Here is a 140921-nt window from a genome sequence, read left to right as displayed (position 1 = left end):
AATTAAATATAAATAAAGGCAAATCTCGTACTATGGGTTCTTTCATTGACTTCCATCAATGAATGTTAATGTTTCTGAACCCTGTTAAATTAACAGAAACAATAAAGTGCGTAGGCTAAACATTGTGTAAAATACCGTGTATATAGATGCAAAGAACCATTCATTATGACAGTTAAATTACAAGTTTTTCTTTATCTTTTTTTCTTAAAAAAAAATTATGAGTTTTCAATTCTGTTTTTCAATTAAGTTTTATATTTTTTTAATTTGGCTTCATTCTTTTAATTTGTTTTTTTCCTTTTGTTAAATTATTTTTTTTAATTTAACCCTTCAATTTATTTATTTATTTGTTGTCCTTTAATTTACTTTTCATTTTGATTTTCACCCTCATTCTTTTTATTATATATATTTTTTGTTTTAGATCATTTTGTATAATTGATTATTTTTTTAATTTCATCCATCAACGTTTGATTTATTAAAAATTAGACTTCGTGATTTTTTTCATTTACCGTGCTTTCAATCTAATGACTTGGATCACGTGTTTGGAAAGTTAATTCAAGTCAACATTTTTTTTTATCTCATTTTGTTTTTTAACTTCATCTCTCAACATTAATTTTTAAAAAAATTGTTATGTGGTTATCTTTAATTTTTTTTATTAGTTTATCATAGTCTCATAAACTAGCCCATGAGTTTTGCAAATCTTTTTTTAATAAAATTTTTTTTTATAATTGTTTTGGGTGTGTTTGATTTTTGAAGATATTAATCTAATTTATTTATGAACTTTATATATACATATATGAAATTTATTTTTAAAAATATTAGATATTTAATTTTAGAAAATATTTCTAATATATGCAACCTTACATGGTATTTTTTTTCTTTTTTATTTTATTCAATTATTTTCATGTGAGTATTTATTTATATTGTTATTGGATTTAATAAAAAATTAATTTTAATAAACAAATTTAATAAATATATTTAGATAAATATCTTATATTATAAAATTAAATATTTTGATCGATATCTAACACTTAATTTTTTCAGTTTTGCTTTTAGTTATTGTTAACAAATCTAATGTGACTGTATACATGGAGCCGAGGCTCGCCGGTGAGAAGCTCAGAGCAGAAAGGATTTCCGAGCCAAATCCAATGTGACCCTTTGAGAACTGTGAGCCTAGATTGTGCCACAGCAAGAGAGGGATATTTTATTATTGATTTTTTTTTTAAAAAAAACTTTTTTGGCATAGCTTATGTCACCGAAAGCTGTGGGGGTCCTGGAACCGCCATTTCTGTTTTCTTGCAGCTTGACCTTTCTTGGAACGTGGCACCGAAAGGGAAAAGATTTTATGGGAACATGCCATCTGATATTTTAGCCGCTTGAAGCCTGTGTAAAATTCAACCAAAAAATTTATATTTTACATGATTTTAGATTTGAATTCTATAATTGTTTATATAATAACTATTAAAGATTTACATGGTTATTAACTTCAGGGTCCATAAAATTAGTCGAGGTATCCGTAAACTGACCTAAACATCTCCATTAAATTAAAAAAATAAACTAAAAAAAATTGAAGCTACGAAAAAATTGAGATTTTAATAAGATCCTGCTTACTCAAAATGGGTGCCTTGACAATTTTCAGTCATCATAAAAGATAATTGGTTCCCATCAGATTTTAACCCCCTTTTATGCCAAGGACCTCAAAATGTTGGTTCCCCGTCAGATTGAAATATCCTACGTTTTCTTACAGTCTAAAGCTTCGTATTATATTATTTGAGGATGTTTCAAAATCCAGCAGGTTATTTTTGTATTTAGATTGAGGTTAATTAAGATGTTCAACTATATAGTTTTTTCTTCTTAGCTCAGGAAGTACTAGGTTAGTAATAAAAGTTTTATTACCTGCAAAAACAATTCCTGATGATGGAATTTAAAGAGCTTTTTATAATAAAACTAGTAATTTTTATAAGAAATACAATAAATAAATAAAAAAGAGTAAACTTTTAGGATAGAAAAAGTTTTGAATATTTTACTTGGATGGTTCGGGAATATTTATACTTCTCAAATCTTGTTGTTTTGATAAAGACAAGAAGGCTTAAAATCTCATCTTCAATTGGTGACATTAATGAGGGATAAAGATCTTTTATACTATATTAATAAGATAAATATTTCTTACTAGTCATTAATGAAATGAAAAATATGGTTGGTCATTTGAGAAACTTTGTATAAATCTATAAATGTAGAGAGATGATTATCTTTGACACGAGTATTTTATATCATTAACCTAGAATAGAGCTCTATAATCTTAAATCTAAGACCAATTGGACTTGGTATATAGCTAAACTTAGATAAAAAAAGAAGAAGCATGTATATTCATAAAAAAAATTATATCACATTAGGTTTAGTGGGTGATAAAACTCAAGTTTATTGAATATAACAACATGCTATGCTCATGTTACCTTGAATTTAGTTGATAGTTAAACCCAAGTGCATTGAATTTAATAACCTGCTAGGTTCACATTACCTTGAGTTCAGCTGTCAGCTAAACTCAAGTCTTTTAGATCTGACAACTTACTAAGTTCATCTTACTTTGTGTTCAATTGACAGCTGAATCCAAACGTGTTAGATCTGATAAATTACTAAATCCATACTATCCCCAAGTTTTTTTAATACATAAAAATACTAAGTGAAAAATATTGAATAATCATTATTGATACAGGTAAGCTAGAGTCATCAACCCCATCCATCATTAAGGCATGCTCAACATGCTAGGCATGCTGCAATATAAAAAAGACTAGCTTAATTTTCAATATACTCGGGCGGGCCAACTAGACAGTTCTTGTCCTGTTGGCTATTCTAGTTTTCATGTCACGCTCAATGCTAAAGGAAAAGGAGATTACTTCAAACTCAAAATTAGTAGATTCGTCCAAATTTCAATACTAGGTCCCACCCATGCTGACATTATTATAACCCATATTTTTTATTTTTTTATTTTTTTTTAAAAAAAACAAGCGCTTATGGACAACCCACCAAACCAGATATACTAAAAATAGGCCGATATTTTATTTACTGAACAATATTGGAACAATGATCGCCCATGTTAAATACATGCATTGACTGCATGGTTTAAGAAAATTAACAGCCTCAGTATTGGTAAAAGCAACTAACTGCTATGACTATCTGTTTATGCAGATCCTCTAGTTGTGCTGAGAAGATCTGCTAAATAAATACGAGGCACGTGCAAAAGCCATAGGCAGGGTAACATAGAAAAGACATCCTTTTTCCTAATAAGGTAAGGCACCGCTTGGTATACAGCGACTCATTGAGAGAATTATTGAACACTCAACTTCAACAAATTGCGCAATTAACCATATCAGGCTTAGAACAGGAAGAAACTGAGGAAGGCGAGAACGGAACCAATTATATGGCTGGAAGGAAGTTGGGTTCGGACAGCAGACGATTTGCGACCACTACGAGGATAAAAACGAGCCCTTTTTTTTATGTAAACTCCTAACTTCGGAGTCTGAAATGAACTGATCATGTCATTTTGTCTTCCCTGAGGCAGTTGGGGTTTGGTGGGAACTTTATCAAAATGACTCTTGACAGCTGAACTTGGAAGAGAGTGTGATAGCAAGAGGAGGCTGAAGAGCAGGAAAGTGAATACATTCCTCATTTGAGTCATGTCTGCTAAGGAAAAGTAGCTAAGATATTTGTTGTTTAGTGGACTCTATGATTAACAAGGAGGAGATATTTATAAGCGGTGCCGCAAGCAATCAAGAATTTAAAATATTACCTGCCTGTGTGAAATGTCCCTCCCTGCACATGGACGTCTGTTGAAAGATACCTACAACAGCCTAGCAAATTGACACAAGTAGCAAACTTAATAAGTAAGGTATCTCTTTCCAGCATGACAAGGGAATTTGGAACGGCAAGATTTTACTTCACTTGATTTCATGATAAGAAAAGGGCAGAACAGAATCATATTGCATATCAGCAAAAATAACTTTTGAGTAAAAAATGACAAGAAGAAATTAAGCTAGGACTTCTTTATCCCAAGACTAGCTTCGAGTTTTCTACAGAATACCCCTTGTAATAAAATTCATGGGGTAAATTACTTAGATTGCCAAAAAACAATTGACACAAAACAAAGCTAGGTGGAGGATGATTCTTGATGCCGATATCAAATGTTGACTCCAGGGCAATGGTGCAATGTCAATGAACTACTAAAGCACCTAAAGTGGAAGATGATTTTTAATTTAATCAAATCTTTCCATCTTTTTTCCTAGATACAATGCTTCCAACTAATAGCAGACAGGCTTTATTTAGATCTTACTATGCAAAGGCCTTACTCTTCTGCTGTTAAACATGTTCCTTTGACATATGCTTTGCAAAATTCAAATAAAGCAGTACTGGTATCTTAGAAAGTTGGTGTCCACTGGTATTTTAGACAGGAAATACTGGCATTTGGATGAATCCATGCTTTAGTCGGCAGAATAGTTTATCAAGCATCCGGAATATCATTAGGTTTCATGGCAATGGCGGATATTCAATTTAATTTATGATATTTAACTAGGTTGAGAACATTGACATTTCAGGTTATATTTGTAATCCTGGAGATACGTCATACCTATTATAGCATAGAAGCAAGAGTACTTCCCTTTCTATTTGCACCTACGCCATGTCCAGTCAGTCTGCACAATTATTCTTATGAAAGTTAAAAACAAAGTAACCAATCTAAAGACTCATTTACCATCACGATTGCACCCAACTCGTTCTTGAAATAAAGAACAGACGGTAAAAGACTCATTTACCATCACGATTCCCTCACTTGCAGTAGAGCAGACACAAAATTCTAAAACAAAATTTCTAAAAACTCTCTTGATTACTGATAACAGAACAGTAGGTCTGCCTAGCAAACCGAGTCAACTTCCATCTGAATTCATTACAAGGCTGATTGGTACACTCCACGTTCAAACAAGATTTGAATTATCTTAATATACCAACATAGCCGTTCAAAATAAACAGAAAGGTGTCCATAAATTCATCTCACTGTTCTTGCCCGCGTGGAACGTCATCTGGAGGCATGTTTGTGCCTGGTGGACAAGGCAAAGTCCACGAAGAAGTCTGGACACGTTAAATGTCTAGTCTGACAAAAACAACCATAACTTCAGATATGACGGTTGGATGGGACTGAAATTTAACAAGGAGGCTCTACAAGCCTTGCTCCATATAAGGTCAGCTAGCCAGCACCTGATGAGGTTGGGAAGACCCTTAAATTTGTTAAAGTTATTCTGATCAAACATAAAAGGAGGCTAGAATTCTCAATAAGATGTTTATTATGAATGTTTAAGTTAACCTAAATACAAAGAAATTATATATAGGTTAAACTGAAAATATATTCTACCCTTAATAAATAAAACTAAATAAATATTACTTAACATCTCCCCTCAAACTCACGATGCGGCATCTACAAGCATCGAGAGTTTACCAACTAGAAAACAAAAACGAGATATGGAATGCGTCTTGGTAAAGAAATCTGCAATCTGCAAGGAAGAATGAACGAAAGGCAAAGTAATGGTGTCATGCTTGAGATGATGACGAGTAAGATGACAATCGATCTCAATGTGCTTAGTTCGCTCATAAAAACCGAGTTGGGAGCAATCTGAATAGAACTCTGGTTGTCACAATTCATAGGAGTAGGATGAGAAAAGAAAACTCTCATATCAGCAAGTAACCAACGTAACCAAACAATCTCTTTGGTAGTAGATGCCATGACAGAAGCTGAAGAAAAGTTGAAATACCAGATTTTGCAGAAGCGGAAGACAAAATATCACTCCAAAATTTTTTATTTTTCTTGCAGAAACTTAACTCAAATACCAAATTGCATAAACTGAAGAGAAGATGAAATACCAAAACAATTGCAGAGACATAACAGAAATACCAAATTGCAGAAGCTGATACCAAATTGCAGAACAGAAAAACCAAATTGCAGAAGCTGATTCCAAATTGCAGAAACTGAAGAGAAGACGAAATACCAAAACAATTGCAGAGACAGATAGAAATACCAAATTGCAGAAGCTGATTCCAAATTGCAGAAACTGAAGAGAAGACGAAATACCAAAACAATTGCAGAGACAAATAGAAATACCAAATTGCAGAAGCTGATTCCAAATTGCAGAAACTGAAGAGAAGACGAAATACCAAAACAATTGCAGAGACAGATAGAAATACCAAATTGCAGAAGCTGATTCCAAATTGCAGAGACTGATGAGAAGACGAAATACCAAAACAATTGCAGAGGCAGAACAGAAATACTAAATTGCAGAAGCTGAAAAATCTAAAATAAAGTTTCAGATATTAATTCTTCAGCCGCAAGCACAAAACTTGATCTTCATCCTCCATCTTTTAATAGGTCAAACAACTCATGTCTGATGTTTTGAAAAATGAATCTGAAGTTAAGCTTCATAGGAATGCATTGAGCGTGCTGGAACATCCTACAGGGAATGAAGTGGATGGTGATAACAATTTTGATACGAGCAGTGGCTCTGACATTGGTGAACATGATTTATACAAGGGCAGCGAATTCCATAAAATTAACAAGTCAAGGGTTCGATCAACTAGGCTCTGATACCATGTTAAAGTTATTCTGATCAAACATAAAAGGAGGCTAGAATTCTCAATAAGATGTTTATTATGAATGTTTAAGTTAACCTAAATACAAAGAAATTATATATAGGTTAAACTGAAAATATATTCTACCCTTAATAAATAAAACTAAATAAATATTACTTAACAAAATTAAACCCTAAGTTTTGCTACCGTATAAACTGTTGTTATTATAGCTATAACCTTGGCGCTCGAGAAACCCTAGTTCTATTTTTTCCTTTAGACGTTGCTTCATTGCCTCCTAGCGCCTTTCCCACGTAACTCCCCCAATCCCCTCCTCTGAACAAGATTTTGATCACATTAATCCACTGATTTCTTCATAAATGAACTAATATGTACGTTTAGCGACTACTGACAGGAGAGGGAAAAAAAATGTCTGCTGAAGATGCTTCAAGTTAATTCCACATGTATCAAAGGTCGATCGGGAAGAAGTGAAGAAAACAAATCTCTATTGATCTCATAGTGTCAAAAATTACAGATAACTCATGTGAAGCAAATTAAATATATTAATCAAAACGCATTTCAAAGCAATAAATATTCCATTCATGGTGTTAAAAAATTAAAGAAAATACTATTTCCTGGAGATTACGCAACAGCACTTGAATTAACTCAATTAACCGCACTGATTCAAAATGCCGCTAATTTGAGGTAAAAATGGTCAGTCGAATCACCCGAAAATTGTAGTTTTCTATTTGAATTATTTGTTCTTCTTCCTTGTTTATCTTTAACGGCACTGCAAAAATAAAAAATCCAGTCATGTAATTTATATTGATGAACTGATGAACCTAGTTAATAAATTAAGAGTGAAAATCGTTATATCAGTCATAATGATAATGAGAATAATGAGACCTTGTCTAAGAAATCGACGGTGAAGAGCATCGTTAAATCTGCGATCAGAGCCGTCTCCGGCTTGCTTAGGCCTTAATTTCCCCAAATTATTAAAGAAAAAGCATTTGCATAACCTAGTTTGTGGAAACAAATCACACTGTGAAGCATCTATAACACACACAAAAAATAAGAAAATTTTTTTTGAAAAACCTAAGCGGAAAGAGAGAGAAACAAATTCTATAACCTTCAGCTTCCTTGAGATCTTCTCTCAGTCGAAGCTCTTGTTTTCGCTCTTCAGTCTTTCAAAAAAAAAAAACAAAACAGAGCGCAATTATGCTCTGTTTGTTTTGTCAAAACCTAATCGCGTTAAATTTTGACTCAAATGTCTGCATTTTATTGTGTTCCAAACAGAGAATAGAGATCGATGAAAATCCAGCGAAGAGCGTCGGATTCCGAAGGAAGATTGTTAGGAGGAGGAGGAGCAGGAGGAGGCTGTTTCTGCAGAAGTTTTGATCGCAGGAGTGAAATTACAACGGTGAGCTTCAGTGATTAGTCATCTGTTGATGACGCCGATGCCGTTTTGGTGTTAGTTGCTGGTTTCACTTGAGGCTATACTTTTAATTTGAAGTTCACTTAACGCGGGAGAATCTTGAGCTTTGTAGTTCAGTATGCTTTATTTACAAGGAGATCCGCTTATATAATGGAAGTGGGATCGTTATATTTTTTTTAAAAAATAAAAAGTAATTATTTTGCAATAGAAGCTGTTTTGGTGATAATAAAATATCTTATAAATATTTTTAATGATAGTGCTGATGATAAAGATAATTGTAAAAGTGATAATAAAATAATTATGATAATAATAAGATGATAATATTAATGGTTATGATGTGACAATAATAATAAAGAAAGTGAATGTGGTGATAAAAAAAAAAATAAGAGTGGTAGTGATGAGGTGATGGTGAAGAAGACTGTTATAATAATAATAATAATTATAAAAAAAACCAGAAAAAAAAAGAAGAAAATTTGACTAAATAACAAAGAGGTTGATGCAGTACAGTTCTTTGCCTTGTAAAAATGTATTATCATGGAGAAATTAGGGATCCACATCGAATCACTGTCAGTTTCATTGAAAGTTGAAGCCGTGTATTTGAATTTAAGGGAACACCCTCTGCTGAATCTTCTTCGTGTCGACGATTTTTATTGTTTGCATGGGACCCTATCAAGGGAACCACCGCTCTATACCGGACCGGTACCGGATACTGATAATAACCCATCAAAAGTAGAGGGTGAAATGCCCTCTTCACACAACCCTATCCATTATTCCAGTGGGGTTTCTTGTCCCAGAGACATTGAAATGCGACCTAAAAATTGGAAGGCATCCTCTCTGCAAGCTTCCAACCTATAAATTCAAGCTCCGATTATGATGTCCTGTGACCAGCTTGACACTTTACGCTTCACTTGTCACTTTCCACCAGACAAATCCCACCACTCACGCCACCGCCACCACTTGATCCTCTTTTTGAAGCTGGATGGCAAAACAGGATTTGGCTCCTCTTAACAAACCAAAAATTACCGAAGTCAAGAAAGGATATAATTTGGCAAGGACTTCTGTTGCATAATTATAGCACGCCGACAGCTTGCATCTCTTGAAACCATGGCAGCTTGCAGGAAGCATAATCAAATGTGGAAGGAGCAGATTAACCTTCAAAACCAACTAAATCTGGTATATTATAGCACCAGCAATCAGGCTAGCATCAAAACTGATGGGCAGCAGAGAACGCAACAGCACAACAAACAGAAGGTGATACAAGTGAGGATGTAGAGAGTAAGATTTATGAGCTGAGTTCAAATAATAAACTAAATTACTCAGTCAAGAGAACAAAAATTGAAAACTAATCAAATACAAAACAACTGGATCCCTTGAAGGGGCATGCTTCTCGAGCTACAGGCACACGAGACCAACATCCACAGCATTATGGTTTGATTTCTTTCTTCGGTAACACACAACTATGATCTCAGGAAAAAATATACAACTCAAAAAATATTTCTTGGCAGCTCCACCTTATCACATAGTACAAGTTGCTCGCCTCAAAATGGTGTAGGCGGGGCGTTATGAAGTAAACGTAAGCACAAAAAAGTTGGATACAGGTGGTGAAGTACTCACGTAATAGAATGGTAGACTTACTAAAACAAACTCTGGCAAGCCTCAATGGCGGATGCTTGAGTGTCTAATACAAGTTGCCCATCCGGACTTGAAATAATGACCCTTATTGCTGCATCAAACATGGCTCTCCGGTACATATCATCCTCCATCTTCTTAAGGACCTCTATTACCATTTTAAAGTCCAATCCCCCAACCAAAACTAATTTCCCGATAATTTCACCAAAATTATTTGGTGCCTTTGGCAAATCAATGCCAATATCATCCAACATAGAACCATAGAGTAAGCACCCAGTCCCTATGTCTTTAGCTGTGAGGACCTTCTTGGAAAACAAATATTCCAAAAGTTTGGCAACTGGTTCAACACATGGTGGGTTTGCCTCTAGTGCAATGAAGATAGCTTCCTTGACAACTTCAGGGTGATAACCTGGAGACTTCAACTCCTCCACACATTGCAATGCCTCATCCAGAAGCAAGACACTGAAGTATTCCTTCAGGAGTGAGACAGTCTTTCTCCTGAGATCATCAGGATTCACCCTAGCAGCTGAAACAACTGGTCTCTCTGAAACTGGAGGCATGGAAGGAGCAGGAAGGGTTTTACTAGGTAGAGAGGCTTGAGCAGGAGGCTCTGCACCAAAACCAGAGTTTGATGGCCTAGAAGGAGGACCACCACTTCCATGCAGGAGGGCACTACTCCTACCACCTATAAAACCACCACTGCCCTCGGGTAACAGCCTGGTGTTTAGTGATGTCTTGTTAAACATTGGTGATTGGACACGTCCCCCAAGCTGCATAAGACCATCACCCCTTGGCATTGGGCGGTTTCTAGGTATCTCCCGGTTGTCATTATCAATTCCAGGCATCCCAGGCATTCTCCTAGTTCCTGGCATGCCAGGCATCATCCCCCCAGTGCCAGGTCGGTTGATGGGGAAGCCCCCAGGGCCAGTAGTCCCTGGAGCGGTGGAAATAAGACCACGGTTATTTCTAATGCTTGCAGTAGCACCAGGACGCAGCCCAAGAGTCTTTTCTGCCTCAGAATGTATCTCTGTGATGGTTTTAGCTTTGACCTGCAATGACAACCAATAAAATATTTACATAAATACAGCATCTATTAGCTGAATTAGAAATTAATGGCATAGAAATCTTACCTCTTCACGCCTAGGAATCCAGTTGTTCATCCGTAGGTCAAGAACACCGCGCACCATGAACCTCAGTCGAGGAGCCAGCTGAGGATTTGATGCCAGTTCCTTCAATCGACCAAAGTACACATCATTTATTCGTCGCGACTTTGGGCTTTCATCAAGCTGCTTACCAATGGTATTAAAGAACTGGCATATGGCCTCAACACTTTCTTCTGCAGGACAACCTTTATTATCGGGCCCTAGAAGCTCCTGTTCACATAGCAAAGTAGCTGTAAGCAATCCTAAGAACCTCCACCAGTGTCACGAAAAGTTATACAAGTGGAAGCTCCACTGCTAACCTGAACAATATGATGGACAATCTTTTCAGGAACCATGCTCTGCTTCAGAAGCTCTCCAATCAAACGCATGTTTCCAAGAGTGCGAAGCTTGACCAGTTTTTCCTTATCCCTACGCTCAAGCTCTTGCTCTGGAGCTGTCATCTGCCTTAATTCCTCCCTCAGCTTATCAGCACCTTCAAATGCCTCTTGACAGATATTCAAGAGCACCCGCTTAAATGTGATCTCTTTCCCACCAGGTTCATCTGATGGGAATGAGGGGAGCTTTTCATTAAGATCAGAGCACAGTTGTGCGTACATAGGGCAGAATGTGGGTTCAAGAACAGCCTTGTCGAATATAAGTGATATCACACCCTGCATTCAGAATCAACCTTAAGCTCAACTGGCAGCTGTATAAATCTAAAGGAATAGAAAAAATATGAACCAAAAAGTTAACCTTCAGGATATCAGTTGATGTAATTCCAGAGTCAATAAGTTGACCCTTGAGAACATCAAACTTCTCAGGGGTGAGCTTGTTCAGTATACTGCACAGAAAACAGAGAGCATTCAGCATATAGCCACCATAAATACTTGTATTGAACAAGCCCTTCAGATTTATTGAAAGCAATGGCATGAGTCTGAATCACATAAAGAGCCATATAATCCAAATAGGTAAAAGTACAGAAGGAAATGATGAGAATCTCTGGCAATTTAATGGGTGAGAAAGAACCAAGGTTAAGAAAATAAAATCGAACCAGAATCTACATGGACTGACATATCCATTTAGGCTATCCATTGCTGTCAATGGCAATGATGACAATCAAAAACACATGTTTATTTTCATGTTTGTAATAAATACCAGTTCCAGGATAGTGAAATGTCCTATGGTCAGAAATCCAATTTGTTATGTGGTGCATACTATATGCTTCAAACAAATTCTAAAACCATGGCCGGGAAATTCTTGAATTGTAAAAAATTATTCTAAGTGAAATTTGATGTTTCGATTTTAAGAGCTTCATGGATGCTTTCATTACTCAAAATTAAAATCAAATTATACAGATTTTAACATAAAAAAGAATATGCGAAAACCCAAGGTGATTGTGCAATTGAGGACACTGCACTATATTCCAGATATAAAATATCACCAAAATGCTGTCAAGTTGCCAACAAGTCCACATTTTCATGTGGAGATTTTAACATAAAAACATGATGCTTGAGAAGCCAACCATGTCTTGGGTAATAGCACAAGTAAGCCTGTACCCAGACCTTACTGCATTCAGGCCATAACCATGAAATGACACATGTATCCCATTTGATATTTTCTGACTCAAAAAATAGTCACATAGGACATCATCAGCATCAGTTACCCTTTTACAGTCTTCAAGACACGATCCTTTTCAGAAAGATTCACCCTTCTAGTAGACCATGGTACCTCAGCCTTGACCAAAGCAGGAGCAGGTCCTCCCTGGTTTAAAAGGAAAATACAGGAGTTGGAAGCTAAAATAAAACATGAGCACATAACTTAGTTTAAAGAAAGCACCAGAATACAGCATAATAACAAACGAAGAGTAGAGTGAAGGAGAAGGTCAAAGAATTCATAGTAGAACTAAGATCATCTAGATGAGGAACCGACCTGAAAAAATTGTATTAATATCTTGAACCAGACAGAGTTATTATATTATGGTTCGATAGTCATTGTGTTCCATTGAACTAAAATGTTACCAAATTTATGTAATACAGCAAAAGAATGAGACAAAAGCTGCCTGCACTTTTGGTACATTATTCATAATTAGAAGTTCAACAAGAAGCTAAAGGAAACTTCTAATGGTACGCATTTCATTAAGATGATATGGTTGATGGCAAGAGCATCTACAATTTAACTGCTTCAGGTCAAACTTTCCATGATATGCAAAAGAAAAGTTGTTGGATTAAAAATCTTGTGAGTAAATTATTATTCTCGATATAGTAAAAAATTTACTTTAGAAGAAACTCTAGTTCTGACAATGCCATTAAATGGCTTTACACACTACAAATTAAGTGTGTATCGGAATAGCAAATATGAAAATTTTAGCTGGATAGGTAAACAATTATTCAAAAAGATTGCCATAAGCAAATAAAAGGAGGGAGGCATAAATTACCTGATGGGAAGAGATTTGTGCTCTCGCGAATTGGGAGTTGAGCTGGTCTTGACGATTAGATTGATTGCCTTCTTGCTGCCTGGAGTCATATCTCCCACCAAAGTCTCTATTTTCTCGAATAGAATCCCGGGACCTCTCCTCTCCAGATGGAGAAAATTGAGCAGAACGACCACGCCAATCACGATTGTCTGGCTCAGAATAACGAATCTGAGATTGAGTTGGAGGCTGGAAGGAGCAAAAGAAATCATTACTATAAACACCATCAATCTACCACAAAGGACTTATGAAACATCAAAATAACTAGATTCCATTCTTATCTAGCACTTTTATACCCCCAGCCGCTTCTTGCAACGAAAGGGGTAATTTAAGGAGGCAAATCAAAATGGAACAAAGACTCACATTGGTTTCTCCACGACTCCAGCTCTGATCTTCACCAAAAAGCTCAGCTTCAATTTCTTGTTTGATTTTTAGAATCTCATCAAAGATTACAACAGCCTATGAGAAAATAACAGCCAAGATCAAATAACAAATAAACGAAGCATACAAAAATATATACCAAGTGATATGAGCCTCCCAAAACAATGCTATTTACAGAATACACATCTCCGTGCTCTATTCACCATTATAATCATTAGGATACTTCTGAACAGAAAGTATATGAAACCAAATTTTAAAAGAGAGTGAAATAGCAAGCAAAAGAATGCAAATTGAAAGGATGAATCTGTATATGAAAATTGAAATGAAACACCCGCCATATATTTACACTAATTTTTTATGCTCTATGCAACAAATAAATGCCACCCAGATCAGCACATGAACCAAGAATTAAAAGTTCTTTGGAAAATCAATGCCAACAAGCTTAATAAGTAATCATGTCCTCCTGCATATTTAAGATCAATACCTCTCTAAGCTGCAACAGTTGGTCTCTAGTGTACCGAACACGCTCACGACCCTCAAAACGCAAGTCTCCAGTCTATAAGAAGAATACAATTGGAGTCAAGAGCTTCCAAAAAAATCAACCAAGTTTAATATGCCAAAAAAAAAAGCTATTGCAGGAAGCAAGTGTTATGGGAAAAACCCCGACAATAGCATAACTGAGAAAAATGTATGGTATGGCTTACAAAACTAAGATACAGTGTTGAAACTGATGCCACAGATATACACTAATATTATTAAACTATTGCCTTGAATCCACAAAAAGATAACTATTGCCTTGAATCCACAAAAAGATTGCTATCATCATCCGTAAATAATTAAAAGGTGAATAGGCAGAAGAATTCAACTAAAACATGCATCATACCAGCATAAGTGATTTACATATTTGGATTCTAAAATATGGCAGAAGAGGGCATGCTTAACATCATTCACATGGATAATTAAACTCAAGTCGTCAATGGACTTTATAATGTTCTATATGGAGGATTCATGAATAAAAACAATGGTGCTAATAGAACGGATGAAATTTACTTGGCCCGACCACATTCAAAAGCTCCATTCTTTTTGATATAGTAAATCACAGGCAAGGAAAAAGCTGAACTTCGACCTTGCAGAATACAAAGCTCAATGAATGCTAAACCAGAAGCTACTACCCACGTCAAGTAGAATAGACTGTGAAGTAGAACCTAACTAAACTTCCAACGTTTCATCATCAATATTCCTAAGAGTCTGAATGTGAGTAGGTCCTTTATGGGCAATCTGAAACTCAATAGACACCCACCTAAAGCCTACATATTGCTGTTCGTCCATATTTACAGCAGGTACACATATCAAGTGGCCAGCCAAGAATTAGGACACTACAAATTCCCAACCTTTCCAAGTTCTCATTATGAAATAACCTTTTTCATTATCGATCAACAACACAACATTCTGACTCTTAACAAAATCAAATCAACAGAACAGCAGTTTAAAAACATGGTAGATTGCTGGATTTCAAAAGTAGACCTTGAACCGATTATCAGAACAGTTACCAAATCCAACAGGACATAACCGAACTTCAGTTTTTAATCCAGAAAAAACCAAACTCAGTCACTCTTAACAAGATAAAATAACAAAAGAAAAAATAAGAACAACGATTAGATATTGCAAGTAATGAAACCATAAATGACAGATCCAATTTTTCTTCAAATCCAATCCACACTTAACCCAGAAAAACCAATCCCACAAGACCACAAAACCAATCGCATAAAATCAAAACATACAGGTTTTCATAGCAAAGTTTCTAGATCCAAAGATGGGTAATGATAAAAACCTTAAAAGAAGTAGCACCGCCATGAGGACGCAAGAGAGGGAGATCACCGAAAGAAACAGAAGAAGATGTAGAAGAAGAGGACTGCTCCAAGCGAGGATTGAAGAGTCTACTCCCTCGACCACCACCAGGTCTTAAGCTTAACACCGTCTGATCACCTTGCTGCATAACTCGGTCTTTCACTCGTTTTTAAATTCCAATCCACACAGTCCAATCAAAAAGAAAGAATAAACCAAGAAAGTGACAGATTCAGCTGCTAATAATAAAAGCAAGAGCTGATTCAAGATAGAGAGATAAAAAGAGAGGTTTTTTTGGGTTTTCTACTCTCTCTTCTGCGAAGAGCAAAGAAGAGAAGAGAGTATGTGAGGCCGGTCGACAAAGAGAGAAAAACCAAACCCTTCTATAGGTGGTGAGTTTTTTTTTTTTACTTTTTTCCTGCTGTATTTAGGACTGCTTATGTAATTACGTCGGTGTCCTTCCGCTTGGGAATTTTAGTAAAAGATGCTGGATGAGTTTTGCTTTTTCATAGAATTAAAAATAACAAAGAAATCATCTTTTTCTGGTGCTTTTTTGCAATGATAAAAACTATCTCAATAGTTCCAATTCCTTTCCAAAGAATATCTAAAGTAAAAGGATGACATATAGTCTCCAAGTAGCTTTGCCAATCATCATGGTGTATAGGTCAAATCATTTTTTTTAATATAAAAAAATATTTAAATATTATTACTATTTTTTCAATAAAAAAAATTAAATTATATAAAAATTAATTGAAGTAATAGAAATAACATATATAACTTATAAAAATATAATTTAATTTAAAATGAATTTTAAGATTAAAATATATTGTATCAACTCGAATCAACACAAATTAACTTATCAATTTGCATATCTAGTTATGATATCATAATAATTCTATAAAAAATAAATCAAGATAAATTATAAATTTTAATTTTAAATAAACTTAATATTGAGTAGTAAAATTAAAAAATAATTAATTAAAAAATTAGAAAAAAAATATTTCCAATAATCTCACTTTCTCATGATTAAAATAATATTTTTTTATTTTTTTGATATCAACATCTTAAAACTATAAAAAAATACTTATGAAAATATTAAATTAATATTTCTTAAAAAAAAAACAATTTGAAAATTATTTAAAAAAGAGAAGCAACCCGGACGGGCAGGTAAACTACTTTCAAATCCAGCGTGTGAACTAAAAATTATACAAGGACAAGATCGGGACTTCAAAACAAAGATAAATACGGAAGCATGATCCTTAAACAAAACAGGGAGAGGACGTTTTCTTTTTCCTATTTTAGCTCGTGTTTGCCCTAAACTTATATCGTCCGGGGCCCACTAATCGGTGCCCTCAGTTGCTTATCTTCTGGCCGAATGTCAAAGTGACAGCTCATAGCCTTAACACACACGTGCCGGTTTAGCCCTCCACCTTCTGTTGTTACCTTTGTGATCTAACTTATTTCTCTTCTCTCTATTTTAGTTCCGGTTTGTTTATATATTTTAAAATATTTAAAAAAAATTAAAATTTTTTATTTTTATTTTAAATTAATATTATTTTAATATTTTAAAATTATTTTGATAGGTTGATATCAATAATAATTTTAAAAAAATAAAAAAATATATTATTTAAATATATTTTTAAATAAAAAATATTTTAAAAAACAACTATAACTACTATATTAAACATAGTAATGTTTTAATTATTCGTAACTGCGAGGGTCGGCAGCTGGTGTTCCACTTCGTGTGGTTAGCAAGGGCTTCCCACTTTAATGTGTTCAATAATTCAATCCTCTAAAAAATTGAAACTATAATTATATATAAAAAAATAAGAGTGCTGAGTCATTCATAGGGAGCAAAACACATTGTGCCGTGCAAGAAATGCAAATTAAAAGGTAAAATGATCATTTCACGAGGTTTAATTAGCATTAACAAATTAGATGGAGGTATTTAAAAAAAAACAGTACAAAGATTTAATTACACTTAAAAAAAAAAGCTAGTGTAAGAGAGTTTTTTGATCTTTTTATTTTTTTTTAAATTAGTAAAATAATCTAATTATTTTTAAAAACAAAAAAATATTAAGATTTTGCAAAACGACTTTGATATTTTTTTTATTTTTTAAAACAATGAAATTAAAAATTTAACCTTGAAATTTTAAAACCTAGGTTGTTGTTTTAAGGATATTTTTATCATTTTTTATGGTTTTTCCATTACTATCCGTTTCAATTAAGGATAATTTGATAACTTAACGAATATAAATATTATAAAAAATAATAATTAACACGTGCCAGCATATAAATGATGTGTGCAAGGCCATTCAACGAAGAAAACTACTTTTTGTTATATCTTAAAAGTGTTTGACTTTTATTTTTTTTTTCTTAACCTCAGAGTTTGTATCTATTCTTCTAAAATTCAATTGTATCTTTCAATTTATATTTATTTTGATTTTGAACCTTAATAATTTGATTATTGTTCGTGTTGATTTTAATATTTATTGAAGTTTATTGTTTTATAATTTTATTTCTAAGTATTTTATTTTATTTTTTTCATTAAAATTGGTAGTTATTATCTTGATTGCTGTTTTTTTAATCTATTTTTAATTTTATCTCTATATTTTATTTCATGTGATTTTTGTTTCCAAGTTTTTTTTAATTTTTTTTAACTCTAATTTTTTTTTTCCATTTAGTTTTTATAGCAGATAATCCTATTGTTTCTTTTGATTCTTTTGACGTTGATGCAAATGGGATGTTGAATGTCACAGCCGAAGACAAGACTGCTGGGGTCAAGAACAAGATCACCATTACCAATGATAAGGGAAGGTTGAGCAAGGAAGACATTGACAAGTTGGTGCAAGACGCGGAGAAGAATAGGGCGGAAGATGAGGAGGTGAAGAAGAAGGTGGAAGCAAAGAATGCTCTAGAGAATTATGCATATAAGGACGAGAAGATTGCAGGGAAATTGGACCCGGCAGATTAGCAGAAGATTGATGAGAAGGCAGGGACTGGAACCAACTGGCTGAAATTGATGAACTTGAGGACAAGTTGAAGGAGTTGGAAGAATTATGCATATAACCTAGTTGGGCCTTCAAAATTATTATGGGCTAAATTTCTCCATCTAGGCCAGCCCACAATGCTCGCTCACTTCAGATCAGACTTCAGTCTCAAAATATGTCTGGATAAGAAAAGAATTTCTTATGACTTATAGTTATTTTTCTCTTTAAATTTTGAAAAAAAAAAAATATAGAAGCCATGGCTGGTATCACCAGCGCTAGCGGCAGCAGCTGTTTTCCGTTAGTAACCCGGACTACCACAACCAAAACGACACACTACGCGCTCTGTCTTTCTTCTCTCGATTCCAAGCTCTTCGGCCTCCGGTTTCACAACCCGAATCTCTCCAAACCGGACTCTCTCCCGTGCTCTTCTCCCAGCCCCGTCACCACTGCCCGTTTCGGCGGTCCACGATCCTATGACTCGCGGAGGCCGCGGAAGAGTGATTCCGATGATGACCAGGCTCTTAATATATCTAGCATTAGGTGATTATTATTATTAATGGCTATTTTTGTGTGATTTTGAAATGAAATAAATTGTAATTTACAGTTTTTTTTGTAATTTTTTTTTTGTAGGTCAGCTACTGTGAGACTCATTGACCAGCAACAGAATATGGTTAGTTTAAAAAAATGAAATGTTGTTTTCTGTTTGGTAGCTGAGAAAATAGAAAAGAAAAAAAAAAGGAACCTTTATCCCTCTTTTAATTATAAATTTGATCAGTTTTAGAACTAAAACTGATAGTGGATTTATTTATTCATTTAAGGTTGGAGTGGTAACTGTTCGTGATGCAATTCAAATGGCTGAAGATACCGAGCTTGATTTGGTATATTATTCATTTTATTTTATTTTTATTTTTTTAAAATTATTGTGAATTTACGTACTTTATTTGTATAAAGATGTGGTTTCTTTACTGATGACTACATTGCATGATATAGTGTGAGGAAAAAGGTTCCATTTCATAACTATCAATTGGTTTAGACTGCATTGTTTCCTCAGTTCATCATCGAAAAGCATTAGCATCCATATATAAATATATTTTCTTGTGGCCGGACTTCGGTGTATCAAATTTACGTGGATGATGAAAATAAAGATTAACAATGTTCAATTTTTTTTTATATCCTTATTATGATCATCAATAGTGAATTTGAATGTGAAACACTTGCCATCTTCTTGGTTAAATACCAGAAGGGAATTGTTTGTTTTGTTGTGATAGTAACAGAGTAAGTGTTCTACTTTATGGTCCTCAATAAGTATATTCTTTTGTTTAAAAAGCATTGATTTCCCCCACAGAGCCAACATTCCTTTTTGGTTGGTAAATTGGATGCGGCACGTATGCTGTTGGTGTTGCAACTATGTCCTTTGTCTAACGCACATCAAACTTCTCGTCCTGAGCTTCTGATTTGTTTCTGTTTTTTGCAGGTGATAGTGTCTCCGGATGCAGACCCTCCTGTTGTCAGAATAATGGATTACAAGTATGACTCTCCTAGCATTTTCCTTTATAAATAAATGAAATGAAGTATATGTATGTTTATGTGGTGAAGTTTTTTACATCTTTGCTATTTCTCAACATCAATTAAAGAAGACAAACCAAGTTGCACATTTTAAATAGTGTCAACCATCATTGAATTAAATCTCCTCAAACAACAAGCATTGAGATTGTCTATTTTCCCCCCTTGTGCTATCAGTATTGTTGATATCAAGGTGGGAATAATAAACTATGGAATGTATAGATCTATATTTGCGGTTGGGGGCTTGATAATCCATTGAGTTATAGGTTTTAAGGGTGGTAGGATCTATAACTATGTTCTTTTATTCTGTGTAAGCCTGATATAAAATTTAAAAGTTTTTGCTGACTGGGATTTTTAAGTATAATGGACTTTTTTTTGAATTTTATTCTTTAGAATATGGGTTTTGTATGCTGCCCGTGACACCATGTTTATTGAAGAGCATGTAGGTTTATTTATTGGTTGCCATTTCTGGTTCTGCCTTTTTTAACCTCCAGGACACAGAGTGTTTGCTTTCGATATTAGAATCTGTGCCTCTTAACTTGGTAGTCTTTTTACCATAAGCTGTATAACTTATCCAATGTTTTGGTTGCAAATTATGCTTCCATTTTGACCTGTATAGCTCATGTCTTCTCTGCTGGTCTATCTTATTTTTAAAAATCAATTAGGCATTCAGCTATTTTTGGGCTTATTTTCTTTACATAACCAAAATAAAATTGCATCGCCCTATTTTTTGTGCTTGTCCATTGATTTTGAGTAATAGATACGGCCCTTTGCTGGAAGAATATTGGGATGGAAGAAAGTGCTCATCTTCTTTTTTCTTTGGTGGGGAATCCCGTGTTGAGACATTGTTCAAAATTGATGCCCTGTACAATTCTATAGTAGGCTTTCTACATTGATGTGCATTGCAAATGTTTTCAGTTGAAAATTGCCATAATCCTTGATTTGCTTCTCTTTCAGCAAATTTAGATATGAACAGCAAAAGAAAAAGAGAGGACAGCAGAAGAAAAGTGCTGGTGAATGCCTCTTCTATTTTATCCTCTATTTTAGAGTTTGATGCTTTACTGCATGACTAAATTCTCTTATGAGAATGTATACTGACCAAGTGTGCTCTGAAATTTTAGCAAGTCGCATGGATTTGAAGGAGCTTAAAATGGGGTAAACAATGTACTCTTAAAATGTTAGCATGTCTTTTCATTTAGCTGCCATCTCATTTATCTTTCTTCAGCTTGCAGCATGCTGTGATATTGATGGTGTTGCTGGTTGATTAACTGCTACATCTTATTGATAACTACAAAATATGACCTTCTTTCAATGCTATCATGCTCAATCCTTGCGAAGTCACATTTTCACATCGATTAGCAAATTTTAATATCCATCTGAAAATTGATGTATCAGCATTGCTGAAAGGAAACTTACTGTTAATAAATAGAAAGCTAAGAAGTTAAATTACAAAGTGGGTGGAGTCTACTTCCATATGCATGTTGTTCCCAAGATCATTAACCTCTGAGGTAACCTGAAATATATGATATAATTTTTTCCTTGTCTTAATTTATGCTCTTGCATCATTTTAGGTGGCATTGCAAAAAGGAAAGATCTGTTATAGGAGTAGTTCTTCGTTCTGCAAATTATGAAGTAGCTAGATACCACTTGGCCATGGGGCCAGCTGAGCTTTCTCAATTAAAATTTTAATCGCCCTTTCTTTTTATTAGTTCACTCTTCTTCTTTCATCAGTACTGCCTGGACAGCATCTACACTAGAGCAGGCAGAATGTCGGAAATATGACGAGTAGAAAGTAATCATTCAAAAATGAAGCATATATGTTTCAAACTGTGATTTCTTCAAGATCTTTACTAGAGAGCTCAAGTATAAATGTATTCTAACTTCTAAGCTACAGCTATGCATTCTATGTTTAACCTAACACTAACACTGTGCTTTTATCAATTCTGTTGACAGTTACAATATCGACCAGCATGATTATGATGTGCGTTTAAGAGCTGCTCGGAAGTTTTTGAAAGATGGTGACAAGGTTGGCGTTATTTTATTTCTTTCTTGACATTTATGCCTGCATGTTCTGATTCCATTTGCAGGATTTTTGTTTCTGATTCATTTATTATGTTTGGTTATTTCAGGTCAAGGTCATAGTGAACTTAAAAGGCCGTGAAAATGAGTTCAGAAATAATGCAATTGAGCTCTTAAGACGTTTCCAAAATGATGTTGGAGAGGTACTCATGATGTATTTTTATTTGTTTATGCTCAAAATAATATACAAAGTACAGGAAGATTGATATGCTATATATTCTGAAACTCCCAATGTCTGGATGAATGCTAGTGCTGTTGAATTCTTTATTCTGTTTCATTCTATGTAACTTATATAAGATGCAGCAATTGTTTTTTTTTGTTCCTAAAAAAAGAATAGAAAAGGAGCATTTTTTATGATAAATTTTTCGAACCAGGCTGGTCTAGACCTGTGCATTTCAGGCTGACCAAGTTTGAGAGAACCCAGTGCAAAATTACTTATAATAATTGCAGTGACTGGTCCTATAAGCTTTGATACTTTCAAACAGACTCACTGAACAGTATCAAGCTCATTCTATGTTAGGGCCATTCAGTAGCAATTTCAAAATCTGCAAATTTTTACCAGTATGTCCCCTGCATATCACGGGCATGTTCTCAGTTTTCATAATTTTAGAAATGTTCATTATTTCTTCATTGAATTCTGCATTGTAACTTCCATTTGATACTGTGATTTGCAGCTTGCCACCGAGGAGAGCAAAAACTTCCGTGATAGGAATGCATTTATTACTCTGGTACCAAATAAAGCTCTTCTACAGAAAGCTCAGGAACCTCCCAAGAAAAAAGACAAGTCAGCTGCAGATGAAGTATCAGCTGGTGTGTGAGCGCATGCAAGTTTACAAGGGATTTTAATTATGGAACACTCGCCAGGTACTCCTGATCACATTTTGTAGGAAAGTTTGGAATCTAAGTTTGGAATCTTGGTATTTTGTATAGCTTTAGTTTAATACGACATGTACTACAAACATGATTTCATTTTTTTTTAAAACAAAGTAATCTTTTGTAATCTGAATAAGGTTAGACAGGATATTGCTTGTAAGCTGATTTATTTATGTATTATTTTTTAAGTTCGAAGCAGATTAGGATGCTGTTAATGTTTGATCGTGTATAAATCCATTACTGTGGTTCCATATGCATGCTAGTCCAAGAATGTTATTTGTGATTGTTAGAGTGGGATGATTATAGGTTGCCAATTTATACGCCACAAACTTGAGCACATAGTGTATCACTCAAAGGAGACTGTATACAAAATGGTCGGGAAATGTCATGGATTGGAAGGTTTGACATATCACGCGGGAGCTACAAGTTAAAGATTTCAGGCCACTTTTTGAGAAAGTCATGTCGCAAGCCTTCCTCCTGCAGTTGCTAGATAAGGTTTTAAACTGGGAGGTTGGTATATGGTTACTCCATAGACAAATGCAATCAACTGCACAAGGTAGTGATTTGGAAAGAGACTAGTGATGGGGACTGGAAGTTTTATACACTAAATTAGAAAGTTCAGCAAGATTGTACCTCAAATTTGAAGAGTTTAGAGGTTCAGAGTAAAGGATGTATAGAGAACCGGAAAGGCCACTGGCGGATAAATTTGCTTTCAAGTAACTGGTACTTCTGAGACGTAGCTGTTCCAGAAGTTCAGTTTTTGCAACTGATGCATTCTAAGTTGATTCCCTAGGTGCGGGGTGCTTTTGAAGAGGTGGATGAGGAGTGAGATAATTTATAGACGCAATTGAATTTGAGGTCAGTGGAGCGGTGTGATCTTCAAAAATTTTAGTTTGCGCAGAACACGGTGAATGCTTGTGGCAGTTTTGGGCATGTAGGCATATATTGAAAGGGCTGCTTGAAGTACAAGATCCAGAATTTACATGAAGTGAGCACAAAGTTGAGGTTGAAGAGATTGTTCATGCTTCTTGCCAACAAGATTACAAACAGAAGGGCAGCAAAGGTACCGTGAAGAACAGGGGTTGGTCCTGTGAGATGACCAGGACCAGCTGAGTAAGCGGGCTTAACAAAGCAAGGGATATTTAGACCTTGTCTTTATATTGAAAGTCTTGATCAGTGGAAAAGTTGAGCCTACCTGAAAAGCCATTTCACATTTGGGCCCACCCTGTACCCTTCCCTTACCAGGTGGAAAAGCTTCTTTTTTCGAGTCTACAGGAGGGAGGAAAGCTTCAAGTGGGACATAAAACCTCGTAGCTCTACCTTGAAAAAAATACTAGGTTGGAAGGGAAAGGGGTTACTTTACTTTCTAAACGAGGTTGGAAGGGGAGGATTCGAACACGGGTACTTTACTTTCTAGTGTCGTTTTCTTTTTCTTTTTCTTTTTCCTTTTCTCTTAAATGGAGATGAAAAATAAAAATTCAATAAACCGAACTACCTGCCTAGTGTGCCAAACTGCCTATGCAAATCAGGCAGTGGAAAACGAAAATGAAAGGAGCAGTTCATTACATTGCGTGATTGTAGAGTGTTTTCCTAAATAGAATTCTTGTATTCAAGTAGGAGAGGTTGCTCTGTCTGGATGGAGAAGCTCCAACTAACGATTGGAACATGACTTGGGTTTGAAGTTCTTGGATTCCAAGCATGCTCATTCACATGTTTTTCTGCTTGCATTAACAGTTGACGGGCAGCTGAAGCTTTGAAAGAGATGGATTCAAACTATAGCAAGCATCATCACCGGTTGGCGGATGGAGGGCCTCAGCCATGTACTCTCAAAATCATACATCTTTGATCGTTGGCAAGTATGTCTTCTGCCAGTAGGTACATGGAATTCTACTCTAGCAATTCACTCACCCATCACAAGAGAAGTATGAAATTCGAGTCTAAAGGGATAAATATAAAGTTTACAGCCATTACTGAAAGGCATTTGGTTCCTTGGGTATGCTATGATTACAAGCATTTTGAGCTATAGAACAGATGGAAGTTTCGATTGTGCATACAATTTTGCCAATTAATTAACATAATAAAATTAGGAAAAAAAAACAATTGTGGCAGACACGACCTGTTTTAGTGCTAACCAAGAACATGACTTCGGTTTACTTAAGCAATTTTTAATCGCATAAAACAGCACGTGTCTAACGAGCATGATTATTTCGAGGGTAAACTTTAGTTTTTGCTCCTATAGATTCATCAATATCATACTAAATCTGACCAAATTTTTAAAATTCATAATCTATAAAATCTTGGATCATGATGCAATCAAGAAATAAAAAAAATAGCAATAAAAAAAATAAAAATCATTAAAAAATAAAATTGTAAAAACAATCAATTTAAAAAATGATTTTAAACAAAATAAATAGTAATTAAAAAATAATAATTAAATTTAAAATCTAAAAAAATTAAAGGGGATTGAAATTGAAAAAGTATATTAATTTTATAACTTACTCAAGATAAAAATCTTCCAAAAAAAATTAAAACCAAATATAAAAATTAATAAATTAAAGGGCTGATCTAGAATTTTGAAGGGGTTGGGGTTAAAATATTTTATTTTAGGAGTTAAACTATTGTATATTTGGATTTACGCTTATTCTGTTGGGTTCTATAAATAAATACATTAAATGGCGTGCAAGAATCATGTCTCCAACAAAATAAAAGTCAAAATAATTGATAAATTAAAAATAAATCATCAAACAATATAAAAAATCATTTGGAATTAAAATCCTACGCACTCATCATTTAAGCCTCCAACTCAACAATAAAAAAAGGAACCATACAAATGCAAGTCATTAATTTCATAGTCTTTTGATGTAAAAATACAACATATCATAAAACGGGTGTAAATCTGAATAAGCAATAGTTCCTATTAAAATTAAAAAAAAAAATCTTCGACGGGTGTAAATCAAAATGGATAATGGTTAGGGTTTTTTTTTCTAGATAGAAAGTGGTTCTCACTTGCTGGTGAATCAAAGAAGAAACACATCCATGTATGTGGCATTATCTTTTGACTTGTGAGAGGTACTGAAAAAGGCTTGGAGAAGTAATATATAAATAACACAAAATACAACATAAAATAAAGGGAGACCATTAATAATTAGTAGTAGAGTAAAATGTACTTCATTTTCCAAGTTTTTTTTTTCTTATAGAAATTAATTAAATAATGAAGAAATGTTTTCCAAAAACTGTAGTGTAAATGCAACACACACACCAAGTTAGTCATTGAAAAAGAAGGCATGAGAGAGGGGCATGGTGGTTGAAAAAAGACGAAGCTTAACTTCAAGGCAATGGCGACTCTGCAACCAACTTCCACAGCACCGGTACCCTTACCTGGCCACATTAGGTGAAAGCAAGATATACAGCAAGCTCTCCATGCCCTACCCTTCCATTCATAAAGAAGAAACATCACTCCCTCTCAACCGCCCAGTAGCTCTCTCACCCCCATTCCATTCTTCAGCATGGAAGCTAGTGCTGGACTGGTCGCTGGCTCTCACAACCGCAACGAGCTTGTTGTCATTCATGGCCATGAAGAGGTAAGAAATACTAACAAAACAAACCTTAAACAAGAAAAAGCAGCAAGATACTAATCACAAGAAACCATGCATGCAGTGACTCGTCATTATTAATTCTTTAGGTTTGTTTTTGTTTTGGTGCAGCATAAACCTTTGAAGAACTTGGATGGTCAAGTTTGTGAGATTTGTGGCGATGAGATTGGCGTAACTGTGGATGGTGATTTGTTTGTGGCTTGCAATGAGTGTGGTTTTCCTGTGTGTAGACCATGCTACGAGTATGAAAGAAGAGAAGGGACTCAAAACTGTCCCCAGTGCAAGACTAGATACAAGCGTCTCAAAGGTAAAATATACAAGCCCAAAGCTATAATTTTCTGTTTTGGCATGGGATTCTCAAGCTGATTTTATTTCAAAAACTGTCTAGGGAGTCCAAGGGTGGAGGGAGATGATGAAGAAGATGATGTGGATGATATTGAACATGAGTTCATCATTGAAGATGAACAAGACAAGAATAAGCATCTCACTGAGGCAATGCTTCATGGGAAAATGACTTACGGAAGAGGCCATGATGATGAAGAAAATAGCCAATTCCCACCAGTTATAACTGGAATCAGATCAAGGCCTGTAAGTGATGCCGGTCCTTTTCTTTGATTCCAATTCAATGGATTTGTTTGACATTTTTTAAGTGGACTTTAAGAAATGCTTAAACATCTGTGCAGGTGAGTGGAGAGTTCTCCATTGGATCTCATGGAGAACAGATGCTATCTTCTTCACTTCATAAGAGAGTGCACCCATATCCAGTTTCTGAACCTGGTATTTACTCATCGCAAGCATTGATTAAAATGATTAACTGAATCGCTATTTCGATTAATATTACATGATTTGCATGAATTGCACGAAACAGGAAGTGCAAGATGGGACGAAAAGAAAGAGGGAGGGTGGAAAGAGCGGATGGACGAGTGGAAAATGCAGCAAGGAAATCTGGGGCCTGAACAAGATGACGATGCAGAAGCAGCCATGTATGTATCCGGCTTCTATATACCATCTTTTAGTAGGAAATGCCTAGACCAGTCTTGCCATCTTTGTAACTATGAATTAGCCTTAAACCGAAATCATCAAGCTGGCATTGAATGATAGGCTGTAAACCATGATTGCAGGTTAGAAGATGCAAGACAGCCACTCTCCAGGAAAGTTCCTATTGCATCCAGCAAGATTAATCCGTATAGAATGGTTATTGTTGCTAGGCTAATCATACTGGCCGTCTTTCTTCGCTATCGAATTTTGCATCCGGTGCATGATGCAATTGGGCTCTGGCTGACATCTATAGTCTGCGAAATCTGGTTTGCAATTTCATGGATCCTTGATCAATTCCCCAAGTGGTTGCCAATCGATCGCGAGACTTATCTGGATCGCCTCTCTCTCAGGTTCATAGAATGTTCAAACTAGTATATAAAACTAAAATTTCAGAGATTTTATGTTTGGAAAGAACACCGATCAGAATTATCTCAGCTGATAATTATTTCTACTGTTAAAGCAATGTTAAGAAATAAATTACAAACCGCTAATAATTTTTGCAACGCAGGTATGAGCAGGAAGGCGAGCCTAATATGCTTGCTCCAGTGGATATCTTTGTCAGTACCGTGGATCCAATGAAAGAACCCCCTCTAGTCACAGGCAACACACTTTTATCAATTTTGGCCATGGACTATCCAGTTGAAAAGATCTCATGTTACCTATCTGACGATGGTGCTTCAATGTGCACCTTTGAAGCCATGTCTGAAACTGCTGAATTTGCTCGAAAATGGGTGCCATTCTGCAAGAAATTTAACATAGAACCACGAGCCCCTGAGTTTTACTTCACTCTAAAGGTTGATTATCTCAAGGACAAAGTTCAGCCTACCTTTGTTAAGGAACGTCGAGCTATGAAGGTTCGTAATTCGCATCGACATCTATAGAATTCATCGATTTTTTAAGTTCCTGCAACCTATTTTAGATAAGATTCTATGATATTTTTGGTATTTGACAGAGAGAATATGAAGAATTCAAGGTTCGGATAAATGCGATTGTAGCAAAAGCACAGAAGGTTCCTACAGAGGGGTGGATTATGCAAGATGGAACACCATGGCCTGGAAACAATACGAGGGATCACCCTGGTATGATTCAAGTATTTCTCGGTCACAGTGGAGGACATGACGTTGAAGGGAACGAGCTCCCTCGCCTTGTATATGTATCTCGAGAGAAGAGGCCCGGTTTTTCACATCATAAAAAAGCCGGTGCCATGAATGCCCTGGTAAATAAACTTGAGAAAAAAATATTTATTTTACATGCATTAAGTTCCCTCACCTTTGAGAGGCCTGCTTTATGTGATACCTCTCGACTTCTCGCAATTTTCAGATTCGGGTCTCTGCAGTGCTTACCAATGCTCCTTTCATGCTGAACCTGGATTGTGACCATTATGTAAATAATAGCAAAGCCGTTCGAGAGGCTATGTGTTTCTTGATGGACCCCCAGATTGGAAAGAAAGTTTGCTACGTGCAATTTCCTCAAAGATTTGATGGCATTGATACACATGATCGATACGCCAACAGAAACACTGTTTTCTTTGATGTAAATCCCTGGCTTACCCCGTGTGTATGCTCTCATAACCTGTGCATGTGAAAAGTGAGATGATGTTTCTTTTCCCTGTGTTACCTGCAGATTAACATGAAGGGTCTAGATGGAATTCAGGGTCCAGTGTATGTGGGCACAGGATGCGTTTTCAAAAGGCAAGCTTTGTATGGCTATGACCCTCCTAAAGATCCAAAGCGCCCAAAGATGGAAACCTGTGACTGCTGCCCATGTTTTGGACGTCGCAAAAAGAAGAATGCTAAGAATGGTGCAGTTGGAGAAGGTACAGGCCTGCAAGGTTTTCAAAGATCTTTTCGTACTGATTTGCACAAAATCTTCTTTTCCCCTTTTGATCCTAATATGTAAAGCCTGTTGAGCAGGAATGGATAATAATGACAAGGAGCTGTTGATGTCCCACATGAATTTTGAAAAGAAGTTTGGACAATCAGCAATTTTTGTGACTTCAACTTTAATGGAAGAAGGTGGTGTACCTCCTTCCTCGAGTCCGGCAGCTCTGCTAAAAGAAGCCATCCATGTGATCAGTTGTGGATATGAAGACAAAACTGAATGGGGACTCGAGGTATGTAAACAGAAAAAATCCAGTAGCTCTGAAATGTATTGAGCAATTGACGTTAAAAAGATGGTTTATATGGTGCTTTGAAGTTTCTGTATTGAATAAATTTGCCTTTCTCCTGTGCAGCTGGGCTGGATTTACGGTTCGATCACAGAGGATATTCTGACAGGTTTTAAGATGCATTGTCGTGGCTGGAGGTCTATTTACTGTATGCCAAAGAGAGCTGCATTTAAGGGTTCAGCTCCCATCAATCTATCAGATCGGCTCAACCAAGTGCTCCGATGGGCTCTTGGTTCTGTTGAAATTTTCTTCAGTCGTCACAGCCCTATGTTGTATGGCTACAAGGAAGGAAAGCTCAAGTGGCTCGAGAGGTTTGCGTATGTGAACACAACTATCTACCCCTTCACCTCCTTAGCACTCGTTGCATACTGTTGCCTCCCTGCCATCTGCCTGCTTACTGATAAATTTATCATGCCAGAGGTAACAATACGACTGTTATTTTTTCCATGAAAACATTACACAGAATAAAATAACAGGGTGCAGAGCTTTAAAAGGCCAAAACATTCTAAAAATGAGACTGGAATTGAATCCAATGAAGATACAATTAGATTCTTTCAAATCCTATGTTAACATGAGAACGCGATTTTGTTTATTTAAACCCTGTGATAACATGTTCCCAATTCGTTTATGATCCAGATAAGCACCTTTGCAAGTCTTTTCTTCATTGGCTTGTTTTTGTCAATCTTTTCAACGGGCATTCTTGAGCTCAGATGGAGCGGAGTGAGCATTGAGGAATGGTGGAGAAACGAGCAATTCTGGGTTATAGGTGGTGTATCGGCTCACCTCTTTGCTGTTGTCCAAGGTCTTCTGAAAGTTTTAGCAGGTATCGACACAAACTTCACTGTCACATCCAAGGCAACAGACGATGATGATTTTGGAGAGCTATATGCCTTTAAATGGACAACCTTGCTTATCCCTCCAACCACTATCTTAATCATCAACCTTGTTGGAGTTGTTGCTGGAGTCTCAGATGCCATAAACAATGGGTACCAGTCATGGGGACCTCTATTCGGGAAGCTCTTCTTTGCCTTCTGGGTGATTGTCCATCTCTACCCGTTCCTCAAAGGTCTGATGGGGAGGCAAAACAGGACACCGACTATTGTGGTTATATGGTCAGTGCTCTTGGCTTCCATCTTCTCCTTGCTTTGGGTCCGGATTGATCCATTTGTGATGAAAACCAGGGGACCTGACACCAAGCAATGTGGACTCAACTGTTAAAAGTGTGTTTATTTTCTAGTTGATTTGTGCATCAATAGAAGATATATGTGCATCCTGCTTCTAAGGGAATACGATATGCAATGTATAAACTGACAAGATGGAGATGCACAAGGAATAAAGTTAGAATGAAAATTTTGTGTAGCAATGAGCATTGAACCCAGTTTTGTAATTGGAATGAAAAAAACATTTTCCTTATCACTCGTTCTCACACTAACAGCCCAAACGAGTGCATATTTCTGCTTTATACAACTTGGATGGCAAAAATTCTAACCACTGCATCCATCTCAGGACACCAAGAAGTTCAATCTTTTGAAGTCTCACAAGTTATCCTGAGCTGTCATGGAACATATACCAATAATGGTTACCTTAAAATTGGATTTCTTCTAAACTGTATGAAATTCCCTGTCAATCAAGAAAACTCGAAGTGCTTGAACATGGATTTCAAAGCAAAGCCTGGTGCTCTTGTGAAGATCTTCACAGAACCCTTCACTGGAAGAACTTAACTTCAAATCCTTCATTGATTAAGGATCCCATGCTGGAAGATGCTATTATCTATTTATACCACTGTCCATTTCTGCTTGTTTCTTAAATATATCTGACGGGATCACAAAAGCACATGCCAAAGTTAGTGGTACATGTTATGGAAAGAAGGTATTGCAAGAAAGTTCTTAAGGTCAATCTGAAAGGCAAACCTACAGTGAAGATTTGAGGCATATGCACTTTACCTTGAGATTGTTGACAGAAGGATAACATTTTCTATTCTCTTTGAGCTTAGCTGCGAGGCAAGTCTCCGCTATTATCCATCAGTCACGTTCAATGAAGGATATCACGATCTCCAAAATAACTTACAATCGCTCTTGTCCTAACCCTTCAATAAGAACTAGATTGTCACAGGTGATTTTTCTTTTTTTCGACGTTGGAATACACACAGCAAAAGGAGGAAAAACGATGCATGAAATAGGTCATTAAGCTTATCCGAAACATTTCCTTTTTCACAGAAATGCAATGCACAGATGTGTAACTCAGCCACGGCAGGTCATGAAACAGCTATAACTGTGGTTAAATCAAACTTGGGCCCATATCTCCAAAAACTCTAATTGAATCCTCAAAACAAGAATTCTTAACAAACTCAGATATCATTGTATTAAACAAAACAGTATCTCTTTGAGGCAATCTATCAAACATCTTAATAGCTATATTCTCCCGCCAAAGCTTAAAGCAGGAATCAACAAGAGCAGAGCCAACAAACAAATCCAAACCAAACCCATCAACTATTGCCTTCGCATGTAAAATCCCACCAATTCTAGCATCCCAAAAACTCGACTCAGCCGATATAACGAAACCATAACTATAATCATCGGGCTTCAAACGAGAGCCTTGTCTCAAATGGGTAAACAGCGAGATCGCCAACAAAGACTTGTTTTTGTTTTAAGAAGATACATCATTTGATATAAAATAAAAGACTGTTTAAATAACTTCAATAGTTTTGATTAATTTTTTTCTTTTCGAACAGATATTTCAATTCATAGATCCGGTTGGATCATGCAGTGGGTTTACTTTCAAACGGATATATGAACATCAGGTTGACTGCTTGACCGGGCATTGCAGTTGACAACTGTTTTTCCAATTTTCAGTTCTTTGTTTGACAACCCTAAACTCAAAATGTTTGTGTCATGGATGTCAGATCCTATCTATTTCTTTTATTCAAATGGTTTCAACTTTTCTTTTATGCTCAATAACATGGCTGGCAGCGTTTTTCAACTGCAAAATCAGTATCATCACCATACACAATTTATCCTCTTCCATTTCTTTAAACCTACGAGTACATGCTGAAAATAACAAAGACTAGTGCCACATTTGCCTGTTTCCCAGGGAAACATAGAATATGTAACTTTTAATTTCTTTTTTACTTTTCTGAGATCTGCTTCTACATTGAATTTCCAACCCTTAGCTTCCCTTCCCTTTCATTTTCTTTTCATTCCCTTGATACAAAAAATTACAAGAAAAAAAATGAAGAAAAAGAATAAAATAAAAATAAACTTTCCCACCGAAGTTAAGGTTAAAAAGAAAAAATCAATTTACATTTGCCCAGAGAAGACCCCGTAATTTTATCTCTGCTGAGTGAAAAAAGTTAGCTTAGTAATTGCTCAGAGCCATGAGGGTGTTTTCATTGCCATGAATGGTGGTTGTTGCTTCTCCAGAGCTTCTTTCATTTGTATATGATGAGTCCTAATGCTGTACTCCTCTACCTGCTTGACGCTGAATGCAATTAGATACAATCCAATATATGCATGGCATGATAATAATATCTGAGGGAGGTAAGTACAGCTACAAAAAGCGATTGATTTCAATTCTTTTCACAGTTATTGAATGCAAGCAAGCAAGGACCCCACCCCAGCTAAAGGTGTACCCGCTGACAAAAATAAAACTTTTCTTGCAAGAACATCATTTCAAGCCATGCAAGCAATGATGGACTGATCTTGGCCAGCCAATCTGATAGAGGACAGACCAGATTGTCCACATGTATGATCAATGAATTGCCAATGGACAAAAGGATTATTGAGCACATGAGTGAGAGAATGAAGATATTGAAAGCCCATATTGATTGATCCCACCAGCTCGGATATCTAACCAGGAAAACACTGCCATTCCTCAACCATATCAAATAAATGAAATGGTAGAAAGCTCAAACGATCGATACTGCTAGGGCAGTTATCACTACAGCAACTAATTGACTGGCAAGGATTTTGTTCTGCCTTTACAAGTGCAAGACTCAAATCCAGACCAAACAGACCTAACCACTCCCACCTTGCAGCAGACAAGTTAAAGCATGTTGAGTGGCCATGTTATCCAGAGCACAAAAAAAGATTATCAATCCATGCAAATACAGCATAAGGTTGTTCTACATGCTTGCAGAGATTGAGTTGTTGGGTGTTATTGGGACCATGCAAACGTTGGGATTCTTCAATTATGAACTCAACTAAATTCATTTCCCCTTCAAGGAAGAACAAAGTTTATGATCTGAGAAAGAATGACATAGCATAGCAAGAAAGTTATAATGGCATAATCCAAGAACTAGTAGATGGTGTAGAAAAAAGTAAACATATACGGAAAGAAGGTATTCTTAAGAAGCAATTCAGCTTACTACTGATCATAACAGCACAAATTTTCCTAAATGTTTTTCTTTGACGTCCAAAAAATCCAAATGTGAGAATCGTTGATCTTACAATCCTACAAGTGATTTTGATTTAAAAATGTTGATTCACACTGCCGAGAATGCTGCTATCTAATCAACATAAAAACTTGTTAATTATTACATCAAAGGACTAAATTTTGTATAAATTTCTTCCTATGGAAGCTTAGTTTTACAGCCATGCATGTTTTTTTCTTACCTGCATAGCTGCTGTTGATGCCAATAGAGCTTCACATTGATCAAGCTTAGCTTTCTCTTGTGCTGCAGCAGTGGCAAGCTCAGAAACCAAAGCATTCATCCCCTCCACCTATAACAAAAAAAAAAAAAAGTTTAGAAGACCAGCATTAGATCTACAAATAATCTTGGCAACAGTATATAGTTTGAGGTGGGCATTGGAAATTGAGAAGCATAGCCTAAAATGTAAATTCAGTTCAATCTATTTTTTTTAGGAAAAAAAAATATGCAAAAGAAACCATGAAAGAACTGATAAGATATCAATTTTGCATTTCAACTGGCTGGTCCCGGTCATAATGGGAATCTCAAACGAGGGTGACCATGGTCCATAAAAATAAAAATTCAATTTGCCAATCAATTTCCAATTCTCTTTTCCCAACTTATCCACTTCAACCATCGGTAGTAAACGCATTGGGTTATGGCCTAAACAATGCATGGTCCATATAATAGCAAAAACATGCAGCTAAAATGAGAACCAAGGGGGAAAACCCCGTCATCATGCTTATGCACTAATTAACAAAATTGAATGAGGGATGGTTAAGACATGTATCTCACTCTTGGAAGTAAAGAGCATATGGATGATCCCATTGCACGCATCACATCAACAGCTGAGCAAATAGCAACCTTCAAAGATTCTATATCTGCCTGAAGAAGCGCAATCCCAATAATGATGTCAACATCAATAATTGCTCTCTCCAGAAATCACTTCCAATCATCTTTTAAAACAAAACATACCTTTGCTCCACTGGTCACCGGAAGACGAAGAGTGCTTGCCTCCAGATCTTCCACAGCCTCAGATAAAGAATTAATATGGTCTCTTTCAAGTAAAGCCCAATCATCGAGGTAGGTGATCTGAATCAATTTACTTAGTAATTAGATAATGGGGTAGCTCAATTGGATTCAACTCCAAAAGACTAAACCTCAGTTCCAAATTAGTTTAGGAAATGAGGCATGGATAAAGAACTTGAACAGATGGTAAATTAAATTTCAACATGGTAATAGACCACCGAGATGCTTGGAGTTGACTCTGACCAGAACCTCAGCATGACATCTTTTTCACATGAAAATGTTTCTCCGTAAAAAGACAATTCTTTGCAAATTACTATATAGAATTTATAGTATAACAGGAAACTAAGCTGGTTTTCTTCAACATCAACTTGATTCTATATGAAAAGAACTAAGATGCTGTGAAAACTTCTGATAAGCTGGATTTTGAACAAGCTTAGGACCCTACTTGATATGTTTAAAACAAGAAAAGCAACCACATTTTGTCAAATAATAGCATATCATGTACATTGTGCATTTTTCTGAAGGCGAACAAACATTAAGCGCTTGATTTTGAGTATACCATATGCTACAATTACCCGCCAGGGTGGATTCATACTTCTTCAACATCATATTTAGAGCCACATTCTAGAAGTTAACAATGCTGCAGCAGTGCCAAGAATAACAAATCTCTTGCAATTTATCTCCCTGTAGATGCTCGTGCTCGTTAAGATCAAAGCTATCTTGTTTGTTGCTGCCACAACCAAGTTATATTTCCTTTGGCTTTTCTCTCACCAATTACAATATCTCACCAAAACTTATCCTCTCCATGCAGATACTGTTTTTGGCTCTGATTCACACAGCCTAACATCTTAAGTAAATTCAACCCATCTTATCCTGAGTTGATGCTAGCTACTGCCTTCTCAAAAATGCTTCTATAATGAGCTACAAGTTCAAACAAGCCACATATAATGAAAAAACCTTTCACCAGTTCAGTCCAGCAGCCCTTACATTTCATAAGGTTTCTCCTTGTGCTGGAACCTTTTCTTTTTCATACATGCCTAAACCGCTAGGATGTACTCTTTAATTTCAAAATATACATTAACTGCTCTTCAGAATTTCAAATACTCTAGTGTACATTCAAGTTAACCAATATTCCTCCACCATAGCAATTCACCTTTCTTCTGTTTCAAACCACCACCTTCCTTTCCCCCACCAAAAAAACAGAGAACCACATTTCAGTGAGAATAAAATTGCCAAAGGATTACTTAAAGCTTCGAAAAACTGCTCTTAAAAGCTCCCCTATTCACCACCTATTCACTATCTGTTCATGTAATACAAGATCTCCCAGATGCATATAGGCGTATTTTATAAATGATGGATTAGAAGCTCCCTGCACTTCCATTTCCATAGACTGGTAATGGTGGGCCCTTAGACCCAAATATTTGCTTGCCCTATATGTTATAAGAAACCAAAACAATTCCAGTCTAAGTTGAAGCTAGATAGCATTTTAGATAGGACTAGAACTCATCTTTCTCACAAACACTTGACATACTCCCGACATGTCAGGTACTTTAACAAAACTGTTCTCATTGACAATCACGGGGATACCTTGTTGCAGGCAATTAAATTATGGATTGAACAGATGTCCCTTTTCCCTCATTCCCCTCAAGAAGAAATGGTTGCAGCTTCTATTCACATAATTTTAAATTACATTAATAAGAATTAAGGATCGCAACAAAATAGATAGATCTAAAATGCACAGAGGTTGCCATAAAGAACTACACCCTACAACATTTCAGAGAAAACCGCTCGGTAGATGAATAGAAATAATTAGATCATGCTGTGAAATACTAAAACAATAATGTCATGATAAAGAGAGGCATTACTTGATCAATCAATACTGCATTGAGTTTGAGCTCCAACTTCAGCTGTTGGAGATTGACCCTTTTCCTGATTACCGAATCCCACAAAGCTAAAGTGGCGTCCCAAACGTTGTATAAAGTTCTCTGCACCATCAAAACATGTTTTTATGAATTTAAAACATCAAAGGAAAGGAAATTCTCTTTCAGCATCAATGTTAAGAACAAGAGCTGAAGAGCCAAGGTTAATCTTCAATGAAAAATCACTGAAACATAAAAGGCCCATCAAACCACAAAAAGTGGTGCAATTTAGCAACCTGCTGCATATTTCTTCACAAACAGCACCACTAATTTTTTTCACTGTTTTGCATTACTCCAAACAAGCATACAACTTTCTGTATTTTATAATAAAAAACTACAGTTGTAGACTGCTAAAAGGGATTGAAACTGAGAAGCTATTACCTAGAATAATGGTTGAAGGCACCATATGACTAGAATCATATTTATTGAAAGAAGGCCGACATGACAGATGCCATCAAAAGTTCCATGCAATTAACAAAACATTAAGATAGATGGCAGATTCAGGAGGTCTACATTCTAAGAATATTGGTAAACGTTCAAATCCTACCTCTGCAGTCACTTTCTGAATGTAAAGAACAGCCTCTGCCCGAGCATTAGCAAATCGCCATTGCAAATATCTATTGTATAGCAGTCGTATCTGATGAGCATCTTCAATATAGCTTGCACCCTTTTTCCCCTTTTTAAAATCCGCTATAAAACTAAGCACAGAAGTGGAATTATTGGGCTGAACGGAGACACTAGATGGCCTTATCCGAGATGGGCTAACCCCTCTAGAAGGAGTAGATGGTCTTGTCCGAGATGGACTTACACCTCTATTAATGGAAGTCCTACTTGGTGATGCAGGACGCGATCCAGGAGTAGGCAAGGACTGAGATCTAACAACAGGAGTTACTAATGATATCCTGTCCGATAAACTTGATGTAACAAGCTTCTGAGCACCCGATATCCGCTGCAATTTATCATCAAACGAATTCACCTCAGACACTACTCTGCCAATTTCTTCCAGTGATAACCTCGAGGTATCACTAGCTGATTTTTGTAAACGTTTTATTGAATTATCAGGTATGGGCGTTCTCCTGAGTGAAGATAATCCAATTCCAACTGGAGTTGACAAGGCTTTCACATTCTTATCAGTGAGATCCACACTTCTATTCAGTGATGAATTAGAACATACCTTCCCACCTGTCCTACTTGGCCATCGATGCTGATCAATCAATCTAGAATGTAAACCATCTACTGGTTTGGCGTTTTCTGATTGATCCTGCGAATTCTTCCCTTTAAGAGGACTCCTCTTTCTCTCTGGTGTAGGCTTTCGTGACCCCGTTGGCGTTTCAGCCTGCTTATGGACTACATTTGAAGAAGGCCTCAATGTGCGATCGGAGGAGACATTATTAACTGGTTTTTCCTTCTTACTGATTGGAATAGAAATACTATCCGATTGAAATGAAACACTGAGACTTCTCATTGTAGAGGGCCATAAACTCTCTTGTAACCGACCACCGGTACTTAGCCTTCTAGATGGCAACTGCACATCAACTGATGAATCTTGAACCGGTGTGGAAGGCCTTGAGGGTGAAGGTGGGGTTGAAGGGCGCCTCCTCTCCGCCGATTGAGATCTTTTAGGCACCACCGGGGAAGGTGTAGGCAGTGTTCTACTGAGGCTCGGTGATGGGAAACGCCTAGCAACAGAAGGTGTTGATGAAGAGGGTGATTTGTACCTAGAAACAACTTCCCTCGTCCGAGGACGGCGGGTGGTGGTTGCTGCTTTCGCTGTTGCATTGCTGTTTCTTTCAGCTGGAACCAGGGGGGGTCTTGGGGTATCCAGTACTGCTGTGTGCTTCTCTATTTCACATACATCCATCAAACACTGTCCAAATTAGACCACATTGATGGATTCTTTCACATAATTAAACAACCAAATTTGACAGCTTTCATTTTCTAGTATACCACATTGAAAGGAATCACACAAATTGCTCAAAAAGAAGATCCTTTTCCCTGCAATAAATCTGCCACAAATGCACATAACCAAGAAAAAAAAAAAGGTAAGACCCTACAGAATGGCAGTCAAAAAAAAGAACATAAACCAATAAAAAAGAAAAAGTAAAACCCAAAAATTGAGAAAAGCTTACATCTTTACAGAGACTCAGATCTCAAAGATTGCAAATTTGAGAATCAAAACAAAAAAAATGCAAATGGGTATTGAATATTCATCAAAACAAGCCCAAATCCAATCAGATCATACCATGACAAAGAGGTTAAGCAATGATTATGATAAAACACCATCCGGGGCCAAAATGTGGTCACGGAAAAATCCGGAGATGGGCACAACGTGCATTAATGGTCCTCACTTTTTCGGGCTAAAAGGAAAGTAACTCTTGGTGTTAAGGGGTCCCCTATGAAAATGGGGAGACTGAAGAGTGGACTACTGTGATGGAGAGGTCGAGGATAAAAGAACAAAGAAACAAAATAAAATGGGTGCGTAGGATAAGAGTGATTGTTTTTCTCTTCTTCTTCTTCTTGTGTTTTTTTTTTCACTTTCTTTGTTTTTAAGCTTATACAATTTGCCCTTTTGTCCCCCTCACGGGAGTGCCATGGTCGGGTGGGCTGGCAATTGAGGTACACTCAACCACGCAACATTACCTCACTCCTTCCCTGTTTCCTTCTCCTTTTTTACTACTTTTCTTCGATGAAAGTGATTTCAAAGCTTACACACGTAAACAAACTTCTTAAAAAACAGTAAAAACATAAATATATTTAGTTAAATAGAAAAATATCAAATTAATTTATCTTTTATATGGTTTTATAACAAATTTTTATACTTGAGAAACAGAAAAATATATTATTTTTCATTTATATACCTGATAAATAATGTTTTTCAATTTTTTTTTCATAATTCTTTTAAAATTTTGATATTAATACTTTAAAAATATCTAATAAAAATATTACTTTAATTTTTTTAAAATAAAAAAACACTTTAAAAACAGATATTGTACAGCAATGTTGTGAAATAATGAGAAATAAAAGTCACATGTTATAGGGAGAAAAATAAAATAACTGTGATGGGCATTAATGAAATAAAGAGATCCCACATTGGGATCGCACAGTGAATTAATTTCTTTTTTTACCTGGGTTTTCTTGATTTTGTCATCTAGTAAAATTACGTCCAAGAAAATATTTATGGAAATAATGTGATTTGTTCTTGTGCGAATAATTTAAAATAGATTAATAATTAGAAGATTGAAGTTGCAGGTGCTGATGTTCTTGGGGGTATGGGAAACATGGAAGACCACGTGCAGGCAAGACCATTGTCCATCCCCATAAATTACTACCACTTACTAACCCTCCCCAGTTCATGCTATTATTAATTCAAAAAAATCATTGTAATTTACAGTTTGACCACTTGTGCCGAGCTTGTTATCTTGTATAATTTACAGTTTGACCACTTGTGATATTTTTAAATTATAGGATTGATTCCCTTATGTGCAGAGCTTGTCATCTTATGTAATTTACAGTTTGACCACTCGTGAGATTTTTAAATCCTGATTCAGTGATCAGATCAATGAAAACCCAGAAGGATTTAAATTTTTCAGAGAAAATTAACATGGGTTTCTAATGAAGAATCTATTTGACCTAACAATGACTCTGTTTATATGTCTTTGGCATCGAAGACAGGTAATACAGCGATGAAATGGAAGAAAAAAACTATATAAATCTCTCTGAATTCTAATGGATTTCAGAAATGGAAGACACGCAAGTTCTATGCATCATAAAAACCTTTTATACTTCTCAATTTTTTGTCTAAAAACAGGATTTAACCCGTCTCAGGAGGGAAAAAGGAAAGAAATTAAAATGTCTTCATAGATGCAAAAAAGCAGGGGAGAGTTTCTCACCTTGAATCACTGATAAAACTGTTCTTCAATGATGGAAACTAATCAATTATGATTAGTTCTGTTAATATCGCTTCAAGGTCATGGAGAAGGATCGGGAATTGAACAGCAGAAGACGGTGGCGGCTTCGAGGGACGGCGGATCCAAAGAGGAGAGAGTACTGTCAACGGTGATCGTAGAGAGAATATCACGGCGAGGGAAGTGCAGTGACCGGGTTTTATGGAGAGAGGGAGGGAGAAAAGGTAATATATTAATAAAGCATTAAAAGAAAAGAAAAGAGTAAAGAAGGTTTCGAATTGAAAATGAGGGAAGGAAAGGAAACGGTTTTTCAGTTGAGAAGAGGACGCTGTTTTCGCGCCACCTACTTTATCGAGAGTTGTAGAGACTTTTCTTCTGGAGTGATTATTGTTTTTTCGCCTCTCTTTTTTTCCTTTTCTTTTTCCTCTTTTGACCCTCTGATTAATTGTTTTCTAATGACTAATTTACTGCCTAAATTGCTCTTCTTAATACTTTATCAAACCATCTTCCAACCAAATAAATAAATGAAAACAACGTTGGAAATTAATTAAATATTTTTTTCCTTGAAAAAACATTATATGATGGAGAAGGGTTTTTTTTTAAGGTGCATTTGTCTTAAAATTAAACATATTTTTTTTATTTTAAAATGTATAAATTAAAACTTCTTTAATTACATGATTGGTTTATCTGCTTTGAATTTCATGCAATGAAAAATATTCATTCACTAACTAAATCTCCCGTCTAATATCCCTGCTGAATGGTGTCCGTCGGGCTGCAATGATGTTAGGCCCCCCCACTGTACCATATAATTTAGAAGTACAAAAATAAATATGACAAATTAAATTCAAAGAAATTAACAAAAAAAAAAGCCGCTAATTGCCTGCAGCTATATTTATAAAATAAAATTTTATATTTTTATTAATTTTATTACTCAATAACCTAATTTTTTTTATTTCATCGTTCAATATTAAATTATTTAAAAAATTATGTTTCATATTTTTTTTAATTTTTTTTATATTAGGTTATATATCGGTCTTATGAATTTAGTTTTTTATTTCAATTTTAACTATTAACATTATATTTGTTGGAAGTGTAGCTTCATAATTTTTTGTTATTTTCCTTATATGAATTTATATCAATCTTATAACCTAAGTCTCGGGAGTTTAAAAAGTTAACCTGAATTAACTTAAGTTTTTTTTCGGGTATTTTTTTAATTGAAAATATTTTTTTCAATCTCGTTTGTCAACATTGTGTTGGTTGAAAATTAGGCTTTATAATTTTTTTATTTACTTTTTATGGTATTGTCTCGATCTCATGACACGAGTCACAAATTTAGCAGGTTAGCCGAGTTGACTCTACTTATTTTTTAGGTTATTTTTTAATTCAATATTATTTATATCATTTTCATAATTTTTTTTATTTACTTTGTATGGAGTTATCTCAATTTCATGACTTAGGTCGCGAGTTTGGCAAGTTGACCTCAATTGAATCGATTCATTTTTTATCTTTTTTTAATTGATTTTTTCTTTAATTTCACCCTCTAACAACTCAATCTATTATTTATTTATTTAGATTTTGTTTCAATTTCATCTTGTTTGAGAATTGAGTTTTGTAATTTTTTTCAATTTGCTTTTTGTGGAGTTAATCTGGTCATATGGATTTAGTTTTTTCTTTTCTCGATTTCAATCTTCAACATTGGATATGTTGGAGAAGGAGCTTCATGGTTTTTTTATTTGCTTTCTATAAATTTATTTTGATCTCGTGATCTATGTTACAGGTTTAATAGATTAGCTTGGGTTAACTCGGGTCGGGTTTTTATTTTGCTATTTTTCAACACATTAGTTGTGTTTAAACTTTTTTGTTGCCTTAAAAATAATAATCTAACCCACTATGTGGGTCAATAGTACCATACTATTATGGGAATTATATTGTACAACTTTATGCATACCTTATATAGTTTTGTGATCTTACGTAATGTATTACACACTTGTTATTGTACACACGCCTAAATATATAAATATAAAGGATAGTTGCTAACATTGGTTAAAGCCAGATATTATTCACAAAACTTGTTTCTTATCTTTTCTAACTTGGTATTAAAGCCTATTTTACGTTACTGCTCTTAATGGATCATGCAATCAATCAAATAGTGGCTTCCACCTAATCTTTTACTGTACTGATTGCTCCTCACTCAATTTATAATGCATTGATAGCTACCTCCTCTCTTTTTACAACTGCACTGATTGTTACAACCTTTTTGTTAAATGTTGTTGAACTAATTATTGCTTCTCTCCCATTAACTACTACTAAGAATTTTCATTCAATGGCCACAACTTCTCATGGTGTAATCCTGACTCTACTCTCCAATACATAATAAGTTATTTCTCTAAAGTTAACTAATACTAATTTTCTATATTAGAGAATGCAAGTGAAGCTCTATTTACAAGGTCAAGAGGTTTATTCTTTTGTTGATGGTTCTTTTCCTAGTCCTTTCTCTCATATAGTTTTTATTTATATGGTTACCCCCACAATTAATCCTTCTTTTTCTTTCATGGAAACAACATGATCATCTAATCATGAGTGCTTTTTTGTCCTTGCTTTTTTTTTTTATTGAAGTCTTGCTCCTTGTTGTTAATTGTAAATATCTAGTAGCATATAACAAACTCTTGAAATAACATTTGCTTCACCATCTAATTCCAGATTTATATAACTTCATGGTTTCTTTCAAGAGTTAAGAAAAAGAGATTATACATTCAATACTTATTTGCAAAAAGTAAACTCTCTATTTGATGAATTAGTTATTGTATGAAGACTGATCTTTTTGGAAGACTTTAATCTTTATGCTTTTAGAGGGTTCAGAGGAGAATTTAAAGATTTAGTACTAGTCTTTCTACTAAAACCTAGCCCTTTTATTATACCAACCTTCACAATCACTTATTAACATACGAGTTTCTCTATAAAAGTTGTTTTTAACCTATTTCTGGACTTATTAGAGTTATTCATTTTATGTCGACACATGTTCAGTCATTTTCAACCTTCCTTGCTCAGTGGCAATCTTACCAATCTCATAGAGATTCTTCAAACTCCAATGGTTATAATTACCATCAGAACTGCGGTGTTAAGGGATGCTTTTGTGGTGGATAGAGAAACAATAAAAACAATAATACTTTTCATAATAGCAATAGATATAATTTTTGGCAACAAGGCACCTATTTCTCCTTCTTAAATTAATGGTCTAATAATTGGTATGTAAAATGCCATTTATGTTATGATTTTTGTCACACAATAATGTCCTTAGTTAGCTACTCATAATTTGCAATCTAATTCTAATTTAGCATTTAATAATGCTCTTATTCATAGTTTTGAAACCCGGCCTGGCCCGACGGGTCAACCCGGGGTTGGAACGGGTCGGGTTTAAAAAAATAGGGAAAGGCAAAACCAGGTTGACCCGGCGACCCAATTGATCCGACAAGACCGATCAAAAACTCGGTTGCAACCCGTTGACTTTTATTTTTTTACTAAAACTATATCGTTTTGATTTTTTTAAAAAAAAAATTAACCTGAAAGACCCGGCCAAAACCCAGTGACTCAGACCAGGTCGGGTTTAAAAACTATGCTCTTATTGCTACTTCTATTACCTGGTTTCTTGATATTGGTGCAAATCATAATGTGACACCTGATTTTAAGAGCAGTTAAGTCGTAGTTAAGCCAATTATAATTTGTTTGGTTCTTATTATTATTGTTTCTTGGTGTTGGCATACTAATTAACTAGAACTTCATAATGCATTCTTGAATGAGATACTTCAAGAAGAGATGTACATAGAGCAACCACTTAGTTTTGTTCACTCCACTCTTTCCTCTCATGTTTTCCATCTTAATAAGTTTTTAGATGGCTTAAAGTGGCCTTATTGGGCTTGGTATAATCATTTAAATGATTATCTCCTCTCTGTTAGTTTTTAAACTTCTAAAGCTTATACTTTTTTATTTATTTTCTATATAGGTGGTGATATCTCTTTTTTTTTTTTTTTTGCTTGTGTATAATGATGATTTTTGGCTTATTGAGAGTGATTTAGCCTTGCTCCAATATTTAATCTCCTTGCTTAGTTCAAAGTTCAAGCTTTGAGATTTGATAATGTTTATTTTTGTGGTTCAATTTGCTTTTTAAAGTATTTTTCACTTAAAAAAAGCAATAAATCGATGTTTTTTAGGTGCTTTTTGATGGTTTTGGTGTGCTAATATTAAAAATAAAAAAATCTTTAAAAAACCATCATTTTGATGCATTTTCAATTAAAAAGCACTTTTGTAAAAACACTATGCATCGCACTACCAAACACACACTCATGCTTTTTGTATTATTTTTTAGGAATTAAAGTTAAGCATATTTTTATATGTCTCATGCTTACTCAACAAAAGTATTATCTTGACATTCTTCATAGAACCGATATGTCTTCTTATAAACCTATTGATACTTCTACATTTTCTTCCTTTAAGTTGGTCATAGTGTCTAGTGCCTTGTACTTTGATCCTACTAATTACAAATAGATTGTTGGTACTCTTCAATATCTTACTTTCATGAGGCCTGATATATGTTATGTAGTGCATAAGGTTTGTCAGTTTATGTATGCTCATATTGATTCTCATTAGGCTATTGTTAAACACGTCTTGTGTTATCTAAAAGCTACGACTAACCATGGTTTACACATCACTCGTAGTTCATCTTTTTCTCTTCATAGGTTCACTAATGTTGATTGGACTGACAGTATTAATGATTATAAGTATGCTAGTGGTTATCTTGTTTATTTAGGCACTACTTTAATTTCCTAAAAGTCTGGGAAGCAAAGAATTGTTGTTCATTCCTCTACAAGAGCCGAATATAAGGTTTTAGTTGATGACACTGCTAAAATTTTATGGATTCACTCCTTGCTTTTAGAACTTTGACTTCCCTTTGTTTCTCCAACTATATTATGGTGTCTTAATTTAGGAGCCATCTATTATCCGTGAATTTTATTTTTCATGTTTGTACTAAGTATGTTGAGGGTAATTACTAATTAGCATTTTATTTGTGATAGAATTGCTTAAAAGGAGCTTCAAGTTTGGTTTATTCTTTTTAAGGATCAACTAGTTGATATTCTTACTATATCTTTTTTCCATGTTATCTTTATTCATTTTTAGTCCAAATTTCATATGGAGTCTTCCAGCATATTATGAAAATTATATTGTACAACTTTTATATATATAATTTTGTGATCTTGTTACTGAATCTCCTATTTATTTTTTGTTTTTTTGTTTTTTTACCATTGATGTGTATTTTGATGGCATTTGAACCAATCATGTTGTTCTAAACTTTGTCCTACAAGCAATCGCAAATTTTCAATACATCAAAATCACCACCTACAACAATTTTACAGGCCCTGATATTTATAATTATAAACAAACAAAGCATTTAATTACATTGCATTTAAATCACCATCTACAATATTGAATAGTATTAACAACTATAAGGTCTGCACGCATGTCCATTGTTGTTTAATTATACACCATTTGCCTAAATGTGGTCCAAATTTTAGAGATGAATCTACTATTAGCATCAGGTCCCAGAAATGGATGCGAAGCTCTCAAAGGAAAAATCTACATTAAATTCTTAAAAAAAGAAACACTATAATTCCATTAATTTGCTTCATTTCAGAAACGGAAAAAAAAAAAACAGGGAGAAAAGATCTGAAGAGCTTCTATTAATGAAAGAGTAGTAGGTTGTTCAATCAATAAAAATTAGCCTTTTTGTCTCTCAGAATTTACTCTACTATAAATAGTAGACTCCATCTTTGCCAATCCAGAAATAAGGTAAAATTACTGATCTGTTGGATGGATTGTACTAGGTTGATCATCAAGAAATGTTAGATTACAAGAACTCATGAGAGAAATGGTTGAAGGGTTTGTCATCTTCCATTGCTGTCATTACATGAAATTCTCTTCGCCTCCTTGAAGGAATCCTTAGTTTATTACATCTGTCTCTGTCTTTGTCTATTCATGTTGTCCTACCATGAAGTTTCGCTCGAGAAACTGGCACGTTGTGAACCTATGTAATACGCTTGCTAGCATAATTAATCATTTCACCAAATCCCATTACAAAGATCCCAAGGAAAGGGCCAATATGTATGACTTGATATTAGAAATAAACAAGAAAATGATCCTAATTATGAAGACTTTACATAGAAATGGAGATCAATTAAGGATCTTCACATTTGAAAATTGATGGGAAAGAAATTAATCATAAACCCAATAAACAACTCTGCTAGAAAAATTGATTATCCCATGATTAAGAACGGCCATTGTCCACATCCTCATGTTTTTGGGACTTAGGTGTAAGTTTGGGCAGCTGGAGACCTGGTAAAATATACACTTGTGTGGAGAATACAATGCAGGTTACCATGTTGAAGGAACTACTGGTTCTGTTATGACTTTGATAGGAATTATTCTAATCGTTTTCACATGTAATATATAATCCGTAGTTATTTTATGATAATAATTATTTTTTAAAGTTTTTTTTAAATGTATTTAATAATTTTTTATTTTTTAAAATTTATTTTTATTATCATCGTGTTAAAATAATATAAAAATATATATATATAAATCAATATATCTTGCTTGAAGTGAATGGAGACTTGGGTAAAATTAAATTATTTAAAAAATATTTTATTATTATTATTTTATATATATCTGACAAGAGGAGCTTTAAACATTATTCATTTCGTATTTGAAATCTTTTATTAATTAAATAGAGCAATTTTTATTTTATAAAACATAGCGATAAATATATCTTGCTTATTTTTAGACCTTTTTATTATGATATTAAGATATTGCAAAGCAAGAAAAGTGATATATAGAAATTAAAGTTAATTTGAGCATGGAAGACATAATTAAGTATGAATTGAGAAGCAAGGACTGTGAAAGATTAAAACAGTACTGACCTAGACTTCGTTCAAAATAATTAGCTGCTTTAAGAGACTTAATTATTTCGAAACTCATGGAAAGAATATAAAATCTGTAAAGTTTCTTATTAAAAAATGAAGTAGCAGAATCATGGCAACATGAATCGACATATGGGACAAGAATTTGTCTGGACTAGCCATTGTTTAATGCATTTTTCATGAAAAAAATATGAGAGCAAAGTGTTTTTAGTATGATCTGCAGAGAAAACTCGTTACTACTACCAAGCTTACCACGTTCATACAACAAGAATCATTATTGAAACAAGTTGATAATGAAGTTTGGATTAGTTAAAGAAAGAATATTAGATCCTATTTGCTCTCACACGTTTTAAAAATATTTTTGAAAATATTTGAAATTTTTTTATTTTTTCTTTGTTTCAAATTAATATTTTTTTATGTTTTTATATTATTTTATTACCCTAATATGAGAAATAATTTTTAAAGAATAAAAAATATATTATTTTAATATATTTTTAAATAAAAAATACTTTAAAAAATAACCGTAACCATATTCACAAATAAAGATTTTAAAAAAATGTTTTTCGATCTTATAAAAAAAACTGCAGAAGAAATGGGCAATTTCAATCGTGTGTATCCTTCGAATATAGAATAATGAAGAGAGTGGGTAGTTATTAAACGGTTATTTAATATTTTCTATATAAATTAAGGATAGAAAAACAACAACAACAACTTAATAAAAAATTGACAACAATTACTATGTAAGTAAACCAAGTTTTTACGGTGTTCAAAACTTATTTATCAGTAAGTTGGTAATTTATAAGCCGATAAAAACTTGTTTTTTATCTAGAAATTTTTATTGCGTGTTTATAATCAATCATTCAATTGAATGTAAATCTTTTAATACTAAGTTGTTAAGTTATTTTTTACATTCAAAGCATTCAAGTTATTTGATTATTTATTAGTTAAATTTTTTTTTTACATATTAAAATACCATAAAATTTTAAAATATTATTTCCAAATTCAGTTTTTTAACATTAAATAATTTAACATATAACGATGAAATTCAAAATCTTTTTAGTTGGGAGAAAAATTAAAAAAACCCTAATCACAACAAAAGCAAAAATTGATATAAAGATAGTTGGATATTTCTTTTATGATTGAGATATTAGGCTTAGATGAAACTCAATTAAAAATATATTTAGGAACATGGTATAAACTGCATCCCCTCAAATTTTGAAATTGTATTTTTACTTTAAATGAAAATTTTTTATGTTTTCAGACTGTTTTGATGTGATTAGTTAAAAAAAAATTAATTATTTTAATATATTTCTAAACAAAAAATACTTTAAACCATCACCGCTAATACAATCCTAAACACACCATAAATCACAAATAATAGGGATAAGGACTTTTTTTATGTGATCGTTAGACAGTAAAAGTTGAAGATCAAAAGGGTATACCTAGTTGGATTTTTCAATGGAAACATGACCGACACCATTGGCAAATTTGTTGTTGATGACAAATATGAACAAACCTTGTATCTACAATTTTTTCTTGAGTTTTCCTTCTTAGCTTTTCATTCCACTTTCGAACTTCTTCTTTTACCTCGATGGAGTGTATAATTCTTTTATTCCATTATCAGTTGTTTTTACATAGAATAGATAAAAAAAGAAATGGTGTAAATTTTAAAAATTGAAAGACTTATAATATAAAATTATATTAACAATATACTAAAAGGCGTAGGGAAAACACGGTAGCTTCCCCACACCTTTCATATCCTTTCACTTATTAATATATTATATTATTATAATTGTTATATTATCATTATTATTATTATTATTATTATTATTATAGTACTGTCTTTATTTTTTTTTGTTTTTTAATGATTGTTTTTTTGTTTGATTTAGTTTATTAATGTTAATTTTTTTTTATTTAGTTATCAGATTTTCATGATACGAATCTTGGGTTTGATGGGTTAACCTGATTTGACAAGTTAACCCGGATTTTTTTTCTTTTTAATTAATTTTTTTCATTTAGTTTAATTTGTTGATGTTAAATTTCTTTCTATTTAATTTTCATACTTTCATGATACGTATCCGAGGCTTGACGGGTTAGCTTGATTTGATGGGTTAACCCAGTTAAATCTAGGTAAACCCGTTAATTTTTTTTCTATTTAGTTGTCAAACTTTCATGACGTAAATATCAGGTTTTACGGGTTAACTTGGTTTGAAGGGTTAACTCAATTAATTCATATTTTTTTTTTTTTTCTTCATTAGTTTTTTTTTTTCTTCCTGTTGGTTTTTTTAATTAATCTATTTAATTATCATACTTTTATGAAACAATCTTATAGTCGGACCCACATCCAATATTCTTGGATCCAGTGTTGCTGCAGCCAGGTTCACTTAAACTTGGATTATGTAAGTTTAATATTATTATTAATATTATAAATATTATTTTTAGGTCAGGCGTTGCAGTCAAATCCAAAACTTTTGGGTATAGCATTGCAGAAAAATTCAAAACTTTTAAATCTTAATTTTTTAATATATTTTTTATAAAAAAAATAACCCGCAGCATCGCTCGGGTTATATTACTAGTTCATAATTAAAGGATGTCGCAATGTTTGACGAGGATTAAAATTCTACTCTATCGCTTCGAAAATAAAAAAAATCCTACTCTATGACGGCTTGCTATTATTATGTTACTCCTCCGTTATTTCTGAGCGGCCCCTGCTTTCATGCCGACAAAAGCCTTATAGTTCAAGCTACAGGTAAGCAAAAAGCAATGAGAATGAGTAGGGGAATCCAATTTAGATATTTAGATGTGATTGTAATAAAGATTATTTTTTAAAATTTGTTTTATTTAAAAAAATATTAAAATAATATATTTTTATTTTTTAAAATTTATTTTTGATATCAATATAAAAAAATAATTTAAAGCAAAACAAAAAAAGTTTAATTTAAAAAAAAACTCCAGTTGAAACGTCTCATAGAGTTTTTGAATTAAAAATAAATTTAATGATGTTTTTTAGGTGTTTAGAAATGAAAACAAATTGAAAATCCAAAACTTAGATACTGATTTTCGATGCCAAAACTTGAGCTAGATAACGACACGTTGTAGCCTTAGCAGACAACACATCATAGACCTTAATAAACGACGCGTCATCTATCGTGTTTAAAAAATTAGGTCACTAGCTTATTTGTTTTTTTTTTAAATTGAGGTACGAGTCTAGACCTTTACTTTTAGGCCAAACTTGTCCTTTTAGGTCCAAGCATGCAAACTTGTCCTTTTAGGTCCAAGCATGCTTGTACTATTGTTAAACAACTCTTAACTTTTTATTTTATTTTTTTAAAATAAAATAAAATTAGTTTTAAAGAAATTTATATTTGAATAATCATTCAATATGTCATATTTTGAAGAAGATGAGAGCTTTTATAGTAATATTAATAATTATTTTACGAATAATTATATATTAATCTAATATGCATATTTAAAAAAAATCATTAATATTCAATACAAAAAAGTTTATTTTGGTGATTTCTTATTATAATTATTTTATATAAGTTTCTTGAATTTATTATGAGTGTAAAATAATAGATTCATGGTTTTTTATTTTTTTAAAAAAAACTTGTTTTCACAATCATAATAAGTTTCTTCATTAAAAAAATGCTTTTAATAGAAAAAACTTGGTTTAAAAAAAAAACAACAAGAGAATGAATAAAAAATGGATTTTTTATTAAAAAATATATTTTTCCTCTTTATTTCAAGTCATTATAATTTTTATGATTTTTTTAATCATCATTAGTTTTTATTCAATAAACCATCTTGCCAATAAAAAAAATAAATTTATTAAAATAAAAGAGAACCACATGAATGAAAGGATATAGTTTTGACTTAAAAAAAAAAAACATTTCGATAGCGTGAGTAAAATTATTTACTACAAAGGACTGTCGTGCTTCTAGACACGCGCTGAAACCATCATACGAGGTGGCTGGTTCTCTCTCTCTCTCTGCCACGCCATCAATCCTACTCTAATAAGTAGAGGGCCCATTTGTCTTTTCCTCTTTAGTAGACAATCTAGTACTTCCATCAACAATTTATTAATTTGAGAACTGCAAAAAGCATATTGGACCCCCTTTTTCTGATTCAATGAACCACATTCCAAGATTTTACCTTTAATCATTGTTAAGATTGGGGCAACAAATTGCCTTGAGGCACTTTACCTCCAGAGATTATTTAGACATATGATATGTTAATACTGTTTGTTTTGGTGGTTAGATTGTGTTTTTTCAAAAAATAATTTTTAAAAAATTAAATTTTATAATATTTTTGAATTGATTGATGATAAAAATAAAAAAATTATTTTAATATATTTTTAAATTAAAAATACTTTAAAAAACAACAAGTATGGTAACAATACCGAATACTACCGTTATTTATCTTTCAGTTTAAGTCTGTGTTTTTTTTTGGATATTTTGTTTTTCATTTGTTGTCGGTGTGTTCTAGATATCTAAAAATTAAAATAATTCAAATCACATGGTGAAGAGTTACTCAACTGAGTAAAAAAAAAAAAAAGAATGAACTTAATCATTTCCAGGTAAACAAGTTCAATGTGGGTTGCAAAATAAAGAACATGAAAATGATTTCGAATTCTATTATTAATTGATTTGCTATAATTGACGATTGTGTTCACATTGTTGCCGTAATGAGAGAAATCTTATAATAATAGAATTCGAAATCAATTATTAATAAAAAGATATAACATATTATGATTTATTTATTTAGTCTAGTTACTATACATAAATAACAAGTAAATAAAGTCTCAACCTTATGCCATGTTATAAAAAGATCAAGTTTTGCTCAACAGATCAATTTAATGATTTTTTGATTTAAAACCCAGCTCGAGTTGTGTTTGATTTTAAATTAACTAGAGATTAATCTACTCAAACTCAAGTGATCTATCAGATCAATCAACGATACAATCAAGAATCAAGTAAGACTTAATAAAAACAATTTATTTTTTTTATTTAAAATGATATCATTTCAGGTTTTTCAACAAAAACAAAAACCCCAAAAACAATATATTATTTTGAAAGAAAAATACTCCAATAAACCCAGAACAATCTATTTAATACCCACGAGTTGACTCACCCAACTTGTCATCTAAGTCTTAGGTCGAAGTCATGGAGCCGGCCGGGTTTATAACTATGGCTCAAGCACAATTTGCTAGTAATCTTCCACGAATAGAAGTGCCAAAGAAACCATAACAAAAAAAAACATTCATGGGCAACACAATCATGGCAGTGAAGCCCGTGCATATGCTCTTTTTTTTTTTTTAATTTTCTCTTATTCGAAAGATCATCGAAGCTTTACTTTTCCAAAAAAGATATGCTTTGCCTGATGTGGCGTTTTGTCGAGGAGACATTTCAAAGTACGGCAGTCCCGAATCCTCATGTGGTATAATTATTTGAAGCAACAAGAATCCAAAGTTAACACATTATTTTCTTCCACACTCGCAAAACAATCCATGATTCTCGCCGATTTTATTTTTATTTATTTTTGGTTTCGTGGATTACTATAATTCACGCTGGATACCATAATCTTCTAACGTGATGACCAAGGCATGAGATCTATACGGTAGATTTTGAATTCAAGTCAGAATATGTATCTTTTATTTTTTTTAAATATAAGATAGTTAGAATTTTTTCAAATCCAAAAAAGTGAGGAACAGGCCTTTCCTCCGGGCTTGATGCCGGTCCTCAATGACTTATTGGACCCGTTGCTTCTACGTAAATCTATTCTACTAAAGTTGACCAACATCGGCAATTTATCACTTCATAGTTTATGATCACATGATCTCCGAATTCAGAAATAAAAGGCCATGATATAGGCCAAGAATAGTAAATGGAAGATATTTGCTAAGAGCGTGTTTAGCAGTGTGGTTGTTAGTGCTTTTTAAATAACTTTTCGTGTCAAAATACATGTCAATGATGTTTTTTATTTTTTAAAAATTATTTTTGACATCAGCATATCAAAACAATCCAAAACATACAAACCATATTAAATTTTAGCAAAAACCAAAACAAAATTTTAAAATTTTTAGGAACGCAGCCACAACCGCGTTCCCTCTACTCGAATTAAGCAGAAAAGGCAAGAGCAAGAAAAACCAAAAAAGGAAGTGTACTACGACTACCATTTCAAAAATCCCATCGATGAAAATCATAACTTAACATGCACAATCCTGCCAAAACTCTTAACTTGACCGAGGAAAAAGACCTCAGATCCAATATTCCGGGACTTGTTAAGGATGATGGCTCCTTCATATTTCATTTCGAACCATTTCATTGCATCCTACACGAATAGGTAAAATATTACTATGAGCAATTGTAAGGACTTTCTAATTGAATCATGTCGAATTATCAAAGTTATGACCAATGTAAGGATTCTTTAAAAACCAAAAAACTAACACTAGTCTACTTGTTAGTGAAGTGGTAGGTAATAGCTGATTCTGGGGATGTTTGGGAGTAGTGTAACGGTTGTTTTTCAAAGTATTTTTTATATAGAAATGCATCGAAATAATATTTTTTAATTTTATAAAAATTACTTTGACATCAGTATATCAAAACTATTTAAAAACATCAAAAAAATTAATTTGAAGTAAAGAAAAAATTAAAAAAAAATCAATTTTTTTAAAAAATACTTCTAAAACACAAAAACGAATAGATACTTCATCTTGTTTTGGGTGGAATGACTAATCTCACAAAAACAAAACAAATTAGAACCAATTTCATCTTTTCTCGATCCAATTTGGATTTCTTGATTAATATTGAAGGCACTTGTTTTATTTCAGATAAGAACTAGAACAAAGTTAGAACAATATATCCTAAATACATTTGAGTTCTTAATTTGATGACTAATGATTGATGTTCTAACCTTTTTTTTTTCAAATTTCTTTCAAATTTTATAATTTTAAAACATTTAATCTATACTTGAAGGGTCCAAAACATAAATCATAATTACTTTTTTAAACATTTCTTTTAAATATGCTTGAAGAATCGAAAACAGAAATAATAATTTTTTTTTTCAAATTTCTTTTAAATTTTATAATTTTAATACATTTAAACTATACTTGAAGAATCCAAAACAGAAATCATAATTTCTTTTTTTAAATTTATTTTAAATTTCATAATTTTAATACATTTAATCTATACTTGAAGGATCCAAAACAGAAATCATAATTACTTTTTTTAAAATTTCTTTTAAATTGTATAATTGTAAAACATTTAAACTATCCTTGAAGAATCAACAAGAGAAATCCTAATTACTTTTTGTAAATTTCTTTTAAATTTTATAATTTTAAAACATTTAAACTATCCTTGAAGAATCCAAAACAGAAATCATAATTTCTTTTTTTCAATTTATTTTAAATTTCATAATTTTAATACATTTAATAAGGATCCAAAACAAAAATCATAATTACTTTTTTTTTAAAAAAAATAAAATTTTATAATTTTAAAACAATTAAACTATCATTGAAGAATCCAAAATAGAAATCCTAATTACTTTTTTAAAATTTCTTTTAAATTTTATAATTTTAAACCAATTAAATTATCTTTGAAGAATCCAAAACAGAAATCATAATTACTTTGTTTAAAATTTCTTTTAAATTTTATAATTTTAAAACATTTAAACTATCATTGAAGAATCTAAAATAGAAATCATAATTACTTTTTTAAATTTATTTTAAATTTTATAACCTTAAAACATTTTAACTATCATTGAATAATCCAAAACAGAAATTCTAATTATTTTTTTAAAATTTCTTTTAAATTTTATAATTTCAATACATTTAATCTATACTTGAAGTATCCAAAACAGAAATCATAATTACTTTTTTTTTAAAAAATTGCTTTTAAATTTTATAATTTTAAAACATTTAAATTATCCTTGAAGAATCCAAAACAGAAATCCTAATTATTTTTTAAAAATTTCTTTAAAATTTTATAATTTTAAAACATTTAAACTATCCTTGAGGAATCTAAAATAGAAATCATAATTTTTTTTTTCAAATTTCTTTTAAATTTTATAATTTTAATACATTTAAACTATACTTGAAGAATCCAAAACAGAAATCATAATTACTTGTTTTAAATTTCTTTTAAATTTTATAATTTTAAAACATGTAAACTATCCTTGAAGAATTCACAAGAGAAATCCTCATTACTTTTTGCAAATTTCTTTTAAATTTTATAATTTTAAAACATTTAAACTATCCTTGAAGAATCCAAAACAAAAATTATTTTTTTTTTCAATTTATTTTAAATTTCATAATTTTAAATTCTTTTTTATTTTTTTAATCTTAAATTCTTATTCATGTACTCGATGCTCCATCAATTCATTTCCCATCTCCCATCGTTGTATAAAAGAAAGTGTCATTAGAAAATGACAGGCAGAGAGATCAGCACCATTAATGAGAGTGGTTTGAATTTTGAAATCGAACCAACCAGCTTGCTCTACAAGCAAAAAGATCTTTCCCCTATGTTGGCTGTACGATCTCATCAGTATTCTATCCATTAAAATATCGCAGTTGATGCAGACGTATTTGTGCTAAAAAAAAAAACCTGGTGAAGAGCTTAGGGTTTGTTTGGAGTGCGTTTGTGGTTGTTTTTTAAATAGCTTTTCGTATCAAAATGCATGCTAATGATATTTTTTTTATTTTTTTAAAAATATTTTTGACATCAGCACATTAAAATAATTTGAAAACACTAAAAACATATTAATTTGAAGTTAATAAGAAAATAAAAAATTTTCAAATTTTATCAAAAACGTTTTTGAAACGCAGAAACAAACAGGCCCTTAGACAACATGCAAAACACAGCTAGTAGCATAGGACGTCTGTTTACATTAGTAAACAAAGCAGTATCGAAAAGATTGCTTAGACAAGATCTATATGCTCAGTCGACGCAAATTAATTAATGACCAAGTTGGTGGATTGTATTTTCCTTCACAGTTGGCTGAATTCAGCCTAACCATAACCACACAATTTCCTTTCATTATTTATTTTTGTATTAAAATCTCTTTCTTTCTCAATATTTTTATATTTTTCTTTTGTTGAACTAGTTTAAGTTAATTTCATTTTGAATTTTATTTTTAGATACATGTTATTTTGTTTGAATTGCTCTATTTATTGTTAATTTAGCTTTTACATTTAAGGTGAAATTTATGAATCCTGAAATATTATTTTAAAAAATTATTTTTTGCATTATATATAATATCTTGGGATGGAATGTCAAAATACTTTGAAATCAAAATAGTGAAAATACATCGTAAACATAAAAAAAAAAAAGACAAAACAGTATTAACAAGTATAAAGCTGCCAATTGAACATTGAATTAAAGTGTCGATAAAAATAAAACAAAGAACTTCAATCTCTTATTTAGGAAAACTTGGATCCTAGCATGTTTTTCTTATTATATTTATATTTTTGCCATTATATAGCAATCCAGGTGTCTTAACCATGAAACATAATTTGAAATCCCTGTAAGCCCCTTGAGACCCGCCTTTGTAAGAAGATAAAAAGAGATAAATGGCATGAATTCAAGCTTCCGCATAATCTAGCAAATGAAACTCTATCATAAATAATCTGAAGATCTTTCAAATCTTTGTGAGAAGAAGACTAATGTTACACAGCGCGCATAAGTTTCAAGCTATCATGGTGTCTTTATTTACACATGACTGAATAGGCTACAAACCTACGAGTACTTCTGCAATCCAAGTTTAATTTCAAAGCCAACTGACTTCTAATTTTCAATCAAGTATTAACCCTTCCATAGTTAGAACTCGGGTCAGTCTAGCAATCAGAACAAGATGACTTCAATTTACTGTTTCACGATCACACTAGGATCCTCTTCAACAATAAAGCACAAAAACATTAGAGGAGTCAACATGACCAAGGAAAAGAGATTAACATTGGCAGACACTGAAAGACATTCCTCAGCTCCTGGATCCATCTGTTGATGATTGTTCAGATGGACTAGAGAAAAAATCGACTCTTCCAATCACCAAGAATCCTTCCAATTTTCTATCATGCTGCGTTCACACAAAAAACGAGACTGAAGTATTAACAGTTTATAGACTTGACATTGACACTGAAAGTTTCTTGATCGCAGCTCTAAAATGAAATGGCATAGTATACTAACCTTCATTCAGCAATGAAATTTGGAGTAGAAGCTGAACCCATGCCATTTCTTCCCCTTGGCTGCATGGAACCACAAGCCTACCAAAAGCCCTATAAATATGAGACCAATGACCCAAGTTGCTCCTAGTACTTTGCAAATCCAGCACCTTGAGCCTTCCCCAAAACTGATTCTATGCCATCGAGAAACAAACCAAATCTTTTTGCCACAGCAAATCCTGCATGCATGCCATCAACTGCGGCACTTACAATCCCACCAGCATAACCTGCTCCTTCACCAACTGGGTAGAGCCCTTTCAAGGACACACTTTCATAAGTGTCACTGCTACGAGGAATCTGAATAGGAGAGCTGGTTCTTGTCTAGAAGAACAAATGATTCAATAGCAAGTGTGAAAAATAGATCAACGCTTAAGAAGCAAGTTTGAGAAAATATGCAGTGCAGAAGATAGCAAATGTGAATCCATTAAAAAAAAAATGCATGTTGAATGTATTGCAAATCTTGTGTTGCCACATTTTTGGAAAAGATAAACAGAGCTACCTCTACTCCATGGAGAAGAGCCTCATTGGAGATAAATCCTGGTAACTGAATATTCAAGAGATTTGCAAAGATAAGTTATTTTTTAATTGAGAGAATATTCAAGAGATTTGCAAAGAAATGTAGCTAAAGGTGAAAATGCTAAAACCTCTTTGTCAAATGCGGAGACTGAATGCCGCAAAGCATCTGTGATGTGCAATGGAAATAACTCATGGAGCTTTGCTGCTTTCACCCCCAACCGATAGCTTGATGGGGGCAAAGATGTTACTGGCAAAACAAGGCAAGTCAACTAAGGGAGATTCAGAAGTAAAAGATCCCTGGAAAAGAAATTTACATTCTACCTGATAGCTTGCCGTCTAGAAAATCAGTTGCTGTCTGCACAGGCACTACAAAGTCTCCTCCTCCCATTACAGCCGCTCTTCGCTCAAACTCCCTCTAAATGATGGGGAAATTATTTCAGGAAAAAAGAATCAAGGACCCAAAATTGGACTTCCAAGACAGTACAAAGATTTGAATCAATCTGGTGGAAATTAGAAAGGACTAGACCAGCCAGTGTGTGGGGTATAGTAATTTGAAACCTCTTTTATGGAAAATATGAAATTTGTGACAAGAATATTAGCTAGAGGCAAACAAAAATATTTATTGTAAAATGAAATTCTCTTAAATTCTTATGGAGCTTTGTTTTCTATACAACTTTGGCGCAAAGCTAAACTTTATAATGCAGTGGGTAAGTGATTAATATTAAGGTAAGAATAACGTAAACAAGAGCAGAAAGCCTACCTGGAAGTCAATCCCTGCAAGAGGCCCATGAAAATTCAGGGAATTAAAGTCCCGTGTCGAAACAGTGACAACAAGCGCAGCATTTGCCCACTTAGAAGCGCGACGAGAAAATGACATCCCATTGATGCATATCTCAGATGGATCTGTACTAGTCAGGACAACCTGTGGTCACCAATTTAAGCACCCACATAAGTGGATACATTCAAGGTTTTATTTATGTACAATTTACCCCCATCCCATCTTTCCCAAGCCCTAGGTTCTAACTTGTCCCTCACTGGTTCTGATTTTTTCTGGTGCAATAGAACTTTTAAACTGCATTACAAAGTAGTACCAGTGACACCCACAAGTGATTGCAACAAGTTCAGTTTATAATCCCAAAGTACATAATTACTTGCAAAAATTCAAAATTTTCATGTTAAACTGAATTTATCAAGTATTCAGTCAAGGACTAAGCATGCATTTACAGATGCAACAAAAGTAACAAACGAAGTGACCGAAAGGCAGTGTTCAAAAGAATAACTACATTCAAATCTATATTCTTTGCAGAAAATATCCAGACAAGCAAGTATACCTGTCCACCAGGACACATGCAGAAAGAATAGCAACTACGACTTGTAGGCCCTGAACTTGAGGGTGTCTTCCCATCCTCTCTACTAACATAACTAGCAACCTTGTAATCTGCCACTGGTATTTTCCCCCGTCCTCTATGAACTTCAGTGCCCAGACTAGAATACTGCAAATTTGTATAAATTGAGTTGCAAGAACAAAACAGAAAGAATGCTATTGGATGAATCATGTTTTAGAACAGAAGTGAAATATCATGATGAGTCAAGCCAATTATCAATTCATCTACATGATAGAATAGGAAAAGAGATACATAACCAACCTGTACATTGTTTATTAGCTCTTGGGGGTGTTCGATCCGCAAACCAACCTGTTCAACCAAGTAACTTACTATGACAATGGCAGGAAAGTCTCAAGATGCCAAGTTAAAAATAAGAATCGAGCAGAACATCAATAACCACAGCATGGATGTCACATAATAAAGACAAAAGAATTAAAGATATTCATGCTGAACTGTAACAGACAAGAAATAAAATGAATTTTTAACCCTAGGTTTTTTTTTGTGCAATTTTGCTGAAAGTCGATTTAAGTGACCTATTTCAGATCAGAAATGGCACAATAGAAGCACTGCCAAAAATCACTTCACAAAATTTATAAGAAAATTCAATGCTTATTACACTGTCTAGACCAAAACAAATCATGCACTTCTACCCTGAATTGACCATTAATGAAGCTCTCATCAAGTAACAAAGGAAGTCAATTTGATTTTGGCTCTTATTATGGTCAACTGATGACCAAACATGCCTAATCCAGTGGCCAAACAGAAGCTTACTTCCTTGATATACACCATGAATAAATGGTGTGTTCTGTTTAAAGTAATTTGGTGGACCAAAGTAGCGAATGGATGGCCACTCATTGTCAAGTTCTTTTATTACACGATAGATAAAGGAGAAAAGGATTCTGAACTCACAGCAAAATCTTTTGGCATCAAATCAATATCATGGGAAAGAAGCATGTGATATATATCACGAGCAGAATGGCCCACAGCCAGAATGACAGCATCAAATCCCAACTTTTGGCAATCCAGCTTCTGTTTGTCCTTTGAATCGGAAACTTTGACACCCACAACATGACCATCCTCTATTATCAGATCATCTACCCTTGTCCCAAACTTGATTGAAACCTAAGGCAGTATAGTTTTCGGGATGTTAATAGAGTGGAAAACTGTAGTAAAGAAACACAATCAACAACTTGTTTCAGATAGGCAAATGCTGAATCAGCAACTTACACCCTGGTCCTGTAGATTTTGGCGAAAGTTGCGGAGCAATGGAACCAGCCTATCAGTTCCCAAATGAGGCTTTCCATCAATCAAGATGTTTTCCGGGGCTCCAAAGTGAACCAGAGTTTTCATAACCTGAGATTTACATAAATATTAGTACCTCATACCATTGCTGAAACTAAAAGTAGAACTTGTTTATAAATTTTGTTTAGCAGGATTCTACAAATAAAAGTAAGAATGAAAAGAAGAAGAAATGCAAAAATAAATAGGCAATATGGGGAAAGACATGAACATTTTTTTCCTAGCAGTTCTGCAAGTAGTTTAACCTATTAATTTGAATAATAATTATCTTGTAACTGGAAAACCCACATCTTCATGATGACAGCTAATTCTGCAACCACCCGGTTAATAATCAAAGAACTTTATTCATACTAAAATGCAGCTCTCAAAAGGAAATTATATCAAGTTATAAACATGCATGAATAAATTGGACCTGTAATTGTATCTTCCAATAAAACTGTATGTAAGCTTCTTATTAAAAACAAAAAAAACACAGGCAAGCATTTGTGAGACAACCAACCAGGAAATCACGGATATAGTAGAAGAGCTAATATCTGTAAAAGATGGTACGTATAGTGCAAAAGGAATGCATATGAGATTAGATCAGAAATATGAGGAATGGTTCTCACCACCAAAACACTGTCACTGTTCCTTCCAATTCTAGTTACTAGCTTTCCATCACTCCAAGTACCTGCACCACCCTGCCATACATAAGTCCTTTATATGACTTGGTATCAGACAAGGAAAGAATGCTCACCAAATATAAGTAGGCGATGGAAAAATAACAAATAAACAGACTATGCCAAATCAATGAAACAAAATGAGAGCCTGAATGGAATAGAATTATCAAACAAATATAAAGAAACCCATATCCTCATTGTTGCAATTCATATTCCAGCTTTTCAGCCATTCATGGGCATGTTAACCCAAGCTATGCTTCATAAGCATTTCAAAGCAGAAAATATGTCAGTCCTCAGAAGCAGGCATGGGTAATTATATTAGAGCTTCCGCTAATTACAAAATAACTTTTGAACCAATTTCTGGGAAATATAGCAGCATATTTGGAACGGAGTCACTAAGTGCCATGACGGAGCTTTAGGAATTGAGTCACACATGCATCAGAGAAGCTTGGCTTTTCTTTGAAGCATTACAGTGCAAGAATTCATTCATCCATATACAGAGAACAAGTAATCCGTTTATCACTTGTCCAGCCATTCCAATTCATTCAATGTAACTTTAATGGGAAGGTTCGAGTCACTTAAATGGATACTGGAATCAAACTTGAAAAGAAATGTAATAAATAGACAAATGAACTTGACAAACAAATACTTCAGAATAAACAAAATGAAGACCATGTACTTGACAGAATAAACACACGCACAAAGAAAAAATTAAGTTCTAGTTAAAAGTTTCTAGGTGTTGGAATGGCAATGGGCAAAATCATTACGACACTTTTAAGAAGCCAAGAATCAACAAGATAGTTTTGTTCTAGGAAACATGATCAGAAAGACTCAATCAAAACAATATTAATTCGCATACAAGATACTAAAACAACCTTCAACAAGAGTACTAAGTGAAGCGAGATATAACCTCCCCAAAGCAAAAATTGCTCTCCAATTCCAAAATCCGCCGAACCATCAAAGCACCAATATCACGTCCCCTTTGTTCAACTGGCTGGCCTCTTTCTATCAAAGTAACATCTGCACCAAGCTCTGCAAGAACCAAAGAAGCAAACAACCCAGATGGCCCGCTACCCACAACTGCAATTTTCGGTTTTCTACTCCCCGTGTACTTATATGCACCCGCATTGGAAGAATAACCATTAACACCACCTTCTTTCAGCAACCTTTCTCCCTCAACCTTCTTACAATCTTGTATTACACTAATTATATCACCCGAGACTCTTTCTCGAGGCATATGTTCTATAAGCCCAACTCTAGGCTCTAAGTCCGAAATGAAATCCCTAGTACGAGGTTCTAGATTTATAAGTTCACTCACATCCATATCCACTGTATACACAAATTTTGCCTCCTTTAACATCTGAAAAAATTAAAAAACATTACTAAAACAAATTAGATAGAAACAAAAATAAAACTTCTTTTTTATAACTAACTGTTTACCAATGAAGCATGAAATAAAAAAAAATAGAGATTGAGGATAATTTCAATCAATTTAATGGAAAGCAAGCAAAAACAGCAAACCCCTATTAATTAAACTGACCTTTCTCGCATCAAACGATTTCCTAATAACCGAAAATGCTTCTGGGGGCAACATTGAAGCAACCTGATGCAGTTTTAAGTGATTAAAAATGGTAAAAAGAATGTCAAATTTCGTTTTCAAAAAGGGGCTGATAAGAGTATTACCGGGAACTTGATAGCTTTGGCAATTTCTTGCAGCAACCCGTCGGAGACGCCGAGAAAGTCCTTTCCGGGGTCGTCTTGAACGGAAACAGCAAGCTTGGACAGCCTCCAGATGCCATCAAATTTGTTCTTGACATCAGTCAGAGCTTCTTTGTGCTTCAACTTGAGTTTCTTCTTCTCTGAGGGATATCTTTGCTTTCCCGTTCGTTTTGTGGCGCAGAGGATTTTTGGGAGTGTTTGGGGATGGTGAAGTCTACGGGTGGGATAGGGGAGGATTGAGGTGCTGTTCGGGAAGGGGAGAGAGAGAGGAAGGAGAACGGACCGGAGGACGGACATGCTTGGAGGAGTCGGCTGGGTAGTGGACACGGTGGAGTGGGGATATTGGATTTATTTTTTCGAAGTACGTAGTTGTCTTCAACTTGTAATATATCCTCTTAATATGAAGGGTTCAAATTTGATGGTAAAATTCTCCCTTGGTGTTAATTTTCACTTTAAATGATTTTCTCATATGAATTTGAATCGATAAAAATTAAAACAATTTATAATCGAATTAAATTTTGTTTAATATATAATTTTTATATTTTAGAATATAACTTAAAAATTGTTTTTTATGAATAACTTCATAAAAATAAGCTAAAATAACTTCAAATTATAAATATATTTGACGGAAATGACTTGTATATTTTTTATTAGAATATATGCATAATAAGTTATTAAGATTCACAAGTTAATTTAACTTTTGATCAGATAGAAATATTAACATTAACAAAGAAACTAAAATATAGATTTGTTTTATTATGTAAATATTTTTCACCCTTCTATATTTTATTATTAACAAATTTCCAGATATTACCATGTCTTTGCGGTTTCGAAGATTATTCTAGAGTTAAATGACAGATCAATTATAAGTCTTTCCACGTGTATATTGTTCAAGAGGTGTGTGAAATTTTAAATTTTAAATTTTTTTCATCTCTTATAATTTTTAGAACTTTTGTTTCGATACCAGATTTTATTTTTTACGCTTCAACACCAAGATCTTGAAAAACAAAAGAAAAGGTGATTAAAAAATATAGATTAGGGTTTTAAAATTTTTTATTGGATTTTATTTTTTAAGGTGATTAAAATGAGTTTCATTGGTAGAAATATGATTTTAGAGGTTAATGAGATGTTTTTCACGGAAACATAGTTGAAATCTAGTTTTTTAAGGTCTAAAAATTTAGAACTTGATTTTCCAATCATTGAAAACATATCGAGTGACTATAAAGATTAATAACGACACTTGAGGGTCTAGTTGTTGTGGTTAATCGTGTAATTTGTTCCACCCCCGTCCCGGGTTCGATCTTTTATATGCACGTCTGTCACCCCCGCGGTGCCTTACCTGTTCCTGGGCTTGCAGGATGTCCAGTGGACTGTGAAAAATAGTTGTGGTGCACGCAAGCTGCGCCAGACACCTCACGCAAATCAAAAAAAAAAAAGATTAATGACAAACAATGCAATATTTGCCAAGGTCATCGACATGTCATCTTCCATTTAAAGAAAAAAAACCTAATTGCATGAGCCTAAATTTTCAGCTCACGAAGCTTGGCTCTTTGATAAATATGATAATTTAGTCTGAACCTAATGTACACCAATCTGAATTGGTGGATTTTTTTAGATAATTATTTTACCTGGTAGATAATAGATAAGATATGAATATTGTTAAACTATATCTGAAATCTGACCCAACCTAATTTGAGATATATATATTTGTATTTTTTTTAATTTAATATATGTGTGTTTAAATAATTTTTAATTTATTTTTAAATTAATGCCCTTTTCTTTAATTTATTATTTTTTTATTTAACCTTTTTTAAACAGTGATTGTTTTAAATTATTTGTATGTATTTAATTTTTTAATAGATTATTTCAATTCATCTATATTTTTTTTTATGTTTTATATAATTTAAATTTATTTTTTAAAATATTTATTTTTAAATAGTATTTATAACAACTGTAACCTTATGAGATATATATTTTATTATTCAATCAATTTTATCTGTATGTCTATTTCTAATATTATTTTATTAAATAAAAATTTGATTAAAATAAATAGAATTATTGAATATAATCATATAAATCATTCTTGTTGCGATATCAAATATTTTAATTTATATATATCTCTTGTTTTTTTTCAAATGCATATTTAGTTATTGTTATTGATTTATTTATTAACACATATAATTTTTAATTTATTTAACTAGATTCACGTATAAATATTTTAATTTATACTTAATATCTTTCATGTAAACATATATGTTGGAGAAGCTTATATATTTAATTTTTTAATTAAAAAAAATCCAACTCACAGGGCAAAATGTGAGTGAAGTTCATAATTAAAGGGCATAATTAAAGGGTGTGGGTGTTTGAATGAATTAGCAAAAATAAAAAATAAAAAGAATCTAAGAGTATGTTTGTTTTTGTATTTTAAAAATATTTTTTTAAAAAATTAAATTCTTTTTATATTTTTCTTTACTTTAAATTAATATTTTTGTAGTGTTTTTCATATCATTTTGATGTGCCAATATTAAAAATAATTTTAAAAAAATAAAAAAAATATTATTTTAATATATTTTCAAACAAAAAATACTTAAAAAAATAATTATTACTACACTCCTAAATGCCTCCTTATAAAAATTAATACTGGACTCTGTGGCATGTTTAAGCCCTTATCTATAAATAAAAGTTACTTGAAACAATACAAGCTATCTATCCATAAATTTGAGCTTATTTAATATTATATGTTTTTTAATATATTTTTTTTATTTAAAAATATATTAAAATAATAAAGATTTTTTATTTTTAATATTAACATATTAAAACAAATTAAAATTAAAATAATAATAATTAAAAACAATTCTCGAAATTGTTTAAAAACATGTTTTTTTTTTTTTTAAATAAAAACAAGCAGACTACTTGCGTGTTCACGCGCGCTTACCAACCAACCAAACCAGTACTTGCTCCGTAAAAAAATCAAAACAAAAACAAGGAAAAAGAAACAACGCTTCGTCGATCAAATCGCCAAGATCACCATGGGCAACACATCTTCGATGCTCACTCAATACGACATCGAAGAAGTCCAACAACACTGTAACCACACCTGTACGTAATTCCCTCGCTCTCCTCCTCCTCCTCCTCCTCCTCCTCTCTCCACACAATCAATTTACAATTGCATTTAATTAATTAACATGTCTGTGTAGTTTCGCAGCAAGAGACAGTGTCGTTGTACCAGAGGTTTTGCCAGCTGGATCGAAACGGCTGCGGTTTCGTCCCAGCCGAGGAGTTCCTTTCCGTTCCTGAATTCGCCGTCAATCCTCTCTCTCAGGTTCTGCATTTTAATTTCTGTCTCTCTTTTCATATATTTTGTAATTTTTTTAGTGATTTTTTTTTATTGTTTGGAGTAATAGAGATTGTTGAGAATGGTAGATGGACTGAATTTCAAGGAATTTGTGGCATTCTTGTCTGCATTCAGTCCTCGAGCTCCTTTGCAACACAAAATCGAATGTAATGCTTATTTATTTTTTATTAACTTTTTCAAAAATTAAAACATAAAAATACTCTCCAATCTCCAATCTCCATAGATTTGTTTTATCTTTTGTTGTGTAGTTATCTTCAAGGTGTATGATTCGGATGGCAATGGGAAAGTTACCTTCAGTGATATGTTGGATGTATTGCATGATTTGACCGGACAGTTTGTATCAGAACAACAAAGAAAGGTTAGATTTCAGCCTTCTTTTGGTTTCGTTTTAATTTGATTTGGATGTGTTTAGTGTTCCTGTCGATTTTCGTATGCATATGGTTAATCGGTAATGTCGAGATTCAAATAAGAAAATGTGTGTGCCAAATTGCATACCTCGACCTTGTTTTAGGTATAAAAAGAAGAATGTAAGGGCACGTTTATCTTTGAGTGAATTTCTTGGAACTTTTTTCAGTGCAGACATTTCTTTTTGCAAATAAGGGACACTACGGGGCTCAATGGTTTAATATTTAGGGAGATTCAATGCTTGCCTAATTCTTCTTACTGTGTATTTGGAGTTTTCCTAATATTTTTTTCTTTTTTATGAAAAAGAAAAGGCTTATTATATATTCTTAGGAAGTATATATGTGGCACCAGTTTGGGCTACTTAAGATGTCTTTGCAACAACTTTTGGAAGGTTTTTTGAAATGATACTTGTTTAGGTAATGAATTGATTTGTTGAATTGACTGATCTATGAATTAATCTCTCTAAAGCTTCCATGGATTATGTAACTGTTCTATTTGTATTTTAAGGTGCACGAGAATGGTTTTTAATTTTATCATAGGTGCAATTTGAGTTTTTATGAACATTATAGTGCCTCCAGGGAATATCAGATTTAGTAGAGTTTGAGGCAGAGACTTAGTTGAGTTGAAGTGAGTTTTATGTGGTGCTATATTCAGGAATCTGGAAAGCTGTGGTAGCAAAAGTTTTACAGGCTTGCAGTTAAACTGATCTCCAAGCACATTGTTTGAACTTTTTCAGGTTTTTGTCTGATGTGGTATAGTTTCAGTTAGAATACATGAGTCAATTCTGTTGATATAAAATCAATTGGAAGAAAGGCAGTGGTAAACTTCACAGAATAGTCCCTTGTTATTGCCTACAATGAAGTTGAATATTTGAAATTCTTTTACAAATATCTGTTTGTAATGATGTAAGTGTCCATTGCTGAAATAGCTTTAGAGTGCTTGTTTTTACTTAAACCGAGGGCTGGTTATGAAGTGCGCATTGCCTAGTTTTCAAATCAAGAAGTCAAAAAATTGAGTTCCCAGTACATGTGATCTTATTGTCTAACAGTATCAGATGTGATTTCAAGTTTTTGCTCGGTTATCATAGAAGTAGGATGTGATTTCAAGTTTTTGCTTGGTTAATATTATAGAGCTAGGACTACTTTGAAACTTATTGTTTCTTTATATGTACATCTGGTATTGACATGTGCTTTGTTTTGGATCTTTACTTACATTTGGCGCAGCAAGTGCTGACACGTGTCCTTGAAGAAGCAGGTTACTCAAAGGATTCTTTCTTAGTCTTGTCAGACTTTGTAAAGGTACTGTCATTTATATCTGGTAATTATTGAAAGTTTTATGAACTTAATTACATAAAATAAATGTGATTAACTAATTTTACCTGATTTACCTTATTCTTTCTATGATCTGTTGTGCTCATACATTACACATGCACAATAAACATCACCACCCTTAACTTAGTGACTTTAATATAAGTTTTCTTTTTTCTTTTTGCTTTTCCTGAAGGTCGGAACAATTGTTACGAACTTTGGATGGCTTTTGTTTAGAGAAACTTTTGTTAGTGTATAATGGTTAAACTTGATATTTCATTGTCTAAAGGGGGATTAGGTTGACATTTGTGCATTGGGAATCAACTTTTCAAGCATGCTTCATAGGTAGAGAATTTGTTATTGCGAAATTGATCTTATAACATGGTGATGCAGGACAAAATAGATTTAAAGTTAAAGAAAGAAAAGAAAAATCTAAGAAGAATAAGCTAAAAAAAGAGAAGAAAAAGCTGAAGAAGAGAAGAACAAGTGTTGAAAAAGTATGCAACTTTGTAATTTTTATTCAATTCATCAATAACCGTCTAACATTTAGAAAAATAAAAATACTAAAACCCTAATTAGAACAAATAATTAGATTTATAGCTCACTAAATAAAATACCAAACAATAACTAAATCAAGCCTAACAAATAAAGTCTAATTAATAAACCTTAACTAAAAGTTCAAATAAATTAAATTAAAACTTAAGTTAAAGTCTAATCTCTCAACAATTTGGGCTATTCTTCATCGTCTATGATCTTACGAGTGTGTAAACAATGTCTCGAGTCCAATGTTGCTGAGGTGGTGTTGAGGTGGCAGTGTGCTGCTGACGTGACAGTGTGTTGCTGACATGGCAGTGGTTAATTAATCTGCCTTGGGAGCATTTTGTAGTTTCTTTTTTGTTGTTGCTTGTGGCGGCCATGCAAGGATGTGCTGTCGTCTTCTAAAAGCTAAGTTGTGCAGCTACTGCTGTGATTGACATGGATCTGTGGGTCGACAACTGTTGTGGTGGTTCTTTGTTTGTTGTGGTGTAATGATTTTGCAATGACAGCTTTGACGTTCGATTTACCGTGGTAAATCTGTTGAGCTGATGTGGTGGTCTCGACTGGATAGCTGGTCTTCGACAGTTGTGATGGCGGCACGGGGTGGATAAGATGATTGGTCGTTGTGGTTGAGAGGTGGTAACGTGGGGCAGACTATTCTGAGTTGGTTGTGGTCGGTGGGAATATTGTGTCTAGGGTTTAGGGATGAATGGGTTTGTGTTTAAGATGAATATTTTTTTTTAGTTTAGATCAGCTGTTGGTAATAATCAACCTAGAAATTGTGTAGGATTTTAACGATTTTTACAAGCCCTAAGAGATCGATTAATTGTAAGAACAATTAAAAGCTTAAGCTCCGATACCAAAGTTGATGCGGAATAAAAGAGATTTAAAGCTAAAAAAGAAAGAAAACAAAAATCAAAGAAGAAGAAGCCAAAGAAAAAAACTGAAGAAGAAAAGAATAGGGGTTGGAAAAGTCTATTGTAATTTTTGTTTAATTCATCAATAACTGTCTAACATTTAGAAAAACCTTACATTATCTATGGTTGCCAACCGAAAAACCTTTGATCATTAACACATTCAGGTCCCTAAACCTATCTTTTCTTTATTGTTAGAGGCTTCCTAAATTGTACTTTCTTATGCTTGTAGATGTCATCCATTGTTTAGTCACTATATTTATTGACTAAGTCAACCATCATATGCAGTACCTTTAATCTAGGTGCATTGCCCTTCTCATCATCATGTGCCCCCATACCTCATTTAATTCTCTCTATAATTCAGGGCATGTGTTTTAAAGAATAATATAAATCATATCTTAGGACCTCACTTAACAACTTAAGTTATTGAGTTGACATGGTTCTTTGACATGATACTAGAGTTTTATTGATCAAGTGGTCATGAGTTTGAACCTTATCACCTCTATTTTATTTAATAAAAATTAAGCACAAGGTAGTGTGGATCTGTACAAGTTTCAAGTCCAAAGGGCTTTCACTGGAGGGTGTGTAATCATATTTTGAGACCTCACCTAACAACTTAAGCTTTTAGGTTGAATTAGTTCTTTAACATGGTATTAGAGCCTTGATGGCCAAGCGGTCACTAGTTTGAATCTCACCATCCCATTTATTTGATAAAAATTAAGTATAATGTAGTGTTGACCTGTGCAAGTTTCAAGCTCAAAGGGCTTTTTACTTGAGGGAGTGTATTAGAAAATAAGATAAATCATATCTTAGGACCTCATCTAACAGTTTATATTATTGGATTGAGATGATTATTTGAGAATGTGCACTTCTAACCATCGTTGAATCTGACTTCCCATGCACCCCACTCAATTCAGATCTGATCACGATTATTTTTTTCCCTTTTCCTTCAATGAAATTTCAAAAACTGAAAGATATTACATTTGCCTTCCTTGTAAACTTTTATGGATTATATCTTTTTTATTGCCTTAAACTTCCCATTTGAACTTGCCATCTTCAACTATTTGTTTCTTTGACAGTGGAGCCCTTCCCATAAGATTATTACATCATCCGTCTAGCGTCTCTTAACATTTAATTAGTCACTTTCTCCACTCAATTAGTTCTTTAAATTCATCTCTTGCGCTCACTGTTGATTGCTTACTTGCAGATTCTTGGAAATTCTGATTTGAAGATGGAAGTTGAAGTTCCAGTGGACTAAATGCAGTTGGCAGCACATAAAATTGCAACTTCAGCCCAGATAGTGGAGTGTAGACTGAATTCTGTTGGCGAAAAGTGTGAGCTGCCACACTTCTCTGTAAATCGATGTTCAAATGCAACTGTTGTAAGGTATCTAATTTTAGACCGTTATATCATCTTACATTACTTTATGATTAAAGCAATTCATTAATAAAAATGTGGATTCCAATTAGTTGATAATGATTCAAGCAATGAACTATTTATTTATTTATTTTAAATTAATATTTTTTAATATTTTCAGATTATTAAAAATAATTTTTTAAAAATAAAAATATATTATTTTAATATATTTTAAAATAAAAAGCATTTTGAAAAGTCTAAATATATTTTTTACAAAAATAAAAAATATATGTTTTTTTTATGTGGATTCTACCATAAAAACTAACCACATTTTTATCCCAAACACTCTTTTGATGTGTTGTGGTTTAAGTCTAATCATGTTTTTAATTTTTTTTTGATTTTTTTAAGTTTTGAAAGGGTTAATATTTTTAAATTTTAAAAAATAAAAAAATAAAATTATTTTAATATATTTTTAAATAAAAAAAATATTAAAAAAAACAATTTATATTATAATCCCAAACAGACGGGAAAGAGCATAGACTCTTTAAATGGTCGGAGGAAGAAGAAGGGCTGCCAAGCGTCAATCTCCATTTCCGTTCTCTCATACGAAGAGCAACCTCCAAACAAACCGTGCTGGATTCTATTTGTTAAGCGTGATACACAGGGAAATGATGATGGCAGATACCATCATCACTGTTAATGATACTGTTTCCACTGAGTGATATTCTTGGCCGATCTCATCAAATTTGATAGTTTGTGTTGGATATGGACAGGCCAAGATGCTTAAAATTGAAATTCAAAAAGATAAAGAAAAAGATGAAATAAATAAATACAAAGAATAAAACTCTGCCATCATAATTAGCTTTACTAGGGACACTTGTCTAAACTCCTCCCCCCCTCTCAGATGCCGCCGCGTGTGTGGTGATGGCCCTGATGGGGCCTATTAATAGCCGTTAAAACCGCCCTTTTAAACAATTTTTTAGCTTGATAAATATCCTTCGACGCCCGTTGAGGAAAAAAGAAACCAAGGCCCCACATGGTAATCATAAATCTATTTGTTTTTTTTATAAAAACCCAATTAATGCATTAATTGACAAGTGACAGGAAGATTAACTATCCTGGTCAATTGGCCAACAAGGTTAATGGATTGAGATCAGGCGCATAGTTGTCTTAACTTGTTTTTTTTTTTTTGTTCTTTTTTATTCTCAATCCATGCGTTAAGGAATTAAGGCATTCCATGTCAGCAACATTTTGAATACGTAACTTAAAAAAGCAATTTACATTTACGTCAAATCTCACATCTGCTTTGTAGAAAAGCAATGGAAAAGCAATGAGATTTCTATAGCTATGTTCGGAAAGATAGTCCGGAAATGATGAGGTTTGCTTTGGTTGCTTAAAAATAAGTGGGGTCTTGTCCTAAGCTCTTGTACAGGTTTTTATGCCTGAAATTTTCAAGCCTATCTGGTCTGCTTTGCTATTCTTTCGTTTTTTCCAGAGATATAACACTGTCAATTTGCTTCATGGTTGGATTGCTTGGTTTTTCGGCCAGACAGTGTTATATCTTGATTTGTTGAAGACGAAAGTTCCCATTTGCTAAAAGCTTTTTCTTTCTCTCTATTGGGTCATGCTCCAAGGAGTGAATATACAAACTGCAGGTGATAGGCTCAAATTTCATTTCTTGTTGTGCTTTTTAACGTATTTCGTAGAATGATTCTTTGTGCTCTCTATTGTTTTGTCCAATATCTTTTATCATTTCCCACTCCCTCTTCTTCTATCTCTCGGGATTTCCCTGAGTTCTTTTCTTCCGTACCTCCTTCTGGCGCTTATGATTCATATTTTCACAATTAAGTTGAAAATAATTATAAAATCTCTTCATTTGTTTCTGTCAAAACGTTATTTGTTCTGCTATATCCAAGTGTGACATATGAAAATATTGCTTGTTTATGGGATGAAACCCCCCCTTTTCACTGGGTTATGTTTTCGGAAGGGAGGGTGGTGCAGATGGGGTGTTTGAGATGACGGAGCCACCCAGTTGTGTAAAGGATCAATGGAATTTATGTTTGTGTTCATATTTTTAACCAAAATATTTACAACTGTTGCGTGCAAATGTGTTAGCAAGGGAGGGTAAGTTGTTGACCCTTTGCACGTGCCTATCTGCTTGCTTAAACTCTCATGCGTGCTTTCTAGTATGATTTTTTGATTCATTGTTTTTGTTGCTGGAGATACTAAGCGAAATTTGAGACGAATAAGAAAAACTGTTAATGGGTTATTGAGACTAAAAAAGAGTTGATGCTATTTTGTGCACAGGCAGGAGTCGGCATTTAATTTATTGCTCATGGATGGAAGTAGTTTATTACCGGCGCCTGAAACTAATATAGCAGCTCTGAAAGAAGCCCTTTATACACAGCAACATCTTCTGCAAACCCTTTATGCCGAGCTAGACGAGGAAAGAGAAGCCTCAGCCACTGCAGCCAGCGAAGCTTTATCTATGATATTGCGGTTGCAAGGTGAAAAGGCTTCACTGAAGATGGAAGCAAGCCAATATAAGAGAATGGCAGAGGAAAAGATGTGTCATGCAGAAGAGGCCCTGGCAATTGTAGAAGACCTCATTTATCAGAGAGAAATGGAGATTGCATCTCTTGAATACCAAGTTCAGGCTTATAGGTACAGACTTTTAAGCATGGGCTGTAATGATTTGTGTGTGTACGAGAATACTTATCCAGAGAATCTGTTAATGCAAAGAAACGATCCTTTATTTGGGGAAAATGGTGCCAATGGAAATGTAAGGAGATTCAACTCTCCGCCTCAGGTTTCAACCAAGGATGCCAGTTACAATAAAAGTGATATTGAAAGGAAAAAATCTATAGTCCCTGTGCTAGATACAATGCAAATGAATGCGGAGGAAATTGCAATTCGAGAAGCTAATGATTTAGAGAAGAAATCAGGGAGCCCTTCTGGTGCACACGTTGGTTCATATTGGGAGCAGATCAAAAGGTTGGATGAACGGGTAAAAGAGATTTCTGACGACAAAGATCCCAGTAGGAAAAACTCTGCAATCTGGAAGGGTGGCACTTGGTCTCCGTCATTGTTTTCACAAATGGGCACTGGCACATCTGGCGATCTAACAAGAACGGAAAATTCTACTCATTCAGACAAAGTTAAACAGCATCAGGATTCACGGGAAAGTGTTCAGGATATTTTTGAAGTCCCACAAACTATCGAGAGTTGCAAAGTTTCTGAACATCTTGTGAAAGAACGTCACAAAATGACTTTGGAAGGTGAAAACAGGCTTCAAAAGCCAGATATGGTATCTGAGGATATTCTGATAACGCCTAATAAGGATGAAAGAGACCTGGTAAAGGCAATGGTGCTTTCCACTGTCCATGAGAAGAAATTGCCTAAGCCAAAAGATCGGGCAAGTTTTCACCGCAATGCGTCTCCTGTGAGCCGCCCAGCAATTAGTGTAAGCAATTCTCAAGCTGAGTATCAACAGCTGAGTCAGAGAGTTGAGAGGCTTGAGAGAGTAAGAAACAATACAAGTCAAGAAATTATTTCTGAAGGGGAAGAGGAACTGAATTTGTTGAAGGAGATACGAGAACAACTCAATTCAATACAGTCTGAGATCAGAAGTTTGAAAAAAACAAAAAATCCCCATGCTGCAGACAAGCAACCTTTAGATCTTCTCCAAGAGGTATGTCTTCTCCTCTCTCTCTCACCCACTCATGCATGCAGGCATAGTCAAGTTAGAGATACGTAACACTAATATTATTCTTATTTTCAGGCAATGCTGTACTTTTGGTTTTAATTCGAGCAATCAAGTTCTTACTGCCTTAATCACCGATTTTTTATGAATTTCCGGGTTCTGATACACCTGCAACAAGGGCTACTTTGTAAGGATGATGTTTTGATCTTGAATAGAGTGAATATTATACAGTAAGTTTGTGGATTTTTTTTATTTGATTTGTTGTACAAAACATATTCAATGTAAATGTTGCTAAGTTAACATCAATCACAGAAGAAGTTTGATTTCAATAGGATGTCTTAGGCATGCTGTCATTTTTATTTTGTTTTCTCACCTAATATTGGGATGATGATTGTAAACTATATTCTATACAACTATCTCCACTTTGCTCGATTTCTCAATCTGTATATGCTCTTTGTCCATTCCTTACAGTCTAACATAAATTTTTAAGTGGCTTGACAAATTTTGAGTGATGCAGAACTCTCAATTCCAGTTCATGAGTGGAGAGAACAAGGCTGTTTCTAATTTCATTTTCCTTCCTCCATATGAGGTACCAAGTGATCTCTTAATGTGCAATTGGCATGTCAGGAATTGAATTTTAAGTGATTTATGTTGTCTCTAGCTTCGATACTTGGTTTTATTAACTTTGTTACTAAATATTGGCAATAATTATGCCCATGAATTTGTTTCGTAGCTGCATTGTATATGTTCACAATTTCTATTTCTTGTGTCTTCTGGCCGGCTAGTTGTCTTCATTGAAGGCAAAATTATGAAGAGTAGATGTCGTCTTCTTTTTACCCCTCTGATTAAGTATTCTCTTGATGAGTTGTCTTTGGATCCTCAATGTTAAACAAGAACACCATTTGTCTTGCAAACTTAGAGGATCATAAGTAACGACTGAGGACTCTATCATCTACTGGATTATCTTGGGATGCAAAGGATACAAACATTATTAAGGATGGTGGTTGAGACTTTCCTTCTGGTAGTCCGACCTCCAACAGATATGAGACTGAGTTAGCTCTACGGATCACTATGTCTGGACAATTCATTATACAGGGAGGTTCACAATTGATTCAGCTTGGGAGATACTTCGAGATACCAGGCTCAAGAATGTTATGCATCGTTTTCTCTGGTTTTCGGGACATGTCCCACGACACTCCTTCATCATCTTATGGCTTGCTTTTTGGATCATCTACACATTATGAACAGACTACAGACTTTTTAAATCATCATCTCTGCGGTATGATCATCTATTTTTGAGTGTTTCTCAGCTTTAATATGGAGAGAGATCTCTATTTTTTGAGTGTTTCTCAGCTTTAATATGGAGAGAGATCTCAGACAAGACTTTATTACCTGGCCTTTTATGTCATGACATTCTTTTCTTTAATGGGCTTCTCTTCAATTTCAAGAGAAGAACTTCATGTATATTCTAGTACGATTGTCATTCTTTGCCACGGTTTACTTCATATGATATGAAAGGAATACTCGCGTCTTTTGCTGCTAGCTCTATTGATCACAGCATGATGTGGTGAAAGAGATCTTCAGCCTGTTGAGATTACGACTTCCAAATATAAAAGCTTGATACCAAATATCTATAGAGATCAGAACTACTTGATAGCTTTGATATCTGTATTTATTTCTCTGTTGTTTTATTTTGGTTTGATGTTGTTTAGTTTTTTGAGCTTTCTTATAGTTTATTTGCTTTAATCTTATAAGCTTCATGATTTTTGAATCTCAATAATAAATTTATTATATTTTTTAGGGTATGCCGCTATTTATATTTTTTCTTATATACATCTTAAATTACTCAAGAAGAAAAAAAAAAAAAAAACCTTTTATTAATAAGAACTCTAAAACATGTAGGTTTTTACTGTAGTGTTTTGTTTTTTTTTTTCTCTGTAGCTTTGTTTTTTTGCTTTTGTTTCTTCTATTTTTTCATATGTTTTTTTTTCCCTTTTTTTACCCAAAATTGACTTCTTCTTCTTTTTTCTTTTTTTTTTCAAAATGTTTTTAAATATTAAGCTGGTTAAAAATTTAACTATATTTTTTTTTCTTTAAAACATTGTAGATTGCTATAATATTCTCATACATTGTTTTTTTTTATGATTTATTTATTCTTTTTTTTTTCAAAATGGTCTTTGTAGATTTTATTTTTTTATATTAAGTTGGTTGAGAATTTAGCTTTGTAGTTTTTTTTTTTAAAAAATATGAATTGCTACAGTGTTTTCCCTACATAGTTTTTGTTTTATTGCAGTGTTTTTCCACATATTTTTTTTAAAAAAATTATCTTCATCGAATTTATTTTTTCAATATTGAGCTGGCTGATAATTTAACTTTAGCTTTCCTCACATGTTTTTTTTTGTTTTTCTTTTTTTTCAAAATTGTCATTTTTTACATATTTTCTTTTTTTTTTGTTTTTTTCAGAATTATTTTTGTTGATTTTATTTTTTTATTATTGAGCTGGTTGAAAATTTAGTTTTTTTGTTTTTTCTTTAAAACACTATAGCTTTCCCCACGTGTTTTTTTTCCGCTTTTGTTTTCTTTTTTTTACATGTTTTTTTTTTCATTTCTTTTACCCAAAATTGACTTTTTTTTTAATAGTCTTTGTCAGTTTTTTTTTTATATATATTGAGCTGGTTGAAAACTTAGCTTTGTAGTTTTTTTCAAAAAAAAAAAAAACACTATGGATTACTACAGTGTTTCCCTTACATGGTTTTTGTTTGGCTGCAATGTCTCCCCCACATATTTTTTTTAAAATTATCTTTGTCGAATTTATTTTTTCAATATTGAGTTGGTTGAGAATTTAGTTTTAGCTTTCCCAATGTTTTTTTTTTTAATTTTTTCCAAAATTGTCTTTCTTCTTTGTATTTTTTTTCATAATTATTTTTGTTGATTTTATTTTTTACTATTAAGCTGATTGAGAATTTAATGTTTTAATTTTTTTTTTAAAACACTAGATTGCTACAGCCTGGTTTAAAGGGTTAACCCAATTAATTAATTTTTTTTTCTTTTTCTTCATTAGTTTTTTCCTTCATGTTGATTTTTTTTCTTTGTTTTTTTAATTAATCTATTTAACTATCATATTTTTATGACATGACCTTATATCCAGACTCACATCCAATATTCTTGAGTCCGGTGTTGCAGCCAGGCTTACTTAAACTTAGGTCATGCAAATTTAATTTATTATTAATATTATTAATATTATTTTTAGATTAGGCATTGTAGCCAAACCTAAAATTTTTTAGTATAGATTTGTAGAAAAACTCAAAATTTTTAAATTTTTATTTTTTTAAATATTTTTTATATAAAAAAATAACCCACGGCATCGCGTGGGTCATGTATCTAGTAATATATGTAACGTGACCGGACACAACCATTCTGGTGAACGACGAGCTTGATACTACAGCCATCATCTTTTTTATTCATTGAACATTGCCATTTAATACTTAATGAAAATAAAAATAAAAATCACTACACTCATTTTCACCGGTGTACAACTCTAGCCATGTCCCATATCACTCTGCTGCGTGTGATACTCGTCGTTTTCTCTTTTTGGAATCAGGGAAGTAATGTGTAATTAAGAACTTATTAACAATATTAAGTATTAATAAATAATTTTAAAATGATAATCATTTAAGTATTCATATATTGCAATGTCTTCAAACATTAGTGATTTAATATTTTAATATTTTTATTTTCGCAATAATATTATATGATAAGTTGACAAGGATAATTATGTCCAATATATTTATAAATATAATTATATAAAAATTCTAAAATGGTCTCATCATTGTATTATTATACACATGGTCTATCAATTTATACATACCAAACATCCATAAACAATATAAATGTTTTCTACTCTCTCTTTCTCTATAGATTTTTTTTATTCAACTCTGTTCTAGTATTTCATTAGATAATTGTCCCATGCTATGCCATGGGTTTTTAATGTAAAAAAAATATTTAGATGTTGTTAATATTTTTTCTAGTATAAATTTTTTTAAACTGTGCGGGGCAAGTTAACTTGGCGGTTCTAAAAACAACTCAAATGACTGGTAAAAATATAGTTTGACTGAAAATAAATATTTAAGTTAAGATTTTTTTTATAAATATTGAAATAATAACATATTAGATAAATTCGAGTTAAATTGTCAATCTATATGTCAGTTCATGAGACTATGATAACTTTATAGAAATTAAATTAAAATAAAATGTAAAGCCTGATTTATAATAAACTCAATGTTGAATGATAAAATTGAAAATAAATCAATAAAAAAGAATAAAAAATGACATGCTTCAACCCAAGTTAACTTGATAAACCCGCGACCTAGATCATAAGACCGGGATAACCCAATAAAAAGCAAATTGAAACAAATTATAAAGCTCAAATCTCAATCAACCTAACATTAATAAGGTTAAAACTAAAAATCAATTTTAAAAAGAACACAAAAAACAACTCGAGTTAACCCGGGTTAATCCACCAAACCTATAATCTAAGTCATGAGAGAGAGATAACCTCATAGAAAGTAAAACAAAACAAATCATGATGCTTAATTTTCAATCAACCTAATATTAAAGGATAAAATTAAAGAAAAAAAAAGTTAATTAGAAAAAGGAAAAAAACTCAAGTCAACTAAGTTAGCTCATTACATGAGACTAAAATAACCTTATAAAAAAAAATTAAAAAAAAAAATGAAGCTCAATCACTAATAAACATAATGTTAAAGGATGAAATTGAAACTAAAGAATCGATTAAAAAAAGGTTAAAAAAAACAACTTAATTCAACTTAAGTTAACTTCATAAAAAGTAAATTGAAAATGATTATGAAATTTAATCCCCAATAAACCTAATATTGAAGCTGGATGTAATTGAAACTGAAAAATTGATTAAAAAAGTTCACAAAAAAATAACTTGAGTAAACATCTTGAGTCAACCCGGGTTAACTCATCAAACACATGATCCAAATTATGAGAGAGGAATAATCTCGTAGAAAGAAAAATAAAATAAATCATGAAGCCTAATTCTTAATCAATCCAATTTTAAAGGATGAAATTGAAAAAAAAAAAGTCAATTAGAAAAAAGAAAATATCGAGTCAACTTGTCAAGCCCGTGGTCCGGGGTATGAGATTGGGATAATCTTATAAAAGACAAATTGAAAAAAAAATGAAGTTATATCCTTAATAAACCTAATGTTAAAGGATAAAATTAAAATTAAAAAATCAATTGAAAAAAGACACAAAAAACCAACTTGAGTCAACCCGATTTTACCCATCAAACTTGTGACTCGATTCATGAGATATGGATAACATCATATAAAAAAAATCAAAATAAATTACAAAACCTAATTCCCAATCAATTAAATGTTAAAGGATGAATTTGAAAAAAAAAATGTTGAGTTAACGTAGTTAACTTGATGAACTCACGATCCGGGTTATAAGACTGGAATAACCTCATGCAAAGTAAATTAAAAAAAATTATAAAGTTCAATCCCTAATAAACTTAATGTTAAATGATAAAATTAAAAAAAATAGATTATATATAAAAAATCATTACAGTTAATAGTATGTTATAAGGAGGAGTACAATAAAACCTCTTCGTGTGTTTTAGTTAGTTTGTTATTTTTTCTAACTCAATTAATTTTATGAACCTTCAAAAAAAATAATTTCAATGATGATTATAGTTGAAATATAATTAAATCTGACAATGAAAAACTATTTTATTCAAGATGTGGATCAAATGAAGATGATTTAAATATTTTTTACACTTGAACCAATCAAAACAATTTCAATATATATATATATATATATATATATATCAAATTTTCTTTATTGTAGTTAATTAGACCAAAAAACAAATATCAAATATCAACATATAAAAATAATAAAAATCACACCCTAACAAAAAAAAATCTATTATCTATATTTTTACATTATGTTAATTATGAAGGTTATTAAAAACAATGAAAACAAAGATTCTATTTCTAAAAGACATGACCAATGAATTAGTAATAAAAAAAAGGCCCAATTCATATTAAAAGGATTTCCGAAATCATCCAGATTCCTTTTTTTATATATTACCTAATTAGTAGAGTAATAATGATGGGTATAAATTTAATTGGCTCCTTCGTCTTATTAATTTAGCATTTTATTTTACTGATTCAGTTAATTTTAAGTACCAATAAAAACATTTTCCATGATGATTATGATTGAAATATAATTAAACTTTGACCAGTCGGAAAGTCAAGACTTTTGATATTATAAACAAGAAAAACCAGAAACAAGATCATATTTTTACTGAAACATATTCGAAACCACGTAAACAAAATAAAGGATGAGAAACAAAATTTATGATGAGCCTTTTGACACTGGTCCTGACTAAGAATCATTTGAAACCTAACTAACAACCATGAAATTATATATAAACAAGGATCAAAGATGAAATCTTCAAAGTCAAGTCAAGCTCCAACACACTTCAAAGCAAACTTTCATCCATGAAAACCACCAACAAAAACTTAGAGCTAAACTTTAACATTAAAACTAACCCAAAATCATTTGAACATAAGCTAAAGATGGTGAATCAATTCAATCTTCAAGAGAGCGCCTTTACTTTTTTGTGATGAGAGAAAAGAAGTTCCATTAGACCTTTGAGATGGTTCTTGAGGTATATAGTTTTTAGTGATTTGTGCTCTTTTTTTATTAGATTATCCGGTTGTTTTGCGACTTGGGGTGATTTTAATGAGTGTGAGGATTGTTTTGAATTGACAGCCATCAATCCAATTGTTGGGTTGTTGCCATTGCATGTGCAGCAAATGGTTGGCACCAACCATTGACTATTGGCAGCCACCATTGTTGAATGAGCTGGAGTTTGGCAGCCACCAATGTTGACAACAAAGCAAGAAGAGCTGCCATGAAATGCCTATAAATAGAGGCATTATGTAAGAGCAAAATTGAGAGGGTTGAGAGAGTGAAGTGAACGTGAGAATAGAGAGGAAGAGTGAGCTGCAATGGCAGCGACCTTGCTGCCATTGCAGCAGCTGCAAGAGCACCAAAGTGAGCTGAGAGTTGAGTTAGAGTGGATGTAATCCTCATCCTCCATGTATCTCTATATCTAATAAAATGAACCTCTCCCGTGGATGTAGGCAGTTTTGCCGAACCACGTAAAATATTGTGTCAGTGTGTTTAAGCCTCCTATGAGCAACTATCAGTCCACCACCGGTCCGCGCATGGGGGTGCCAGAATCCCCAACAATTGGTATCAGAGCTTGTTCTTGAAAAGGAGGGTGTTTGATCCAAACTCAAAAATCAAAGTTCTCAAAACGTGTTTTTGAACATACCATCGTGTAGAGCAAGGGAAGACGAATTCACTGGTGAAAACCCGGCGAAGAACCGACGTCCTGCATGCCCGCACGCGCCCACACGCGCCGACGAAGCCACTGCCTACGCGCGCCCACGCGCAGCACGCTCTCCACGCGTCGTCTCTGCCCGGATGCCTGCATCTGAACCGGGTTGACCCGCCACGTCATCCGCCACGCCAGCAAAACCGTACAGCCAACTGACACGTCACCTGCCACATCATCAAGTCAACTGTCACGTCATCAGACCAGTCAGCAGCCACGTCAGCCAGAATCGCGTATGCATTTGCCACGTCAGCAAAAGTGGGTCCCGGTTGGCCTACGTGGATGCCACGTCATCTGGACACGTCATCAAAGTGAGTTTTGATCCAGTGCTTCGCAGACACTATTCTGGCCTGACACGCGGCTTCATCTGCACCGTCCGTTGATCAAAAACTTTGATTGTTAAGAATTGAGCCATCCGAAGTCCGATTGGGGTGATCTCAGTGTCGTTTCCAATATTTTCGGCCGTTCCGGACACATCTGTAAGGTCAGATTTGACAAATTCAAATCAGAGATATAGTAAAAATGACAGATGAAATAAAGGATGCGGGAATTGAAAAATTTGATGGAACAAATTTTGGATATTGGAAAATACAAATTGAAGACTATTTATATGGAAAGAAACTTCATCTTCCTCTGTTGAGGAGCAAATTAGAAAATATGCCAGAAGAAGATTGGTTGCTTCTTGATAGACAAGTTTTGGGTATTATCCGGCTATCCTTATCAAGAAGAGTTGCTCATAATGTTACAAAAGAAAGATCCACTGCAAGAGTAATGGAAGCTTTGTCTGGGATGTATGAGAAGCCCTCGGCAAATAATAAAGTGCACTTGATGAAAAAGTTGTTCAACCTGAAAATGACAGAAGGCACCTCCGTCACACAACATCTCAACAACTTTAATACCATCACAAATCAATTGTCATCTGTAGAGATTGAGTTTGATGATGAGATCCGTGCACTCATTTTGCTAGCTTCACTTCCAAGCAGTTGGGAAGGTATGAGGACAGCCGTGAGCAACTCAGCTGGAAAATCCAAACTGAAATATGATGACATTCGAGACTTGATTTTAGCTGAAAAAGTGCGAAGGAAAGACTCAGGTGAAAGTTCAAGTCCAGGATCAGCTCTCAACATTAACACTCGAGGGAGGAGACAGGAGAGAGGCTTATCCAGAGGCAGATCCAAATCAAGATACAGAAGTAAAAGCAAGTCCGGACCCAGAAAGCAAGTTGAATGTTGGAATTGTGGCAAACCTGGTCATTTCATGAGGAATTGCACAAAACCGAAAAAACCTGAAGCTGACTCTGCAAACGGTACCACAGATGAGGTGCAAGACGCTTTGATTCTTGCTGTACAAAGTCCAATTGATGATTGGATTCTTGATTCTGGTGCTTCATTCCACTGTACACCACACCATGAGATGATGCAAAACTATGTTGCTGGAGATCACGGTGTAGTCTATCTGGCCGATGGACAACCAATGAAGATTGTGGGTATAGGAGAAGTGCAGATCAAGACAATGAATGGATCTACATGGAACTTGCAAAATGTAAGGCATGTTCCTGGACTAAAAAAGAAGTTGATCTCAGTCGGACAACTTGATGAGAGTGGTCATTCAATCCTTTTTTTCTGGAGGTATGTGGAAGGTATCAAAGGGAGCAATGGTTTTGGCTCGTGGAAAGAAAACCGGCACCTTGTATATGACCACAAGATTTGCAGACATTATTGCCTCTACTGAAGCAGAAAATCAAGCACAGCTATGGCACTGTAGACTCGGCCATATGAGTCAAAAGGGGATGAAGATACTTCAGTCGAAGGGAAAACTGCCAAAGCTTAAAAATGTTGATCTAGACATTTGTGAAAGCTGTGTTCTTGAAAAACAGAAGAAGCTCAGTTTCTTAAAGGTTGGCAGGGCCTTAAGACCAAGAAAGCTAGAACTGGTGCACACAGATTTACGGGGACCTTCTCCAGTGGCATCTCTTGGAGGTTCTCGGTATTACGTAACTTTCATTGATGATTTCAGCAGAAAGGTATGGGTCTACTTTCTGAAAAATAAATCTGATGTGTTCGAAACATTCAAGAAGTGGAAGGCTATGGTTGAGAATGAATCAGGTTTGAAGTTGAAATGCTTAAGATCTGATAATGGAGGAGAATACATTGATGGAGGTTTCAAGGAGTATTGTGCTGTTAATGGTATCAGAATGGAAAAGACCATTCCAGGCACACCACAACAGAATGGCATTGCTGAACGAATGAACCGGACCATCAATGAACGAGCTAGAAGCATGAGGTTGCATTCAGAGCTACCTCAAACATTCTGGGCTGACGCAGTTCATACTGCAGTTTACTTGATCAACCGTGGACTATCAGTTCCTTTGGAGTTCAGATTGCCCGAGGAAGTATGGAGAGGAAAAGAGGTACAACTCTCTCATTTAAAGGTCTTTGTGTGTGTTTGATTGCTTGAATGTCCCAACACCAATGTGTGTGATAGGGCAGAGCTTTTGGACATTATTCTCATGAAGGTAAACTGGTTGCTTAAAAATCCACAAGCAGAGCTTGATTTATTCTCTCAGTTTGCAATATTATCACAAGTGTAGATCAAACACTTCACAATTTGTCCTTTCCGATTTTATCATGTCCTGCTGAACATATTTGTATGTAGCTAGCAGAATTCAAATATAATCTTCATGGTCTTGTGATTTTCCTTCTTTGTCTCAACGGTCTATATTCTTTGTTTTGCATCCTCATGCACTGCTTGTATGGTTCGGGATATTACGTTTGTCGTTTGGTCCCAAATGTTCTTAATTACATGTTTGTTTTGACAGACCAAGTTTCTCTGTAAATTAATCTAACATCTGTAGCAGAAAGAGATTTGTGAAACACGCCGGTTATGGAAGTCACTATCATGGAGCACTATATCACATTCACTTTCCTCTTTCATCATGCTCAAGGAGTATTTTATGCACTCCTTGTAGCTAGTGGGTTAAACACTGGACTATGCTATCATTTGCAACTGCTTTAGAACTACTCTTTCAATCGTCCTCTAGAACTCAATAATACTTTGTAACTTTTATGCCTGATTAGATTATCAGTTTATGGAAGACTCCTTTTTATGTGGAAGAAGGTTGTCGAAGTGAGGAGGAGGCAGAGATCATGAAATCTTTTGCTTTTTATCTCATCTTCTTCGGGAGGTTGGTTTGTTTATGTCTCAAATGGTATCTATAAATGTCTATGAACTTCCGAATTCAGAGGCCAGAATTTCGGTTCATCTTTAAGGATATTGTGAGGATTAAGATATGGCTGTTTCAATCTTTAACTAGACATATTATAGCCCAGAAACCATCATCTCTTATAAGGTTTGATTTGTAGATTGAAAGTTTAGCATGTTCTATTCAGGTTGCACGTCCTATAGCATTAGCAAGATAGCAATCACAGTGCTTGTTTCTGCTACCGCGGTTCATAATTCCCTGCTGTCGGTCTGTAGACATTTTGGTAGCTACCTAACCCCATGTCATTATTGCACTAATGCTGTACAGGACTTCAGCATTGAGTAGGCCTTTTCTTGGGATATTTTATCTCTTAATAACAATTTCTTCTGTAAATGGTTCACAACACGTGCTATGACTGAGAAAAGAGACCTTCAATTTACTGAAACTTGAGGATACAGCATATATTTACTAAGAGCACACGAGCAGAAGATCTAAGTGATTTTTTTTTATTTTTTTTTGAATTTGTACAAGAACTGTCACGTTCTCAGGAAAACATTTCTGAAATGGGAGGCGCAATGAATCAATCCAGTAAGACTTATTGGAAAATTGCAGAAAAAACAGATGTATTGTTGAAAGCTGCAAACTGTGAGGAAAGTTGATAAAATTAAGCCCCAGCTTGTCAACATCTCTTGCTAGATATAATCTTTGTGAAAAACCTCACCTGGATATTTCTTAATAACTCCCAAATATGCGCCACATTTAATGTACTTTGAAAAAAAATTACATATTTTGGAGTGACATTAATGTAAGAATTCAATCTCGAAAGACCTATATATGATGATTATCTTGAACTCTACCTGTATGAGCGCCGAAGGTGATGTGTGACTGCAGCTTAATTCATAGTTGGGCACTAAAAGTCCTAGAACCCTTGTTTGTAAACAGATTTAATTTATCTCCGTAAGGCTACTCACTTTGGAATGATTATTTCAACTCCATGCATGTTGTACCCTTAAAAAAATACAATAAATTTAATTTGGTTAAAAAAAGTTTAATACTTGTGCGATGAGGAATAAATTATTATTGGAGAAATTAGACCTTGGAAGGTGCAAGAGGCTAATGGTATTGGTCTCGCATATTCTTTAGTTCCTTGACTTCTGGTGGGACAACGGATTTAAATTTTGAATGAATTATTACAAAAATAAAATAAAATCTGTTGGAATTTTGTGAAAGAAGTAATTCATTGTGAGATTAAGGATTGAAAAATCCATAACATATGCAACAGGAGCAAATAATTGGCACCTGAGATTTACTAGGCATGGTTACACCAGACAATGATATCATTTGCATGTACGTTGCAGGTGCACAAATGACCAGTTATTACTGATCTGAGGCCAGGAAATTATGCTCCTTTTCAATTTCCCTTATGAACACAGCTTTCAATTTCAGGAGGTGACAGGAACTGTTTCATTGGTAGCTGCACTAACTAATGTAAGTAGATAGCGTACCAATACCTGAAACATTTTTGGTTGCTTTAGTAGTACAGCGAAGGAAGAGAATCATTGGTTTGCTGAGGTCATGCTAAGAAATTGTTTGTGCTCGCCTGTGATTTTTTCCCATATAATTCATTATAAGAATCACAAAAGTAGAGTGGGGGGGGGGGGTGATGGTAGGTGTATGAATTCTGATGGTCACTTAACCAAGTTGCCAATTAGAGAAAACTATAGCAAGATATTGGCAGTTCGTGTTTTTCCAGGCAAGCAAGCATACAATTTAGTTTATTAGAGATTAGGACTGCAACCTAATTCATAGTACATTGCATATGAAATCTGTCTCCAGGATAGTCTCGATCGAATGCTTCTGTGGCATCCCTATTTGACTTTGACAGTGACCTGAGTTTCTTAGTTAATATTGTTTCAGAGACAATTTGACCTACTGCAGCAACCATTGTGTCTAGGGACTTTCTCCCTATTCTATGCGAAAGTGATGAAAAGGTTCCGAGTGCTTTTTATGATTGATATGGAAGTGAGCATATAGGCTTATTATTATAATCTTCCACTTATCACTTAATTTAGGCAAATCCATATGACAGGTAGGCTAAAAGGGATCCTAGTGCTTTTTCTTGATTATAGAAATCACTGTGTTTCACAACACAAACAAAATGCTGATATTTTTTAACCAGAATAATCTGGAAGAAGAAAGACATAGGTTGAAGCATCAATACCTACCTAGTTCATAGTTGAACTGTGATTCAGAGCTCACAATCTAGTGAAATCTATTAACAAAATTAACAAATCAAAGGAACTTTTTGGTTGGTTGTGATTAAAAATATGACCAGTAAGGGATAGAAGAACTGTTTTCCAGCTTAAAAAAATCCTTTGGACGGTTGAAAGAAGATTTTTTTTATGATTTGACAATATTCCTGTTTGATGTTTTCACCTCACCAGGAAACTTCTGTTAAAGGTAATGAAAATAACCCAAGAATACACTACTGCGAAAACGTCAAAACTATGGCAAATAGCTAATCAACAAGGCTATTGCATTGAATTAAATCCATTTATTACCATGAAAACAATCAAACAAATAAGTACAATGATTAGAAGTTTCTAAGATTTTGATGAAACTACTTCCAGTGCCATTGCAAATTCAAGAAGCACTAGCTTTAGGATATGATTATTCAATCACCAGGGAGGGAGGGTTAGAGAGATACTGCTTTAGGCTACCCATTTCATTGGCTACATCTAGCATGCTTGGTCTTGTTGAAGGGTTATTTTGTGTGCAAACAAGACCAAGCTCAATCAATTCCAAGATCACATCACTCCATATTTTGTTATAGGATACCGGCATGACAGATGGAGCACACCTAAGCACTGCTTGATCAACTATGGGCTTGAGCTTGTGGGGATAGTGACTCTTAACCCATTCATGCAAGCTTGAACCTTCATGAAATAGAACATCTGTGGGGCGCCTTCCTGTTATAATTTCTAGCAGGAGGACTCCAAAACTGTAAACATCTCCTTGCGTTGAAGCACGCTTTCCCATTCCATATTCTGCATGAGATCAAGTTGACAAGGAAATTATTAATAAACGTAACAAGGTATTTGAAAATGTTCCTCTCTCTCCATGAGGAACATGAATTATAAATCATTTCATAATTTAGAAATAATACTAAGTTGTTGCAGAAAGTAAGAACATACCAGGGGCAATGTAGCCGACAGATCCACACAACAATCCATCAGATGAGCTAAGGAACATTGAATCATCTGTTGAATTACTATCATCAGCACCTTTAATCAATCTTGCGATTCCAAAGTCAGTTACCAAAGCTGTCATGTCTTCATCCAGAAGAATATTGCTTGGCTTGAGATCACAGTGCACTACCCTAACAGGAGAATAGTGGTGCAAATAGGCCACTCCTTCAGCCACATCATTACATATGCTAACCAACTGAATCAAATCCAGCCCTGTATTTAGTCCATGGCTTGGGTATAAATGCCCTTCCAGGCTCCCATTTGACATGAGAGGAAGGACAAGAGCCTTAAAGTCTGGCTTGCTGCATGTTGTGATGATCTTGATCAAATTTCTGTGTTTGGCCCTCTTTAGTACTTGGCATTCTCTTTTGAAACTTCCTGAAATTTCTCCATCTTCCTTTGAATCCAATACCTTAACAGCTATCCTTGTATTGTCTTGAAGAACGCCCTTGTAGACATGGCCAAACCGGCCTGAACCTATTAGGCTTGAAGCGCTAAAACCCCCTGTAGCTTCAATAAGCTGTCGATATGAGATTCTTGGATGTTTGAGGTCTTTTGTTTCTTTGTCCTCATCTCCCAAGTCCCCTCCATTGAATATCACCATTTTCCTTCTGAACCTTGACCTGAGTACGAGGGGGTATGCGAACATGCATAATAAGGGAGTAGCAAACAGTGACAGTAGGACAGGTAAAATAAATGAAAGATGAGCATTTCTCCTCCGGCAGTTGGGCATGCCCTTTATTTGTCCGCAAAGGCCATCATTGCCAAGGAAGGAGTCTATTGTCAGGGAAGAAAATGCTCCCTTGTTTGATATGTTCCCAGAGAACTTGTTGAAAGAGAAGTTGAGATACTTGAGAGTCGGCGATGCCTCAATAGATTGTGGTATATTGCCACTCAATTGGTTTGAAGATACGTCGAGTTCTTTAAGATAAGGCAACTGCCCTATTGTAGCAGGAAGAAGGCCTTCTAAGACATTACCTGAAAGGTTAAGGTACTCCAGTGCAATGCAGCTTCCAAGTTGAGGCGGGACTGTGCCAGAGAGATTGTTGGAAGATAGATCGATTGCTAGCACCATGTCCATTTTACTCAGCTCAAGTGGTAAAGGCCCATGTAAATGATTTCTTGACAAATTCAAATACAACTTCAAGCTCCTCAATCCTGCAACTTCACTAGGAATTGTCCCAGAAATGTCATTGCTAGAAAGGTCTAGGATCTCCAAGTTGACACATTGTCCCAAGCTTGGTGGTATGGTTCCTGACAGTTGATTTTCATAGAGAAAGAGTCTCCGAAGCTGTGAAAGGTAGGCAAAACTGTCTGGGATGGAGCCTGTAAGTTTGTTTTTTGACAAGTCAAGAAGGCCTAAATGGGAAATGTTAGCAAGAGCTGCTGGAATTTCACCAGAGAGTGAATTGTTTGATAAATAAACCCTCTCTAGTTTTCCCATACGACATAATTCTGGTGGGATGGTACCATTCAGAAGGTTGCTGGACAAGTTTAAGAGGGTGAGGTTGACAAGATTTGAAATGTGAGAGGGTATGGAGCCATAAAGAATATTCTCATCTAGATGAATCTGTACACATTTGGTAGAAAGATCACCAATAATAGGAGGTATCTCTCCAAAAAGGTTATTTCCTGCTAATTCAAGCTCCTGAAGGTTAGATGAATTAACTAAAGAAGCAAAAAAAGGTTCAAGATTTGTGTTACCATCATGGCTAACAAAGTCATTGTAAGACAAATAGAGGAACTGTAACTTTGGCATTTGGCGTACAATCTCTGAAGGCAACTCCCCACTCAGCATATTTGACTCCAAATCGAGCCATTCAAGATTGGTGGAGTTAGAAAGTGCTCGAGGGACCTGGCCAACTAGTCTATTAGACCAAAGCAAAAGAAACCTTAAAGCACCAAGCTTACATTCATTATTCAAAGGAATTTTTCCAGTTAAAGAATTGTTAGAAAGGTCCATGTACTGCAAAGAAGAAGAACCATTGCTGAAAAGTGGTGCAGGAATATCACCAGCAAGCCTGTTATTTCCCAAATCAAGATATACTAATTGATGAAGAAATCCCAACTCCTCGGGAATGTTTCCACCGAGAAGATTCCATGATAAACTGAGCTGTCTTAACTGGAGAAGATCACCCAACTCTGCTGGAATATGGCCTTCAAAGAAGTTCCTTGACAAATCAAGAACCAACAAAGAAGAAAGATTCGCAAGAACCGGAGAAATCCTGCCACGAAGTGACAGGCCACTTAGGTCAAGCTGGACAACATGATCACTAGCATTGTTGCACTTGACTCCTGTCCAGTTGCAAACATGAATACCTGAAGAGTTCCAGCTCTCAAGCGCACCTTCAGGGTCTAATACTACATCAGACCTGAAAGAAAGCAATGAGATCCTCTCCTTAACAAGCTGGGGACTTATCTCTTCCCCAGAAACCACGAACAAAATGATGATCAAACAAAGGAAACTAAACATAGAGAATTTACAAGAACCCATTTTGATTCTTGGTCGACCTCTTCGAGTTAAAGAAACTCAAGGAAAGAGGTTTCAAATGCAAGAGGAAAGAGAGGGAGCCGGTAGAGAATGAGCAATGCACCACCATGGCCTGAAGACGATGCATAGCTTTGACACGTTCAATATAAAGGAGCTAGCAAAACGCTCAAGCTCAGCTAGCTAGAGAGAATTCTTGTGCCTAACTGCCGTTGAATGTGTGAAACGTACGTTTGGCGCCTGTGATGGTTGACTACGAAACACAACGAATAGCGGATGAAGAAGTGTCCACGTGCGAAATGGCACGTAAGCAATGTTACAAGCTGCACAGCATTGTGCTGTACATGTCAGCTACAGGCCTAACATCGTAACACCTTTTGGATTCTTGTTGTTTGCTTGTGGGAAAGGACTTAATTAGTGGATTGTTGGCTGTAATAAGAGAAAGATAATCTAGGTTAATAGAGCATGCTTAGGGGATGATGTGGCGTTTTGGTACATTTGTCTGCTAGATGATGGGCCCAGTCGCCCAGAGATTAAAAGAAATATCATGAGATGGTGTTTATGTGTCCCTGATTGGGTAATATAGCACTGAGTGATCTTAAGGATAGCACACCATAGCAGTTAGCTAGCCCAGCAAGAAAACGATGATGTTCCAGTTACTACGTGTGGGTATTAGGAAAGGGAATTACGTGTTACATTTTCATCTACAAATGTTATTCAGTGTATTTGGCGAACTTCTCATCACTTCTGTAGGGATAACAGATTGAGACTTTTGGGTCTTCTGATTAACGAGGAAAAATGACTGCCCCGAACATGAAACCAAGTGGGTGGATTCTGGTTCTAAAAACCTGAACTTGTTTGTTGTCAGAAATTGTTGATGTTGTTTCCTGAACTTGAAGGGGAAAGAAATCATATAATCAATGCCCTGGAACAGTTGCTCTGTGTCTCTCTCTATGATTCTGAACGTCATTAGGCTAGTTAAGGGTTAAGTACAGTTTGAATATGAGGAGGACTATACATATAGGATCTCCTAATTACTAGTCCTCGCATAAGCATGACTTGCCTTTAGGTCGACGACGATTTCACCGGCATGCCGGTGCATCCGGTATTATCCAATTTGGTTGTATTGTATTTTTATTTGGTTTGAACAAATATAAATAAGAGGTTACTTAAAAGTATAATAATAATTTTAATTTAAAGTAATTTTTTGTTTGGAAATGTATTAAAATAATATTATTTTATTTTTTTAAATTATTTTTAATATCAGTAGATTAAATTAATATAAAAACATAAAAAAATTAAAATTTTAAAAAATATTATTTCAGTTGCATTTCTAAGTAGGACTTAAAATTCACTCCAATTTAATGGGACCAGGTGCAAAGGTGAGTGAGGGATTCATCCAAACATGACATCCATCCTGTTCTGTAATAGTTTTTTTTTTTTTAATAGTGTTTTTCAATATAGTGTACGGATCTGTCTATCTCTTAGTTTATAAAGAATTTCTATGGTTGGACTTGAGGGCCTAGCTGCTGTGGTCAATCGTGTAACTTGTTCTGTCCTGTTCCGGGTTCGATCCTTTATGTGCACGCCTGTCACCCCCGCGGTGCCTAACCTGCCCTTGAGCTTGTAGGATGTCCAGTGAGTCGTGGGGAATATTCATGGTGCGCGCAAGCTGGCCCGGACACCCCACGTAAATTAAAAAAAAAAAAAAGAATTTCTATGGTTTTGTGCACGAGTTTGAAGTCTCAACTTTAATTTATTTTCATGTAGTTTTTTTTCTTGATTTACATTTTACTTTTTTGGAATTGATTTAAATTAAAAACCCACATCTTGTTGGGGAAGAACAGCTGATGTATAGGTGAACAAAGTCCTCCATCGAACCTAAACATGCAGAGATAGATGATGGATTTAACATTCTGGATGGATTAGAAAAACGAATGGATAAATTAAATCCAACTCTAACCCCTCTCCATTGCCATCCATACTTGACTAGGTCTTTGTATCCATTTTCTTGCTCATGGCTGAAATTTGAGGCTGTTGTTTCTACGTTTGGAAAGCATTTCTGAAAAAATTTGATTTTTTTTTGTTTTTAATTAATATATTTTTGATGTTTTTAAATCATTTTGATGTGCTGATCTCAAAAATAATTTTTAAAAAATAAAAAAAAACATTATTAACATACTTTTTTAAGTGAAAAACACTTTAAAAAACAATCACAAGCACACTCCCAAACACACTAGGGTTAGGACTTGGGATGGGTTAGAGTCAAACCTAGATAGGTATCTAGTTAGTTAAGGAGTATTTGAGAATGTGATTATAATTATTTTTTAAAGTTTTTTTTATTTAAAAAATATTAAAATAATATTTTTTATATTTTTAAAAAATTATTTTTATTACCAACATAAAAATTCTAATTTTCTTTTTAAAACACAAAAATAAATATAAAGTTAGTTATATTAGCTACGAAAACTTCAGCCTTTGTTGTTAATTCATTTGTTGCTCATCATGACAATTCACCAACCAGCCGAAGCTAGCCTTATTTTCAGCACCGCACTCCATTACTCCCACCGTAGTCTGAGCTCATCGTCAAGTCCTTATAAGGGGACTTGTCCAATTAATTTACAAGAGAAAAGCCAAGGAGGTGAAAATTTTGAAACTTGTAAATCCATTTTCCGGCCCGTGGAGGTGGTCGGTGGTAAAAATCCACAGTTTATAGCCCACAAATGTTTGCCAGTTTGAATCCTAGTTCTTCAATTAATTAGAATTAGGGTTTTGCACTACTTTGTGCTGATACGTGCTTGATACGTACGCCGTAATAAAATAAAAAATTACTGCAAAGCTGTAACCTATTTAAATCCTTCTCGTAATGGACGACAACTATGCTCTAACTAGAAATCGGAACACGCTACGCTCAGCTAAGGGTCAAGAAAAAAAATTAAATTAGAAAAACTTATATATGATAAATTATAATTAAAAATAAATAAAAATTTAATAAGAGAATCAAGAAAAAAAATTTAAAATCAAGAAATTATAGATTAAAATTGAAATTTCAACAACAAAGAAGATCAATCAATGTTTTTTTGGGGTATAAGAGAGAGAAAAAAAGAAAAACAAACAATCATTCAGAGATAAATCGCTCTACCACCACCAACATACATCGTATTGGAAGGAAAAAAACATGGTGACACATTCAATGAAACAATAAAAAAGAATTTTAAGCTATTAGGATACACCATATACGCCGTTCAAAGATATAGATGCCTTTTACACTCCAACAAATTTTTAGAATTAAATAATATTTATTTGATCTTAAAAGATAAAAATTAATGGTCTTGATTGCCCTGGTAATTACATAAAACCTTAAAGGAAAGGCCCCAAAGACCAATGAACCTATGGTTTATATCTTTGCTTTCAAGGCTATAGTTGTCAATTTATTGTACATGAACAAATAAAAAGGTAATTATGCCCCTCTTCATAGTGTTATAATTTAATTTTTTGAAGGCAAGTAGATTATTTTATTATGTTTAAAAATAAAAATTATAATTATATCCCTAAAAATCCTAGCTTTAATGACTCATGCACCGTGCAAAAAAACAAAAATAACCTCAAAACAAAAACAAGTTTTTTAGGGCAATTAAAACCATCATTTTATTATTGTAGTGAATAATTTAATGCTCAATGTTTTTATCTTTCCCTTTAGTTTTATATATATATAAAATCCGAACCTTTCCAATTGTTCAAATAGTATCTCTTGAAAGGAAATTTCCCTGCGCTTAACTTTAATTAAGTGTTCAGCAACTTGAATATATATGAGAGCAGTGCGCACCAAAAAAAAAAAAAAAAACTAGTTATTTCCTGGACATTTTACATGTTATGCTTGTTTATCTTTTATAAATAAAATATCAATTGATCCAGCAGAACCTAGCAGATGATAACCAATTATGTCAACAAAGGAAGAATATATTTAAGTGATCATCAGGATTAATTATAATTAACACATGCTTTTGCTAATGATTATTGTATTAAAATCTAGTGCCTACAAGCCTAATTGTCGGATACATGGTATGATAAAATGTACTAACACTGTTTAAGGGCATTAATCTGTTCATAAACTCCCATAGTGATCAAGTTGCACATAAACTATGTAAAAAAAATGCTAGTTACAGGAGCCAAAGGCGACCAATGATGCTGTCCCCAGTACTCGTTTATAGATTAAGATTTTGCTAAACTAGCTGTGATTTAATTACTAGGCATGTTCAAACGTGTTGTGAGCAATATTTAACAAAAACAATAGCATGCCATGGAGCGTGCTTATAATTAATGCTTCTTTAACCAAGCAAGTTGCGGCAATATATATTAGATTTGATGGGTTTTCTTCTGTTCTTGAAACTCGTCATAATTTCTCAGTTTTCCACAACTTTATGATCATTTTTATTCCACAAGAGAATCACCTTTCCGTAATTTAACTTGTTGGGGTTCAAATTAAGCTGAGAAGATTTTGACCTTGTTATTTTGTTTCAGCAGACTCTTGACCAACTCTTCCACCGTTTTAGTTACGTACTTGTTGGCTTGACCTTACGATGTCGGCAATTCGATCTCTGATAATTAATATTGATCCTTGCTATGTCCCTGAAGAATCTAAAACATGTCTAACACAGGAGCTGAGCTTCATGCTAATACTACTGTTTGGTACTGGTAGCATATACTAGCTCCATACAGATACGAGAATTACATTGTATGCCAGCTGATCTTGGATCTTTTCTGGAAATACTGCTCTTAATTTGTTTTGTACATTTTTTTTATATCTTCGGATACACTCCTAAACACAACACGATACAACGATGTACATAGGTAAGCGGTCACTATCAAGAAAACCTACCTCCGGTGGAACTATATAAAACGAGAATGTTTAGAAAAATTGGCAGATATAACGTAAACATCTATAGAAGTGCTAATTACTTTTTGTTTATGTTCGTAGCTGATGTTTTAAAATGTGATGGGTGGATAAGTACTAAAAAATGAAACCCCCCCCCCCCCCCCCCCCAACTCTTTGCATTCATTCTTTCTAGCTAGACAGATATTGGCTGGGTTTGCTTTTTTCCTGCAATAGCTAGGCTCTGATTTGATCAGGCCAATGGCGGCAATGTGAAAGAGGATATATATATATATATTCTGTCGTTCAGTTTCATCGCATGAAGCATGGCAGACCTGAGATTGATTATTTTAATCCAGATTTTTTGAGATTTTTCTTTGTTCTTAACAATTTCGTGATTGATTTTGTATACAAGTATATATATATATATATATATATATATATATTGCAGGAGGTCTAATCTAAATCTAAATATAGCAACACACTACGAAAAAGAAAGCAAGCTTAGGAGGTGCAATTGCAATGGTGCTGGAGGCATGAGTACTTTGTCTATGCAGATGGTGGGTTCTGTCCTCTACTTTCTTCAATAAATGAAACTACAACGGTAACCCTAGAAGTTTTATTTATGTAAAATAAGTTTTATTTATCTAACTATTATTTTTATGTAAATGAATTATATAAATAATAATAATATTAGTTACCCGATCCGATTGATGATGTTAGTAATGATCATTTTTATAATAAAATGATCAAGTGTGAAAATGTCCATTGTGTAAACAATATAATAAACATATTATGTCTTTATATATTAATAACTATATATGTCCTATAAAAGTATTTATTGATTAATATTATCTACAACTCATGCCCTTGGTGAGATCAACATTATTATTTTTAAAATATATTTAATATAAAGTAATGTTTTTAAGAACATGCTCTATATTGATGTGATCATAATTCTCAACTTTTAAAGACAACCTTACACGATTTATCACTGATATTATTTTTTATTACTTGAAAAAATAAATAAATTTATCATAATTATAATCAATTATTTCCCATGTACTTAAGTGTTACATTTAGTATTGTACTAAGAGTGTTTTTTATTTGAATGAAATTTTAGAGAACTTAAAAGTATATGAGAGTTGGGCAGTGATTATTTTTTAAAGTGTTATTTACTTTGAAATTTATTAAAATAATATTTTTTTTATTTTTTAAAAATTATTTTTGATATCAGCATATTAAAATAATATAAAAAAATAAAAAATATTTTTAAAATAAAAAACAAACAAGTATTAAATTACTCCTCATGTGATTTGACAAATTAGATATTGATTTTCTCTGCGTGGTGCATGCTGCCTTCTGGGCCGAGTTTCGAGCTTACTATTAAAAGAACCAGAGTTTATTAAAGCTGGGCTCCGATAATTAAGACCCAGCTCAAATGGCACAGTTTTGAATAAGAGCAACAAGGATCCATGAGTGACACCTTGGCCCAATTGGCTAATGCTTTCTCGTGAGGGATAATTACTCGACAGGTGCATCGACTTTTCACCTTTTCTCAATCAAATAAAAGGAGCTTATTTTAACCATAGAAAAATATTTATTTTCTTAAGAAGATTTTATTATAAAAAAACCCTTTTATTTATATAGCCAATGATTACTATCTAAAAATAGAAGAAACAAAAGTAATAAAAATAAAAACATAGTTAGTTAAAAAGATAAAGATAAAAACATCAAAATAAATTTATTCTTTGTTTTAGAGTGAATTTTTATATTTTTAAGATAAGAATGCCTTCAGAAATAAATTTTATCCATAAAATTTTTTTTATATATATATATATATATTTTTAAAAAAATGATCAAACAAATTCGTTTTTACTAATTTTTTTTTAAATAAATAGATTCTTGACATGGGTTTTGATTGAATTTTATTTTGGATTGACTTAGATTTTTAAATAAAACAATGATTAAATATAATAAAAAGATTAAAATTTATAGATATTAGCTGATAAAAATAAAAAAAATTTAAAATGATTCTGATCAAGCTTACAAGTATAACTAGCAGTACCTTACTCCATAATTATAGGTATTCCTTAGGAGATGTTTAAATTAAGGAAAATTTGCAACTCGTGGGTTCAAATTTGGTTCTTCCATGTTCATAATTAATACCCTTACAACCCAGCCATTCTTTGTCTTACGATTCACACGTAGTAAAATATATTATTGACCCTATATCTAATTAATTAAATTGTAATTGAATCAATAGTCTAATTACCTAGTAGCATGTTCTGAGTTGGTTTTATAAAAAACAAAAAAAGTAAAATCTCAGATTTTACCAAATCTATCACCCAAATTTTCAATTTATTCTGCTCAACTAGAATCCTTATGTTTTAGAAATTTCTTAATTATATCTTTTTATTAATGTTTTTATATATTTTCTTGCAAAAAAAGGGTGTGTGTTCTTAGGAAAGTCTACAGGAAACAGTAACAAAAAGCTCCGAAAGACTTGTTGAGAAATGTCTCAAGACTTCGAAGGACTTAAGAGATAAAATAATTTGTTTTGGACTGTATTAATAATTTAATAGTGCGGTAGGGTTTAATCTGAAGTTTCCAAACACAAAATTTGGATTTTTGGAGGCCTCTGTGTTTCATCACTAAAAAAATATCCTCCTGTGGATTTGGCTGGTAGCTAGTAAGGTTTTAGAGAGGTTTGTTTGATTGATTTCCTTCCTAGTTCAGCTCTCTCCTCCTCTCTCCTCCTGTCTTCTCTTCCACCCCTACCCTTATCTCCACTCTCCCTCCACAACAAAAATGGCTTCCACGACCACTTTCTCTATTCAACACCCAACATGGACAACATCAAAACATCCTAAGTTTCATAAACCCTACAAAAACCTCCATTTCCTCTCTAACCCAACTTCTCATTCTCTTTCCAATCCTTCTTCCATCTATTCCTCTTCTTTCCCTCTCAGTCCCAAATTCTCTCTTCTAAACCCACCACTTCCATTTCACCCTTTGCATGATTCTTCTCATGACCGTCTCCTTGAAGACTTTGAAATCCCCACCATTTGTAGCCACCAAAAGCTTGAAACTTTGATCAAATTTGACCAAATTATGCACGGAGAGTCTTCGAAAAGGGTTTTCATTCAAGACCCACCTTGGATTTCTGCTCATTTTTGGAAGGGTATGTATAAAATAGCCAATAAAAAGGTGAAGGTAGAGTTCAAGGATATTGAGAAGAGGAAGTATAATTTGTTGAGGAGGCGGCAAATTAGGGAAGAGACTGAAGCGTGGGAGAGAATGGCTGATGAGTATAGGGGGTTGGTGAGGGAAATGTGTGAGAGAAAGTTGGCACCAAACTTGCCTTATGTGAAAGGTTTGCTCTTGGGGTGGTTTGAACCATTGAAAGAGGCTATAGAGAAGGAGCAGAAAATGGAGAAATCCAAGAAGCAGAAGTCGGCATTTTCTCCCAATATTGAATTGTTACCTGCTGATAAAATGGCAGTCATTGTTATGCATAAGATGATGGGGTTGTTGATGGTGGGGCATGAAGATGGGTGCGTCCGGGTTGTCCAGGCTGCAGTGCAGATTGGCATGGCTATAGAGCAGGAGGTGAGTGTTAACAGTTGCTGTTTTGTTTCTAAGTTCTGACTTAGTATTGGGATGCAATTGACATTATTATTTGTGTGGTTCTCGATTTTAGGCTGGAGGGTATATGATTAATTAGCTAAATCTGAGTAGTTGGTATGCATATAGTGTATTGTTGGTTGCAGGAATGTGGTGCTCTTGTCGAGGTACTATTTGGAAATTCTGTTTGAATAATGTATCTCAGTATTTTTGAATATGTGTAGGAAACACCAAAGTAGTGAAATGACTTTTAACATTCAAAAGGCTACTGTTATTTAGTATATAGATGAAAGAATAATACTGCCAACAGGAGATATAATTGTATACACTTTAGTCCATTTCTATAGACAGATTCAAAGTTAATTAAGAGCACAAATAAAACTTGAATATTGTTCTTGAACTTGATGCTAAGTTCGTGTTAGGCTTTAGCTTGATTTAATGTAGATAAACCAAACTTGAAAAGTATGAAACTCAACTTGTTGATTATGGCCCTAACTACCGTATATGACTTGAGAACAGGCTTAATTTGAGCTACCCATAATGAGATGAAAAATCATCCTGCAAAATCTATGCAAAACATCAAACTTGATAACTTAATTCTACCATTGAGCTACCAGTTCTCTTTCTTCTCAGGTTAGAATTCATAATTTCTTGGAGAAGACCAAGAATTACCAAAGGAAGAAGACAATGCATGAAGTTCAAGAGACCATGGACAAGGAGAAGGAGGTGCTCAGGAAACGTGTAAATAGTTTGATTAGAAGGAAAAGGCTCATGGAGGTGCAAAATCTGGTGAAACAGGATGAAACTAAACCTTGGAGTCGAGGTACACAAGCTAAGGTTTGTAGCCCTCACCATTTCTTTCTGAAATGGCTAGCTGTGCCCCTTCACCTATTTAAGTTTTGATTAAAGTTTTTTCTTTTTGGGTTTCCCCATTGTTCTTTCTGTCTTTTGTTCCCCCCTTTCTACTTTCTAATGCACAGTATAATTTTGCAGCTCGGAAGTCGTCTAATAGAATTATTAACTGAAACAGCTTATGTACAACCTCCTGTTAACCAGTCAGAGGATATTCCACCAGATGTTCGACCTGCCTTTAGGCACATATTTAAAACTTTAACAAAGAACCCAGGGTGAGACTTTATTTTCTATTGCCTTTTGTAAGCCATTTTTTCCATGTGCTCCCTATGCAGATAGGTAATCATCTAGTAGATCATTCTCAGACATCTCAGTTTTTGGGTTCTTCTTAGGGAATTGGTTGCGTAAGTGAGCGTTGGCCAGTATGTGATTCTTAGGTTCCTCGTCTTGGTTTCTGTTTGACCATTGACATTCAAGATATGGCTTTATGTTTGATTATTTGTCCATAGACTTCATTCAAAAGATGGCTTTATGGTTGATTATTGGTCCATTAGTTTCTTAGGGAGGGTGAATGGTGGATTTTTTTTTTGTTGGTTATTTGCTTTTACTTCCAATGCTTCACTCCTGGTGCCATTTTTTTTCATGACTCATTTTTATCCATGTAGGCAGAAAATTGTGAAGAAGTATGGGGTTATAGAATGCGATCCCCTCATCCTCACAGGGCTTGATGGAACAGTGAGTCAAAACAAAACATCTTTCTCATTCTGAATTTGAGGATTTTATTACACTTAAGTTTAATTTCCATTACTAAGTTGTTCTGAAGTTGCCTACCCATTTAATCCACCTAAATAATTTTAAACAAAGTTAATGCATTTCAATTACCCTTTTCCATACTTCTCGTTTTTCTTATCATGAAGTCAGCAAATGCTTCCAAAGGATCTTACCATAGTACATTTGACATCTCAAGCTTTTTATTGGTCCTTCAGAAGATAAGGAAATTGGTTTCTGATGGTATAACTCATTGTTTACTTGGTGCATAGATCTGGTATGACTTTTTTCAAATCTTTATTTTGACCCCACTAGGAACATGTCATACTTGTAATCCTCTATGAATTTGGGGAACGGGTGCAAATATTGGAGCTATTAAATGCATGTGAAATTGTGACTTTTGGCCTTTGGATGCTCTACTAATATATGGCATCTCTGTCCTAGTGCAGGCTAAGCACATGCTGATTCCTTATTTTCCAATGCTGGTGCCTCCCAAAAAATGGAAAGGGTATGTATGAAACACAAAGGATAGATAATGTAGATATCACATGCTCTTTCTTAGAAAGATCATTGTTACCTTTTTATGAGAGGCTGCAAAGGTCCAGGGATGTTGTTTCAAGTTATAGCTTAAAAAATGGAAGTATAGAATCTTGACTGACCCTGGCATGCTTTACCCAGCTGAGTTTTTCCTTTTGAAAAATAATGTAAATATGGACTGCACATGGCCAACCAGAATATTTTCTGTTATTTTGAAGCTCTTTGGAAGTTTTATTGTCAATTTATATCAGAAATCCTTGCAGGTATGATAAGGGTGGGCACTTGTTCTTGCCTTCGTATGTCATGCGCACTCATGGATCTCGGCAGCAACAAGTTGCAGTCAGGAGTGTTCCTGGGAAACAGATGCAGAAAGTATTTGAGGTGAGTGCTTCTTCTTCTTCTTCTGTTTCTCCTCTTGCATAGAAATAAAGAAAAGGGCTGGCTTGGCTGGCTAGAACTTGTGCAGTAATTGTGGAGCAGCTGGCAGGTTTCAGGCATTCTCCAAGTGGACACCCCTGTCCTGCTTCATGATGATAACAAAAATACTGAACAAAAAGTTTAATTATATATCAGATCAACAGGATAGTGAAAGATTATGTGGTATCATGAAATAAAAATAAAATCTAATTGATTTAAATTAATGGTCCTAGGACTGATATGTGCACATGCAATAAGTTGATAGTATAGGTTATTCTAATATTTTTACGATAATTATGCACATCACCTTCATCCAAATATTAAGACCATTAAACCTATACTGTTGAATCTTATTTCTAACTTATGATTTGTTCTTAAGACTGATGTCATTGTAAAGTGTGGCAATTGTTTTTTTGGAATGGGAAGTGTTCGTATAAAAATGCTTCTTATGCTAAAAGATGACATTTAATCTTGCCAATTAACCAAAATTTATGCCTGGGTCTGAAGTATGCTGCTTTAGATTCCTTGTCTAATGGTAATAGTCTGATCATGTTGCTACTTTTCAATCAAGCCATGGCTATTTTTTTCCATCATGAAGTTGAAATATGACTTGATTTTGGTCTGATGTTATATAAACAGGCTCTGGATACACTCGGAAATACCAAATGGAGGGTGAACAGAAGATTGCTGGATGTGGTGGAGAGGATATGGACAAGTGGTGGTAACATTGCGGGCCTGGTTGATAGAGAAGATGTGAGAAGAACCTGAACTTTCTCGGCAACAATTTCTTGTGAATAGTTGGTTGTGTTAGTTGCATGGGCAATGGGATCATTTGAAATTTTAGAACATACAGTATGGCATTATGCAACCATTTTGATAACTTCCTGTTTGTTGTGAAAACCCATGCTAATTTGATTTGATCCTTGAAATCTCATAGAACACATAATTTTAGTGAAATAATCTATCATGCAGTTAGAATCTTGGTGTTTGTATATACTGCCACAAGCGAATAGTCCTCTAGTCAATTACAATGACAAAATTTCTCCAATCTGTTAATTTTGTATGCTGTCAATTTGCCATTTAAACAACTTGAGATGTTTTTGATTTCATACTTTGATGGGTTTCAGATTCCTATACCAGAGAAACCATCCTCAGATGATCTAACAGAAATTCAAAAGTGGAAATGGAGTGTGAGGAAGGCAAAGAAGATAAACCAAGAGAGGCACTCTCAAAGATGTGACACTGAACTTAAGCTTTCTGTAAGATCTACTTCCTTCTCAGTTTTAAATTGACAAGATGTCTGATTGCAGTATGCTGCAACATTGAGTAGTTGATTCAATTGATTCATTCATATAAATGAATGCTTGCGAGTTCTTATGCCAACATAATCAAGATTGTATTTATTGACAATCTCTATATCTATCACAATAAATTATTTTTTGACTTCATAATCACTTAAAAGCTCAAGTAACCAGATAAATTTTGATTTTGCATGTCTTGCCTGATAACATGCGTATCAATGCTTTACCTTTCATTCCACAACCATGGCTTATGCAGGTGGCTCGGAAACTGAAAGATGAAGAGGGATTTTATTATCCTCACAATCTTGATTTTCGAGGTCGTGCATATCCGATGCACCCACATTTGACTCATCTAAGTTCTGATCTTTGTCGAGGAGTTCTTGAATTTGAAGAAGGAAGGCCATTAGGGAAGTCTGGATTACGTTGGTTGAAAATACATCTAGCAAACTTGTATTCAGGCGGGGTTGAAAAGTTGTCCCATGATGGCCGTCTAGCATTTGTCGAGAACCATCTAAGTGAGATATTTGATTCAGCAAAAAACCCTGTAAATGGAAAGCGCTGGTGGTTAAAAGCTGAAGATCCTTTCCAGTGTTTAGCTGCTTGTATTAATCTGTCAGAAGCCTTGAATAGTGCATCGCCACATACTGTCATCTCCCACCTGCCAATCCATCAGGTAAACGCGTCACCATAAGCATGGTTGTGACAGAAAAGAAATTTGCAGCTTTTGCAAAAGAAACATGCTATAAACAATTTGTTTAAGGATGCATTTCCTTTCAATGATTGTGGCAAAAATGCAAATAAACAAGTAAATATTATCTGACAGAGACTGCTGGTGCCATTACCTTTTGAATCCAGCTCTCCTAGTCAAACTATTCCTGAATTTTAAAGGTTGTGGCAGAGAGCTTAGCTGTCACTTGAAAATATTTTCAATTATAATAAAGTAAATTTAGATGAAATCTGCCACTTGTATCACAAGGCATGAATCATCCTTCAATTTTGTTTTCATATGTTTAGGATAAAAGTGTATATTTTGCATGATTGATCTACCATTTTCAATGTGGCTGAATTTGTATGTAAAAAGAAGTTTGAACTAATATGCAAAATGCCACACGTGTGCAAAACCCATTACAGTGTAATATTTCAATAGCTTCCACTGAAGTTCTTTTAGTTGATAATTAGCAAAGATTGCTGTGCCTCACTTCTTGAGTTTTGTTTCTTTCATCTCCTTATGTCTTGTACTATTTCTGGTTTTGTTTCCTCACTGCTGTTTCTTGTTCTAGATAGAAAATATTTCTTATGAAATGTTACCATGGTTAATTCTCTTATTTAAGAACCCTCGTGTACTATGCCTTACTGATTGGTTTTTTCTTAGATATTATATCTCATGCATGTTGCATCTTTTGATTAAAAGCATCTGGGTACACTATTGTTTCTCAGTTCTCCTTCCGAAAATAACATGCTAATGCAACCCCCACCTCTTTTCTTGTTATAGGATGGTTCATGTAATGGTCTACAGCACTATGCAGCCTTGGGAAGAGACAGTGTAGGTTTACTATTTCATTTTCTTCATGGAACAATTTATTAATGACACTGTTCACTCTGGATTTGTTTTCATTTCTCTCTTTCTCTCTTTCGTTTGCTTTTTTTTTTGGCATCATCATATAAAAAAAAAAAAAGAGAAAACAACAGAAAAACTCAGAAGTATTATTTGGTTGACATGTCACCCTTGTAATTTTTATTTTGTGCATGATTAAACCAAAGTGATGTTGTTGGCCAAAAAAAGACACCACTGTCTGGGTAATATGACATCATTTGGGTTGATTTTTGAAGGAAATGAAAGTATTAGGGTGGCATTTGACTTCATAATCTCATGTTTTATTTCAGTTCTAAATCAGAGTTGCTTGTTATGTATTTTTTTTTCTATAAAAAAAGTTGTTGAGCTGATTGTGATTATATAACCACTGCTTAGCGTTCAAAAATTTTAGTATTCGGTGAGGGTCTCCCTTAACCCCTTTAGACTCATTTATGTTTCATGAAAACAGGCTTGGATGTAGTACATAAATCACCTCTATGTTGTTCTTGCAGCATGACATAGTTACCTTATAGGCACCGTGTTTATCGTATTACTCCCTTTTTTAAAAAATGATTGAAAATACCTCTTTCTGGTTTCAATATCTTTAAAAACAAAATAAGTAGAGCAATAAACTATATGTGATTCCTGGCTCTTATATGTTACTCATGTACGCATTTTGCTCATCACCAATTCTTTTGTCCACCTTGGCTGTGCACTTTTGTACCATGCTCATTTTCTCCCATCTCCTTAAAAAAAAGTGGAACGCTGAAAAAAAAATCATAATTGAAGTTTATTTCTCAATCATTCTGCTGATTCGTTTGTAATTTTAAAGCATGCTATCCTAAACTTGATTGATCAAAACTTCATCCATGAATACCTGAAAGGCTTCTCCTGGGCCTCCCAAAACCATTTATGATCCATTGGTGAATTTAGTTATAATAATTCCAAATGATAAAACTTCAACTACGTTCTCTGATGCTGGGAATCAGAATTGTTCGAAATAGAGTTCTGTTCTTATGCTGGTTAATACACTGTTTATTCTCTTGCATTTTGAACATAACTATCTTCCACATCTCTGGCTCATTTGAACTGAAGTTATGCATTCACTTCTTCTTGTGTTCTCCAGCTGGAAGCAGCGGCAGTTAACTTAGTTGCTGCAGAAAAACCTTCGGATGTTTATTCAGAAATTGCTGTTAGGTATTCTAATTTCCTCTACAGGATGTTAACTTGTTGTCTACCATGAATATGATTCTGTATGACTGTGCATGTGTCTTTATTGCATGATTCGAATGTGCATTTGATATTTATTATTGTGCAAAATGAGACTGAAAGGATTTTTGCTGACAGGGTCCATGAAATAATTAGAAGGGACAGCAATAAGGATCCTGCTACAAACCCACATGCTTTATTAGCCAAGATCCTAGTTGATCAGGTCATTCTTTCTTTTCCTGCTCTGATGTTTGAATTATCAATATGTTTAAATAACTACAAAAGCTTGATGGAGAATAAGTCATCCTCCCAAATAATGAAGCTTGATGAAGGATAAGTCATCCTCGCACATAATGAATCTTGATGGGTTATCAATTTTTTCTTTTAATAAAACAATCATTTACTTCTGAACTTCTTTTGTCTAACATTTTGGAAGCTTTTCAGGTGGATCGGAAATTGGTTAAACAAACAGTGATGACTTCAGTGTATGGTGTCACTTATGTTGGGGCTCGTGAACAGATAAAAAGAAGATTAGAGGAGAAGGGTCATATTACGGATGATAGACTGCTCTTCAGTGCAGCCTGTTATACTGCTAAAGTGAGCATCCAGCCTAGTTATAAGGACATATTATGGCTGTTCTAGGATATGATAAATTAATTGCACTTGATTTCTAGAAAATGTCAATGAAAAGTTGATGATAGAATATAATTTCAACTAATGTGAGATATTCTAATCCTGATGTATTTTAGCCATGTTTTAATTTGTGCTGTGGATCATATGATCATCCCACTTTAGGCACACCTAAAACTATGAGAAGATCCTTGTATTCGTGGAATCATTCTCAAATTTACTCACTACCTCTTCCATAGGTGACATTGACTGCACTAGGAGAGTTGTTCCAAGCTGCTCGTGATATAATGAGCTGGCTTGGTGATTGCGCAAAGGTATGGCTCCATCACATTTGGGAATCAAATTACATGGACCACCTTTATTTTTATTAATAGTAACATTTTATTCAAATTTATTTTATTGCTTGACCATGAACCTATTATAGATTATTGCTTCAGAAGATCAGCCTGTGCAGTGGACAACTCCACTTGGCCTTCCTGTTGTGCAGCCTTACTATAAGACTGAACGACATCTTGTGAGTATTAAATCTTTACTGCATTTTTTATTTGTTAGGTGCAGGCTGCTATAGATTAATAATATACTAGTATGGTAGGTTCCTTGCTTTCATGGTGTTTGTAATTTTAAAAATGTTCATTTGCTTAACTCTTTATTGCTGGTAGAGGAATATGAAATGGTTGGTCAAAATATTCCAATAGATAAAGTTTTTTTTGAGTAATGGTAAAGATCCTTTAAGAAAACTCTGTTGGGATCCTTGCTTATAGCACTGGAGAACATTTGTAGTGAACTCATGTCATGTGACTATGACATTAAATATCACAAGAAATGAATGACATGATATTATGTTAGTTTTTTCTCCTACACCTAAGATTGGCATAAAACTTATGTCCTCTGCTTTCCCGCTTTCTTTCTTTTAAGTAAATGGAAACAGTTAGGTAACTAATTTGGTGTTGCAGATAAAAACTTCTCTTCAGATTTTGGCCCTGCAGCGGGAAGGCAGTTCGGTAAGCTTTACTCTGTTGTCTTGCTTTCAGCTCTTCTTTCCTTTCTGAAATTTCATTCACTCACAAAAACATTATTATACTATCAATATCAGGTACAGGTTAGAAAACAGAGAACTGCTTTCCCTCCAAATTTTGTGCACTCGCTTGACGGCTCACACATGATGATGACTGCAGTTGCATGCCGGGATGCTGGTTTATGTTTTGCAGGTTTGCCTTGCATTCTTTAGTACATGAAGCTCAAACCTAGTAATAGAATGGATCTAACTTATTGACATGGTGTAGAAGATTAGAAGCCTTTTATGTCTTTGATGAATGTCTTTTCAAAACAGTCCAAGTAGAGTTATTATTTGCATCATTACTTTTTATAGTTGGGTTCGCTTTTTAGGCAAGTTTCAATTTGTTCTGTTTGATGCAAACAAAACGTGGTAGGAATTAATATTCTACTGCTTTATGATAATTGAAGCTTTGGCTGATGAACATCGACATATGGCTTGAACTTGACAAGCACTTGAGCCATTTATTTTATTTTGCCCATTAGGCTCTCAAAAGATTCTAATTTAAGCCTAGGAGAATGTACCTTTTGGGTTCATTTTGATGATGACTTTTCTTTTATTCTAATAACTTAGATGCAACTCTGAACAATTAAAAATGATGCTGAATTTTTTGTATCTCCGTAACTAAACTTGTTTAACCCTAAAGACCCTTATCTTTCTTTCTTTCTTTCTTTGAGAACCCTGTAAACGCTCCCTGAACCTACAGCATGCCAGCATCAATATCAGTTATTCATCGGAGCTTGTTTTGCAAATGCTAACTTTTGTGACTTTCCTGCTACTATGATGTACTAGGTTCTTTAGTTACCTTGCTAGTCATCCTTTCTGCCCTTGAATTTTGATTTCCTCTGACCTTATTGCATGCTAGTACCATTAATGGCTTAGTGCAAGTCATTGTATTATCAAAAAATCATGTATATTTATCCATACCTAAAACGTATTTGAAGTGCTATTATTCATCTTTTTTGACTTGAACATAAATGTGCTGAGGCATTGGGGATAAGAAATGTTTTCTTATCTGGCTATGGTTGTACAGTTTCAAATGATGTAGTAAGTACTCCAAATAACTCAAGTTGAGAAACTGGAAGTGTTACTCAAGTACAGACAGTAATGTGTATCATAGTTAATGTTATCATTAAGTAGTTTCCAACTATCATCATACTTTTTCTGTGGTCCTCGCATCCTTCTGAAGTGAATCTCCTTTGCAGGTGTTCATGACTCTTTCTGGACCCATGCAACAGATGTGGATGTGATGAATAGGATATTGCGGGAGAAATTTGTGGAGCTTTATAACATGCCAATACTTGAAAATGTGAGTGCAATGGTGTGTGATGACCCAGTTTTTCTGTCTGACCAGCTCGACCTATTAAGTGAGCATTTGTCATTGTCTTCAAAGGGAACTATAAATTACCGTGTCTGCCTATCAAGTAATTTGGGGGGCTTTTTCCTTGGCCTTTTCTAGGAATAAACACCAATTTGATCTTTAAAAAGAAAGGAACAATTACAAAAAAAAAAAAGAAAAAAAAAAGAAGAAGAGCTTATGAATGCCTCAATATATCAAGTGGCTTCTTCCAGCTTCTCCCAGTAGCCAGGGATAACTGCTTGGCATTAGTGTCGCCTTTTTGTTTTTCAAATATAAATTAACTCAATTATGATATTTCTTCTTTTTTATTTTTATTAATAAATGTTGCTGACCTATATGATGACTTGGATCATCCCCAGTTACTTGAAGACTTCCAGACATCGTACCCAACATTGCAGTTTCCACCTCTGCCTGAGAGAGGCAACTTTGATTTGCAAAAAGTTCTTAGATCTCCATACTTCTTCAACTGAATCTTCATCAAATGTAAATCGGAAGCATCATCTTTGCATTTTGCTACTTTTGACCATGAAGTTGTCAAGTTTTCCAGGCATATTGTGCAGAATTAAACTGAAAATTTGAAGGAAAGTAGAAGTGGCAAAGAGAATTCTGATGCCATTGGTGAGTTTATTATCTTGAAATCAAAGATTTTTTTCTCAAGAAACAGTCCCTGCACTTAGTTATGATCAGCTCAGAAAGGCCATTTCTAGTGCAGAGGATGAAACCCTCCAACTGGCTCATTCGTGTACACAGAGAAGGAAACTCTTGGTATGGGTGGATTAAAAGAGCGTCAGATTCCTATTCTATGGTTAATTTGGGGAGACTGATCTTCGAGGGCTGCATGATATGGATCGATCATTCTTGCAAAGGCATACAACGAGTATGCTTGGTGCTTGCTGCATTTTTTTTCTTGTGCTGTGAGCAGATCACGAGAAACAAGGCTACTTGATTGTTGTAAGATCAAGTAAATCTTATTTTGCTTATTCTTTTTTTCTTATCATGTACCATTTCATCTGTACATATACAAGCATAGTAGACAAGATCCTGTCATATAGCGGGGCCATGCTAAATGTAATTTTCATATGCCAATTGGCAAACCATGTAGAAGTTCTCTACATAATGGAATGGAAGGAAATTTCATAGGTGCACATTGTTAGCTCTCCTGAGAATGGACTGTTCTTGTTTCTTCTTATTACAGGTGATTGTGCTCTGAGTTCTTATTATACATGATTGTGCTCTTCTTATTGAATTTTAAGGACCACCAGTTCTTCGTTTTGCAGCTGTAACATTGTGAATCAAGATAGTATGGTTTCAAAAGCCAGATATTGGCAGTTTCATTGCTGATGCTTCGTAAAAGTTGCTTACAGGATTTTACCATTTGTGAAAAAAACTGAGATGCGGTGGACAACTGAAACTCAGCAAGGCCACATGTTCAAAACTAGAAAATGCTCCGAAGCAGTTGCCGTCGGAGGAGAGACGAATACTATGGTGACAGGTTTGATCAAGAAAAGGCCAGGAGACAAGTTTTTCTATAGGAGATGCATGCACATGAGCTATTGAAAAAAAAGAAACAGAGGAAACCCATAATGCTATTTTCATGTGTCATATGACCATTAACATTAAATTCTGCTCTACATTAAAGATTAAAACAAATCATTGATAAACAAACAAGAAGCTAATTAATGATGTTAAATTTCTAAACTAACCTTCAGTAATATAAGGATATGATAGAAGAATTTCATAAAATTGCTCAAAATGTTTCAAGAAATTAGGATTTTTAAAATTACTCAACCATTGAGAGTCTTAAGAATATTCTCTTGAAAAATTAAAATTATATTATTGTATACCTCTGGAGCATTTTTTAAATGAAAAATATAATTATGTCTATTTGGATGGAGAATTTTGAGAGAGGGATATATTGGGAAATCTAATATTATACAACACACAATTAGAAACATTACAACATATTAGGGACTTGATTAATTATCTAAGGATAGATTAAGTCATTTACTCATTAGCTTTGACAAGGGGCATGTCCGGGGGGAAAAATAGTCACACCCAGGCACTTGTAAGAAAATACTCATTAAAAAAATAGATTATATACTTGAACTTTATACAAAAATAAAATTGAATAAATTAAAAATATAAAAACAGATTGGAGAATCACCTAATTATATAAATACAAATGTAGTCATTAGTCTCCTTCCACATTGAAGGGAGGTGGTGGGGGTTCATAATAATTGGTGTGAGGAAACAGCAGCCACCGCAGCAGCAATGGTATTTGAACGTTTGATATTGTGATGAAGAATATGTTTTAAAATAGTTTTTTTATTTGGAAATATATTAATATTAATTAACATTAATTTAATATTTTTTAAAATAAAAAATACTTTAAAAAAATATCTAAAAACAAGAGCAGAAATTATGACAAACTCATCGGACACCAGTACATCCATTTTGCTGTGAATTCCAGCAACAGTAAACAGTGCCCTTTGCAAACATAATTTTCAAAGGAAAAGCTACAATATAAATTATAAGATCTTTAATCGACTAGAATAGAAATTGGTTGAGGAAATTCAGCAGTGAAGCAGAGAGCTTGATCGACCAGTGATTTGACTCTAACTGGAGATAGCAAAGATTAGAGGATAGAGGAGCTGGTTTTTCCCTTGAAGATTTGAAGGCCGTGATGGAATTCATTTTTAATGAGCAGATATAAAAGATGGACTGGTAGGCATTTCTCACGTATTAGGTTAGGCAGTTAAAAAGTATATTTAAGAATATAAAAATGATTGTTTTTTAAAATATTATTTTTTTAGAAATGTATTAAAATAAAATTTTTATTTATTTTTTAAATATTATTTTCAACATTCACATATTAAAATAATCTCAAAATCCTAAAAAAATATTAATTTTAAACAAAAAAAATATTAATTTTTTAAAAAAGTATTTTAAAAAAGCAAAAAAAAAAAAAAGGACAAATTAAGATTAGGGTAACTCTCTTGTATTGGGCAATTAAGCTTCTAAAGCCACTGAGAATTGACTAGGAGAATCTAATACCATCTCCACTGGCAACCCTGGATGCAGAATAATTTACACCATAAAATCCATGCAGAATGCCTCCAAAACCTGCTTTAACAAAGATGTACTAGCAGGGGAAAACTAACAATCCACCTCATAACATGTGCAACAGGCTAGAGTCAGTGAAACCACCGCAGCTTGGCAAAGGATGGTCACGTGGTACAATCTACACGCAAATGCTTGCAAAGGCTTCCTCAAATGCCCTTTTCTTGCTGAACTCTATGCTCCACCCAGCGGCGCTACTCGCCCTCTCTGTTCGGATCCTCATTGTTTCCTCATCTTCTGCATATCCGTGCATGTCTGGCCCTCCTCTGAGAGGCACTGGTTGTGGAGCAATGCCTATTGGCCGAGGCTGCCCTCCAGCAATTGTAGGTGCATACTGCCCAGCTTCAACACTGATGCCTCCCTGGGAGCTCTGGCTCAACAAATACACAATTGAATTGATCAGGAGTGAGGGGGTGAGATAGACATTCCAAGGAGTAACAACGTATGATTTGAGACAATAAACAAACTTTCCAGGTCTGAATTCAGCCTTTAAAAAGGTTAATTACTTCTGCAGCTCGACGTGACTAGCTTTTCATCCTAATTGCCAAACAAAAACTAAGGTAAATTTATTTTTATCTCAAGAAAATCACACTGCTTTTGCCAATCATCAATACAATTACTTATTCAAGATTTTAGCAATGTTGGACTGCACTTCTACAACTTTAAGTTATAAGTCTACACTCTGAAAAGGATATCAATTCAGGGGACATAAGCTGATAGCATCCTCTCCTTCAGAGAGATTTATTAAGATATTATATATGCAAATAGTGCTTTTGACCAGAAAAGAATAGAGAGTCAATTAAGAACAATGAAAGTTCTGTGAATCATTAAAATGGTATCCTTTCTAGTAGAAGTTAGAAAACAAATCTCAACATTGAAGTCATATGCATAAGCTATGTGGATCCCGAAAAGCATATTCGTATTGCTACTGGGTGACTCTTATAAATCATAACAGTAAAGAGATGTCCACTCTGTGTTGAACAAAGTTGTCTAGACAAATTGTTGTCTCTTTCAACTTGAAAAGACACATTTGGGATTAAAACTAGTTTGTCCTAGAATCAACTGAATTTTATCACACTAATTTTCTTTCTCTTTTATTTTCCCAGACAATTAATTTAAAAAGATAAAGATCAAGCCAACCTTTATTTTTTTCAGCACTCACTACTGGTTTCATCTAAGATTAAAGATTTCACACACTATTCTATGCTATATAGTTAAAATCTAAATAGTACCATGGAGTTTAATAATTAATTCGAACTGGATTCAAAATCCAATGAAATGAAATCCTACCACATCAACCTCATACAGCACAAAGCAGCGAGTTGAAGTAGAGATGTAGGAGTAACAACTTTGAAGAGTAGTTATTGTAGGAGCACCTTTCATAATTATGGTAGAAAAATCCGTGTACTCGGATCCACTAAAATTCCAAACTAATTTGGTCAGTCACATTGATCTTCTACCTCGTCCAATTAGTGCAGCTATGTATTGTAGGTCTGTAGGCTATTGTGAAGCTACATTCTTCTTTAGCTCTTTCATCAATGTTATACTTTGCCTACTTCTCCTATCCGGCTCCCCTTTCCCACTACTTTAACCAATCACTCTTTCCCACTGATGCATCCCGCCAAATCTTGATGTCAGATATTGCCAAATCTAATCACATGAGCCTCCCTCAACTTGTACTCCAATGATGCCATCTTCACCTTCCAAAAGGCACTCACTCTAAAACTGGTCCTTTCTTATGTTTTCACACATCCATGATCCATCATAACATCTTAGCTATGCTCATTTATGAGCTCACTACACAGCCAACTCCTTATCATAGAATAGCCAGCTAATTGCAGTTAGCATGTCTTTAAACAAGCAAAGATTTCAATCACATAACATAACTGCTTCAATTCAACCACCCCACTTTGATTCTATGGATAAAGCGCACCTTGATGTTCCTCTACATTCATGACAGAAGCTATGTTTCAGAAACAGACAAGCTCTATCACCTTCCCCCTATTCGGAGCTAGCAAAGCCAGTATCCCTGGCATGGCACATTTACTTCACTACTATTATTATCCTTATCTTGACACCTTTGAACTCCTGGGTATGCCTCCCTTAAGTCCAATCTTTGTACACATCCACATCTATATAATCATAAAATAGCATGCATAATTGCCTATGGGATATCATTTATATACTGCCTGAGGGATTTATCAATAACCATAAAAGGAAAAATGCAAGGACTCAACTTGAGGAGCAAATTTACACAGTTAATTAAATGTGTACAGCCAGACAAACAGATGAAAAATATGAGGAACAAGCTTTCATACACAGGAAGCAAAAAGTATCCTCAATTTATACTATCTGTACAGGCTCCCAATTTCTATTTCCTGGATCAGAAGGCAGAAGCTCATTATAAATAGATTAACTTCCACACAAAAAAAATAAAATAAAAAAAATAAAAAACCAACAACTAACTAAAACGAAAAACAAAATCAAATAGCAATGATTTTGATAATAGAATTGGAAGAAACAATAAGAGCCTTCAAAAGGTTAAAAAGAAAAATGATGTGCCAAATAAAAGTAAGAACTCATTATATTCTCACCCCATCAGTATTATCAGTTTGTGCACGAGATCCCTTGCTTGCTGCCATAGCTAAGGCCAATTCTTCAGCCTGTTAATCAGGATAAATTACACCTGAGTAAATCCCCGCAAAAATTATCTACATATTGTTGAAATGCTGATATGTTGTACTGATTTCACATATAGGATTGTTGTTTTAAAAGTAAAAATAAAAGGATTCCTGAAAGTACCTTCCGAGCTTGATTAATCAATATTAGATCTGCATTTTCTTTTTGATACTCTGCAATTTTTTCTTCAATAGCAGGGACATCAACTCCAGCAACCAAGTCAAATACTGTAAGAAAAAAAAACTTTTTTTTTTTGGTCAAGATAAAATCTTGAATTGAAAACTATGCTTAAAAGTCACTGGAAAAAAAAAAAACTCACTCATGTCTTCTACTTCCTCCAAGTAATCATTGTACTCCCTCAACGATGGAAAATCCTCTTCTCGCTTATTAAATCTATAAAATAGGTATTCAACTTTTGAATTATCATCCGCAACATAAATGCTAAACAACACTTGTATGTGGGCGAAATTGGAAGAAAGTAAGTAAAAAAAGAAATAATCCCATTACAAGCTGGTGCAGGAAAAGAAAATATCCCATTCCATTAATTCCAATGTTATTAAACCTCGTAGCTGATTACATGGTAACTATAATTGAAAGAAGAAAAGCTAAACATGAAAAAGAAAGATAACCCAGGAAGAGAAATTACATGCTAGCAATCCTTCTTCTGACCAGTATCTCCTTGTTGTGAGGATTATTACTTGAGACCACCATTTTTTTAAGGTTCCCACGAATCAAGAAAACAAGATCAAGCAAAACAAGATATTCTGTTGGTTTGACGCCGCCCCCAACTACAAAAGAGCCACGGCAGCTATGACTTCGTACCAGAGAAGAAGAGATTTCAATGGGATACTACTGCTATGCAGATGAAGATTCGTTGAGCCGTTGATGGCCTTTTTGTCCTACTGACATCAAATCTTGACCCTCCCTCCGAATAGAATCACAGCTTGGCTCGATATCTCTCTGAGGTTCTTGTTCGTGGCTGTACAGACTGCAGAGGTGTGGTCTGAGAGTGGAGAAGTTGAGACAGGAGGAGCCGGGTCTAGCGAGAAAGGCAGTGTTTGGAGTTAAGGAAACTGGGCAGGAGTCAAAGAGTTGGGTTCACGGTTACGGACTGGTGGGTCGAAGAAGCCTCGAAGGCTCTCTTAAATTAATTCAATTTCGATACGTCTGGTAGCACCCTAGAGAAATTTTTTAAAGGTTGCTGTTTAAAAAAAATTTAAAGTAGTTTTTATTTAAAAATATATTAAAATAATTTTTATTTATTTTTTAAAAAATAATTTTGATATAGCATATCAAACAATCTAAAATAATAAAAAAATTAAATTTTTTAAAAATATGATTTTAACTAGCATCTTAAGCTGCAAATATTTATAATAAATTCCTTGAGATGCTAGATATAATTAAATATGATTAATAATATATATATAAAGAGATAAAAACATGATTTTGTAAAAATAAATTTCCTTTATTCTTTTTGGCAAAAAACAAAAAGATAAATAAAAATCAATATATCATTTCTTCTGTCCCTAGCCCCATTAAAAAGAATGGAAATAAATTAATTTGGATTGATTCAAAAATAAAATTTTATAAGTTAAAATTTTTTTAAACAAAAAAATTAACAGATTTTGACTGGGTTAACACCTTTTATTTTTAATGAAATCTTACCGAGCTGAGTTCTATAATAAAAACTAGCATTAGTTGCAACTCAAACCAATTTGTATAATGGATTTGTTTCACGATTGAAAAAGAGGAGTCAGCTTTCAAAGTTTGTTGCTTGCTAGTAATCCAAGGAAGCCGTTTGTTGCTTTCACCGAGATTTGGCTCTCTGTCACCCTTGTCTGGCTTTAATTCTCCTGTTATCTCAGCTGCTGGATAGGAGGTCAATCATACTTTAATGGGAGGGTAATGGTTGTGCTGATGCTATGGCCAGATTGGGAGCTTCTCAAAGTGATCCAGTTGATTATCTGGGACACTTATTTGCATACTATTCTACTTTGATCTTCCTTTCTATCCAATGCACCAAAAGAAGAAGAAGAATATAAATGAAAAAAGGTTCCATGACATTGAAACAACAGTAGCGAAATGGAGGAAGCAACTTGCAGGCAGAATTGAAATTGAATTTTTAACGCTTCATCTCCAATTCAAGTGAATCATAAGTGAATAAACTTTTATTTTGATGGTATTGTAAAGGGTGGATTTGAACTTGGCCCCTTCTCTTTGGAGGAGAAAGTTGTTCATAACATTAATCCACACACTGGTCGCAGATTATCTTGGATTTGCAGCAAGAAAAATGTAGCCCCCTGGAAAATGACATCCCCTGGAATTACTTTGGATCGTGGAATTAACCACCAAAAGGGCACGGCGACATCAAGAGTCGCTGACTAGTTGAAGGGTTGGCATTGGAGTTCCTGATAAGAAGGCTTTGACGAGTGTGAGAGCTTGTTTGGGTTTATGCAGAGGCACTTCATGGCCTGCTCCTCTCACCACAACGAAGGTAAGTCCAGCATACTCTTGGGTCCATCCTCCCACCTGTTTGACAAAAAATGCTCCTTAATAAAAGTTTATTGGCAACTTGGAACAAAGCTCTTGAATGCCTCTTAGGTTATAGAACGAATTCTCTTGCATGGAATTCCATCAAGTGATTTACCTGTCCATCATCATACCAGGCACCCCAAGGTTTGACAGTAGGAAGTTTCAGAGCATCTATGCTGTAGCGGGTGGATGTAACTGGTATAACGGCATCTGTATCACCACTGTTGCAAAAGAAGGGAAAAAAATTACAACTAGGATTGACAAAAAAAATTAGACGAGTTTGTTGAACAGGTTAAAACAGTAGCAAGGAAAACAACTGTCAGCACCCTAAGTTGCCATTTTGTTGACTTCCACCTCTTACTTCTAGACTCGCAAATACTCTTGAACACTTCACCCTTGAAGATATTTTACACCTGTAATACTTCATCATTAAATCTTACCCTCTTAACATTTCCCCTCTAAATTTTTAACCTTGCACAAAACACAATCTAAAAGGGAAATGCTCTACACATAGAACAACACTGCAGCAGTAAATGTATAGAACGCTTTCACAGAGATACCTGAACATCTAAAAGGGAAATGCTAGCTACACATAGAACAACCCTGCAGCAGTAAATGTATAGAACGCTTTCACAGAGATACCTGAACATCTAAAAGGGAAATGCTAGCTACACATAGAACAACACTGCAGCAGTAAATGTATAGAATGCTTTCAGAGATACCTGAACACCCACACATGAAGTCCTGAACGTATGAGCTCTTTATAAATGTCCAGCACTGTCCTAGGAGAATCCTTCCAGTTAATATTTACCACTTCACTGCAAAATAAATAGATGGAATGTTACTAGGGCATACATTTAGGGTACTTCAATCAAGATAGTCAAAGTACACAAAATGAGGGAGGGTGAAAGACAATATTAGATAACTCAGTCAAACATCATACAAGGGGCATAATTTACAATTGAAATTTTGATATTATGTAACCAAGAAATAAATAGTTCCAATTTATGCACTTGGTCAGAATGCCATACTTTCCCAATTAAACAATTTTAATACAAATACGTTTTGTCAACTCTTGTGTGATCAAGCTGTTGTGCTGTAAACCAACATCGAATCACACTAAGGATCTATTTATTTTTGGGCTCACATTAATCTACAACTAAACAGGGGTCCAGCTAACCATAACAAAAATGCACATCTGCCTCAGAAATATTACAATTACAATAAAACTAAAAAAGTTAATGCCTGTGAAATTTTGTAAACATGGAAAATACATGTACGCCATATGTTGATAGTTATCTCAAACCTACAAAAATCAATGTTAGATGATGTGGGCATGTTGCTCCCCTAATATCTGTGCAACTATGTAGGGGAATCTAATCCTTGACAAGAAAAAAAATGGCTCTGAAACCAATGTTCTTCCAAGGACAAGCTTAAGATGCCAAGATAAAATCAGAACTAATGCTTTTTCAAAAGTTAATTGAACAGATATACCTGCAGGTCTCCCATCTAGCTGGTGCAAACTCTGGTGAAACATGTAATGCCTTCTGAACCTCAGGTAGATTGAAATATACAGTTGTATGTGTCTCAGTACAAGGATCATACTTCTCACTGACACGACCAACCCTCTATCACAAGACAATAAATTTCATTTAAGCTGTGAAGAAATTCATTTAAAGGATTAGTTCATAAAGGAGTCCTATTTAAAAATGGCCTCAAACTTTGATTTCCAATAAGTTTCGTTTACTCTTCTTGTGGAAAGGGAAACCAGAATTAATGGAAGTTCTATGATAGATTAATTCAAATTTGAAAAAACAGAACAATATATCAGATACACAAACCTAACCTGAATGTAAATATTCCCAAGATCTTTTAGTAGAGAATATATTTCAGAACCTCATGTTTGTGTTCTTAATACATAAACCAAATGCAAAGGAATCTTTGTTTTTTTTTTTTTTAACAACCAAATGCAAAGGAATCTAAGACCAAGAAAATGAGTCCTAGACTTGCATTTATTAGATCAGATGGAGTGGGCATTTAGTTGACATGTAAAAGTTCATGAAGAAGTTGTGAAACAAGCATGCATTGTGGAATTTGAAATAAGGACGGAGAAACAGTAGATTTAAACATTTTTATCTGCCTTGGAATAAAAGCCAGGCAAAATAAGATAATCTAGTGGCAATAAAAAAGACCAGCTAACGCAGGGAAAGTTTTGATATCTCATGGAATTGTAAATGCATCCATAGACTTGGTGAACTTCTCATTTCCTTGCGAGAATGTTCAAACACATCCTAAAAAAAAGTCAAAGGATCGACACAATGACAGAAGATATACACACTTTTGTAGCACATTCAATAAGTTTTAATACCAACTATATAGGTAAACAACATCTCTAAGGAATGACAATAAACAAGCTAGATTAAATCTAGCACATTCATTCAAAGGTAAGCTTGTTCTTTCTAGGGCGAATAAATTAAAGTGTTCCCAGAGAACGCAGTATAGCTGAGGATCCAATGAAGTGCATATTATATACAGACTGCAAAAACCTCCCCTGAAAGAGAAAAGACTGTAGAAAAAATCAGAATCCCATGTTTGAGGATTCATCAACTCTTCCCTGCCAAAAGCTCATTCATCAAATTTGTTACACTTAATTTGTAACAAGCTCCTTGAGGAAAATTAATCCCCCAAGTCTAGGCCCCACCCCTCTACTGCAAACACCGCTGATATCAGCACTTGCATGCATCCACATGCACACTTGCACAAATATATAGAGAGGGGGGTCAAAAACTTCTCAGGAAGGTCTTTGAAAAGAGCCCATTTCAACATTGCAAGAACTGGTTATCTGAGATCAGGAACCAGTAGACAGATTGATATTATCCATATCCCCTCATATCAATGCATTTTAGATGACAAATCACAGGAAGAAGAAAAAAAAGATATAGTAAGTAATGAGTTCATAAAGCAGGACTCACATGCTTTCTTTTAGGCAACAAGTTAGACTGGCTAACATTAGCAGAGCAGGAAGGAGTGAAGATGCTGTATGGATCAATGTTTCCAAGTTCTTTGGTTGCAATGTCCTCCATCTTATCACAAGCGACTGAGCTATGGATAAATGATTCAAAATCACACAAAAGATTAAGTTTCTTGTATGTTTGGTCAGAAATCAAGCCAGCTGCCCACATAAATTGGAAAAGTCCCAAATGGTCGTGATAATCATCAGTCAGTGCATTTCCAACCTGTACCAGACGTTAAACTTGGTCTTGTAATTATTTCAAATGGTGCAAAATGACCACAAATCTTGGTTATTACATGAATAGTTGTTTGGATGTACCATATAACTCCTCAGATTAATTTTCTCATCCTTTGTCGCTTGGTTGTACCGTACAATGGCTTGACTCAGCTGAGGAACATAATGCCCTGGAACGCAAATTAAAAATTAGAGCCGCAACATACAAGCATCACAAATCAGAAGTATAGCTAAGTTCATTTAAAAAAACACGTCATCTTGTCAAATAAAGAAAGTGAGAAGACAAAGCTACAACTGTTATTCCTAGTGCATTTTAACTTTTTTGTTTAACCGATATGTTTCCACAAGGTGAATATCTTAGGCCACCAAAACAAATTGCAAATCAACAGATTTGTGAGTTCAAGAGGTCTACCTGAAAGCCATTCCAAAGAAGGTGGTAAAACTCAAGTAAAGCATCTGTACTCTGTAGTTCCTCTACATGGTAGCACAGTGCAGGTTGGTTGACAACATTCAAATAAAATTAGTCTGGCAATGACTGAAAAGATTCTCTTTCCTCTACTATGGCCCCTCCAAGTTTTAATTACAGTGACCACGAACCTCACCCTTAACTTTAAGGCTATGCCATCCCAAGGTGGCTTCTAAATGGAAAGCATTCTATGCTTGTTGCTCATCAAATACTTCTATTCAGAAACTTTTCCGGACAAATACTGACGAAAACTTTAGCCAAGAACAGAAGGTAAAGAAAAAGGGCCCGCATATCAGGTGGCTAGAAAAATGAAGCTAGGGTAAGCAGTTCATTCCATCTATGTCATCCATCAAAAACTGAAGTTTGCTACAAAATTTAAAAAGAAAAGGAAATTGAAATCAAACACTACCTGCATAGCTCTCCCCTGTAATGTAGAAGTCCCTTCCTTTGTATTGGGGGAAGCGTTCAAACCAATTCAGCAAGAAAGCTAGTGAGTCCGCAGCTGCAGATTGAAGTGTGGAAAGGTGAAAATACACAAGCTAGTAACAACGAGAAGAGCCCCAACGAAGAAGTATGAGACAAGAATGGTTGAACTAGTACCGGTCTTTTTGTCACCATTGTTCAACAGATCGGAAGAAGTGTTTGAATATGAATATCCAACTCCAACCGGGGAATCAAGAAACAAAATATTGGCCACTGCAAATTGGTAAAAGTACTTAAAGATTGAATCGATGAAATTATAAGAAATTATTATGGTTTAGCATTCTTGAAATCTAAGGCAAAAAATCGTGCAATTACTCCAAGGTGATCAACAGTAGTAAATAAGTTGCAACATCCATTTTTAGATATTATTATGATCCTAATAGCCATCACATTATCAGTTGTAGGAAATAAACATATGTTAGAGGTAAAATGAGACACAAAAATGTCGGGGGGTCTCCAAGGATAGGTATGCGGGTAGCTTAAAAAGCAGCTGATAGAATTCAATATGTGTTTCGAAATTCAAATATGATGATGTAGTTCAGATTTTAAGCAAAAATAACTAATTGAATGATGAGTCAACGATGCAATAATTCTAATTTTTCAGTGACAGCACATGGTTCCACGGCTCATGGATTCATCCAACTGATTGTTCATTAATTGTTCTTTTTAGCAACCAAGCAATAAGCTTTACAACAATTGCTTTGACGGGCAACTCTAGTATATAATTTTATTTTATTTTATTTTATAATTAAAGAATTGTATTACCTTGATTCCAGGAATAAGGATTCAAGTAAAGGGTCTTTCCATCTGGCTTAATATGAAATGGTCCTATTTCCTCTGCCATTCCATAAGCAATGGAGGAACATCCAGGTCCTGCAAGAACAAATCTCCAGTAAGAAACCAATTCAAGAAATTGTATTCTATTAGAGATTATCAGTTAATGAACAAACTATCAAAATGGCCTGAAAACAAAGAAAGATTAATCTAAGAAAAAAAAACTCAGTCAAATATCTAATTCAGGAAACAAAGATGGGAGAAAATAAAAAAGTAGGAGCTAATAGAGTAACAATCCTAGGTGACAAACAATATAATCGGTTGTATATCTAAAGTCAAAGTTGGATTTTTAAACAATTAAGCCATACAACTAATGAAACAGCAAAAGCAACAGAATAGTAACAACTTAGATGCAAAATCAAGACTAACTAGAGTGATATGATAATCACACAAGAAGCGAACCGAATAATAAAAGAAAAGGAAAAAGTGCGACACCTCCATTAAGCCAAAGAAGAAGAGGCTTGGATTGAGGATCCTCGACAGCTTCAACAAACCAGTAAAAAAGAGCCCTCCCATATTTTTCGTTGACAGTGACATGGCCAGAGTAGTGAGCAAAATTTACATCGAAGTTCTGGCCAGGCAACTTTAGGACCCTGTCTAGATGTTGCTGGGCAACTGGGTCTCGTAAAGACGAAGCAAAGACACCCAAATAGAGATTGACGAAAATGATGAGAGTAGTTGCTACAGGGAATTCAAAAGAACCAAATGGAAATCTGGGATCGGCCATTTCTTGCTTGGAAAGAAGAACTACTTACTGCACTTGTTGATGGTACATAAGGAAGGATTAGCAAGCTGGGATGGGTCAATGATGGTTATAGGTGGGCTGGCCCGCCAGTTCTGACACCAGCGCGAGGGAATGCTCGCTCTCGCTTTCTTTTTATTCTGTTTCTCAGAAAGAAATGGTAGGCAGGTACGATGGATGTTTTTATTGTGTTGGTGTGCATTAAACAATCATCTCCTCTATTTGGAAAGTTGCAATTTCAAGGATATTGTCGCCATAGTTAACGAAGCAAAAAGGTAATCCAAGGATATTGTTACCCTTGGCACCATAAATAAATAAATTCAATTAAGTTGAATTCAGCTAAGTTAATATTCGTTATGAATATAGCATGGAGATGTTGATTATTAAAAACAAAAAAACAAATTAGTGGAAGTGTTTGTGACAGCGAAACTGGGATTTTCCTTTTCTTTTTAATTTGCGAGTGAAGCCAGATGAAGATATGAGTAAGAGTTTAACAAATAAAATCAATCAAGAGTTAATATGAAAATGAGAAAGTCCATATCCTCCATTTTTATACTTTAACTGGAAAAAGAATTGAGTAAGGACAATTTATTCATGCTGAGTAATAGATTTATAATTTTTATTCTCAGACAATATAATCTTCTTATAGAACATTCATTCTATACCGAAACAAGAGAAAGATTGAATAAATAATTTTTTAAAAAAAAATTAATGTGTTTTTAACATGTTTATTACACCTTTTCTCTATAATAATACTAATTGTAGCATTCAATTAATTCTCACATGAGGAAGAAGTTGTCCATTAAGAGCAAGATGACGAGCAAAGATTCAATCAAATAGTTGATCGACATCTAAAAAGAGATCCAAGAGCTTTTTTTATGATATCCTGGTTGCTAGGACCGGGGCGGAGTAAGAACAAATAGTTAGGGATCAAATTAAAAAAAAATATTTTAAAAAAATTAAATTTATACTAAAATTATAAATATTTACAAGGAAGGGGTTGAGAAATATGAAAAAACATTTTTTTGCAGCGGCGGGAACTCTGGTTGCCCCCCTGTCTCTGCCACTTACTAGGATATCAGTCTCTAAGATTATGTCATTATCTTCAATTCATTTTATTTTTATATTTAAATTGTTTTGATGTTCAGATATAAAAATAAATTTTAAAAATAAAAAAAAATATTATTTTTATATATTTTTAAATAAATAATATTTTAAAAAGTAACCGTTAGTATATTAATAAACAGACACAATCATTTATGCTAAGAAAAACAACAAGAAAAAAAAATAAGAAAATTGGTTGTTGGAATTATCTTTGTTAGAAAATAGTTTCAGATTGTGCAAGTACAGAATTGATGATGAACTTCAGGACAACTTGCTTATGGAAAATCTATTTTGAGCGACGAAAATCTTCAAGGTCAAAACGAAAGAGAGGTTTTACACACAAATCCATCGAACCTTGAGAAAATGAGAGGATTGCACTCTATGACGCCATACTTCTTCAAATTTTTCTGCCTCCGCGTTAAAAACGAGATTAATGAAACAAATTGTACAAAGACGAGGGGGGTTTTGGAAGTAATAGCAAATAATAAAACAATTAGTCCCATCATCATTTTGCAAAATAATTTAAATAGTCCCTCTAATTTTAAAAATAATTAATTATTTTTTTATTAACGTGGGTGTTCGGGTTAGTTTGTGTGTACCTTGACTAATCTTACGGATCCTGAAATTAACGACCATGTAAGGTTTCAATGGCCATAAGATTTTTAGGACTCGAACTGGTGACCTGCATGTAACAAATCCAGAATCTAACCAGTTGAGCTACACCTCCAGTATTAAAATAATCAATTATTCATTTGACTAGTGTTTATCATGTTTAATTTAATATTTTTTTTCCAAGAAGATATTTTTTTTGCCATCATTATTTCCATGTTATATATCTTAAAACATGTTTAATTTAATATATTATCATGTTAGATATCTTCTTCTTTTTTATCTCTTAAAACAATATATATATATATATATGGGAAAATACATGAAGTTGATGAAAAGAATCAAAGTACAAATAGATTTAAAACTATAAGGACTAGTTATTTATTATTGAAATTAAAAGGATTATTTAATTTGCTCAAAGAAAAATGCGCCGCTCACCGTCCGCGAGGAACATACGACAAACTGCTAAAGATATTTAGAACAAAAAGTTTACGAGCTAAAGATCAACCATGCATGTGGCCATCTCTCTCTAATGCCACCGACAATTTGCAAGTCTACAGCGGCAATAAAGTCAATTTTATTTTGATTTTTTCATATAAATCCATCCTAGAATTTCATTGCGCACTACAAGAACGGGTAAAAGATGTATCAAAGGATGATGATTAGGGCTAACAACACCTTAATGATGATGATCAGGGCTACAACACCTTAATTAGCTTAATTAGGCGAAGCAGCATCACCAAAAGATTAGGCTCACAAAACAACCAACAATTTGAATTGGATGACCAATATCATAACGAGAGAAGTTCTCGAAATTCTTGAAGTGGAGCTTTGATGATCAATTTTAGAAAATGCTTGACCCTTTTTAGCATAGTCTTGGTGATCGGCCCGGTCTAAGGTCCAGGTTCCAGGTTTTGACCAGGTCATCAGGTTGGCCGGGTCAATTCTTTTTTTTTTTAAATCAAAACGATGTTATTTTAGTAAAAAAACAAAAGTCAACAGGTTATAACCAGATATTGACCAGGTCTTGCCGGTCAACCAGGTCGTCGGGTCAGCCGAGTCACACCGAATTTTTTTCTCTCTATTTTTTCTTCAACCCAGCCTGATTTTAGTTTCGAATTGACCGGGTCCCGGGTCAACTCACTAGACCGAACCAGATTTTAAAATTATGCTATAACGCCAAATCTAATGTACCAAAAATATCAAAATTTAGCTGCTTTGATAGAAAATATCTTAACTTACGTGGGAATTGTTGCCATGACTAGCAAACAAATAACTAGTGTTACTTAGTTCTACGTAATGGGGAAATATTGTTAGTTTTAAAGTTGTTTTTTGAATTGGTTTTGGTTTGGAAATTTATTAGGATAATATTATTTTTTTATAATATTTTTGGTTTTATTATTATTAAAGGTGTGTTTAGGATTATGGTCAATCTGTGTTTTTTTAATTATATATTTTTTATTTTAAATTAATTTTTTTGTATTTTTTAATCGTTTTAACATGGTAATGTTAAAAATAAATATTTTAAAATTATAAAATATTATTTTAATTATTTGGATATGATAATATAAAAATAAATTTTAATATAAGAAATATTCATAGTTGACGAAGCTCGAGTGAAATTTGGAATGGCATATCAAGTTTCAAATCACCTTGTCATTTCGTAAAAACGTTCCTTAATAATAGTAATAGTAATAATCCTTTTCAACCCGTTAGTCGAGGGAATATTACTGCAAATTCCAACAATCATGGAGAAAGAATATTCTTTTTCTAGGGCATCCCAACAGGAAACAAATTGGAATACATATATATATATATTCTAGGGCTCCTGCAAAAGTCAATTTACAATCAATAAAATAAGTCTTATCAGTTTTTGTCGTCAAGTCCTCCATTTTTATTTTTACAACCAATAAAATTATGCTTGTGTATTGTGATTCAAAATCCAAAATAATTTTACATAATTAAATATGCCAAATAAGCTGTTAGCTAACTTTTTTTTTTATTAAGGAAATTCAATTGAGACCCCCAACCAATATATTAGAGTTGACAAAAAAAAAAACAAAAAGGATGCTGTACAGAATTAATTAGTCAATTTCACAATAGAGAAATCTTTTTTTTATACTGGGAGATGAACCTATTACAAACTCAGTCAAAATCTGGTAGAGTTTTTTTTCTTTTTCTAAAATGATATTATTTTTTTATAAAATAAAAAAAATAAATTAATCTAAATAAATTTACCTAGCCCAAAACCCAGAATTTGTCCTAACTCCATGCAGAGTACTCGTGATACACAACTATGTTGTTCTGTTAATGTTAATTAATAGAATGAGGGTCACATGGGCGGAGCTGCTGCAATTCGTACCCTCCATTTCTCGAACACTTGTCCAGTTTTATGACCTCAAATTACTCATGTGATGAATCTTTCACAGACTTTTTCAGCTTAAGATGGTGAAACTTTTCCTCTTTTTCTTTTTTTTTTAAAAAAACAATATGATAGCCCTAATGAAGCTAGCGAAACCTACCAAGGCATCGAGGTACGGCTCTCGATGTTAATAATCATCTACAACCATATAATATAATTACTTAATTTTCCCATGTTTTTTTTTCTACCAAAACAAAGCACCTGGTCGAGTCAATATAAAACTTAAATTATATCTATGTGTAAATAAACTGATCAAATTTTAAATTTATTTTTTAAAAATTATTAATTTAAAATTTATAAATTTTAGAGTCATTGAAGAATTATATGATTGTTAACTTTAAGATCCATGATATTAGTCGAGGTGTAAACAAACTGACCCAAACATCCATATTAATAAAAAAAAAAACTTAAACTACTAGTATTTTATTTAGAATTAAGAATTAAAGCCAAATCTCTAGAAAATTATTCATAATTCAGCATAAGATAATGAAACTTTTCCTCTTTTTCTTAAAAAAAAACAATATGATAGCCCTTATGAGTCTAGACCATTTGAAACCCTCCGAGACATCGAGGTCCAGCCATCAATGTTAATAATCATCTCCAACCATATAATATAATTAATTACTTAATCTTCACATGTTTTTTTTTTACCGAAACCAAGCACCTAGTCCAGTCAATAATAATCAGCTCGTCACGTTAGTAGCTTTTGATTTCCACAAGGAATGTATATTATTGAACAGAAAGGATTTGGCAACCCTGTTCTCGTCATCTTGAAAGTGATATGTGAATTTTGAGCTGGGATGGATGGTGCCGTGTGCAAATTAATGCTCCAATCTTTAGTTTCTACGTTAATTACTCATTTAATACTACTCTTCAACAGATAATTAATTTCTTAAATACAATAGATAAACTTGGATATCACTTAGTTTTAAGCCTTTTGATTTTATTAATTTGTCCCCAAGTAATCTATATCGGACAATATCACGCCTCTACACGTATTTTGTTGGTAATAGTTAAAAGATCTTGTACAATTTATACATATATATTTATTAAGTGTTTTCATCCAAGATATTAAAATAAACAAAAAAATATTTTTTTAGGACTGAGTTTAGAAAAAAAATCCAATTTATATAAGTTACGAAAATAAGAAGAGAAAAAAAAAAGAATTCGCGTAGTTTGACACTAAGCTTGTCTCTGCGAATAGATTAATGTTTATTTTAGAAAATATTTAAAAAATATCAACAAAATAACCCGTGCGAATGGGTCACACTTACTGTCTAAAATGACAATAATTCACTTATCTTTAGCGGCAAATAAATTTTATTCAGTTCATCATTAAAAAAAAATATAAATTAAATTACCGTTATAAATGTTATTTTTCACAAATTACATCCATCAAATTTACTTATTTTTTTGTAAGCATTTTTAATTGTATTAATTCGTCTATTTCCCATCCAAACCAATTGATATATTTGGTCAATATCCATTTGAGAACTTCAAAATCTAAAGAGTTATGAAATTCATAATGAAACAAACAAAACTGATAATTATGAAAATTGAAATAAAATAAAATGAGACCTGAAAAATTCATTTTTAAGCAGGATTTACCTTTTCTTTCCTTTTATTTCTCTTCACTCCCAAGATTTTTAGTTTAAATCGGATTTTATTTTTTCAATATCACTAATTCCTTTTTATTTTTAAATGATAAATTTGATTAATCTTTTAAATTCTATAGTTTCATGCGAGTATTTAATGGTAAAAAAAACAAGAAGAATTTTTCTGAGGCAATCCCGAAAGAAAAGACGACAATTTTTGCTTTGAAGAAAAGCGCAAGTCGACATTTTTATTTCGCATGAAAGCACAGTACTGCAAACTTTCCACAGAGAAATTGCAAGGAAATAGCCATGTTCGCCCTGGCTCGAGGACGAAGCTCTGCCTCATGTTCTTGCTGGCAAGAAAACATGAATATGAACAAAATCAAGTCTCAATCTTAGCCTCCAAATTGGACTTCAAACCTGGTTGTTGCCTGCTCGCCGAGGCGAAATCCATTTTGCCAGCTCTGCAGTCTGCATTAATTCTTTCCCAGTATTTTACCATGCAGTTTCCTGACGTCTCTTCATTGGTTGATTCGGAGGAGACCCAGTGTCACCCAATCAATTTAGTCGGTCGATGACAACTTCGGTGATCTTTAAAAAAAAAATAAAAAAAATGACGAAGACATTGAGAAAAAAATAAATAAAGAAAGCACCAGCTTGACTGTTTATACATTAGAGAAGGTGTGATGCAAAATAAAGAATCTCAAAATATAAGATAAAAAATTAAATTGATAATAAAGAATGACAAATAAAAAAATATAAGATAATTTGAATTATTTTCAAAATAAATAAAAAATTCCTACATGAAAAAAATAAAATTAAAAAGAAAAAACAAGCAAACCCGGTTGAATGTCCTAAACTATAATTAATATCCCAAACTTGCAAACTGTTAAATCCTATTCTTAGACTCAATCAAGAATCTCAATTCCCAAATATTTTAATGTTGAAGAATAAATAAAAATATCATTTATAAGAATAAAATCATAAAAAAAATCTAATTTTAAAAATTATCTCAAATAAAAAAATTGCAATCAAGATCAAATCTGACATGTGAAAGAATGGAAGGATGATGAAATTGAAAAAAAAAATTAATAAATTATTTCAAATAAAATAAATAGTAATCAAAAGAACACGAATTAAACCCGAAAGAAAAAAAATTAAAGAGTTGCTTTGAAAATTTGAGAGGCTAGCTGTGAAAAGCAATAAAAGAAAACAAAAGCTCATCAATGTCAAACTGGAGATCCATTGATCACAAATGTTGCTCAGTTATAGAGGGGACACCAAAGTGATTTTAACGTTGCCCTAGAATACTGTGTTTGACTTTCGAGTGACGCTGCATGCATCGCTCGATGAGTTTACACTAGCAACGCACACGTTAGTCACTTTTATTTTTAATAATATTTATGTTTATTGAGTTATCAAATTGTTTCTAAGTAAACTTGATAATAATAATAAAAAAAAACCATGATAAAAAGAAGAAAACCTCATCAAACACAAGTTAAGGAAACTTTGATTTTAAGGATATTGAAGTTATTTACATGTGTTTTAAAAAGAAAAGAAATAAAAAAAAGTTTCCAATGTCAATTTTAAAATGTTTTGATTTTATGAGTAATTTGGTCATTTTTTATACAACTAAAATGTAAAAACATGATGTATTCCCAGACAATATAATAATAACAAAAAAAATCTTATAAAATAGATTTTATTATCCCTTTATACCAAGTTATTTTAACTATGCCACCAAAATGTAAAACGATCTATATATTCACAAACAATAAGATAATAATAATTGGATCTTATGAAAAAGATTTTATTATTTCCAATAACAAGTTATTTTATTTTATTAAGAAGGACAAAATAGTCAAGAAGAAACCACCCCACAATGAATTAGTACCATGGTGTTTACTAATGTCTTTTAGGTTTATTTTTTTAATAAAAGATAAAAAAAAAAAAAAAGAAGAAGAAGAAGAAGAAGAAAGGAAAAGACAGCTTTTAGATAGCTTAAAGAGGACAACAATGCAATTTGATAAACAACTCAGGGCCAAGTTAATCATAATAAAAAACTGTCCTCTACAATTGGCAATGGAATTATTTTTTCCCAAAGTCCAATCACAACTCATTAATTACTGAAATAACACACAAAAAATTAATTAATTAATAACCCTATAAAAATAATCACAATTAATTAACTAATCAATATATAAATGTAAATAATACTCCTACTAATGCTCTAATCTGCAATACCTAGCGAGATAAAGCTGCTTGCTTTTTCTCTTCTCCCCGACTTATTGCAGAGAGAGACAAGGACAGAGAGAGAGAGCATAGCTCTTCTGCTACCCTCTTGGTTTGCTTCTTGCAGAAGGTTCTCTTTGATTTTTTTATTATCCTCATCACAAGCTTCTCTTGCTACTATAAAATATATATAAAAGAAAAAAAAATAAATACCAAAACAATTGTAGAGAAAGAGAAAAATTAAAAACAAATAGTACTAAAATCTAAGAGGTTTCGTGGAGAGAACCGTTGTGTTTGTAGAGAGAGAGAGAGTCTGAAATTCCTCTTTAATCTCCTCACGTAATCACTTTCTGATTCCTTTAATCCTCTACTTCAAACTTCTCTCTTCAGACTACGTTAACCAAAAACGTGTCTTTTGATTTTCTCTGTTATTTTGCTGTCATTTCTTGTATGTTTTTGGTATTGTGAGAGCAGAATTCTGGTTTCTTCCATGGGTTTATTTGGATTTGGGCTAATTTGGGAGATTTTGATGATGGGTCGCTGATGATTTAGGGTTCTGTTGGAGTAATCATTGGTTGGTTTGTTGTGATTTTGTTTGTTTAGAGGAATTTTGAGGTGGGCTGTTGCTGATTTGGGTTTTTGTGGAGGATTTGAGCGTAAAGGTTGGAGTTTTTTTTTTTTTGGATAAAGTCTCTGGTCGGTGTGGTTTCATTGTGGGTTGATAAAAATTGGTGCTTTGTTGATTCAATCTTTAGTTGGTTTACGGTATGTTTGCGGGTCTTGCAGATTTCAGTGGTGGACTTGGTGATAAGGAAGGGCTAAAGCTCTAAAAACTGTTAATTTCCCATTTGGTTCCAAGGGATTGAATTGAATCGTTTCTGCGCAATCGGACTGATTTTGGGGATTTTTTTATTTAAATTATCTCTCAGTGTTGGTGTTTCTTGTTGGATTTTATTTTTAAGGTGGATAATTCTGCTTTAAAGATAAGATGAGTTCAAGCATCACAGAAGGTGTGGTAAATCAGCCCAAACTTGTAGTTCATCTAGCAGAAAATGGTCATTCATTTCTACTTGATTGCGATGAAACAACGCCTGTGGAAGCTGTCATGCAGTGTATTGAATCAGTTTCTGGGATTAACTTCAACGACCAGCTTGTTCTGTGTTTGGAGAAGAAACTTGAACCTCAGCGGTCGCTTTCTGCTTATAAGCTTCCATCTAGTGATGGAGAAGTGTTTATATACAACAGAGCAAGGATGCAAACCAATCCGCTCCCCCCTGCACTCGAACAAATTGATGTCCTTGAAATTGCAGATCCTCCACCGCCAGCTTCTTCACATAACCCCCATCCTTTAGATGATGCTTCAGACCCAGCTCTGAAGGCTTTGCCATCTTATGAAAGACAGTTTAGGTACCATTACCATAGAGGTCAAGCAATGTATAGGAGAACCCAAGTAAAGCATGAGCATTGCCAGAGGTTATTGAGGGAGCATAAGGTTCAGGAGAGGGCAATGGATGTTGCTAGGATTAATGTGCAACAATTCTATAGAGCAATTCTTCAGAATTACTCAGAGTTCATGAAGCGTTATACACAACAACACAGGATACATTTAGATCTTTTAACGAATTTTGAGAGAGATTTAGAGAAACTGAGGTCGATCAAGCTTCATCCATCTTTGCAGTCTGATTCACGCAAATGCTTAGTGGATTTTGTGAAGGAAGATAACTTGAGGAAGGCCGTGGAGAATTGTAGCAATTCACATAGGCAGTTTGAGAAGAAGGTATGGGAGTTCAAGCAAAAATTTAGTGATGCAAAGCGCAAGGTGGAAGAATTATTTTCTTGCGGAGCAGCATCTTCTATTAGGAATCTGGATCTTACCATCAAGGAGCATCAGCGATTCATCAATGAACAGAAGAGCATAATGCAGTCTTTGAGGTTGGTTGATTTCGTTTTCAATCATTTGAACCGCCTTCCTATTTACAATTATTCTGTATGATTTTTGAGCTTGTTAGATTTTTCTTGATTGATTTAGTATGTTGATTCTTATAAAGCATTGCTGTGATAATACATCTCATCACTTTCAAGTATTGAACTTATAGCTTTTCCTATAATTTTTATAATACAGCTGGGTCATTGTTATGCCAAACTTATATAATTGTTGCTCTGAGGGGTTTTTTTTTTTTTTTTTTTGCATTTGATAAGCGTAGAGGAACGAATGGTGCAATGGCTGCTCAGTGGTGGTTGCATTTGATATGACTCACTCGTCTGTCTTTTTTATAGATAATATTACTTATCCCCCCCCCCCCACCCTTTTCTTATCTAGTCTGTCATTTAGATCATCAGACTCATCTCTCGTAGTCCCTCTACAGCATCCAGGGATGTTTTTCCATTTGATGCATGTGCTGTCGAATATTTTGTTAAAGACGACCTATGACAATATTGTTATCTTAAGGGACCATGAGAAGTACAAAATTATGCTTTGGCTCAATGCCACTGGTCTGACAATTTTTGTTGGAAGTAGGAGCTGGACCTGAATGAATGAGAATTCCTGGTCCCAATTCACTTCTAGTTTCAGCTTGGTGTGTGTGGTTTGGATATTTTAAAACATTCAAGAGCGTGCAATAACTTGATTAATGCCCTGTTTTTTCTTTTTCTACAAACATTGGGAATTAGGAAAATATACCAAACCTATAACTCACTAAGCTAACCCCTGAAAATCCAAAAGATGTGTTTCATGAATCCATGAGAAACTAGGTTCCTGAAATCCACTAAAACAGAATTCTGAATTTAATTTGTATTCGTGAAGCAGCCATTTAATGCATGAACCCTTAAGATCCCTGATATATTTAAAGAAGCAAACTTCCTACTAAAGTAAAATACCAAATGATATTAATATTTAAGTTCTCAAACTATACAACTATATTCGATAACAATTTACAAGTAAAACCTATATTTTCAATTTTCTTGTCTCATATTAAAAACTCTAGTAGTTAGGCTGTAGGAGGATAATGTACATTCCACTGATTAATGGATGTGAGCTTGTATTCATGCAGCAAAGATGTAAGCACGGTAAAGAACCTTGTGGATGATTGTCTGTCATGCCAATTGTCTTCCTCAATTCGACCTCACGATGCAGTTTCAGCCCTGGGCCCTATGTATGATGTCCATGACAAGAATCATTTGCCCAGGATGCTGGCTTGTGAACATTCAATTTCCAAGCTGCTTGATTTTTGCAATGATAAGAAGAATGAGATGAATGTCTTTGTGCATGATTACCTACAAAAGATCGCTTATGTTACTTACCTCATGAAAGATGTGAAGTTACAGTTTCCTGCTTTTAGAGAGGCAATGTTGCGTCAGGATAATATTTTTAGGGACTTAAAGCTATTTCGTGGGATCGGTCCTGCATATAGAGCCTGCCTTGCTGAAGTTGTGAGAAGAAAGGCTTCCATGAAACTTTACATGGGTATGGCTGGACAACTGGCTGAGCGGCTTGCTACAAGGAGGGAGGTTGAGGTTAGGAGACGGGAGGAGTTTCTGAAGACAAACAATTTATATATACCAAGAGATATATTAACATCAATGGGGCTATATGATACTCCTAATCAGTGTGATGTCAATATAGCTCCATTTGACACTAATTTGCTTGATATTGACATCTCAGACCTGGACCGTTATGCTCCTGATTATTTGGCTGGACTTCCTTCAAAAAGTGATAAGACTGCAAGCTTGAAAGGTTCATTTTCTACATCTAATGACTGCTCTCACTCAGCTGAGATGGAAGAAATTGGTGAGGAAGCAGTTGAGAAAGATGGCTCTGAGGAGCTCCTTGAGGACTGTGAGCTGTTAGAGATTGCTGGAACTAGCAAGATGGAAGTTGAGAATGCAAAACTGAAAGCTGAACTAGCTTCTGCAATAGCCCTGATATGTTCCCTTTGCCCAGAAATTGAATACGAGTCAATGGATGATAGCACAGTGGATAGTCTATTGAAGAATGCAGATAAGACAAATGAAGCCTTGCGGCTGAAAGATGATTATGGAAAGCATATTCAATCTTTGCTTAAGGCAAAGCATGTGCAATGTATGTCGTATGAGAAGCGCATTCAAGAACTAGAGCAGAGATTGTCTGACCAGTATTTACAGGGGCAGAAACTTTCAAATAGTAAAGATGCATCAGACTTTGCTCTTTTAGCTGCGAAGACTGAAGACTGTAAACCAGAAATTTCCAGCGGTGGTGAAGCACACATGCCTTATGCATTGACCTCAGAGCCCATGGATGAGGTTTCTTGCATTTCTAGTTTTAATGCAAAACTGGGGCTTTTCACCAGGCAAACAAGCAAAGGTAGAGAAGGTTTTGATGAAAATATGATGGACTCCTCTGGGATGTTGAATACTCAGTTGGATTCATCAATGGCGGAGCCTCATCGTGAAGAGCTGCAAGTTTGTGATAAAGATGGGAAGGACAAGATGGCACGACAACTGGGCATGTCACTGACTAACAGTTCCACAGCTGAGAGCATGCCCGAGCCTCTCGATGTTGCACCATCTGATGCAGACACTGAGCCTAAAGTCAGTAGTGACCATGGCATTGTGTTAGACCTTCAAACTGCACTTGCTGAAAATTCAAACCAATTGAGTGAAACTGATGCAAAGCTCAAAGCTGCTGTGGAGGAGGTTGCAGTGCTCACAAGGGAGTTAGAAATGAGCCGGAAGCTCCTTGATGAATCTCAGGTACTGGCACATGAACTGCCTTTTGTCCTCTGTGGTTTTCTTGGTGTTTATGTTGCTCTTATTCGCTCAATTATATTGCTGAGTTGTTCTGGGTGATGTTCCCATTTATCGATATTTAGTATTTGTACCATATTGCTCAACATTATTGAAATGCTTGGATAATCATTTTTGTTTATGGTTTGATGTTTTGTTTTTTGGTAGATCCCGTGATGGACAAGGTGTATTAGTTATTAGTGGACAACAAATTCCTAGAATTCCTATGAAATAATAATTTTCCCAAATAATCAGCTTCCTTCTGTTACTAACTTATGCCTGGCTTCAATGTTTTTTTCCATGCATAAAAATGTTCAAAATGCATTTATTAACTGTTCTCAACATATACTGACAATTTCAACTTCTTGCTGTGCAAAAGATGAATTGTGCTCACTTGGAGAATTGCTTGCATGAAGCAAGAGAGGAAGCTCAAACTCATCTTTGCGCGGCTGATCGAAGGGCTTCGGAATACAATAAACTGCGTGCATCTGCTGTGAAACTCCGAGGCCTTTTTGAAAGGCTTAGGTGCTGTGTATATGCTCCAGGTGGAGTTGCTGGTTTTGCTGATTCTTTGCGTGCTTTAGCTCAATCTTTGGCCAAGTAATTTTCCAGAATCCTCTATACTTTTTTTTCTCCATGCAAACTTTAACTCAGTTGCAAGGCTCAGCTCTGTCTTAATCCCTTGCTTGTTTTGAAATTTGTTCATATCAAATTATCAATGGAACTTTTTCATCATGTTGTTTGTAATTTATTGTCTGTCAATGTCTAGAAATGTTAGCTCGAGGCCCTGACAGCACAGTTTTTGTCTAATAGCTTGTCCTACACTATTTTAACCATTAATTTTTCTACACTCAAATATTGTTTGCCATTACGAGGAATCTTAAATTTAAGGGCTGCAGGAATTTTTAGGGGCTTCTTTCATAATTTCTTTTAGAGTTTATCAGTGGCATTCAAATTTCTTATGGTGATTGTTGATGGAATGGATTGCTATCTTTTTTCTGTACAACTTCAGTTTTAAGATTTGAAAATGACAATGGCCATGGTTTAATTTTTTAATTTGATCATTTTCAGTTCCAGCAATGACAATGAGGATGAGGGTGCTGCTGAGTTCCAGAAATGCGTACGCGTCCTTGCTGATAAAGTTGGTTTCTTGTCCACACACCTTGATAAGTACCCCAAGCTCGAAGCTGCAAATGAACAACTTGGAAAAGAATTGGAAACGAAGAAGGAGCTGGTTGCAACTTTGTACAAAAAGCATCAACTTGAGAAGCAGGTAGTCTGAACTTGCTAATGGTGTTCATGCTTTATCTATAGAGCAACATTTAATCAGTACTCTTCATTGCCAAGGATGTTCAATCTCTCTGATTTACTGTTTACAAGCACTGATCCATGCTTTCCTTCTAATTACTATACGTGATTATTTTTTTCTCATCAATTGCTTGTGATCATTGGTTTTAAACTCAACTCTAATCAGTTCTTGACTTGGTAACTGGCCTTTGTTTCCAGTGGAGCCTTCAAGCAGTGGTTGGTTATCTGGTGCTTTTTTTGGCATGTTAAACTTCGACTGTTTCTGGCCCTGCCAGATTTTAAGTTCTGCCCCTCGACGTGCAGGGATCCTTTTTGCATGGTGCTCTGTGCTTGTCTTCTAACTGCAAAAGCTTGATATCTTTGTTGATGTTTTTCTGCAGGCAAACAAAGAAAGGATATCTTTTAGCCGGTTGGAAGTTCATGAGATCGCTGCATTTGTTCTCAACTCAGCTGGACATTATGAGGCTATCAACCGAAACTCCTCTAACTACTACCTGTCTGCTGAATCTGTGGCCCTGTTCACAGACCATCTCCCAAGCCGACCCAGCTACATTGTTGGGCAGATTGTGCATATTGAACGCCAAGCTGTAAAGCCATTGCATCCTGCCTCAACTAGGCCTGAGCATGGTAGGGCAGATCAACTGGATCTTCTGACCACTGACCAAGGGACTGACCTGTTGAACTTCAATTTGGGATCGACTTCCAACCCATACAATCTTCCTATGGGGTGTGAATACTTTGTAGTGACAGTAGCCATGTTACCTGATACAACCATTCATTCAGCGCCTCCTTCCTGATCCCCTGCTTCAGGCAGACAAGACGTGATGGAAGAAACTAAGTGTACATATATAATAATATATATATATAAAAAAAGATGAGCCTTCATCTGGGAATTGAACTTCTTTTTTTCTTTCTGTACAGCTGATTATCCAAATTAAGTTGATTTCCCCTTTGTACATAAATCTTATGTTTTTAAGCATGTACAGAAACAGTGAATATTCATCCATCTCTGGAACTTTAATTGAAATTCCCCATTTATTCTTCTTCCAAAATATTTGCCTTTTTTTTGGGTAGTTTCTTCCAAAATATGGTTTTGGTGTGTTTTTTGGATCGAGGACCAATCATTTAAACGGAGGGGTATCATTTAGACCAAGTGGTTTGACTTGATGCTTAAGGTACCATGCTTCTCTTTTAGCTTTCTGGGTTTCAGCCTAGGTAAGGCTGCAGCATGGATGCCTACCTAAGACGGAATTGAAGTGGATTTAGCCTCGGTTTAAAGATATACTTGGCTGAAAACTACCCCTAAATGGGTGCTGGAGAAATTGTCAACTTTGGTTTATTTTTTTTTCAAAATAATATTATTTTTTTTCTTTAAAATTCTTTGATATTAACCCAATAGGTTAATCTGGTTAATATCAAAACTAGATTAAATTAGAACCTAACTCAAATAAAGTTTCAGGACGTGGGCTTGCCGGGTCAAATGTTTGGCCAAACCAAACTTAATAACTATGCTTACAAGCCAGATTTCCAAATCCAAAGAGCTAGTAATTTGACAGAGATGTGCAAAACCCCAGATTCTGTCATTGATGATTGTTTAGGAGACCCACCTAATTGAAAATATATACGAAGGTTAGGATGAATTGCATATCGTCCACTCCTTTGTTTCAGAATTTAGAAATCTCATAAAGAAATTTCAATTTTTATTTAGGATGCGTTTATTTCATGAAAAATATTTTAATATAAAATAAATGATTTGATGGTAATAAAATGAGAAAAGTTGCAATATTTGTGATTAAAACAGTGATGGTGGCTGTGACAGTAATGCTATTTATCGTATGTGTGTAGCGTCACGACAATCATCTTTCTGAACCAGGATCTTTGTGGGTGATGAGTGGAAAAAAGAGAGAAGGAATTCTTAATTTTTATCAATAAAAAGGGATTGAAGTCACCACCTAGTATTTTAGTTATTAGGAACCCTAAATAGTCTCAGAATCTAAATAAAAAGACTGATTATGTAAAGAAAAGACATATCACCCTTAATACACCATACCTAAGGTAAACTGTATTTTTTATTTGTTTGATATAATTTCAGGTAGTGTTGTATTTTCTAACCATTGGTCTGTCTAATGGTTAAAGTTGGCATCGATCCACCGCAGTAGAGTGGTTTATAGCTTTATTGGTCAACCATAGATATGCTAAAGACAAGCAAAAGAAATGTACCTTAAATATCTGTCGCGTGTGCGCGATATGGTTGAACGTCGAGGTCAAGAAGTCGCCATTTAATTGTTTAGTTCAGGGTCATTAGGAGACCCGAATGGACTGGTCTTATATGAAATTTTAGGGTAAAAGATTAGTTGTGGTTAGGAAAAGTATTAGCACTCCTAGCATACATTACCTGAGGTAAACTGCATTGTACGATTTAGATGTGACTTAAAGGTATTGATGGGTTCTTAATCGATGGTCTATCTATGACTTAAAACAAAGATTTACACTCATGAATAAATATTGTATTTTGAATTTATTATGGGCTTGCATACCCAAATAAATTCTTGTGGGGAAAAATATATATATGCCCTGACGGAGTTCAATTATCTTGAAAGGCAAAAGAGTTTTCCCACTTGTATATCATGATGAAAAATATACCAATTAAAATAGGTGAATATCCAAAAAAATTATGAGAATTTTCTAATCAACTTCTGGTATTTAAGGCTCCGTTTGTTTGCAGGAAAGTTGTTTCCTTTTGGAAAGTGAATTCCGGAGAAAGTGAATTCCTGGAAAGTGAATTCCGGAAAAGTATTTTTCGATGTTTGGTAG

The 140921-nt window shown here is 34.0% G+C and overlaps 12 protein-coding genes, 1 long non-coding RNA gene, 1 other non-coding gene and 1 pseudogene across 21 annotated transcripts; 7 read left to right on the top strand and 8 right to left on the bottom strand.

The window, feature by feature from the left end:
• Nucleotides 1-7089: 7089 nt before the first annotated feature.
• Nucleotides 7090-8138, bottom strand: LOC133673772 (uncharacterized). Its single transcript, XR_009835060.1, has 2 exons — nucleotides 7507-8138; nucleotides 7090-7390 (listed from the first exon to the last, which is right to left on the bottom strand). It is a non-coding gene; the product is annotated as an uncharacterized LOC133673772 (long non-coding RNA).
• A 1187-nt stretch (nucleotides 8139-9325) lies between these two features.
• On the bottom strand, nucleotides 9326-15871 carry LOC133673795 (eukaryotic translation initiation factor-like). The gene is made up of 9 exons (XM_062094687.1): nucleotides 15489-15871; nucleotides 14142-14213; nucleotides 13640-13735; nucleotides 13241-13465; nucleotides 12470-12567; nucleotides 11560-11647; nucleotides 11127-11477; nucleotides 10795-11037; nucleotides 9326-10713 (listed from the first exon to the last, which is right to left on the bottom strand). Exons 1-9 carry the CDS (start codon nucleotides 15651-15653, stop codon nucleotides 9670-9672), a joined length of 2382 nt encoding a protein of 793 aa, XP_061950671.1. The 5' UTR covers nucleotides 15654-15871; the 3' UTR covers nucleotides 9326-9669.
• Nucleotides 14908-15012, bottom strand: LOC133674983 (small nucleolar RNA snoR103). Its single transcript, XR_009835311.1, has one exon. It is a non-coding gene; the product is annotated as a small nucleolar RNA snoR103 (small nucleolar RNA).
• A 2129-nt stretch (nucleotides 15872-18000) lies between the features above and the next one.
• On the top strand, nucleotides 18001-18571 carry LOC133674225 (heat shock 70 kDa protein-like; annotated as a pseudogene).
• Nucleotides 18572-18680: 109 nt separating this feature from the next.
• On the top strand, nucleotides 18681-23205 carry LOC133674224 (translation initiation factor IF3-4, chloroplastic). The gene is made up of 9 exons (XM_062095246.1): nucleotides 18681-19032; nucleotides 19123-19162; nucleotides 19311-19370; nucleotides 19967-20019; nucleotides 21013-21068; nucleotides 21177-21210; nucleotides 22009-22081; nucleotides 22185-22277; nucleotides 22809-23205. Exons 1-9 carry the CDS (start codon nucleotides 18749-18751, stop codon nucleotides 22950-22952), a joined length of 837 nt encoding a protein of 278 aa, XP_061951230.1. The 5' UTR covers nucleotides 18681-18748; the 3' UTR covers nucleotides 22953-23205.
• Nucleotides 23206-26432: 3227 nt separating this feature from the next.
• LOC133674221 (cellulose synthase A catalytic subunit 7 [UDP-forming]) lies at nucleotides 26433-31218 on the top strand. Its single transcript, XM_062095240.1, has 13 exons — nucleotides 26433-26588; nucleotides 26712-26907; nucleotides 26989-27188; nucleotides 27284-27377; nucleotides 27469-27583; nucleotides 27722-27988; nucleotides 28147-28492; nucleotides 28591-28854; nucleotides 28959-29171; nucleotides 29262-29454; nucleotides 29552-29751; nucleotides 29872-30225; nucleotides 30442-31218. Exons 1-13 carry the CDS (start codon nucleotides 26514-26516, stop codon nucleotides 31021-31023), a joined length of 3099 nt encoding a protein of 1032 aa, XP_061951224.1. The 5' UTR covers nucleotides 26433-26513; the 3' UTR covers nucleotides 31024-31218.
• Nucleotides 31219-32879: 1661 nt separating this feature from the next.
• Nucleotides 32880-41431, bottom strand: LOC133674223 (AUGMIN subunit 8-like). Of its 4 annotated transcripts, none has more exons than XM_062095243.1 (7): nucleotides 41049-41431; nucleotides 37706-39164; nucleotides 37105-37224; nucleotides 35186-35302; nucleotides 35006-35095; nucleotides 34416-34523; nucleotides 32880-33272 (listed from the first exon to the last, which is right to left on the bottom strand). In XM_062095243.1, exons 2-7 carry the CDS (start codon nucleotides 39017-39019, stop codon nucleotides 33171-33173), a joined length of 1851 nt encoding a protein of 616 aa, XP_061951227.1. In that variant the 5' UTR covers nucleotides 39020-39164; nucleotides 41049-41431; the 3' UTR covers nucleotides 32880-33170. The 4 variants fall into 4 exon arrangements, with proteins under 4 accessions (XP_061951227.1, XP_061951225.1, XP_061951226.1 ...); XM_062095241.1 differs by lacking the exon at nucleotides 41049-41431 and adding an exon at nucleotides 39288-39682; XM_062095242.1 differs by lacking the exon at nucleotides 41049-41431 and adding an exon at nucleotides 39401-39682.
• A 16194-nt stretch (nucleotides 41432-57625) lies between these two features.
• On the bottom strand, nucleotides 57626-64188 carry LOC133674862 (uncharacterized). The gene is made up of 14 exons (XM_062096143.1): nucleotides 63787-64188; nucleotides 63644-63706; nucleotides 63014-63463; nucleotides 62053-62124; nucleotides 61373-61498; nucleotides 61055-61267; nucleotides 60407-60454; nucleotides 60092-60253; nucleotides 59521-59682; nucleotides 59082-59175; nucleotides 58889-59007; nucleotides 58744-58788; nucleotides 58210-58565; nucleotides 57626-58099 (listed from the first exon to the last, which is right to left on the bottom strand). The coding sequence occupies exons 1-13, from the start codon at nucleotides 64117-64119 to the stop codon at nucleotides 58332-58334; spliced, it is 2121 nt and encodes a 706-aa protein (XP_061952127.1). The 5' UTR covers nucleotides 64120-64188; the 3' UTR covers nucleotides 57626-58099; nucleotides 58210-58331.
• Nucleotides 64189-66753: 2565 nt separating this feature from the next.
• Nucleotides 66754-71816, top strand: LOC133674107 (uncharacterized). The gene is made up of 6 exons (XM_062095093.1): nucleotides 66754-66921; nucleotides 67020-67144; nucleotides 67227-67323; nucleotides 67426-67535; nucleotides 68806-68880; nucleotides 71548-71816. Exons 1-6 carry the CDS (start codon nucleotides 66852-66854, stop codon nucleotides 71596-71598), a joined length of 528 nt encoding a protein of 175 aa, XP_061951077.1. The 5' UTR covers nucleotides 66754-66851; the 3' UTR covers nucleotides 71599-71816.
• Nucleotides 71817-73357: 1541 nt separating this feature from the next.
• On the top strand, nucleotides 73358-75831 carry LOC133673893 (uncharacterized). Its single transcript, XM_062094823.1, has 3 exons — nucleotides 73358-73820; nucleotides 74004-75387; nucleotides 75478-75831. The coding sequence occupies exons 1-3, from the start codon at nucleotides 73744-73746 to the stop codon at nucleotides 75499-75501; spliced, it is 1485 nt and encodes a 494-aa protein (XP_061950807.1). The 5' UTR covers nucleotides 73358-73743; the 3' UTR covers nucleotides 75502-75831.
• Nucleotides 75832-88671: 12840 nt separating this feature from the next.
• LOC133674570 (putative leucine-rich repeat receptor-like serine/threonine-protein kinase At2g24130) lies at nucleotides 88672-91851 on the bottom strand. The gene is made up of 2 exons (XM_062095759.1): nucleotides 89231-91851; nucleotides 88672-89083 (listed from the first exon to the last, which is right to left on the bottom strand). The coding sequence occupies exons 1-2, from the start codon at nucleotides 91776-91778 to the stop codon at nucleotides 88707-88709; spliced, it is 2925 nt and encodes a 974-aa protein (XP_061951743.1). The 5' UTR covers nucleotides 91779-91851; the 3' UTR covers nucleotides 88672-88706.
• Nucleotides 91852-99325: 7474 nt separating this feature from the next.
• On the top strand, nucleotides 99326-111118 carry LOC133674569 (DNA-directed RNA polymerase 3, chloroplastic). Of its 4 annotated transcripts, XR_009835257.1 has the most exons (20): nucleotides 99327-100257; nucleotides 100906-101109; nucleotides 101266-101399; nucleotides 101790-101859; nucleotides 102342-102400; nucleotides 102693-102810; nucleotides 103486-103599; nucleotides 103974-104105; nucleotides 104404-104820; nucleotides 105640-105690; nucleotides 106847-106917; nucleotides 107068-107152; nucleotides 107374-107526; nucleotides 107799-107873; nucleotides 107984-108073; nucleotides 108513-108560; nucleotides 108653-108767; nucleotides 109819-109922; nucleotides 110333-110591; nucleotides 110686-111118. XR_009835257.1 is itself a non-coding variant. In XM_062095755.1 (19 exons), exons 1-19 carry the CDS (start codon nucleotides 99457-99459, stop codon nucleotides 110441-110443), a joined length of 2952 nt encoding a protein of 983 aa, XP_061951739.1. In that variant the 5' UTR covers nucleotides 99327-99456; the 3' UTR covers nucleotides 110444-111118. The 4 variants fall into 4 exon arrangements, 3 of the variants coding, with proteins under 3 accessions (XP_061951741.1, XP_061951739.1, XP_061951740.1); XM_062095755.1 differs by having other exon boundaries at nucleotides 110333-111118; XM_062095756.1 differs by having other exon boundaries at nucleotides 109819-109980; nucleotides 110333-111118.
• Nucleotides 111119-112955: 1837 nt separating this feature from the next.
• Nucleotides 112956-116926, bottom strand: LOC133673987 (uncharacterized). Its single transcript, XM_062094941.1, has 5 exons — nucleotides 116419-116926; nucleotides 116092-116165; nucleotides 115896-115999; nucleotides 115688-115756; nucleotides 112956-113463 (listed from the first exon to the last, which is right to left on the bottom strand). Exons 1-5 carry the CDS (start codon nucleotides 116481-116483, stop codon nucleotides 113215-113217), a joined length of 561 nt encoding a protein of 186 aa, XP_061950925.1. The 5' UTR covers nucleotides 116484-116926; the 3' UTR covers nucleotides 112956-113214.
• Nucleotides 116927-117811: 885 nt separating this feature from the next.
• LOC133674580 (serine carboxypeptidase II-2) lies at nucleotides 117812-124331 on the bottom strand. Its single transcript, XM_062095767.1, has 10 exons — nucleotides 123770-124331; nucleotides 123266-123373; nucleotides 122618-122713; nucleotides 122427-122519; nucleotides 121636-121721; nucleotides 121277-121540; nucleotides 119799-119932; nucleotides 119027-119122; nucleotides 118420-118525; nucleotides 117812-118301 (listed from the first exon to the last, which is right to left on the bottom strand). Exons 1-10 carry the CDS (start codon nucleotides 124059-124061, stop codon nucleotides 118140-118142), a joined length of 1437 nt encoding a protein of 478 aa, XP_061951751.1. The 5' UTR covers nucleotides 124062-124331; the 3' UTR covers nucleotides 117812-118139.
• A 7709-nt stretch (nucleotides 124332-132040) lies between these two features.
• Nucleotides 132041-139159, top strand: LOC133674478 (autophagy-related protein 11). Of its 2 annotated transcripts, none has more exons than XM_062095589.1 (6): nucleotides 132041-132700; nucleotides 132825-133970; nucleotides 135089-136766; nucleotides 137179-137399; nucleotides 137871-138072; nucleotides 138488-139159. In XM_062095589.1, the coding sequence occupies exons 2-6, from the start codon at nucleotides 133027-133029 to the stop codon at nucleotides 138902-138904; spliced, it is 3462 nt and encodes a 1153-aa protein (XP_061951573.1). In that variant the 5' UTR covers nucleotides 132041-132700; nucleotides 132825-133026; the 3' UTR covers nucleotides 138905-139159. The 2 variants fall into 2 exon arrangements, with proteins under 2 accessions (XP_061951573.1, XP_061951574.1); XM_062095590.1 differs by having other exon boundaries at nucleotides 132051-132168.
• Nucleotides 139160-140921: the final 1762 nt, after the last annotated feature.

The sequence above is a fragment of the Populus nigra genome, chromosome 15 (genome assembly GCF_951802175.1).
Source record: "Populus nigra chromosome 15, ddPopNigr1.1, whole genome shotgun sequence".
Lineage (NCBI taxonomy): Eukaryota > Viridiplantae > Streptophyta > Magnoliopsida > Malpighiales > Salicaceae > Populus > Populus nigra.
Note: the sequence above shows the minus strand (reverse complement) of the source record. Positions and strands in the feature narration are given on the sequence as shown.

What these genes read in the sequence shown, in the direction of transcription:
- LOC133673893 (XM_062094823.1), top strand. Translation starts at nt 73,744, where the DNA reads ATGGAATTTATGTTTGTGTTCATATTTTTAACCAAAATATTTACAACT. An exon ending in AAATGTGTTAGCAAGGGAGG is followed by an intron (nt 73,821 to 74,003) that starts GTAAGTTGTTGA and finishes TTTTGTGCACAG; the next exon opens with GCAGGAGTCGGCATTTAATT. An exon ending in CTTTAGATCTTCTCCAAGAG is followed by an intron (nt 75,388 to 75,477) that starts GTATGTCTTCTC and finishes TCTTATTTTCAG; the next exon opens with GCAATGCTGTACTTTTGGTT.
- LOC133673795 (XM_062094687.1), bottom strand. Translation starts at nt 15,653, where the DNA reads ATGCAGCAAGGTGATCAGACGGTGTTAAGCTTAAGACCTGGTGGTGGT. An exon ending in GCGGTGCTACTTCTTTTAAG is followed by an intron (nt 14,214 to 15,488) that starts GTTTTTATCATT and finishes TTCTTCTTATAG; the next exon opens with ACTGGAGACTTGCGTTTTGA. An exon ending in CATCAACTGATATCCTGAAG is followed by an intron (nt 11,478 to 11,559) that starts GTTAACTTTTTG and finishes TTCTGAATGCAG; the next exon opens with GGTGTGATATCACTTATATT.
- LOC133674107 (XM_062095093.1), top strand. Translation starts at nt 66,852, where the DNA reads ATGGGCAACACATCTTCGATGCTCACTCAATACGACATCGAAGAAGTC. An exon ending in ACAACACTGTAACCACACCT is followed by an intron (nt 66,922 to 67,019) that starts GTACGTAATTCC and finishes ATGTCTGTGTAG; the next exon opens with TTTCGCAGCAAGAGACAGTG. An exon ending in CCGTCAATCCTCTCTCTCAG is followed by an intron (nt 67,145 to 67,226) that starts GTTCTGCATTTT and finishes TTGGAGTAATAG; the next exon opens with AGATTGTTGAGAATGGTAGA.
- LOC133674569 (XM_062095755.1), top strand. Translation starts at nt 99,457, where the DNA reads ATGGCTTCCACGACCACTTTCTCTATTCAACACCCAACATGGACAACA. An exon ending in TATTCAGAAATTGCTGTTAG is followed by an intron (nt 106,918 to 107,067) that starts GTATTCTAATTT and finishes TTTTGCTGACAG; the next exon opens with GGTCCATGAAATAATTAGAA. An exon ending in CAGCCTGTTATACTGCTAAA is followed by an intron (nt 107,527 to 107,798) that starts GTGAGCATCCAG and finishes CCTCTTCCATAG; the next exon opens with GTGACATTGACTGCACTAGG.
- LOC133674224 (XM_062095246.1), top strand. Translation starts at nt 18,749, where the DNA reads ATGGCTGGTATCACCAGCGCTAGCGGCAGCAGCTGTTTTCCGTTAGTA. An exon ending in TTTTGAAAGATGGTGACAAG is followed by an intron (nt 22,082 to 22,184) that starts GTTGGCGTTATT and finishes TGGTTATTTCAG; the next exon opens with GTCAAGGTCATAGTGAACTT. An exon ending in TCCAAAATGATGTTGGAGAG is followed by an intron (nt 22,278 to 22,808) that starts GTACTCATGATG and finishes TGTGATTTGCAG; the next exon opens with CTTGCCACCGAGGAGAGCAA.
- LOC133673987 (XM_062094941.1), bottom strand. Translation starts at nt 116,483, where the DNA reads ATGGTGGTCTCAAGTAATAATCCTCACAACAAGGAGATACTGGTCAGA. An exon ending in AGAAGAAGGATTGCTAGCAT is followed by an intron (nt 116,166 to 116,418) that starts GTAATTTCTCTT and finishes CCTATTTTATAG; the next exon opens with ATTTAATAAGCGAGAAGAGG. An exon ending in GGAGGAAGTAGAAGACATGA is followed by an intron (nt 116,000 to 116,091) that starts GTGAGTTTTTTT and finishes TTTTTCTTACAG; the next exon opens with TATTTGACTTGGTTGCTGGA.
- LOC133674580 (XM_062095767.1), bottom strand. Translation starts at nt 124,061, where the DNA reads ATGGCCGATCCCAGATTTCCATTTGGTTCTTTTGAATTCCCTGTAGCA. An exon ending in CTTCATGTGTGGGTGTTCAG is followed by an intron (nt 118,526 to 119,026) that starts GTATCTCTGAAA and finishes CTTTTGCAACAG; the next exon opens with TGGTGATACAGATGCCGTTA. An exon ending in CCTGGTATGATGATGGACAG is followed by an intron (nt 118,302 to 118,419) that starts GTAAATCACTTG and finishes TTTGTCAAACAG; the next exon opens with GTGGGAGGATGGACCCAAGA.
- LOC133674862 (XM_062096143.1), bottom strand. Translation starts at nt 64,119, where the DNA reads ATGTCCGTCCTCCGGTCCGTTCTCCTTCCTCTCTCTCTCCCCTTCCCG. An exon ending in CCAAAGCTATCAAGTTCCCG is followed by an intron (nt 63,707 to 63,786) that starts GTAATACTCTTA and finishes AAACTGCATCAG; the next exon opens with GTTGCTTCAATGTTGCCCCC. An exon ending in TGATGCCAAAAGATTTTGCT is followed by an intron (nt 60,455 to 61,054) that starts GTGAGTTCAGAA and finishes TTGGTTGAACAG; the next exon opens with GTTGGTTTGCGGATCGAACA.
- LOC133674223 (XM_062095243.1), bottom strand. Translation starts at nt 39,019, where the DNA reads ATGGATGTATGTGAAATAGAGAAGCACACAGCAGTACTGGATACCCCA. An exon ending in TTCAGAAAGTGACTGCAGAG is followed by an intron (nt 37,225 to 37,705) that starts GTAGGATTTGAA and finishes TTGATGGTGCAG; the next exon opens with AGAACTTTATACAACGTTTG. An exon ending in CATCAACAGCAGCTATGCAG is followed by an intron (nt 33,273 to 34,415) that starts GTAAGAAAAAAA and finishes AGCGTCAAGCAG; the next exon opens with GTAGAGGAGTACAGCATTAG.
- LOC133674570 (XM_062095759.1), bottom strand. Translation starts at nt 91,778, where the DNA reads ATGGGTTCTTGTAAATTCTCTATGTTTAGTTTCCTTTGTTTGATCATC. An exon ending in TGTCGGCTACATTGCCCCTG is followed by an intron (nt 89,084 to 89,230) that starts GTATGTTCTTAC and finishes GATCTCATGCAG; the next exon opens with AATATGGAATGGGAAAGCGT.
- LOC133674221 (XM_062095240.1), top strand. Translation starts at nt 26,514, where the DNA reads ATGGAAGCTAGTGCTGGACTGGTCGCTGGCTCTCACAACCGCAACGAG. An exon ending in CTGGATCGCCTCTCTCTCAG is followed by an intron (nt 27,989 to 28,146) that starts GTTCATAGAATG and finishes TTTGCAACGCAG; the next exon opens with GTATGAGCAGGAAGGCGAGC. An exon ending in AAACTGAATGGGGACTCGAG is followed by an intron (nt 29,752 to 29,871) that starts GTATGTAAACAG and finishes TCTCCTGTGCAG; the next exon opens with CTGGGCTGGATTTACGGTTC.
- LOC133674478 (XM_062095589.1), top strand. Translation starts at nt 133,027, where the DNA reads ATGAGTTCAAGCATCACAGAAGGTGTGGTAAATCAGCCCAAACTTGTA. An exon ending in AGCATAATGCAGTCTTTGAG is followed by an intron (nt 133,971 to 135,088) that starts GTTGGTTGATTT and finishes GTATTCATGCAG; the next exon opens with CAAAGATGTAAGCACGGTAA. An exon ending in TTAGCTCAATCTTTGGCCAA is followed by an intron (nt 137,400 to 137,870) that starts GTAATTTTCCAG and finishes GATCATTTTCAG; the next exon opens with TTCCAGCAATGACAATGAGG.